Source organism: Zalophus californianus, chromosome 3, assembly GCF_009762305.2.
Source record: "Zalophus californianus isolate mZalCal1 chromosome 3, mZalCal1.pri.v2, whole genome shotgun sequence".
Lineage (NCBI taxonomy): Eukaryota > Metazoa > Chordata > Mammalia > Carnivora > Otariidae > Zalophus > Zalophus californianus.
Window position 1 is genome coordinate 167,375,881 of NC_045597.1, and position 144,179 is coordinate 167,520,059.

Genomic DNA, 144,179 nt, shown 5'->3' on the forward strand with positions numbered 1-144,179 from the left:
TAGATGACCTTTATCCTCTGGTTGGCCTGTGGGATAAATGTACATTCTAAATATAAATGATGGTTTTATTAGGTTACCCTCTCCCCCTCAACCCCAGAGGGAGTAGCTTTTTTTCTTCTCTATGGGTACAAACCTTTAGAGCTAAACGTGTTTGTGGGTGCTTATCAAGGAATGTTCTTTTATGGAAAATGTCTGTTGCTTGAACAACACTTGAGTTATTTGGTAATAAACAGCATTAAGAAAAGCCTTACATCTCTTTTGTTTCCAATTTGAGCACAGAGTATGCTAAATCAAATTATCTTTAAGGCCCCCCTTTCAGTGTGTACATTTATTTTTAAAAGAACTACAATTCCCACCCAACCCTTATTTCCTGACCCTGCAGTTCCTGCCAACGTCCCAATGGGTCAGGCCAGCAGACAACCTTGGAAAGGAGAATCTGCAGAAGGGGAGGCAGAATGGATTACGAGGGGCCTGGGGTCCTGAGACCACCCCCAGGGAACCTGAATTCTCTCCAAGGGCTAATGCCTGTCAGAAACCAAGGAGGGACCATTTCACCCCAGGTGCTGACCTCAGCTCCTGGCAGGGCAGGGAGAAGGCCTTGGCAGCATTTGGAAAAGCACTTAGAACTTCAGACTTTGGAAAATGCCAAATCATTAACCCTTAGGCTCCAGTTCTTGCCCCTGACCTGTATGGGTTTTTAGAGGTTGCCTTGGCATCTGGATTCACTGAGGCTAACTCATTCTCGCCAACCTTGTCAGTAACACTTAATCCCTAGACAGAAATGAGAGAGAAAATTGATGTGGGGGACTGAGGGGAGGTGAGGGGGAGTTGTGGCAGGAGATACTGGGGAAAGCAGAGGTCTAGACACACACACACACACACACACTCACACAGATGATGGAACAGTTTCTGCATCAGTGTGAACTCTGTTTATCTGAGTTATCACAAAACAACATTCAAATATAACCTGGGTTTACCACGCCTCCCCGCTGTAGCTCTCACGGTGGTGATAGCATCTTTCCTGAGGTATCTTTGATTACTGACCATTATCATTCAGATTTTCACATCCAAAGTGGCTTTAAATGCAAATGTGCCTTGTATCCAGGAGATTCTGGGGAAAATATCATAGAGTTGCCTGAAGACGAGGACAAATATCCCAACAGCCAGGGAATCCAGAACTCCTGACTTACAAATGACCCACAGCTGGCCCTGCCACTCTTCTTACCCCATCACTGGGAGTTCTTAGAGGATCGGCAGTGACACCAAACCCAGCTGAGCTGTTTGAGAGAGTCTCTGGGTCCAGAAGTGGAAGAAAGGAAGGAAGTTGAAAACAGGCTGGAAAGCGGACCTCAGAGAAAGTCTCCCCCATACATATACTATCAATGCAGCAGAGGGAATAAAGTCAGTAAGACACCTTAAATTGTATCTATTAGGAATTACTTGCAATTAATCATCATCGTCGTCCTCTTTTTAAAATGGATGCTATTAGCCAACAAAAATCTTGTGTAAATTTACTCTATCTCGTGGTTTTTTCCTAAACCCTTTTCATAGTTCTCAAATTTTCCCATTTAGAACAATCAGCAGAGAAGCTTGTGAACCTAGACACTCCTGGAGCCCTGCCTTCAGTGTCTGATTCAGTAGGTGGAGCCCAGGAATCTGCATTTGAATATCCTACTGGGGGTTTCCAGTTGAATTCTCCAACTTAGTGTTCTGCCCATCCTGGTGAGTCTCATATGGGTGGCCTTTGGTTCATATTTTAAGAAACATTTTTATCTAGCTAGAGGCACTGAGCAAATGGTAGTTTGCCTTCTATTCTGCTGCTTGCAAGCTGACCCTGGACAAGTTAACTTTTCTTCTCTGGGCTTCAGTGTCCTCTTGAGTAAAATGCAGTGACAGATGGTGGTGGGAACGAATTGAAGATGCACGCAAGAGATGACACACACAAATGTGAGTTCCCTCAAACTTTGCCCCAGCTACAAACTGAAGACTTACTCCATTGCTTCTGCAATAAATTGTGCTCTAGTGCCAAACAACTGATTTATGCAAACTTTTGAAACATGGTCTAATTGCAAGCTTGCAACTTGAAGCTGGGACTTCACGTGGAACACCACGTGACCAGAAACAACTTACTTCCTCATGCTACAGACTGTCAGCATAAATGCTCAGAACATTTACTTTGCACAGAACTCTGTCTATATACTGTTTTCCATAACTCTAGTTTCCACATGGTATTTCCATTTATGCATCCCAACCACTCACATATGCCTGTGGTTTATCACTCTCTCCCCATCTCAGAACTCTGCAGGGACTCACGCTTCTCTTTTCTTTGTATTTCTTTCCCGGTCCACCCTACCCCACCCTCAAAAGAGTAACTGATTTATTTTCCATAAGGTTAACACATATGCTTAAGACATAATCATGCCAATTGAGACTAAAAGTTCAAAAGTGCCTGCTCACTTTGTATTTGAATAAACAACAAAGCTGGATCCTCCATGAGCAATTGACATAATTATTGAAATAAATTATTTATATCTGTGTTAAAAAAGTTGCCTGTATATTTTATACATATGGGCCCCTAGTGCTGATCTAAAATTATATATAATCTCACCAGCTCCCCTCTCTTTGTGTAGTATGAAAATGGTGAAATATTAAAGCTTCCAGGAGCCAGGTCCAAGTCTCACTCACCACAGTGTGTCCAGTGCCTAGGCCAGTGCCTGGCACACAGTGGACCCTCAAATCATGTTTGTTGAATGAATGTGTAGGTTTAGAGTTTCCATAGGAGATGAAGTTTTCGTAGGGCTTTATTCAGTTGTTCAGGTGATGCCCTTTACTTTGTTCCCATGCCGATAATGATTCTACGGCCTTTGTTCAACGTGATTCCTAATCAGAGATGGCAGAAAATGTCAGTTCAGGAGATGAGAATGTTGTAAGCTTCATACAAATGAGTAAAACATGAATTTAAAAATCCTAGTATGCCTTTTAGAGTATGATTATCAAGAGTTGCCAGTGATTCTTAGTGATTGTCCTTTAGTTTACGTTCACCTTGGTCTCTAACATCTACCTATGTGCCTACCCCTTTCCAGAGGAATTAGCTTTTGCCCTGTCTTTGACACTGACCTCCTCTGTCTTCCAGATTGTTCCTTCTTTGTCCTTCACTGATTCTTCTTCTGGCTTCCTAAATGTGGCCCATCAGCGACCATCTATGGTTCTCATTTCGCTCTTTTCTCCTGCAGCGAATCTACCAGACTTCAACTATTGTCTACATCTCTGGCCCTGACTTCAATTCTTCATCCTCTGATGCTGCTTGAAATTCCCTAGTTGGGTGTTCTGCCTATCTCAAATTAATTGTCTACAACTGAACCATCTTTGGCTTGGAACCAGTAATCTTCTTGACACTTCTCTTTTTTGATGGTGGGCCCTTAAGTGATTCACTCGTCTAGACTCAGAGAAACTCATTTTTTTTTTTAAGATTTTATTTTCTTACTTATTTAAGAGAGAGTGCAAGAAACTGTATGGTAGATATAAATGTGTGTAATAAATTAGAGTTATTAGCTGTTAAAAACAACTAAAAAGACTTTTTAGGGGTTGGTAGAAATCCAAACTTTCTATACACTAGATTTTTTTTAAAAAGATTTTATTTATTTATTTGAGAGAGAGAGACAGAGGGAGCACAAGCAGGGGGAGAGGCAGAGGGAGAGGGAGAAGCAGACTCCCCACTGAGCTGGGAGCCCGACATGGGCCGCGATCCCAGGACCTGGAGATCATGACCTGAGCCGAAGGCAGACGCTCAACCATCTGAGCCACCCAGGCACCCCATACACTAGGTTATTTTTTTTTTTAATTTTATCATGTTATGTTAATCACCATACATTACATCATTAGTTTTTGACGTAGTGTTCCATGATTCATTGTTTGCATATAACACCCAGTGCTCCATTCAATATGTGCCCTCTTTAATACCCATCAGCGGGCTAACCCATCCCCCCATCCCCCTCCCCTCTAGAACCCTCAGTTTGTTTCTCAGAGTCCACAGTCTCTCATGGTTCTTCTCCCCCTCCGATTCCCCCCCTTCATTTTTCCCTTCCTACTATCTTCTTTTTTAACATTTAATGTATTATTTGTTTCAGAGGTACAGGTCTGCGACTCAACAGCGCTAGATTATTTTTTAAATGTTGGTATACCAGTAAGATGCAGGGTGTTTCCTTGGGATATATCCATTGACAGGTTTTTAGGCTGAACAGATTCTGGTCATAAAAAAGGGAGTTCAACGGTAATCTAACTACCCTCAGCGTTCATTCCAAGTGAAGGCCATTCCTACATATAGATTCAACTATTCTCAAGTGTGTCTGGGCTGGGTTTTTTTTTTTTCCCTCAGCACTCTGAATGTATCATTCCACTGCTTTCTGGACTCCATGGTTTCTGATGACAAATTAGCTATTAATTTTATTGAGGATCCTTATACATGATAATTAGCCTCTCTCTTGCTACTTTCAAGATTTTCTCCTTGTCATTGACTTTTTTTTAAATTATGTTCAGTTAGCCACTGTATAGTACAACATTAGTTTTTGACGTAGTGTTCAATGATTCATTAGTTGCATATAACACCCAGTTCTCATCACAACATGGGCCCTCCTTAATGCCCATCACCCAGCTACCCCATACCCCACCCCCACTCCCTTCTGACACCCTCAGTTCATTTCCCGGGGTCCATAGTCTCTCATGGTTTGTCTCCCTCTCTGATTTCTCCCCCTTCAGATTTCCCTCCCTTCCCCTGTAGTCCTCTGTGCAATTGCCTATGTTCCACATATGAGTGAAGCCATATAATTGTCTTTCTCTGCTTGACTTCACTTAGCATAATCCCCTCCAGTTCCATCCATGTCGATGCAAATGGTGGGTATTCATCCTTTCTGATGGCTGAGTAATATTCCATTGTATATATGGACCACATCTTTTTTATCTATTCATCTGAAGGGCATCTCGGCTTGTTCCACAGTTTGGCTATTGTGGACATTGCTGCTATGAACATTGGGGTGCATGTGCCCCTTCTTTTCACTACATCTGTATCTTTGAGGTAAATACCTAGTAGTGCAATTGCTTGGTCATAGGGTAGCTTTATTTTTAACACCTTGAGGAAACTCCATACTGTTTTCCAGAGTGGCTGTACCAGCTTACATTCCCACCAGCAGTGTAAGAGGGTTCCCCTTTCTCCACATCCTCACCAACATTTGTTGTTTCCTGTTTTGTTAATTTTTGCCATTCTAACTGGTGTAAGTGCTATCTCATTGTCGTTTTGATTTGTATTTCTTGATGGCTAGTGATGTTGAGCATTTTCTTTTAATAGATTCTTCTTAATGGGCTGTGGTGACATCTACTGCAAGGCCGGATTACCTCACAGTTATTGTAGTGGCTTTATATTTTTTAATTTTTTAAAAAAAGATTTATTGGAGAGAGCGTGCATGTGTACAAGCAGGGGGAGGGGCAAAAGGAGAGGCACACTCCCCAGTGAGTGTAGCCCACCATTGGGGCTCAATCTCAGGACCCTGAGATCACGACCTGAGCTGAAATCAGGAGTTGGAAACTCAACCAACTGAGCCGCCACCCAGGTGCCCTGACTATATATTTTTTAAGCTGTGGCTTTGAACCATATGAAGTTTATATCAGAAAAAAACATGGTATTAGCTACGTAAAAGATAACCCAATGACTTGATCCCCACTATGCTATTTTTAGGCAAAATAGTTAGTGGCCTGCTATACCTTAAAGGTGACTGACACATTATATAATTAAAATAACCATCTGCAAACTATTTCAAGTGGAAAGGCTCATGAATTCTTGTCTCTGAGAAGGTATCCCATGCACATCTTTGTTTCTGATGGAAGTACTAAAAGCATTCCAAATGTATTGAGAATACAAATGGGTTAATGTCTCATGTACAGTGCAAGTAATAAGATTCAAATACCATGTCTGTATACAAAATCACTAGTGAGCCCATAGCTGGAGACTTTGAGAAAGATAAGAGCTCAAACCACTCCCCCAAGTTGGAGAATTGGACTAGGAGTAAATGTGTGAGTAGGAAAATTCCATCCTTTATGTGTCTCAAATAGCTGGGAGGTTTTTAAAAATATTTTATTTATTTATTTGACAGAGAAAGAGGAAGAGAGCACAAGCAGGGGGAGCAGCAGAGGGAGAAGCAGACTTCCTGCTGAGCAGGGAGCCCGATGCGGGGCGGGGGGGTGGGGGGGCTCGATCCCGGGACCCTGGGATCATGACCTGAGCAGAAGGCAGATGCTTAACCATCTGAGCCACCCCTCGGCTGGGAGCTTATGAAGTGGTTACATCAGGCCTGATACTTTTCCAGCAATTGACTGAGCAAATAGAACAGATGGCACCAAACCAGGGGTTAGCCACAACTGTGCTAGAGGGCAAGGATTCCAGCCCTCAGAGTCCCGATAAAGGTGTTGTTTACCCTGCCGTAGCTTCAGGAAATTTGGAGACTATATTCATGGAAAGGAAGACCCAAGTTAACTCCAAATAAAGTCTAAAAAGTCTTCCCGTCATAATAGTAAAGAATCTCACTAAAACACTGTTAACAAAGTCAGTGATTCAAAACCCAAGCTGGTTGGCTCTTAGAATTAGTACAATGTGAATCCCTGGTATAGCCTGACCTGAAGAGAAGTACCCCCATCTAGAGGCTGTGGGTCTTATGAGACACTGGTGTCCCAAGAGAGTGTCAGGGATTAGAGGATGTACTCAAATCTATTTCTTGGGTGAACTGTATTCAAAGATAAAGAAACAAACAAGCAAAAGGATCCCTCATATAAAGAATTTGATCCAGATGCCAAAACCAGATTAAAAACTTTGGCTGAGATCCAAGTTGTAGGTCTTTATGGAATAGTACGAGGGTGTGGTAATTAATTTGCAGCAATGAGTAGGCTGGCTCAAACAATAAAAATAGGAACATGATTTAAAAAATAAAGCCATTGAGTAATTTTAGCAAATGGAGTAACTGCAACCAGAAAACATGGAAAATTTAAGTGAAACAGATGAAAGTAGCTTTAGGGTATTAGAATCAAAATTCAGAGTCAGAGTTAAATTTTTAGTTTCTATCATATAATTTAAACATTTCGAAGTTTACTTGGGAAATTCACAGTAAAACCCTGTAAGAAATGCCTGAATATCTCTTGAAGTAGGAAGAAAAGGAAGAAATTTGAACTAGTGATTTGAAAAGAGGAAAATGTGATTCAGTTAGAAAATGCCTTGGACCTTCATCTCTGAACATATAAAGAGTGCACCAGGCAAAACAAGGCAAAGCCAACGAGGAAGAGAGTAATTCTTAGGCAGAAGCCAAATGAGAGCTTTACACCCAAGTACTCCTAACAAGAAAGTGTCATGGATTCATCAAGGTGAGAGAAGGGAAGTCCAAAAAGCCACCTAAGGACGCTCAAGCATCTCTATTCATAATTCTTGGTGTGCAGGCTGGTTGAAATTACAGGCGTAGAGCATCTTCTTAGAGAAACACTTCACAGCTTATATTTGAAAAGGTTAGAGACAATGTGACTGGAATGTGTCACTCTGTCAAAGGCAAAACAGAAGGCCTGAACAGCAGGGTCAGCTGACATTGGAGAGAAAGTTCTTGATTTGTCTCTGGAGAGTGTGGCCCTGTGTCATTAGTCCATGGGATTCAGAGCAGGTTTCCTAATATATTTGTTAACCTTTTTATTGTGAAATAGAGTTGACAGAGTAGACCACAAAAAACAATTTAATAAATTATTACAAGGCATTCTTATAATTATCACCCATGTCAAGAAACAGAACACGGGTTGGGGTGCCTGGGTGGCTCAGTCGGTTGAGCGTCTGACTCTTGATTTCAGCTCAGATCATGATCTCAGGTCATCAGATCGAGCCCCACGACAGGCTCCATGCTGGGTGTGGAGTCTGCTTAAGATTCTCTCTCTCTCTCTCTCCCTCTGCCCCTCTATCACTTCAGTGGTATTTCTGCCCAAAATGCATAACTTGAATCTAATTACAAGGAAACATCAGATAAACCCAAACTGAGGGACATTCTACAAGATACTAGCTTGTACTCTTCAAAAATGTCAAGGTCTAGAGAGACAAAGAAAGGCTTAGAAACTGTTTCAGGCAAAAGGCGGCTTAAGAGCTATGATCAATTGAATGCGATGTATGATCCTGGATTGGACCTCGGAGGGAAACCTCGTAAAGATTAGGGGAGCAGTTGCTGAAATTTGAATAGGGACCGTATCGCATTATATCAATGTTAAATTTCCTGACTGACAATCGTAGTATGGTTATATAAGAGGATGTCCTTGTTCTTAGGAAATACACACTGGATTAAGGGTGAAGGGGCACAATGTCTTCAAATTTCTCTGAAATGGTTCAGGAAAAAAAAGTGTGTGTGTGTTGTGTGTGTGTGTGTAGGGAGGGAGAAAGACGAGAGAGACAGAACGAAGGGTGCAAAAGTAAAAAATTGGCAAAACGTTATGGGACTTCCTCATACAATTTTCATAATTTTTCTATAAGTCTGAAATAATATCAAAATTAAAAATTACAAACAATGCTATGCTGTCTGCAAAGGTCACCTCTTTTGAGTCTGAGATACCATCCAGAGTTTTCAACTTTCTTGTTCCAGAGGAATTAGCAGTTTGGATGCTGCACTCTCCCTAATGTTAAGAATAGGGCCTATGAAGTAAAATTTCTAATAGTACAGAGATAACAGAATATACAATTTTTCAGTATTTATATAAACACTAGTCTTTCTTAATATTTTTTATATTCGTTTCATATCTTAGCTCCTTCTCAACAGGAACAGACAAGACCCTTAATGTGGAAGAAATTTTTATGATAGAAATATTCAAATGGAGGATGGAAAATCACTTGTTGGGAGTGCCTTAGGAGGACAGTCTGTATCCGGGAAAAATACAAGGGAGCTGTGATTCTAATTGTGAAGATTAGTTATGAAGTATTTTCAGTTAAAAATTCTACTTAAGAAATAGTACTTGCAATTGAGAGAATTTCGAAGTGTGGGACTCCTGTCTTCTCTGTTCCTTGATCCTGCTGCCTTCAGTGTTTTGCGAAGCTGGAGTCATTTTCCAGGTCAACAATTCTGATCCTGATGCTGTTACAAAGTAAACCATTAGCCTAGGCATGTATTGGTCAGCATCTGTTCATTCACTAAATATTTTAGAACATTAACCGGTTCTTGGCCAAATACTGATCTGATAGACGTTGAGGCGGGACTTTGCAGCCACAAACATTCATCTGATCACCTCCCAGGATGTTTGTGAGTGCTGGAGGGACCAGTGGTCATCCAATCCAATGGCATCACTTGTTCCACGCGATGCTTTCTTCATCCATCCAAACCTGCAAATGTGCAGGTCCCATGGAAAGAGCCCCAGCTCAGCGATGAGGATTCCTGGCTTCCAGGCCAAGATGGCCACTGAGGTACTGTGTGCGCCTGATCAAAGTGCCTCTCGAGTTCTCAGTTTCTTTCCCCATAGTATATGGCTACTGCTGGGCTGCTGACCTGGTTTTCTTCAGGTGTGAACTGGAAATGTGGGAAACCTCTTTGACGTGTTGCTTTTCCCACATCCCCTGGGTACCCACCGATCCCCATCCATTCTCTTCTCTTCTCGGGGACCCACCCTGCTTCTTCCATCCCCAGGGCAACTGCCCCAGTTCAGATCTTCATCATTTCCCGCCTGAAGTATCACAATACCCTGATAACTGGCCTTCCTTCCTGGACTGTGCCCACCACCCCCTCCTCCACTACTATCCATTCTTCATACAAGCTGTGCTATTTTTTTTAAAGGAAAATATGATCATGTCCCTCCCTTAAGTCTTCACTGGCTTCCAATTAACTTACATGATCATACGTATACTCCTTAGCATGTGCCTACACTTGATTCCCTAATATTCCGGTTACCTCCTTTGTTCTGTCTTCGGTCTTCTTTCCCTCTCACTGTAGAATCCAATTCTTACCGTTCACTTACCCATTTCCACCACAGTAAACTCCTTCAGGGCAGAGACTGTTCAAAATCAAATTCCTGTGGCCAGGACCTAGCATGTGCCTGCCAGGCACCCAAAGTATATTCAATAAATAAAAACCCAAGAAGACTAGTCATTAGCACTGAATTTTAATTACAATTAGTAGTTCGGATGAAGAACAGACTAGAATAGTGTTTAAAATCAACTTCTGAAAAAAATCACATTTATATAAGGGAAATAAAATGGGCCAGCAAAAGTCCAAAAAAGGTGCAGCTTGGATTATTGCACTTGGATGAAATATGCTGTTCAGGGTAGCATAATACTCAGGCCACACAAGGGCGGGAGGAGGTGACACACACAGAGGACAGACCCCCAGGTAGTATTTATTCGGGATTCCAAACTCTCCAGTCGCCTCACAAATATTTAGCATTTTCAAAACATTTAAGAAGAGCTCTTTACAAAAGTGACCGCGGTGTCTCCAACAGGTTTTAGTTACACCTCTGCTTTTCATTCCAAATTATGGGCAAGTTTCCTGGACAGCTCTACGTCACGTGATGGGACATCTGTTACACCAAAACCACCCAGCGCCCCAGGCCACAGAGTGGTGAAGAGGGTGAATTTGTACTTCACTCATATTTTCAGGAACAATACTGTGGCTACAGTTTACCCTTTCGAGCACTCTTCATTTTGGTCATTTGTATTAGAACATGAGAAAAAGTGACTACGAGTACAAATGAGCACTGAAGTAACTCCTGGGTTCCAGTAGAAAATAAAATAAAATTTAAAAAAGTCCCCTGCCACGTTCACGAGGGTGGCATAACTGTACGTGTAAGAAAAAGGCTGTAAACTTATAGAAAAGATAAACTCCGGCTTCTAAACAAATTACAAAATTGATTTTACCTTTACCCTTGAGTGTTATACAGGAAAATGTAAACCAGTGGACCTAGTTACCAAAAACACGTATCCTCCTCAGCTGAGGGATGGCCTTAAAGTTTGGCCTGAGCCAGTTTTATATTCAAGTTTTCTCCGAGTTTGTCCATGAACTCAAATGTGTTCAAGTAGTCAGAACGTTGCACGCTAATAAAGGAGAAAAAAGAAGAGAAAGAAATTAGTTTGTCTCTGGTCTGGTAGCAGGTAGAGGGAAAGTCCTAGAAATGCTACATAGGTAGCATTTTATTTATGTCTAGAAGAACACTAATATTAACAAGCTATGAATATATGGCTTTATGACCGTGCTGAAGGTTCAAGGGGCTGACCCCTGCACCTTCACAGGATGTCCCTTGCCCTGAGTCTTGGAGGGTGAAGCTATCACAGAGCTTCCATTCAGACTAATGCCTGACTGAAATCATCCCACTTCTTATTCCTCATTCTTAAAAATAACAAAACCTATTCAGGGGAACAGCCATGCTTTCATCTACATTCCTACAAATTGTCATATGTCCTTAAAAAAGTCTGAACGCTTATTTTTATCATTGTCTTACTTAAAAAAAAAAAGGTAACGGACTGGCTAAAGTAATCCTGCTGATAGGTGCCTATTCAAATAGGCTACAAAGGTAACATACTGATAAGCACATTTCAAACACTGTTCTTGCCAGAAATTTAAGATAAGAACGACATAGTGGTTGAGTATATCCTCATCACTGAGGTATACTGACCCTAACGGAAATCTTGGAGGATGCACGGTTGGGACTTGGGACTGGTGTTAAACTTTAGTAGGGTTTCTTGAGGTGAGTCAATAGTGACCACCTGTGAGGGAGAAGTCTCTGATTAGCAGCCAATCCAGCTGGGATATGGGCTACCATGTTCTGAGAAAAATCCTGGGCAATAAATGGGCCTCGAATATCTGCTGGTTGGTTATAGATAATTGGGACTATGACCAAGTGGGCATCTAAAACTTGTGTTGTTGGGGCGCCTGGGTGGCTCAGTCCATTAAGCGTCTGTCTTCGGCTCAGGTCATGATCCCGGGGTCCTGGGATTGAGCCCTGCATCGGGCTCTCTGCTCAGTGGGGAGTCTGCTTCTCCCTCTCCCTCTGCCTGCCACTCTGCCTATTTGTGCTCTCTCTGTCAAATAAATAAATAAAATCTTTTAAAGTTAAAAAATAAAACTTGAGCTGTTTTTCTTACCCATAAATTGAAGAAATTAAAGGGATAGAGTACAATAGCCTTGGAGGTCCCTTTGTTTCAACGGTCTATAATTTTGTTAAAAAGAACCTTGTCACCCAAAGATCATCAACTGAATCAGAGGTCAGCAAACTACAGCCTGGCCCCTGGACTCCATCCAGGCTAGTCTGGTTTTGCAATCAGTTTGATTGGAACACTACCACATCCACTAGCTTCTACATCATCTATGACTGTTCTCCTTCCACAGTGGCAAAATTCAATAGCTGTATAGTTTTGAAAAGGCTGTATGTTCCCACAAAGTCTGAAATGCTTACTGTCGGCATTCTATAGATAAGTGTCTATTGATCCCTGAGGTATGTGATAAATAACAATTCATGTACTTCCAAAAAGCCCTGATGTTTGGAGCCCAGAAAAGAATGTTTTGAGCCCAGAAAAAATATGCGGTGATTTGACTGCAGAGCTCAGGGCATCTTATACTTACTTGGGCAAACCTTTAATACAAGCAGCCAAGTCCTTGGTCATGAAGCCAGCTTCAATGGTCTCAATACAGACTTCTTCCAAAGCCTTGGCAAAGAAACTGAGCTCCTTATTGTTATCAAGCTTAGCCCTGTGGGCTAACCCTCTGGTCCAGGCAAAAATGGAAGCTGAAAGAGCAAAACAAAACAAAACCAAAAAACCAACACTTGGATCATACCAAGAGGGATTCCCAAATGTTTCAGTTCCCAAAATTAGAACAATTTTTTTTTGTTGTTGTTTTGGTGACTGATTCCATTAGACGCTATCCACACGGGTTATATAAGAACTGGAAGTACTTTTACTGAATAGAAATTAAAAAAAAAATCTATTTGTGTAATTTCAAGAAGCACCCTCAAATGGCTCTTATCAGTAGAAAAGATGCACTGTTTGGTGATGATTTTATACACAAGGCATTGGGCAGCCAAAGCAGCACATCTGATTCCCTTTGGAGATCACCACTTTTTGGGTGGAAATCAGGGTAGCAGTAAACACGATCTTACCAATGGGATTGGTGGACGTCTCCTGTCCATTCTGATACATGCGGTAGTGACGTGTCACAGTCCCGTGGGCAGCCTCTGCTTCTACGGTCTTGCCATCTGGACAAATCAGCACGCTGGTCATCATGCCAAGAGAGCCATAACCTGAAGTGGCAAAGCATGAAGTATTGGGTCCAACTGCAGGAAGAGCACTCCATCTCTCGGAGATGAGCAGTCTCAGGAAAATAAGCATAAGCATGTGTAGTCATCAGTAATTCCACCTTTCAGGAAGCAAGGTCCCTGCTACAGAGATCAGGATCAAAGAGTCTGGAGAGGCTACGCTTCTTCTTCACTTGTCTATCTCAGAGGCACCTGCTCTGGGATGGAGAACTCAGGATCTGCCTGCTTGCCTTCTACCCTAGTACTGCGACTTCCTTGCTACTGTGACTCAGTTTTCTTACCTGTAGAATGGAAATAATCAAAGCACCTCCTTCACCGGATTGTTGCGAGAATTAGATGAATACACATATATTTGTGAATATATGTGAAAAGAATATATATTCATCTTCCTTAGAACAGTACCTGCCACAGAGTAAGAGCTCAGTATATTGCTTTTTTTTTTTTTTAAGATTTTATTATTTATTTGAGAGAGAGAGAGAGCAAGCACAGAGGGAGAGTGAGAGGGAGAAGCAGACTCCCTGCCAAGCAGGGAGCCTGATCCCAGGACCTGGAGATCATGACCTGAGCCGAAGGCAGACGCTTAACCATCTGAGCCACCCAGGCGCCCCATATTACCACTATTCTTATGTGCAGATGCTGTGCTGTTCCAGGAAAATAAAGATCAGAGTTGTGTCCTGCCATCAAGCTGCTCAGATTCACTGGGACTGGAAAGGCAGGTTGAAAACAGGATGGGATGATCCAAGAATACCCCTCTTGCCCTTGCTCCCAGTAAAAGTCCCAACAAGACAGTCCCATTCTGTGGCTTCCTTTTCAGAGAACGACATTAGCACTTTTAAGTCCAGACAATTGATTTTCCTTCTCTTATTCACTCTTTTATACTTGAATTTGAAGAATGTCTTTTTCTGTTTTAGCTACCGTCCAATAGCACCTGTGGGGTTAATAATGCAAATTTATCACAGGCTGCTACGTTTGTTTTTTTTGTGTGTTTTTCTTTTTTTTGGTTTGAGAGTAGATACATAAACAATGTTTTTTGTTTTTTTTTTTAACTCATTTCTGAGTATCGTTAGAAACTTCTGCATGGGACTAGTAGCTCCTTTCATATCATTGTGTTGGTCTGAGGCTTTGGTAGACTCCCAAATATTTATTGGTTGGAGAAGTTCAGGACCATATCCATAGTGAGTTTGCTTATGTTTAATATCAGGACACTAGTTGGTACCACGGTCAAAACTGAGGACATAAGTGGTGTGAGTCCACAGTAGCTCATATCCTAGGAAAGACTGGACAGGGGCGCCTGGGTGGCTCAGTTGTTGAGCGTCTGCCTTCGGCTCAGGTCGTGATCCCGGGGTCCTGCGATCGAGTCCCACGTCGGGCTCCCTGCTCTGCGGGAAGCCTGCTTCTCCCTCTCCCACTCCCCCTGCTTGTGTTCCTGCTCTCGCTATGTCTCTCTCTGTCAAATAAATAAATAAAATCTTAAAAAAAAAAAAAAAAAAGGAAAGACTGGACATGCAGACAGCACTGTTGCTTTTGCCTGTTGAGCGGCACTGAGGTCACATTTATCTACAGGCTCTGCCCAGACACAGAGCCTTGCTCCCTTATCAGTGCACTGCCAGACCCTGCACTTCCGAAGTCCTATTTCAAAGTCCTTTAGCCCTCCATATCTTGACATTTGAATTTGAAAGATCCATCCAGATACTCTTTGCTGCTATGAGGACATTTAGAAAGGGTGGAATGATTTGGGTCCCTTCCCAAGAAATCTGCTCATAAGGAATACTTTCCCTTACCCGCCCTGGAAGCATCATAAAGCACTACTCCTTCCTCTACTGAACACAGCCCAAAGGATTATGAGGATGTGGAGAAACAGAGGGAGGGAGGGTAAAGAGAGTTGTCTAACTCATTTATCTGACATAAACCTGGGTTGATCTACCAATTTTCAAACTGGTAGGAGTTGCTTAAGTTTTCATAAGAGAAAAGAAAAAGTAGTACTTCCTGGGGAAAAGCAAACAGGATTAAAGTTAACACAAACGTTTATCAGGGGAAGATTCACGTTTACATAGCTGCCATGGATAATTGAAACTGAAGGGCAGCTTGGTGCTGAAGAAATCGGGGCAGGGAGAGTTTCTGTTGATTTGGCCCTTACCTCTGGCATAAAGCCCCTGGTTCTTGGAATTTCTGTGAACAGCCCTGGGCTTCTCTGCTTGTGTCAGATGGAACAGGATGGCTCGCAGTGCTTATCATTTCAGCATTTAACAAACGAAGGGCTGCAAAACCCCCCTTCCCAAACTAGAGAACTACTGTGGCATGACCTATGTGCCACCACCTGAGCTCCACCTCTGCTCGGTCCCACAGCTCCTTACCTTGGGCCACGGAGTCTGACTGCACATCGCCATCATAGTTTTTACAGGCCCAGATGAAGCCTCCCTCCGATTTCATAGCTTGGGCCACCATGTCATCAATGAGCCTATGCTCATACCAGATTTTTTGGGCTTCAAATTGGGATTTGTACTGCCTAAGAAGCAAGAGAGAAAAGGAAATTAAAAAGAAAATTAGGGCACCTGGGTGGCTCAGATGGTTAAGCGTCTGCCTTCGGCTCAGGTCATGGTCCCAGGGTCCTGGGATCGAGTCCCACATCGGGTTCCCTGCTCCTTGGGAGCCTGCTTCTCCCTCTGCTTCTCTCTCTCTCTGTCTCTCATGAATAAATAAATAAAATCTTAAAAAAAAAAAAAAAAGAAAATTAGTGTTACTAGGGACAGCACTTGCTTCCCCAAAGAGGGTGGAGCTGGAAGCAGCATTTTTTAGTAGAAGCAGCACAGACTTGAGAATCTGATAGACCTAAGCTCAAATCCTGCCCATTTTTTAGCTGTGAAACCCCATGTCCCCACCTGTTAGAGTGATTTCACTTCCTTCGCAGAGATGGAGAATAAGGGAGAGAGTAGAGTGTCCCCAGCACTATTTTTAGTTTTCAGTACACTACTGATCAGATTCTTGAGATACAGCTTACTTTAAGAATGTAATAATGGGGGCACATGGGTGGCTTAAGCATCTGACTTCGGCTCAGGTCATGATCTCAGGGTCCCAGGATCGAGCCCGCCTCCAGCCCCACCTTGGGCTCCTGGTTCAGCATGGAGTTTGCTGGTCCCTCTCCCTCCCCCTGCTTGTGCCCTCTCCATTTCTCTCTCAAATAAATAAATAAAATCTTTTTTTTTAAAGATTTTATTTATTTATTCATAGGAGACAGAGAGAGAGAGAGGCAGAGTGAGAAGCAGGCTCCGATGCGGGACTCGATCCCAGGACCCTGGGATCATGACGTGAGCCGAAGGCAGACGCTTAACGACTGAGCCACCCAGGCGCCCATAAATAAAATCTTAAAAAAAATGTAATAATGGAGGAAAAATATGATTCTACCACTCTGTATCTTTCAGGAAACTAGGACAGCTCCTAGGATTGGTATGAATGGGTAGCAGGAAGAGGAATTAAGATGTCTTAGGAAAGATACCTAAAACCGAAGCCCTGGCCTCAACACATGCAACTAAAAGGAAGTTATGCCATCTTAAAAGTTAACACATGCTCCCATGTTGTTGAACTTGAAGCTGTTATAAATATTGAACTAAGTTCAAATGACTCCACTAAGGCAGAGTTCTAAATCACAACAATGGGCTTCAGAAAGAGTGGAAATGTGCCCAACTCAGAAACTCATATGCATAAGCTTGAAAAATTATAATTTTTTTTTTTTTTGAGAGAGAGAGAGCAAGCACGAGCTGGGGGTGGGTGGGCAGAGAGAATCTTAAGTCGGCTCTCTGCCCATCACGGAGCCCGAAGGAGGGGGAGGGGCTCGAACTCATGACCTTGAGATCATGACCTGAGCCGAAATGAAGGGTTGGATGCTTAACCGACTGAGGTATCCAGGTGGCCCTCTTTTGTTTTTGTTTTTTTTTAGTATTTTATTTGTGAATAATCTCTACACCCAACATGGGGCTCGAACTCAAAACCCTGAGATCGAGTCGTATGCTCCACTGACTGAGCCAGCCAGTGACCCCCCAAAATTAGAACTTTCTGTCAATCACCGGGCACCTACATTCAAACATTAAACAATTCTTGCTCTGAAAAAACTAAATGTGGGACCTTTATTTGAAAGCATTTACCTTCTAAAAGCAACTCAAGAATGGCTTGTTTCACATCTGTTAAATCTTAGTTGTGCCCTTTACTTTATGGGATAGTGATGGTTTTCACTCAATTTGCCCCAGAATCAAAGGGATAAGGATGGAAATTCTATATTAGAAATCCTAGCTTATTTTAGGAAAAAGACAAAGTAAAAAAAAAAAAAGAACTGTAGTTACTTGTCATATATTTCCTGAAAGATGTCCTTAAAACGTCCATCATATTTCTTCAGAATCGTGTTTTTGGTGCTCAGATACAAAGGCCAACTCTTAGACAGAGCCATCTGGAAAGAACTGTGTGCAAAATCTTCGATCGACTTATCTTGGTTGTACATCCCCATAGCCACACCACCACCGTCTGTGGAGGGGACCCCGAAGAGAGGAAAAAGGAGAAGGGTAAATGGGCTAGAGTTGTAACACGTCCAAATCCACCCACCACCACCCAAGCACCCAATTCCCAGCTCCCAGGGCTTCAAAAAGTCCCGGCCAGGCTTCAAACGTGAATATTCCATGAGTTGCCGAGGCACATGATCGGAAGAAAGTCAATTCTAGAAAAGGACATCCTAACTTGTTTTGAAAGGGCAATAGAAGTGAGAAACACACGGTCTTCAGGATCCTGAAGATACCAAAAATACTAAAAAGTGCTAATATGGACCAGATATACACTCAAGAAAGGGTGAATCCATTTTAAGCTGTCTTTCACACTTTTTAAAAAATTTCACAGATGTGTTTTCAACTCTGAGTGTGTGCTCCTTCTTCAGCCATTGAGAAAAAATTGGCATTTCAAATATCGAATGAGAATTCTCATCTTTTCCTGGAGGAGACTGAAGGTTCATACCTCACTGGCAGAAATAATTATGCTACATGTCATCACTAGTGTTTCACGACTCTTCCTTGGTGAGCTCTGTAGTTACTGAAAGAAAGCACTTCAATCTGTGCCATTGCCCAGGGCCAACCTAGGCTCAAAATGTGCAAGGCCCAAACCCGCAGGACGAGATTCCATTAAAATGATATTATTACTCAGAGGAGGCAAAGAGAACAAGGGCTAGGTCAGCTTTGAGCTTTTGTTTGTATGAGAGCTTTTAACTACTTCAGGAGTGGAGAGAGAGAGGCGTTCTCTGTTCTTTCAACAACCTTTGGGTGGCATTTGACACAGTAGACCTTTCAAGCAGCAGGATGGTGGGGAAGACAAGGCAAAAAAAGAAATGTTCACTTTCACAGAATAAACACTCAGGGCAAGAAGAAAATTTCAGCAAATATATAACGCAACCATTTTCAAATACAAACCCTTACCAGAGCAAAGCGCAGATTACGTGACAGGTGATACGGGATTATTAATATTTAATTTCCATAATTTAGGCACAACAGATTCCTGCCGACCTTCCCTCTGTGTTTCAGGAGAAGTGCAAAACTATCTACCTGTCTTTGCCCACATGCATTTCCAATTAAGTGGCTGGCTCCTTTTGTGTCTTTAGTCCACCCCATGGAAGGCATGGAAGCCAATTACTTCTTTATGTTAGATTTTGGGTCCTGTAGAAATGCTGTAGAGTCCAGGTTGTATTTTTGGCAGCCACAAAACTAACTTTTAAAAAACAGTACCAATAGTGTCTAAATGATCTGTAAAAAATGAAAAGATATAGTTCATGATGGACTTACCTTCAAAGTTATGTACCAGGTATGTCATTTTTTTGGATCCATCACTTGACGTGTAGGTTATCTCAACTTTACCAGGCCCAGGAACAACAAAATCAGTTGCTCTGTACTGTGTAGGGGGGAGAAAGGTATAAAAACCAAACCAAACCGAACTATCCTTTCAAGAATTATAAGGGAAGAAAAATCGTAGAATATAGAGCTGGAAGATACCTAGACAAACAGGGCAGTGAGGCTCAACCGTCATTTATTTTAGAGATGGGAAAAAAGAGGTCCAGAGAGTTCCCAAAGCAAGTTGATCCTACAGTAGAGTGGAAATCAGAATTTACTGGGCGCCTCCCATGGAAAGAGCAGTTTCCTGAGCACCGAGAAGGAGAGGAGAATGACAAAGCATTTTCTCTTAGGAAGCTTATATCCTAACAAAGACATACAAAAGTGAGACGCAACCTAAGAGTTTTCAAATGTCAAAGCGGGGCTTAGATATGAAATGCAGTAGGATGACAGGGAGAGGAAATGACCATGACCTGGAGGTCAAGGAAGTCTTTCCACAGGGGGATGATAACACACTAGCTACAGCACGGATGGTGACGAGAGCTAATGCCTTGTCCTCACTATATGACAGGTACTTTAAGTGACTAACTTGAATCGTCTCCTTATCTCATTTGATTCTTCCATCAATCTTACAACGGAGGAACTGTGATATAGTGGCAATAACACATCTAGGGTTGAAAGACTTGGGATCTGGTCCTTAGACCTTCAGGGCTCAGTCTCTTCATGGTTATGATCGCTACTAACACCAGCCCAGGATTTGTCCAAAAGCAGCAGTGACTGTGGAAGCAGCTGGGACAGGCTAGTTGGTGCCCCTCAGGGAAGCACTGTACAAGGGCAGCCATCTTGTTCATGGGAGTGAGCTACACTGGTGGAAAAATGTGCCTGGCCCACACGAGGCATCTGTGAATTTCTGCTGCACTTAAATTAGAACATTTTTACAATCAGGTACCAACAGTTGCCAGCCATACCTATTTATTTACGTTTGCATAGGGCAATCCTGATGACAGCTGGGAAAAGAACCATCGGGTAACTGTGAAGATTAAATATCTTTTCTCCGCAGCACATTTCTGCCATATAAAGTCCTTCACTATGGTGGAAACTTATTCCCATTTCTCAAAAGGAAGACCCTGAGGCACCAAAGCCTCACAGATGCTTTGTAGAGGTTTATGCACATTGAGTTGAATCAACCCTAGGTTGGGAATTTTCAATCTGGACTTTAATGAAAAGAATGACCATTCTTCCAAGTGACTGATGCCAAAACAATTAAAAGAAAGCTGGGGGGCTGGGGATGGGGGTGGTGGAGGATGAAAAAGACACCATGAACTCATAAGAACTTAAGAGTGGTCTTCTTGGGATATGCGAGTTTGTAGTGCTCCTGTCGACGTTCTCTCTCCTGGGCCTCTGGAAGGTTTGGCCAGGATGAAGGGATAGTTTGAACCACAGGGTAGAACAAAGTGAGCTGATCCTCAAGGACTGACCCAGTGACCCCATCCCCAGGAACAGAGAGTGGTCTGGCCACACTGTTTCTGAGGACTGCTACATCAAAGCCTCTGGATTTCAGCATGAGACATTCTTATTCTTAAGGCTCTTTCAGGACATAAGCTGCTTTTTATGAAAGTCCGAAACCTCCGTTTCAATACGGATTTTGTTTAGTTGGCAGTTTTTCTGTTTAATTTGGCAATGAGCTTACTGGTACAAAAGTACAGAAACTAATACTTCTTTCTTTTCCAAGGAGGAGAGGAATGTTTTAAAGAGAATACTTTCAACTACTGAATCAGTTTTTCCTTTTTTGCACGAAGAGATTATGTTCAATATAATCTTTGGTGGTTCACAACCCTGTCTGTACACTGGCATCACCTGGGAGCTTTAAAATGTCTGAACCTCATGAAATTCAGGTTCAGCTGGTGGAGGGCAGAACTCCTATACAGGAATTAAAACAAAAACCCAAATTTGTTTAAGAAGTAAGACAAAACAAAAAACAAAACAAAAAAACCCATAATGGATCTTATTGTATACCCAGGGTGAAGAACCACTAATTTGGCTGAACCACTGGAAATGGTACAAAAATCGCCATATCATATGTTTAACTTAAAAAAAAAAAAAAAAAGAAAAAGATATATGGGGGCGCCCGGGTGGCTCTAACTCTTGATCTCAGCTCAGGTCTGGATCTCAGGGTCGTGAGTTCAAACCTCACATTGGGCTCCACACTGGGGGTGGAGCCCACATTAAAAAAAAGAAAAGACACAGGAAGAAAAAAATACATCTGAAAAAAAATCATTTGTGTTGAAACAGGTACCTATCTATAAGTTTATCTATATTTATTTCTACCTAAATATACAGATATACACATACACACTTCTCAATTTTGTACCTCGCTTAAAGGGAGTAGACACCAAAAGAATAAAACATATAGATCAGAACTTCTGGGCAGCCAAAGGTCACGAAAAAAAGAGTATGGAGAATTCAACTACGCCAACACAACTTACCTGATCCCCATAAGCATGACGACCTATGATGATGGGTTTTACCCATCCACTCACAAGCCGGGGGATATTTTTGCAGATAATAGCTTCCCTGAAGACGGTGCCACCCAGAATATTTCGGATGGTGCCATTTGGTGATTTCCACATTTGTTTCAACTTGAACTCCTCAACCCTCTTCTCATCGGGCGTGATGGTAGCACACTTGATACCAACGTGGTACTTCTTTATAGCTTCTGCAGCATCCCTGGTGACCTGGTCATTGGTGGCATCACGATTCTCTATGCCTAAATCATAGCTGGGAGGGAAAAGTCATTAAGCGTAACTCTCCGGACAAACTGATGAATGACTGAGGGTGTCACCATTCTATGCATGGTGATGGCACGCAGAGCCTGTCCTGAAGAAAGGAAAGGCTCAAAATACACCTCAATCTGCCAACTTTTAGGATTAGGGTACCTCAGACCCAGAAGACGGCTGCCAACCAAACAAAGCACTAAGAGAGGTGCACTATGAGCCACACCCGCCTGTGGTGTGGGAAGCTGTCTAGAAGGAGACTGAATGGAAGCCATTGTGCTCTGCCCCTTTGCGTGCTCTTCAGCACCAAGAGGCAATCATGGCATATGAGCAACCGTTTTTGCAGACTTCCTTCCATAAAATTAGCATAAAAACGGAAGCCTAAGCACTTAATTTTCCCTTAGTAAACACTGTGCTCTAAAAATAAAGGGGTCAGAGGGTTTAAAGGATTGTTTGTATTATGGCATTCAAGCGGTAGGAGCTATAAATGCCACAGCCCGTGCCAAAAATGCTACCGACTTCTTCATTAATGCCAGTTAGTCAGAAGATGAACCTTTCCCTAATTCTTAGGTAAGTTTCTTTGTTCTGGAAATAAGCCTGCTGTTTGTTGGGTAAATAATGGAATCCAATGACGGATTTACATCCCCCAGGGAGTTATAGTAATATACACCAATACCCAGGCTGCAGGTTTTTCAGACCTGGGAAGAATGTTGGTTGTCCACGGAGCATAGAAAATGATTAAAGCTTTATCTCAAGTATGTCACAGTCTGTCAGAAGCAGGAGAAACAAAACAGTAATGTAACAATTCATTTTGTCTTCCAAGACTTCAAAGAAGTTTTTCAGCTTTTTTCAGCTTTCAAAACTTGCTAACCCATTAAGCCTCTAGATTTCTCCTTTCAGTTCCTTTTAGTCTTTGCATTTTCCTTTCCTTCGCTATCTCAACTCATGATGCAAACACACAAAGACAGCAATCTTAATGTATTTCCAAATAAAAATTATTCCAAACGGCTTTGGTCTTAAGATAATTCACTTACGTGTAAGGAATCCACTGACTCTCTTATCTTCTGGCATAGGAAATGCTGAATATTACAAATGTCTAATCCTAACTCAAATGAGGACTGGGGTCAGCACTTTTCATGTTCGTAGGAACCATTTCTCATCAGAAGAATCTACCAGCAAATTAGTGGGGTTTTTGCTTCTCTTCTTAACGTCTCTAACAGAAGAGAATGAGTAAGTGGCCTGGACCACTGTCTAGCCTGCAGAAAATAAACACATTTTACAGCCATTACACTGGCAAGAACTTGGCAAATTCACCTACTGCCATGTCAAGTTCCGAACCAGGAGAGTGCTCATGAAATGCTTTCGTAACCCATTTGATGTTTTTTGTTTTTTATGCTTTGTTTCCTATATGCTTGGTTGACCTCTGCAAGTATTTGCTTCATCTCGGGGTTGCAATATAGACATTATCAATAGCTTGGGCTTAGAATAACTAAAAAGAGTGTCTAATGACACCACGTGAATGAAGTGTCTACACCCAGGCAAAACAACAGGCCCTCGGAACACGTGGGTCTGATGAATAATTGTGGGTCAAGACAAATATACTTAAGACTTGCTGTAGTTTGGCTAAACTGTGTGGGTCAACATTTTGCCATGCCAGGCTTCAGCCACATCCCTTTTGGAAAAATTCTGCCTCTTCCTTGTTTGGATGTATGAAGAGCATGAGCAAGTTTATAAAAAATCACAGGGAACAGAAGGAAGAATCCCACAGAGACTTTCATATCTGTCTCCAAACAAACACTTTATAAAAGAGCAATGGCTCAAATCCTTAGAACACAAAAGGTTTAAGGGACTGTCTACAAAAAGGTGGGGCTTGTATAAATAACTTCAAGGGCTCTTTCTGTGTTGTAATTGTGTGAAAAGGGCAAAAGCCAAGGAAAGAATAGGGGGGAAAGGTCCACTGACTAGTTAAGTAGAGTGATAGTAAACAGAGGTAGGTAGAAAGGATAAAACTGTGTTAACTACAATTACTTTACTGTTCAACACAGACTGTACCTCTATTATTTTCCCTTCCACAAATAAAAACCTTGTGCTGCTCTGAGCCACCTTCAGGGGAAATAGAGGCTTGGAAAGAGTGGAGAATCACTTTGTTCTCATCACAATTCTTTTCTTCAGAACAATGGTAAGTCCAGCCTTTCCAGCCAATAATGTCAAAATTAAAATAGAAAGTTTGGGGCGCCTGAGTGGTCCAGTTGGTTAAGCGTCTGACTTTTGGTTTCGGCTCAAGTCCTGATCTCAGGGTTGGGAGATCAAGCCCCTTGTCATGGGGCTTGGGCTCTGTGGGGAGTCTGCTTGAGAATCACTCTGCCCCTCCCCTCTGTGTTCTCTCTAAAAATAAGTAAATCTTAAAAATAAATAAAATTAATAAAATTAAAATAGAAGTTTCGTATACCTATATTTTGGCATCCCTCCCTGAAAAGCTTTATTCATAAGATACAGCCATAGTTATTTAAACAACCAGTCATACCCTGAAATCACTTAGATTATGCTTTCTGAGTTTGCTGCTTACCTGTGCAGGTCCAGTTCCACATAGGGAAAAATGAGTTTTTCTTTAATCAACTCCCAAATGATTCGTGTCATTTCATCTCCTTGCATCTCTACCACAGAACCGCCATGGATTTTCTGTGACATTTTGACTTCAAGAAACCTTTAAAGAGAACAAAAGGTAAGACACAGGTCTTCTCATTTATTTCATTACAGTGTAAAAACAAAATACCAAGAATTCGGTGACTACTAAACACTACATTCACAACAGCCCTATTGCATAAAAAGCTAATAGCAATATATTTACCATTAGAATCGAGCACATTCTCTGTGTAAAGCATTGTGTTACATGCTTCATGTGTGGTTTTTGAGGCAGCCCGCACAACCCTGGAAGATGGAAATTATCGTCCCATTTCACTTTGACAGAGGGAAAATAGCTTTCCCAAGGCCATCCCACTAGAGTGTGGGGGGACCCGACCCTGTAACATGTTCTTAAAAATGGTATCATTATTCCTGACTGTTGGTTTATCTTCTAAAACGAGATGATTTCTGCAATATCATGTTTATTTGAATCCTTCTATCCAACCCTCAACACCGTCAAGATCAGCAAAATGATGGGTGCTAGTATTTCCCCTCTTTTAAGAGGCTGTTTTGGTTTAAACAAAAAAACCAAACCAAAACAAAACAAAAAAACCTAAAACACCAAAACTGCACTTGGGGTCATTCGACAAGTTCTTACAAACCGTGTCTAAGGAAACTTTTAAGGCTAAAAGCGAAAGATGCAGAGTTTCTGGTGGAATTATGTTTCTCTAGGGACACTAATGGATACTGAGGATGTCACACTAAATACAAAAGTGATTTCTCAATTTAGAAAAACCTGTATAGAGAAGGGTTACTACTACTGCCCAGGAGCCAAGCACGTCCCTGTCCCGTTCCTCGGTCACCAAACTCCTGGACTGTTCTTGGGCAAAGTTAAGCTGCCAGTGGGTGGGACAGAGAAATGGAATTGTCCCCGGAAGACATGTCTTCCTGGGATGTGAGGACAGCAAATACAAATTAATCTCATTCCCAGACAGGGCAGGGGTGCACCCTCTGGAGGAAGCGAAACTATGAGGCTTCAAGGAAGACCCTATCCTGTGTGTGTTTCCCGAGAAGTGGAGGAGGCCCTGAGCCCGAGGAAGGTGTCTGTTCCCTTCCATGATGCTCTAATGGAAACTTCTACCCTGGGGGAACATAACTGCAAATTGCTTTTATCCCTTTAAGTTATGGCTGAAGCCTGGAAAAGTCAAGAGAACGGACTTAATTATTAGGTAAGAGGCCTATAAACAGTTATCAATTGACGAGTTGAGCTAAAGTAGTTTCATCTTTAAATAACAAAAATGTACTGGGGGGCACCTGGCTGGCTCAGTCTGTGGACTGCGTGACTCTTGATCTCAGGGTCGTGAGTTCGAGCCCCATGTTGGTATAGGGATTACTTAAAAAAATAAAATCTTAAAACAAAACCAAACCAAACCGAAAATGTACTTATTAGCCAACTGTGAACTTCAGTTCCTTGTGACAAGCCAGGACATATTCCTAATCCTCAGGCCATTTTCACTTCCCAAATTTGTAATTCTAGAAGCCTGCTTATTAGTGTTTAGGAGGTTCTCTATACCATTACTGAGGAACCATCTGGAACTCAGCTAGAATAAAAGAAGTGAACAAACTGGTGTGGAGGAGTTAATTACTTCTGATGTGTAATTTCAAGTATGATTTACAGTAGAGCTTTAAGTTGATTCAGTCCTGAGCCCAATGTCACATCTGTCCTTGCATTTAAAACAAAACAAAACAAAACAAAACAAAACACAAAAAGAGGCAGCAAATTTATCTTGGTCTTGATACAACATTTCCATGGCTGCATTCCTACATAATATTATACAAGAGTTATGACTTGGCTTTTTTTCCTTGATGGCAAATACAACTGATGGGTCATATAGCATCCTTGAATATGTCTTACCTTGTCACAAGGAACTGAGGTTCACAGTCCACTAATGAGTACATTTTTGTTTTTTTTTTTTAAAGATTATTTTTTTACGTAATCTCTATACCCAACATGGGGTTCAAACTCATGACCCCGAGATCAGGAGTCCTACATTCTACTGACTGAGCCAGCCAGGTGCCCCCCGGTACATTTTTGTTCTTTAAAGATCAAATTACTTCAGTTCAACTTATCAAGTGATACTGTTTATACTGAGTAATAGCATTTTTAAAACTATTTCCTTCTCAGTGGAAGCAAACATTTTCTGCAGTAATTTTTCTATATCTCAGAACTGAAACATTTCAGGATTTCCTCACAGTATCCATTAAAATTTTAGCATCTTTTAACTAAAAAAGTAAAGTTTTTTTGTAGACTCCTGCTTACGACAACATAGGACATTATTTATTTATTTTAGATTTAAATTCCCTGGGGTAGGCTTTAGGCCCCACTGGATTCACTTCTCTAAGCCTTGCTGCTCAGATTCTCCCTCTCCACCCAAACCCTGACTTCAGAAGGAAGGACTTTTCCAACAAGCCAGGTCATTTAGTCCAAAAGCAGGTGAGTTCCAATATCCTGACACACTTGTGTCATTACAGAAAATAAACCTGGACGAATACAGAAAGAGTTGCTCTTTTCTTTTCATCATTTCATTTTCATCAACCCCAAATTTTTAGCCACATTTTTTATTAAGCTGAGTTCATGAATTACAGTAATTTCTGGACCAAAAAACAGTCTCTTGCAGAGAAGAGCTGCACTGAAAGAAACAAGGAAGCAGTTGCAATTTATTGTTGGAAATACCCCTGACTCATTCCTTGCAGTGCCTTCCCCTACCTTAAGACCCCCAAGACCAATTAAACGCAGAATTGCCGCATCAAAGTACAGAAGGGGAAAAATTGCTAATTCTCACCTTTACAACTTCTAATCACCCCAACTCCTTTCAATCTTGCAGACTCAGTTGAGTGCAGTTTATTTCCTAAGACAAAACTAAAAGGGGAATAGAAAGACTTAACGTTCAAAACACGCCTGTCAGGAGGATTTAGCTGTTTTTAATAAGGGCCAGACAGCCGGGTTTATCCGGTTTAAAGTACAGCGCTGAGTATACCGAGAGGGCCAAAGGGCAGTTTTGGGGGCGCAGGCAGGCACCTGCCAAATAAAGGTGAAGGGAGCACAAATATCTCTGCCCCGCACACACTGGAGGGTGCGTCAGTGGGCGTGTCTTCGGTTCGTCGTCCGTAAGCTCGTCTTGGGGTTTGCACGACCTTAGGTGACGCTGTGACCAGTGGGCTCTTGGCCAGCATACGTCCTTGTGGCCGTTGTGCAAGAGGGCTGCAACCCAAGCTGGCTCCGCTCCTCTCTCCAGGTCTCCACGCCCACCCCTTCGCTCTGCGGCCCAAGAACCTTTACCCCGGGGGCCTGGAGGCTGCTGCGGGAACGCTTCCTTAGAACTGGAAAACTGGAGACCCGAGCGGGGGCGGAGGTGTCCCCTCCACCCCATCCCGACCCTTCCACGCCCCCAAGAGGACACTTCCACCCCGCCGCACCGCCAGTTTCAGCCACCTGAGTTCGCTGCACACGCCCAAGTCCATGACTTCCACCTTTCTTTGCATCCAGCTCGCCACTGCCGCACGTTTTCTTACCCCTAAACCCAAGACTTAGTCTTCCACGCCTCCTTGCATCCTCCCACCGCTCGGTTTCCCTTTCTGCATGCAGACCGGGGTTTCTATGTGTCACTGCAAGCAACTTTCTGCCGCCCGATTCCACCCTTCCGTGCCCAAGAGTGGGCCTTTTCCACATCCAGACATCTAGCACCCTCTTTCTCCCCGTCTCTTCCCCACGCCCAACCTGGATTTTCCCCCTTCCTTTCGATTAGGGCTCGCCGCTAAATTCCTCTCTCCATACCCAAGATCTGAGCTTTCTCCCTTTTTCCCGTTCCAGCTATCGGCTGGCTCAGAGCTTCCTGGCAAAAGCCAGGGGCTGGGGGCCGCCCCTCGAAGCCTGCGGTTACCTGCAGGGGAAGGGACGCGGACGATGAGCTAGTGGCACCACAGCCACTGACACGTTGAAACTCACAAGCGTCTACACTGGCAATCCCTGCTGGGCCCCAGCTGTTGCTGCTTCAGACACCGCCTCCGCACCGACACAGCGGAGGGCCGGCAGGGCCGGGTTTCGGCACCGCCTCGCTTTTGTCCCCTCCCAGGCCCGCCCCCTCAGCCCACCTCCCGGAGCTCCGCCCCCTGCACGCCGCCAGTCGCCGCGCGCCGACCGCACGGGGGTGGGCGGAGCCAAGGGGCGGGGACCAGTCCCGGAACTTCTGGGCTGAATTCGCTTCCCCCTTCGCCGCACTCGCGGTGGGGAAGGGGCCGCAGCGCCCCCTGGACTCGGCTCCGGCTCCTTGCGGCGGAAGGACCTGAAAGCCACCTGCAGGCTCGCGACCCGGGCGCGCCAGGGCTGGTATTTTAAGACCCACACCGCCTAGGGCCTCGCAGAGTGAATTTCCAGGTCTTCAGTAAAGGCGAACAAGGGCAGAGCGCCCCCCACTTCCGGCTCTACCTGGGTGTGCGGAGGACTGGAACGAGCGTTTGGCTGAAGGAAGAGTGCGGGCGGGGGCTAGGGAGCTTGAGGTGGCATTGGGGGCTTCTTGGTGCAGCGAGAATGCAAAGGATTAAACAGTTAAACAAGCAGGTATACCACGGTAAATAATTTCCGTCACCACCAACGACTACGTCTTCAGAACTTCAGTACCTGTAATTCTAATTACTACTAAGTACATGCTATAAATAAACCCAATTGTCATTTGCATTAGAAGATAAGGGTAGGAGAAGATTGTGTGGATCCCAGTGAAGCCGGAACAAAGATGTGAAGCCTTAAGAAAACAGTGGAATAAAAAAAAAAATTCTGCCCCCTGCAGGGAATTATTTTTTGTGTATTACTTAACTCTTGAAAACATGGGGGAGGAGTATTTTATTTCATTTGGGGGGGGAGAGGTATTTTAGACAGTGATTTGTAGTGAGTGTAATGATTGTATATAGCTGTCCTGATTCAGTGTTCCAAAATTTATTTTAAAAATTTGTAGCATCGGATTATTACAATTACTCTTGGAAGATAAACCGGTAATAACAGGCACCACACAAGACGCATTTTGGACACTAGAGGGCACTGGTCTTTTTTCCCCAAGAAAAAAGTAAGAAGAAAGAATACATAGCATCGCACTTTTCGATTTTTTTTTTTTGAGATTGTATTTTTAAGTAATCTCTTCACCCAAGATGAGGCTTTAGCTCAACCCGAGATCAAGACTCCTATGGTCTACCACTGAGCCGCCAGGTAGCCTGCACTTGTTGATTTTTTAGGTAGATTAATGAAAAGTAAGAGTCACCTCCATTTAGTCTTCTAGAAATGATTATGGGGGAGTATAAGCTTGTATTTTCATTTAGAATTTGAGACCCAAACTCACCTGAGATTGTAAATTTACTCCACTTTATATCAGGTTCACATTATTTATCACCCCTTGCCTACTACCAAAAGTATATTCATTCTTTAGAAAGGATTTAGGGCAGCTTTCAAGACATACAATATAGCATGATAAAATACATTGAACGTTTGTGAGGAGAAGAGAGAATAAATATAGGAAATTATACAGAATGAAGGTGAATTTAATCACAAAATGTATTCCATCAAATCCTAAATACTGCTAGAGATGGGCTGCAAATTAGGCTCCGAGCTGACGTGGAAGGCAAGTTAACACGTGGGAGTCTCAGCATCTTAAAACAGTGTTTCTTAAGCCATTAATGTAGGAACTCCTTTTTCACTGAAAACATTTTTTTGGTAGATCCCTAGAATTGACTTATAATATTATAATATGCATAGATGTACATGCATAAAACTAGATATATGCTCCTTATGCGGTTAGCTCTTACACAACTAAAAAATAACAAATTTATAGACAAAATGATGATATGATATGATATAGTATGATAAAAATAATACATTACCCATTGACAACATTAATTAAATGTAATGATGTTTGGCTGAAGTTAAGTTACTGCTTGAAATGTGAATATGAAGCTTACTGCTTAGATTCTTGTTCTTTTTGAACTTAGCTTGCCTATTCTGAGTGTCATGTGAAGATTCATTTAGCACACCATTTTTCTCTTTTTGGTTAATATTGCATGCCTTGACATCATTTGGTTTTCATTTGGACAATAAAAAATCTGAGTATTTTAATATTAGCTGGTTCTATTTACTGTTGTAAACAAATAGAAATATGGGCTATGAAATTTCTGTCTGTATTTGGTTATGACACCCTCATCTAGATAATAGGGGATTCTCATAAATACTTTAAGGTATTTGTGTTTTCATTTTGATGATCTAAGAAAAATGAAGTAGAATGAACAGTTATTCTACCTTGTGGAAATTCACTTCATTGAAATTTATTGGCCATGAAGGTTATGGGAGAAAGAACAGTGCAGGTGATTTCTGGGGTTAGGGTTTGGGTGACACGGTGCCCTTCAACAAAGAAGGGATATAGATAGAGTCACAGGTTTGATGGCCAAGAAAATGAGTTAAGTGTAAGGTTTGTTAAATTTGAGATGCCTATGGGACAGCAAAATATAGATGTTGAGGCAGTTAGCTACATGAGTTCGGGAGGGGTGTCTGGGCTAAAGAGAGAAATCTGAGAATCTTTAGCGTTGTTATGGGCCAAATTGTGTGTCCTCCTTTTCCCAAAATTCATCTGTTGCAGCTCTAACCCCGCTATACCTCTCAGAATGTGACTGTGTTTGGAGATAGGACCTTTAAAGAGGTAATGAAGATTAAATGAAGTCATATTGGTGGACTGTAATCCAATCTGACTAGTGTCTTTTTTTTTTTTTTTTAAGATTTTATCTGACAGAGAGAGAGCACAAGCAGGGGGAGCAGCAGAGGGAGAGGGAAAAGCAGGCTCCCCACTGAGCAGGGAGCCCAGTGCAATGCAGGGCTTGATCCCAGGACCCTGGGATCATGACCCGAGCCGAAGGCAGATGCTTAACCAACTGAGCCACCAGGCGCCCCTGACTAGTATCTTTGTAAGAAGAGGAAATTTGGACACACAGGATGTGCATGCACAGAGGGATGAACATGCATGCCATTTATTTGCAAGCCAAGAGGGTGGCCATTTATTTGCAAGCCAAGGACAGAGACCTCAGGAGAGAGTGACCCTGCATGCACCTTGATCTTGGACTTTCAGCCTCCAGAACTGTGACAAGTAAATTTCTGTGGTTTAGGCCACCCAGTCTGTGGCATTTTGTTACGGCAGCCCTAGCAAACTAATATAAGCACGTACTGATCGTAGCTGAAGCCAAGGAATTTATGAGGTCATAAGCTAGAAGTATACAGTAAGAAGAAAAGTCTACCTCAGTGAGAACTCTGTGGAATACTTCACATTTTTAAACAGCCGGGTGGAAGAAAAGTAGTTCCCAAAAGAGAATGGCAAGGCTTGTCTGGGAGGTAGTAGAAAAATCAGCACAGACTGATGGGAACCAAAGAGAAAGTTTCCAAAAAGGAGGGGGTACTACAGAGAAGGCAAGGAAGACAAAGCCTGAAAATAATTTTGGCAAGTCGGTGGACCTCGCAAATGCCCCTAAAGAAGAATAATTCTATCAGAATGATTCTTAATGAAGCCATACTCTAAGGAATTGACGTTTGAATGGGAAGTGGGGAAAGGGAACATAACTCTTTTAAGAAGATTGACCATGAAATGAAGAATCATGCTCTATAAAGTCTTAGCATAATTTTTAATGACTGCATAATTGTCCATCATTTGATTGTATTGCTTTCATGTTGTGTTCATTAGAAATTTGTTTCTTTTTATTTATTTATTACTGTTTTAAATAACTGAAAAATATATTTCACTACATTCTACTTTGCACTAGAATCAGTTCCTTAGGCATGATTGCTAGAATTGCAATTGTTGAATCAAGGAGTATAAACATTTTTTTAAAAAGATTTTATTTATTTGAGAGAGAGAATGAGAGAGAGAGTGAGCACATGAGAGGGGGGAGGGTCAGAGGGAGAAGCAGACTCCCCGCTGAGCAGGGAGCCTGATACGGGACTCCATCCCCGGACTCCAGGATCATGACCTGAGCCGAAAGTAGTCGCCCAACCAACTGAGCTACCCAGGCGCCCGAGTATAAACAATTTTAAGGTGGTGTTAGATCCATCAAATAATTTTCTAGGAGGGATATACCTATTTATGTTTTCACATGCGTGTATGAGAGTGCCAATTTCATTACTTCCTAGACAGAACTGAATTTCATGATTTTTAAAAACATTTGTGTTCTCTACTAAAGGGATCCTTACAGAACTAATTCTAGACCTGAAGCAAGGATAGTTCAAGATGAGTCTGGTATATTTTATTGGGTAAGAAGGTAAGGAAGTGCTCAAAAAGGGGGAAAGGCATGTCAAATGTACATGGGAGCTGCTTGAAGGGGCTCTCACTGGGCAAATCAGGGAAACCTCGACTATCAAAAAGAGTGGTGCAGTAATGAGTTATAATATACTGTAAAAAAATCATGAGTCTGTACTGATACTGTTAAAAAATAAACTGAGGCATATTACAATTTTTAAGAGTTTATTTGAGCAGGGGCGCCTGGGTTGCTCAGTTGGTTAAGCGACTGCCTTCCGCTCAGGTCTTGATCCTGGAGTCCCGGGATGGAGTCCCGCATCGGGCTCCCTGCTCAGTGGGGAGTCTGCTTCTCCCTCTGACTCTCCCCCCTCTCATGTGCTCTCTCTTTCAAATAAATAAATGAAATCTTAAAAAAAAAGAGTTTATTTGAGCAGAAATTGGGCATTGCCAAATGTGAAATGATTGGAAACACTACAATGACAGGAGCTAGGGGAAAGACTTTTACGGAGAAAAGGCAGAAGCAAAGCAAGGAAATTATTTGATTGACTACAGCTTAGGCAGTTGCCGTGTTTGGAAAAGCCTTAGGTGGTTGTTTGTGATTGGTTATCCTTAGGTTTCAAATTCATAACCTTGAGGCATTACAGGCTTAGGTTTTGGTTCGCTTATACAGGCTACTAAGATATTAGAACCATCTCAGTCTAATGGCTTCCTTGTTTAATTAGTTGAATACTAGGAATCAATATAAAAAAAGAAAAGGAAAAGCTATTTTTTTAAAGATTTATTTATTTATTTATTTGACAGAGAGAGAGAGAGAGAGCAAGAGCAGGAACACAAGCAGGGGGAGTGGGAGAGAGAGAAGCAGGCTTCCCGCCTAGCAGGGAGCCCGATGTGGGGCTCGGTCCCAGGATGCTAGGATCACGACCTGAGCGGAAGGCAGACAGACACTTAACGACTGAGCCACCGAGGCGCCCAGGAAAAGCTGTTTTGAGTACAAATGCAAGTCATACCTGATAGAAGAATATAAGCATAGTACCATCATAGCAATAAAAGACTCAGTAAGAATCATAAATATGTGTTTCAACGAAGGATTTGTTAGCGGTCACACCCAATAACCCCAGCTTTCTCACTCAGGTAGATTCTCTGCTGAGAATGATAGTCAAAGTAATGGGGCAGGAGGAATGGTGTGGTGTGGAACAGCAGTTGAGAAATGGAAGAGGAAACTGACTACTCTTAGGATGATTGCTGAGGGCCCCGCTGAGGGTGATAAGGATTTCCTTATACTGGTACCAGTCTTCGGGCTTCGATGCCGCTCTCCATCGGCCGAGAAGGCTAACTCGAGGAAAACTGGGTAGGGATTTGCCAAAACTCTTGAGGAAAGGGCCTGAAGAATTTAATTAAAATAGCACCGCACTCTGGGTTTCCTTTCTGACCGCCCCTGCCAAGCCCCACAATTGGTCAGCAGGTTTTGGCACAAGTCTTCTTCAGCTAAGGGCACAATGCTCACAGCAGGACAAAAAGATGGACTGATGCTATAGCCAGGCTGAGCAACTTGGTAATTTTCTTTGCACTCAGTCTTGGTGCAACACAAAACTTGAATGAAAAGACTAGCTAAAGAGCTCACATCACTTACTCTGGGGTAAGGCACTGTGCCAGATGCTTTATGTGCAATGTTTTACTTTATCTTCAAAAAACTGTCTGTGAAGTGGTTGTTATCAGCCTCATTTTGCAGTTAAGAGGGCAGGGGCCTGAGGAATTTAGTAATTTGTTGAAGGTCACATGGCCAGTCGTTGACCGAGTCACTTAAGTGTGACAACAGTTTGCGCTCTTGTGAATATCAGTCCCTGGGAACGCTGAGCGCGGTAACATCTTCTGAAAGCCCACATCATCGAACACATACGGTAACTGCAGTGGCCCAGCCAGCACCCGTCGGGTGACCCGGCACGCGTGATGCTCACGCGCGCAGTCGCCCTGGCTTCCTCTGCGAAGGCTGAGGCGGCCTTAATCAGTCAAATTGTCCAGGACGACTCTATTCGAGCTCGACTCCTTTCGCCTGGGCGTCTGATCCGAACGTGGCGCGGACGCAAAGGAGGGGGTGGAGCCGGCGCCCGGGAGCATTGCGGATTGGAGAGAAGGAGGAACAGGGGGCGGAGCCTTCGGGGGAAGCGAGAAGCCGCATCAACTATGTAAGTGGCTTTGCTTCCTGCAGCAACCGCCGTTGGCCCGAGTATCCCCGTCGCACTGGCTTCCTGCGCCTGAACGGGGTGAAGCGGCGACTGGGGTGGAGGGTGGCCGGCGGGGCCGGGGCGGGAGGCGCAGGTAAGGGAGGGGGCCTGGCGCGCGGCCGGCTGGCGCTGAGAGTGGGGAAGAAGGCCGGTTTGGGGAGCTCCGGGGCCAGAGCGGAGGGGAAGGCTGAAGTGAAGGCGAGAGCTGGCGCTTCCCAACCGCGTCTGGAGGCCGGACTGCGACCGAGGCTGGGCAACGGAGGGCCGAGAAGCTGTGCCCGCAGTGAGCCGGCTCCCTGATTCCCCGGTTCCCCTTGTCTGGCGAGCGGGAAAGGGAGCCGGGTGCGGCTGTTCCTGAAGAGGTTTCCCTGGACACATTTGAAGTTCCTTTGCCCCTGTCTTGTCCCGTGTCCCTGAGCTTGTTTTGGAGGTGCACAGTCCAATTCCTCCTCCCTCCGATGGATCAGCTCCTCGTCTTGTGTGTCAGAGGTGCATCCGTAGACTGAAAAAGAAAGTTCCTGAGCTACAGAAAACGACACCAATAGTGGGTTTTCAAACATGTGTGTACCTCCTTAAATGATTGCTTCTGCTATTTGAGTGCATTCCGTTTCTACCTATGTTTGAGGAGGAGACTTGATTTCCCAATTAGTATTTTCCCTTTGCTTAGAATGTTCCCCAAAAAAGGGTGAGGATGAAATGTGACGGATATTTTTAGGGAATTAAGAGTCTCCTGTCCAATATAGAGGTTATTATTTTTAACATAGTCAAGACATGAGAAGTGCTAGAATTCTGTATAAAGCAAGTTATTTAGGCTTATAGGAAGTGTGTAGGTATCTGTTAAGTGATCATGTATTGATTCAGTGCATTCTGTTTTAAAACGAGTACCATGCCGACAGTAGAGGGTAGTGGTTTGGGGTATTGCACGCTCTTATTTCTAACTTATTTGAATCTGGTTTTCTGCCACTCCAAAACTTCCATCTATCAGGATTCAAAAATAACCTTAGTTTTCTTGTTTTTGTTTTTGTTTTTGTTTGGTTGGATTTGGGTTTTTGATAGACTGGGCAGCTTAAGCCTTCTGTGGAGCAAGACTACATTCCCTTTTTCTTTCCCTGTATGCTCCCTTTTTCTTTCTGGGAGGAGTAATATGGGTCATGTTGTGGTCTTGCTTTAGTGTTTCTTTTGGCATGTTGATGAAAAATTGAACAAAAAAATCTTTGTTGATGGAAACTGACATTTCTGGTATTCAGCTGACCTGCATTATTTTTGGTACATTTTAAGTATTTTTAAAAACTGTATTTAGAAATGATTCAGCTGATACTTGGGTTTTTTTTCATCTGCTATATTTTGAAATTGGCTGGTAGATTGGGCTTATTTTCTACGTTTAATACCTGATTGGCTTTCATACTGGCTTAATCACCTGGATAGCTAGTAGCCTTCAAATGAGAAGAGGCAAAGTACTGGCATTTGGAAAGTGGGTTAATATTTCTAATTGCCTATCAGTTAGCAAAGAGTCCTGGTTTATATCGCAGAGTTTTTAAGCTACCAGAGAATAAGAATTGTGAGACAGTTTTTTTCAAGATCCTGGTGTCATTATGGAATTTTTAAGATGAACTATTTGACTATGTTTATGTTTCAGAGATTACAGTTGCTGGGTGTTGTCATGGTAATTTTTATCCTCATATCTCCAAAGCTTATTAATTAGTTTTGTATCTGGGTGACCCTCAGAAGTAATGCTGAGATTCTTTATGCAGATTGCTAACTCTGCTTCTGATGTTACTTGTGTCAAAGTAGAATGTAGACTGTTTTCCCAGGCCTGAGGGTTGTTGCTGTAATCACACAATCCTTTCTCCTTAGTGCTCTGTTTCTTCCTTCCCTTTTGTCCTCTCCCCCCCCCCCCTTTTGAGCTGACATTTCTTCAGTCAGCAGCTTGCTTCAAAATCCTTTATGCTGGAATATGGATTATTGACTATTCTCCTCAATAGTGGGTGATATTAGAGAGATCCTCTCTCTCTCTCTCTCCTTCCCTTCTCCTCCCACCCCCTCCCTCTCTCCGCTCTCACCCTTTCCTTCCTTCCTTCCTTCCTTCCTTCCTTCCTTCCTTCCTTCCTTCCTCCACCTTCCTCTCTCTTTCCTCCACCTCTCTCCCTGCTCTTCCTCAATACTCCTTCCTCTTTTTCTTCCTCCTTTCCTCCCCCTCCTCCATACCAATAAACATTTATTGCCAAATCATGTTCAAGTCCATGGTTTCATTTCTGCTTTAATTAATTAATTATTAATTATTAATCAGGCAATGTCTTGAGTAGTTAGAATTCAGATAGGCTAAAATTGGAAGTCTGTGAAGAGCTACAAAAATAATTTTGATCGAAAGAGGAATTCTAGGATGAAATTTTGGGGTCTGAATACAGTTCTACCGCTGACCAGCTGTGTGACCCTCAGGAAAGGTGTTAGGTTCAGTGTACATTGGTTGCCTCAAAGGTGAAATGTAGTAGCAAGTCCAGCTCTGTGCTCCCTCCAGGATTTTTGCAAAAATAAAACGAGATGGTAGATATGATTTTGAAAGTGAAAAGCATTTGAAAGAGTGTGACGTCCTCTTAGTAAAACATAAATTAGTTGACAAACTATAGTACTTTAATGACTAGGGTTATGCATAGTTTATGGTTCTCACTTATTTGAAGTATTATGACAGGAAATAGACACAAGTGTTTTTCCGTATCCTCCATCTGGTGATGTTACCTTTACTACTTCGGTTGAATTATGGTTTTTAGTTATTAGGAAAAGGTCCTTTAAGATCTTCACTCTAATGTCTATATGAGTTTACTCTTAAAAGGAGAAAAACCAGGTTCATGTGCCTAGAAGAAGAGATGATAGGAACAGCTTGTTGATTTGTGTATTTCTCGAGGTGATTAGGTACAGCTTGAGGTAATTTTTGAGGTTATATAGAAGTGTCATTAAGGGATCACTGTTCCATCTTCTTTTCTGGGAAATGTTTATGTTTTACATTTTTTATTTTTTAAAAAGATTATTTATTTTAGAGAGTGAGAGAGAGTGTGCCTGCATATGAGCTGGTGGAGGGGCAGAGGGAGAGAGAATCTCAAGCAGACTCACCCTGAGCTCAGAGCCCATATGGTGGGCTCCGGCTCCATCCCATGACCCTGAGATCATGACCTGAGCCAAAATCAAGAGTCAGACGCTTAGCTTAACTGACTGAGCCACCCAGGCACTCCTGCTTTGCATTTTTTTAAAAGAAAAAATTGAATTAAGTTCAAAAAATTTTGAGGAATTAATATGCTTGTGTAAAATCAGTTTTCCCCAGTAACATTAAAAAGCTATTGTCTGTCAAAAAAAAAAATCTTAAAAGGAAAAAGATAAATTATGTCAAAATGCTTTTTTCCTGCTCACATTTACACCTTACCTCCAAATTGCTAATGATTTTGATATTTTTTATAGATTGAATAGCAATGTTGAAAATTAAATTGGCTATGTACTCATAGTTTGAAGTGATTGAGACCCTTATGATTTAGACTGCAGTGTTTCTAAGCCTTAATTTGCAGTATATGCTAAACTAGATTTATTTACTCTGGTTTTCGGGGGTCTGAGTTTTCAGAGTCAGATTTCCAGATATTTAGGGATGCTGTTTGGAATCAACTTTTGGGCTTCCTTAGGAACTCATATCTTTTGTTTTTTTAGACTCATGAAATGGCCACAGATGATAAGACTTCCCCAACATTGGACTCTGCTAATGATTTGCCTCGATCTCCTACTAGTCCTTCTCATCTCACACACTTTAAACCTTTGACTCCTGATCAGGACGAACCTCCTTTTAAATCAGCGTATAGTTCTTTCGTCAATCTCTTTCGATTTAACAAAGGTAAGCCTTATTCTTAAGGATCAGAGACCCTGCAGTTTTGATTCTCCGAAATTTTCTTGTTCAGCTTTCATGCTGTGTCTTTGCAAGGATGTGAAATATCAGCAAGGAGATAGCTTTAATCATAGGTCACTGGGGTTTATTATGAAGAGAAAGCTAGAATTCTCCCTGTAATCTTATTAATTATTGGTAACTAAAGATCTGAATTGAAAACTAAATGTTAAAAAGAGGTCCCCCCCCAAAAAAAGTCCCTTTTTGAGTTAGCATTTTTTTTTTCCCTTTCTTAATATGTTTCAACTTTCTTAAGTTCACAGAATGGACTTTGTTCTTTTAGGGGTTAATAGCCAAAAGGTTGTAATTAGACCTATAAAACTAGAAGAATCAGCATGTGGGAGGAAAGGTTCTTATTTTTCCAAAATTGAAACTGTCAGCATGCCTTTTGACTTAAACCCATTAGATTAAGGTGTAAATGTAATGATATCAAGGGAAAGGATGCTTTTTACTTATTTATTTCAGGAAATTTAGTATCAGTACAGTACTTTTATTTAATGAGCAGTCTGTATTCCAAACAAATGAATTGTTCCCAAAAGAAAACTTCCCTTTCAGGATCCAGTCCAGGGTCAGATTTTGCATTTAATTTTCATCTATCTTTAGTCTCCCATTCTTCGTCTTTTGTGAGATTGACATTTTTGTAGAGAACATGCCCGTTATTTTACAGAATCTCCTTTATTTGGGATCCTCCTTATTTTTTATTTTTTTCATTGAAGTATAGCTGACACAGTGTTACTTTAGTTTCTGGTGTACAGCATAGTGATTGGACAAGTCTATACATTATGCTCTGCTCCCCACAAGTGTAGCTCCCATCTGTCACCATGGAATGCTATTACATGCCATTGACTGTGTTCCCTGTGTTGTGCCTTTCCTCCCCATGACTTGTTCATTCCATAACTGGAAGTGAAAAGGTACTTTTTAAATGAGCTCTTTTCAAGCAATATATTTTTTAGCTGGAAAAAATTTTTTAAAAATATGGCCTGTATCTTTGCTTTTTATTTGGCTGTATTATTTGACATGTGTTAGAAAGTAATCACTCTTGTTGTAAGGAATTTGAGGGCTAATTGTTAAATGAATTCAGGAGAAATTTTAATAGTATTAACTGACTTTTAGTAGTAGTCATATTTAAAGCTGTATAAAATCTCCTTTCAGTCCATTTTTAAGATAATGACTTTTTAAAAAATCTCTTTACTTTTGGATTTATAGAAATTTATAGAAAAATTGGGAAGATAGTACAGAGTTCTCATATACTCCCACACCTAGCTTTCTCTGTTGTCTTACGTGAGTGTAGTATACTTAACTATCCTATATTCATGAACCATCACTGATGCATTGTCATAAACTAAAGTATGTGTTTTGTTCATACTTGTTCAGTTTCTACCTAAAGTCCTTTTTCTGTTCTAGGATCTCATCCAGGATACTACATTATATTTAGTTATCATAAGACAATAATCTTTTTATTCAGCAAATGTTTATTGAGCACCTACTATTCACTATTGCACTGTTTTTTTTAAAGATTTTATTTATTTATTTGATAGAGACAGCAAGAGAGGGAACGCAAGCAGGGGGAGTGGGAGAGGGAGAAGCAGGCTCCCGCTAAGCAGGGAGCCCGATGCGGGGCTCGATCCCAGGACCCTGGGATCATGACCTGAGCCGAAGGCAGACACTTAACGACTGAGTCACCGAGGTGCCCCCACTATTGCACTGTTTTAATAGTGCATGGGATCTACCCCATAAACAAAACCAATCAAAAAAAATCTCTGCAGGCATGTAAAGCTTGCATTCTGTTTCCTTTAATATGCTCAAGATATTTCTAATGAAATGTAAAACTGAGGATCACATATGCCAAGGATATATGGGCCTATAATTTTGCCACTTTCTTTGAATTTCTTTTTTTTTTACCTAATTTTTAATTATGCAAGTAATACATAAATACATTATTTTCTGAACAATTTCTTCTGTTCCTTCTCTTTGCTGAACTCCTGAGTCTTATTTTTTCAAATAATGCCAAGCTTTCCTTTGCTACAGAGCGCGCAGAAGGGGGCCAGGGGGAGCAGCAGTCTCTAGGTGGAAGTTGGGCCAGCCCTCAGCTCCCTTCAAGAACACAGTCTGTGAGGTCACCTACACCATATAAAAAACAGCTTAACGAGGAACTCCAGCGACGATCTTCAGCAGTATTAGGTGAGACAGTGCTTCTCATTTCATTTTTCTCTTGTGTGTTAGATTTTTCCAGTCATTATGTTTCCCAGGTTGTTTATTGACTTAACTTTTCTGCTGTTTGGAATAGTCAGGTGCTCCTCAGAATTAATGACACTGTTACCTCGGTAGTGAAAGAATTTGTTGATACCTAAAAAAAAAATTCTTAAGCATTTTATTAAATTTTAACTTAGGCCAAGCACAGATCTCTTGACTGTTTTTTGATTAATTACTTGCTTGGGTTTCAGAAGAGAACAGTTTGCAACATCCCCAGGAGAACACAGGTTAGTTTCAGCTTTGTGAATGAATTCCGCATCTGTTCTTGGGATGGCTAGTGTAATGTGGTGTGCATGCCTCTGGCTGCAGAACTCTCTCCACTCGGTTAGCAGGCTGCCACTTGCTCTTGGCCTTCTGTCCTTGTTGGGGTGCAGACTGTCATTGTGGCTGGATAAGCTGAGCTCTTGCCTGTTTGTTCTCTGTCCTGGTCGACTATAGTCATCTCCTTCATTGTCATGCTCTTCTGATGAGAATAGGTAGGCTGGGGATCAGTGCCTGAATGGAGAGACAAGACAAAGTGAGTTGTTTTATGTTTCATTTCTGTTAGAGTATTAAACTGAGCACAGTGGTTTGCCCAGCTCAAGGTGATAGAAGAAGGGCAGTGAGAGGTGGCATAATAGAGAAGGAGGGGGCAGCAATGGAAGTCAAGTGTCCCTGAACACCACATCCTGTCTTGTCTGGCCAGTCTTCCCTCATGAGATCCTCGAGTGAAAAGTAGGCAGGCACAGGTAATGATGGTTGGTGGGAAGGTATCTTACAGCTAGCCGAGACTTGGTGCGGAACCGCCTGAGGACTGGAGCAAGGCTGCATCACCTCTGCAGGTTTCCTAGGGCAACGAGCCTCAGCCTGGGTTACATCAGCCATTTGGAAGGAAGAATCAGAAGGTGGGAAGGGGGAGAGGGAGAGAGGAGATCTTCTTCAACCCCAGATGGTTGGCAGGAAGAGACCATTCCCACCTTAACCTTTAAGCTCAGTGAACTCCTTCCCTTTTGAACCTGACCTGTGGAAACACTATTGTTTTTGTTGAGGGATCTGACTACATCCTATGCTGAATTAAGCATAGAATTTCTTTGTCAAATTGAGGAGTTGGACTAGAGTCTCTTAGGGATTACAAACAGCCTATCACACCTTGCCTTGGTGTTTTGATAATCTTGAATTTAAATATCACTAGGTGGGGGCACCTGGGTGGCTGAGTCGTTTAAGCGGCTGCCTTCGGCTCAGGTCATCATCCCCAGGGTCCTGGGATCAAGCCCGCCTGGTGTTGCTGGTGTAGGGCTCCCTGCTTAGCTGGGAGTCTGCTTCTCCCTCTCACTCTGCCCCTCCCCCTGCTCTTGAGCGCATGCGCTTTCTCTCTCAAATAAATAAATAAAATCTTTTAAAAAAATCACTAGGTGGAGCTTGTAATGTTTAGTTTGCTGCAATCCCCACCACTCCTTACTGTCTTTATCAAGCCTGTTTGATTCTTTGATTCTTTCTGCCTTAGCTGCTAGAGGCATTTAAGCTTCAGAAGCCTGAGACTGACTAATCAAGTTCCTTTTTCTACTGAAAGGCTGTAATTCCTCAATTTACTAGCCCTGTGACTTTAGGAAAATCACTTGATTATGTAATATGCATTTTACAAGAGAAGCATCTTAGATTATTTAGGGCAGAGTGCTAGACCATATCTCTCAGGTCTTTCACCTTCATCTGTGATTCTTTTGGTTCCAGGAACAGCCTTGCTCATCCTTTTCTAGTGAATGATGCTATTAGTACTCTCTTATATTTCTGAGCAGCTAAATGCAGGGGGCTTCACTATTATTTGTTGTCCCTGCACAGGAGCACAGCCATTGCGATCTAACAGTTTCATCTGCCTCTTTTTTTTTCAACTTGTAAATTATGGACACTTGCTTTATATTGTGATATTCAAGAAAAATTTGGTCATTTTGATACTTGCACATTGTATTCTAGTAACAACAGCTCTGAGGTGTCTGCTGAAATTAGCATATGAATATTTATACAAAGATAAAATTTTTAAAGTTTTCTAGCATGGGTGCACTTTGGATAATCATTTGTGTTATTCCGCTCTCTTGGGAAGTTTTTTGTTCAATTTAGATTTAGAGAGCAACCTCTCATTTCTCGGTAATCCTTTCTGCGCTACCCAACCAAAACAAAGAATGCCTAAAACAAATCTAGCAGATAAGTGAGCTTGAGAAAGACTTAAGGTGGGGGTATTTTCCATCTTGATTGGCCATAGGTTATTAGGTTAATGAGTTCAAGCTAATAGAGATGTTCATCCTTTTTGTCAAGCCACTTCCACTTCATCCTTAGGTTTTTTTAACTGCCAGAGCCAGGAATAGGTGGAAACTTCATTTGGGATCTTGCTCTAAAATAAGGAAATAATATGACAGCTTTGGTGGGCGTACCCATTTTGGCCACAAAGCTGAATTTGCGTCTGTTTTACTATTGATAGGACTGACTTTAGTATTCCTATTTAAAGTGTAAGTGATCCCTTTCAGTTTGGAGCTGCAGGGTCAAGGAGGTGGCAGGAAAGGGTAGGATTGGAGTTCTAGCCACTCTTTGGCATTTTTAATCTGTTTAGATCTTGGTGAAGGGAATTTTGTGGGTAAATTACCACCCTGGATGTTCTAAACTCTGTCAGTCTTTGGGAACGTGTTTTATTAAACTCCTTTCTGATCATCTGCTTCATGAGGCGCTAAGGACTTGGTCTGTAATGAACTGAACTGTTGCTTACTGTTTGACTGTAGAAACGAAGCTAGGTTAACTCACAGGGATTGCTTTTTCTTCTGCTAAATTTCTAGCGGATATTTATTACGGCTTGGAACCAAAGAGCCCAATAAATCATTAGTGAATTTTGGGGACATTTAAGCAGTGTGTCCATCTGAGGCCTCAAATCGTCAGTGGTCTTAAGACAGTGCTTTTCTTAGGTAGTCCTTACTTGCTTGTGAAGCAATGGTTTACATGGTAGTAAGAAATACTTCCAACAGCCTCTTCTTACCTTTATAAAAACTAGTTTAACTCTCAATCCATATCACTGGCTGGGAGAACATAAGGGCACTGTGCATCACATTTATACCTTATTTTGCATAGATATTTGAGACTAATAACAAGGTTTTTTTTTTTTTTTTTTTTTTTTTGATAAATCTGACTCAGACACAAGAAGGAAAGCAGAACCTACCTTTGGAGGTCATGACCCGCGTACAGCTGTTCAGCTTCGAAGCCTCAGCACAGTATTAAAACGCCTCAAGGAAATCATGGAGGGGAAAAGCCAGGTACTCTCTCGAGGCTTTAGAAGATTTTTACTAAATACTTATATGGGGCTCATGGCATACTCACTAAAAATGGCATCATGTTACTCGACTCGAAAGAATGTTCAGCTAGTACTTCCTCCAGCTATGAACACATTTTATGTACAAATTCTTAATTTTAATTTTTCAGTTTTCTTCCCCTTTATGGTTAGTGCTTTTTGTTTTAAGTTAGCGCTTTTCTGTTTAGGAAGTATTTATTTAGCTCAGGGTCAGTAAATAGTCTTTCATGGTTTCTTCAAGAAACTTTATAATTCATGTAAAGTTTTGGGGTCAAGCTTTATTTTTTTCTCATGGAGGTCTAATTGGACTAAGTACCATTTTTTTTTTAGAAAGACCATGCTTCACTGATTGCATTCCATATACTTTTGTGAGGGTGTGCAGCCTCTCTTTTCTGTTCTATAGCTCCATTTTTTTCTATCCTTGAGTGAATTTTCTGTCTAAAATTACTGTAGTTTTAGAATAAGTCTTGGTAGCCAGTAATGTATGTCCTTCAACTGAAGCCTTGTTTAAGGCTGTTTAAGGCTTAAGTCATTTTGGTCTTTTCCATTCCCATATGAATTCTTGAAATAGTTTGTCAATTTCTGCAAAAGAAACCTTGTAGGATATTGATTAGCATTGCATTTGTCATTGCATCTTTTCATATTTTCAGTTTCACATACTGTTATTGTTTAGGATAGTGACCTGAAGCAATACTGGATGCCCGATAGCCAATGTAAAGAATGCTACGACTGTAGTGAGAAATTTACGACCTTCAGGCGCAGACACCATTGCCGACTGTGTGGGCAGATTTTTTGCAGTCGTTGCTGTAATCAAGAAATCCCTGGAAAATTTATGGGCTATACAGGTAAATGCACTTTATCGACAGTTTTTAAAGGTCATAACTATAAAATAGTTATAATACAGGACCGATGTTAAGCCAGTTTTTATTTTGGGTTTCATGTGTGAGACATGGGGGACACAAAAGTGAGGGAGATACAGCTTTGCTTTAAAGGACTTTACAGTCGAATAATAAAGTAGATGGAGAGGTTCAGAAATAACTAGAGTAAAAGATAGTGTGTCATAGATGCTAGCAAAAAACCACAGGAGCATTAATATTTATTAGACAAGGTGGTTAGGATGGATTACTGATACATATTACTAGGAGAGTTTTTATTTTACAAAATGCAGATCGTCCTTGAGTTATATGACACCGTGCTTTAGCAAATTGCATCTCATATTCTTTCATAATCTGGAAATTTTAATTTATTTGTTGAAGCAGAAAATACTAAACAATGGTGTGTGGATTTGTACAGTGATTTGCGAGTAGAAGGTGGGCAGAGGCAACCAAAAGGAGAATACTCTTTGCATCTCTTAAATTATTTTTGTTACTATGCAAATCTTCCTCTTAGCCTCACTCATCCTCCCCACCCCCCACTAAACTGCTACAGAGTTCAGAGCTCAGTTATCTTTCATCAGGATTATGGCTACAGCCTTTAAAAGAATTTTTAACCTTTAGTTTTTCTCTTCCTCTAGTTCCTTTTCCACACTCTGGTCATTATTCTTTGTTAAATGCTGATTTGATCATGCTGGGTTATTACCTGCCTAAAACCGTTTCAGAGCTCCCATTACCCTTAGGATAAAATCCTCTCTTGTTAATATGGTTATGTTGGTTTCCCAGGGCTGCCATAACAAAATACTACAAACTGAGCAGCTTAGAACAACAGAAATTTACTTTCTCACAGTTCTGGAGGCCAGAACAACCATAATAGCTCTCATTCCACGGGTCAGGGAACTAATGTAGGGATTCTGCCATTTGCTGAGTATGTTTATTCCAATTATATATTTTAGAACTGAGGAATAACCACAGAGCAGCCACTGAACCCACTATAAGATGGATTTGGGTTAAAACGCTGTTGATCACCTGACCTCCATAAGCCCCTACTCTGACTGGTAGACTACAATAAAATTTTGGGTCTCCTGGAATTAGAGCCAAGTCCAGTAATCCCCCAAAGGTTTGACTGTTACATGTTCCTCAATGCACAGTCACCCTGGTAAAAGGCTATAGGTCCCTTTGGGGAAGGGTGGTAGAAAGATTAACAGTGTACGTTTTTGGCAGTGTAGTGAGGGTTCTCCTCAAGGGGACCCAGCCTCCCTGCTTCATTCAGGAATTCTGGGTCTGTAAATGGCTCAATTCTGAGAGTTAATTGGGGGACCATGACTGTTTTTGATCTAAGTTAAACTATTGTCCACTTGTTCTGGAGTTTGTCTTATACAAATTGAGTAAGAATTTAGTAGACTGCCCATTGACTTCACTTCTTTTTTTTTTTAAGATTTTTTTTTTTTAAACTTTTTATTTATTTATTCATGAGAGACAGAGGGAGAGAGAGAGGCAGAGGGAGAAGCAGGCTCCCAAGGAGCAGGGAGCCCGATGCGGGACTCGATCCCAGGACCCTAGGATCATGACCTGAGCCGAAGGCAGACGCCCAACCATCTGAGCCACCCAGGCGCCCTCGACTTCACTTCTTTGAGCATCATGATCAATGCCATGGTCGCTACTATTCTGATTGCTTCTTTGACTGTACTTTGACTCTACTGTCTATTATAGTATCCGTGCCCACCTTGTCATTGGCGATTAAGTGCCACCATTCTGCCCCTGCCACCATAGGATCTAATGGTCTCCATTGCATTTAGGTTTCCCAATTCAGTGGCAGCAGTTCCCACTGTAATTTCTGACCTACAGAGAAGAGCAACCACAAAGCTCTACAAGGATCCTGGGGTTTCCCTCACAAATTTATTTCTCATGGTCAGGAAAGGTATATGCTCCAGATCCTCCTGGGGTGAGTGAGCAGGTCTTACTTGATAAATCCTTTCTTAACATCTACTCTCCTAATTCTTTGGATCCCTTCCTTCATAGTATACCAGGGCAGTTCTGGCCTTTCAACCTCTTTAAGTGTAGGCCACTATTGGTCCATGTTTCAGCCAACCAGTCAACCGATGAGACCGTTAGAGCCCTTTTTACCTCTCAAGCTACAATATTCAATCCAGAATCTGTGCTAGTGGTCTCATATCAGTAAATTCAGCTGGGTCCTACTTTATGTTCTTTCCACTATATCTTTGATATATCTCCACTATATCTCGTATATCTTTGATATCCATTTGCATACGTATTCCCTGGGTTTCTGTCTATATACGTTGGAAAAATCATGTTAGTGCACCATCACATTACCTTTCAGGGCTTGCTGGGACTTGAGTCTTGTTATAGCTCTAGAAGCAAAGAGGGTAGTGGGAGTGGGTCCTGAGGAGAATAAGCAGTGTCTTGCAAGGTACCAAACTCAGGCCATTTTGGATTTCTCAGGCAAATCAGGGTTAATCTCCTCTGACAGGGTGCAAAGGCTAAGAAAGGTAATGAAGATTTAGCAGAATTTTGGGGCTTAGTGTCCCCAGCTTCATCAGGATCTTCCCATATATCTCCATTCTACTTTTCAGGATTCCATTCCTTCCTAATTAGTGCCCTCATTTTCACAGCAGTCATACTGCAAGATTAGTGATTCAGTGTGTGTTGTAATTCAGCCACTTGCAGGATGAAACTCTTAGTTTGATTTTCAGCTCTGTGGCTACAGGAGATAATGATTTCTCTCAGGGAAGACAGAAACTTCCAGGTAATTTGTACAGCTGGGAATTTGAATTCCTGAGGTCATTCTTCCTCCCTCCCCTGACTTTGTCTAGTACAACTAGGAGCAACCAGTCTCGTCATACCTGCTAATTTGACAAAAATATTCTAAGATATGAGGCCCACCCACTTTATGGAGGGTAATCCAATTAAAGTCAACAGATTGTACATATTAATCATACGGTAATCAAAAACCCTTCACACCAACAAGGACACTACTACTTGACCAACCAACCAGTCTCTCCAAGTTTACACGTAAAATTAACCATTGCAAATGGGATAATAAGTGCTGGACACAGTTGTATATCGTAGCCTTGAATAAATGTAAAGTACCTAGAATAATGTATGGCGCATGGAAAGGGATGAATGAATATTAAGCAGTTATTGTGGTAGTAGCAGTAATATCTCTGCATCTGTCATGCAACTTTTTAATTATATGTGTGTCTTTCACCTCAGTGGACCAAATTCTTTGGTGGCAGAGCTGTGTCTCCTCAGTCTTTGTATACCATCACATAATATAGGCATGTGTTCATCAGGCACTTGCTGATGAAGGTTCTTCATGAAATGAAACCTTTTCAGTTCAGGCTTGGCTGTGTTCTGATCATTTTCATTCTAATAGCTGACTGGTGAAGGGAGATTTCCTTATAGTAAGAAACAAACCAAGCCTTTGTTATGGCAACCAAAAGACCTTTCTGCAGGATGTGATTTCACTCCTTACTGTTGTTCTACTTTGGTCACCTGGTGGTGGTTTGTCCTGACACTCTCATTTATCCCAGACTGGATTCACTTTTTTTGGTCCTGATTGAAGTGGATATGTTTTTCTTTAGTTTTAGTATGTTTCATCTGTTGAATCGTGGCATCAGAAAGGAGTAATGAAACAAGTGATATTTAATTTTGCTTAAAATCTTTGCACAATTTAACAAAACTGAGGACCACATAGTTGTAGTCTTAAAATGAAAAAAACCCCTAAAACCATTTAGTATAATTATACTTGGTTGTAATTATGGTAAAAACATTACAGTTGCCTTTAAGAACTCTTTGTTCCATGTCACGTCAGTTTTCTAATGTTAATTGTAAAAAAAAATTAAGGTGGAATTGTTAAATAACATGTATTTGTAAAATAATGTAAATGTAAAATACACGTTTAATTATCTGACCCCCCCCTTTTTTTTAGTACACTAAACTTACAGAATCACATGAATAATTGTTACAGAAAAACAGGATAGAAATGAAAACTTCTATTTGGGCAGGGCTGTGTCCTAAAAAAAAATGGCAGTGTATGAAAGCATTAAATAACCTTGTGTGTCCTCCGAAGAATATTTCATTGCCAACTCAACTTTAACTATAGGATTTTCTGTAATAGTTCCCCCACATATTTCTTACGGTTTGTAAACCCATTTTCTATTTGTTTGTTTTTGAGATCGTGCCCCCTTGTGGAGGCCACTCCTAGGGCTTCACAATGGAGACCACTCGCAAGGCTTCATAATGGAGGCTTACATAACATTTTCCTCCTCCTTGCCCAGGGGAAATATGTTGTTTCCCTTTTATATTGCTTTATTTACTGTATTCGAAACAATTTTTTTCTTGAACCTACTGACCTTTATTTCATTTTTAGAACCTTGAAAAATGTATTTTTTTGGAAAAATACTCTTAAAGAGTTTTTTCTATTACCATTGGGTGCTGTTTTCTTAACTCATTAATAAACACTTGAGGTTATTTGAATGCCTGGATGAACTTATCATAGTGATGGTTTTTAAAATATATAAATGAGCTAATAATAAAATTAGTTTGCATTGTGAAAACATCTTTTTTGGTAGTCTTTACTTGAAGACATTTTCCTGTTACCTGAAAAACTACTAACCCAGGGATTTAGTGTGTTTTGTTAAGTAACCGATTATCGTTATTTTTTTAAGTTAATTTTCTTGTTTTGTTTTCCCTCCTAGGGGACCTCCGAGCTTGTACATACTGTAGAAAAATAGCCTTAAGTTATGCTCATTCCACAGACAGTCATTCCATTGGGGAAGACTTGAATGCTCTTTCAGATTCTGCTTCCTCTGTGTCTGTACTTGATCCAAGTGAACCTCGAACACCTGTCGGAAGTAGAAAAGCCAGCCGCAACATATTTCTAGAGGATGATTTTGCCTGGCAAAGGTATTATCACTAGAGTACAATTTTATTTATATTTGAGGAATACAGATAGTCTTGTGACCCATGAGTGCCTTCAGTTAATTTTTATCTTCTTTGAATTATTTCCAACATATTCCCCTCCTTTTTCTTTGGCTTGCTACCAGAAGGATCATGGAATATTTATGGATAGTGTTTATATTGACTAATTAGAATGTAAGCTCTACAAGAGGAGAGACTTTATGTTGTTTTTGTTCACTGTTCTACCCACTGGCACCAAGAACAGTGTATGGCATATATATGATCTTGATAATATTTGTTGAAAAGGAAACAGAAGTTATTGAGATGAATAATTTCTTTTTTTTTTAAAGATTTATTTATTTATTTGAGAGAGAGAATGAGATAGAGAGAGAGAGCATGAGAGGGGGGAGGGTCAGAGGGAGAAGCCGACTCCCTGCTGAGCAGGGAGCCTGATGCAGGACTCGATCCCAGGACTCCAGGATCATGACCTGAGCCGAAGGCAGTCGCTTAACCAACTGACCCACCCAGGCGCCTGAGATGAATAATTTCTGATGTAGCCTTCTTAGAGAAGGAAAATGTCCATAAACTTTGTATTCATAATATTTGTAAATGAAATTAGATTTATTTCCTCCCTAAGGAACATTTCATGTTTTCCATAGATCTAAATATGCTACTTCCAGCTGCCTGCTGGTGAAGGATATTACTGACTCTTGGAAGTTACATGGAATTGTTTGAATTAGAATCCTAGATTCATCAGTTTCTGATTTTTTTTTTTTTTAGCTAAGTTATATTCTTATGTACAATACTACATCTGGCCTCTGGCCATATCAAAGAGCTTAGAGTTTTAACCTTTTTCTGATAAGTTATTTTATCAGTCACCCCTTAAAGGTGTGAGGAATTAATAGGTAACCAATGAATTTAAATAGAAGTTAAGAATGAATTATAGCTACATTCTACATGCATGACTCTCAGGGACAGAATGTGGAGCAGAAAAGAAAGTCACATATGTATACAATGATTATTTATGAAGTTCAAAAATACACAAAACAAACGCACTGTCTAGGTATACAGATGTGGTAAACTTAAAGAAAAGGAAGAAAATGATAAGTATAAAATTGACAATAGTAGTTTCATGGAGGGCTCAGAGGGGAATGGGATTGGGTAGGGGAATACAGGCATTTCAGAGTCAGTGCTAATGGTGTATTGGTATTTGTGGCATCAGGATTCTTTATTCATTACATGTATTTTATAAATTTTAAAAATTGATTCTCCATTTAATAGAACAATAAAAAAGTATAGGGATTCTCAGTTCTTTCTTAACTTTAGCTAGCAATGCCTTTTAGTTGTACCTGGCCCTATTGTGTGAGTCCAGAATTGGCAAGTGTTGAAAGCTTCCTAAGACATGTAGGTTAGATGTCAAGGATAGAATAATTTTATTTCTGTGCTAATTGTTTCATGTTCATTATCTTTTAGTTATTGTATCTCTGGGACAGGCACCACTTTCTCCTTTTGACAGATGTAGAAGCTGAGGTTTAGAGAGATTAACTGATGGACCCGAGGTCATACAGCTAGTAAGAGGGAGAGCCTGCACTTGGACCTAGGTCTGACTCTGCGGTGCTATTCCAGTGGGCTGTGGGGACTGAGAATAAAATACTTGAACTCAGGATTTCCCTCCAAATCACTTCAATTTTGAGTATATGATGGATGAAGGAGTTCTGTAAGTACCCATCCAACCAGTGTTATTATTTTAAGGGCATACCGTATACTTAATAAACTACCAGTCTTTTGGCAGTTGATGTAGTTAATATAAAAACCATAGTTTCTACCTTAATTAAAAGAAGAAAACAAAACTGACATATAATCTCATTATTGCAGGGGAAAACAATCAGCTTTTAAATGTTAAAGCATTTCATTGAAATTGGATTTGCTTGTTACCGACCCAAATCACCTCAGTATTTTTCTGCTTTCTTTGTAGTTTGATTCATCCAGACTCCTCAAATACTCCCCTTTCAACAAGACTTGTATCTGTTCAAGAGGATGCTGGAAAATCTCCTGCTCGAAATAGGTAAACTGCCAAATGAAAACTCCATATTCTGTATTTGATTTTTCTTTCTTTCATGGTAATGAGAAGTGCAAACAGATAAAAATGGGATGGGATTGATTATTATACTTCCTTAGCTCTAAAGCTGAATTAAACTATTGTTTTCCCTTTTGCTAGTCAGCTCTGGCTTGCATTCTCTTCAGTGTCTCTTTTCCAGTATTCGCCACTGGCTTCAGATCTCCATTGGCTTTCTTCTAGCTTAGCAGGTGGCCTTATTTTCTATTATAGAATGAAGAGAGCAGCTAAGAAATAGGCACTTCAGCTCTTACCACCACTTACCAACTTGATTTACACTTAGCTCATCTTTTTATTTTTTTCTACCTCTTATCCAAGCTAATTCTCCATTTGTATTCTGGATCCCATCCCTTCTCATTTTTTTGTTAATCATCCTATTGATGTTTGTACCTTCTGCCTCTCATTGCTGACTCCTTACCATTAGCATTTCAACAAACTCGGATAACCTATTAAAAACAAACAAAAATTTTTTCTTTATGGTTCATCTCTCTTTACCTATATTCTCAATTATTTCTTTCCTTAGCCAAATTCCTTGAAATAGTTGCCTGTAATCATTCTACCCCTCACACTTCCTCCTTTTTCAGCTTACTAGATCTTACTGATGTCCACACCTCTTCACTGAAAATGCTTTCCTTTTTACAAGTTTAAGTGGTGAATAAGTAGTTCTTAACCTGAAGAACTAGACATCTGAATGACCTTGGTTTAACATACTTTCAATTTATTCTTTCTACAAGTACCTAGAAACCAGGAATGTGTAATACAGCAATGAACCAAACAGACAAAAATTTAATACACAAAAAAGCAATAAGACATAGGGGTAGAGATAGGCATTTTAAATAGTGTAGTCAGGAAAGACCTCACTGGGAAGGTGACATTTGAGCAAAGACCTGAGGATGTGAGGGAATGAGCCATGTGGACATTTTGTAGAAGAGTGTACCAAGAAAACAGGAAATAGCAAATTCCTAGAAGGAACATAGCTGTTAGAGGTCCTGTGTACCTGGAGTAGAAGGTTCTTACAGTTAATTGTAGGACTTTGTCATTTATTCTGGGTGAAATAGGAGGTACTAGAGAGTTCGAGTTTTTAAAAAACTTTTAAAATTTTGAAAAAATTTCAAATTTGCAAAAAGTTGCAAGAATAATAAATTTTAACATATTCTTTATTAAGGTTCACTAATTTACATTTTCCCATTTGCTTTGTTACTATTTATATAATAGATTTTTTTTCTGAATCATTTGAGAATAAGTTGTAGACATCAGGATCTTTTGCTTTTTTTTAATTAAAAAACTTCATTTTTTTAAAAAGATTTTATTTATTTATTTGAGAGAGAGAGAGTGAGAGAGAGCATAGAGGAGAGAGGGTTAGAGGGAGAAGCAGACTCCCCGCCGAGCAGGGAGCCCGACACAGGACTCGATCCTGGGACTGCAGGATCATGACCTGAGCCGAAGGCAGTTGCTTAACCACTGAGCCACCCAGGTGCCCCAGCAAACTTCATTTTTAGAGCAGTTTTAGGCTCACAGCAAAATTGAGTGGAAAGTACAGAAAATTCCTATATACCTCCTATGCCCTACCTTCATAACCTCCCCCACAGTCAGTATCCTGCACCAGAGTGGTATATTTGTTACAGTTGATGAACAACAGTAATATATTATCACCCTGCATTGATAATATTTTAACCTAAAGTTCATAATTTATATTAGGATTCATTCTTGGTGATGCACATTCTGTGGTTGGGACAGATGTATAATATGATATCCAGTGTTGCAATATACTATAGTTTCACTGCCTTAAAAATTCTCTGTGCTCTGGGGTGCCTGCCTGGCTCAGTCGGTTAAGCATCTGACTCTTGATTTTGGCTCAGGTCGTGATCTCAGGGTGTGGGGTCTCTGTGCTCAGTGTGGAGTCAGCTTGCCCCGCTCCCTGTCCGTTTTCCCTGCTTGTGCTCTCTCTCTCTCTCTCTCAAATAAATAAAATCTTTAAAAAGAAAATTCTCTGTGCTCTCCTTATTCATTTCTTCCTCCCCCCAACCCATGGCAACCATTGATCTTTTTACTGTCTCTATAGTTTTCCCTTTCTTATAGTTGGACTCATTCAGAATGTAGCCTTTTCAGATTCTTTCACTTAGTAATATTCATTCAGGGTTCCTCCATGTCTTTTCATGGCTTGATAACTCATTTCTTTTCAGCATTAAATTATGTTCCATTATCTGGAACTTACCTACTGAAGGATATCTTGGTTATTTCCAAGTTTTGACAGTACGAATAAGGCTGTTATAGACATTTGTGTGCAGGTTTTCATGTGGTCATATATTCAGTTCATTTGGATAAATACCAAGGAGTATGATTGTTGGTTCATAGGTAAAGAATATGATTAGTTTGATAAGAAATTGCCAAACTGTCTTCCAAAGTGGCTGTACCATTTTGGATTCCCTAAATGGAAGAAGAAGAATTGGAGATAGGAGTTGTGCTATAGTGAGGAGGGGGATGCCGCAAGGGGATGTGGAGTTAAAAGACAGTTTTTTAAAAGGTGGGATGAATTACAGTATTTCTGTTGGCAGTGTACAAATGGAGAAGTAGCTGTGCTAATTTACATTGTAGTTCCATGTGTTTTGAATTAATGCTATTGTTGATGTAAGTCTTTGGGAAAGGTATAATTTAGTCAGTATAATTTAAAACTTCAACCAGCATTCTTAATGCTAGGCTACTTATTAGAGTATTTGACGACAAATTTGACTCATTTTCTTTTGTTCTTGTTACGGCCATATCGATATGTGCAGTGCAGTGATAGTTAGAATGTTAGAGAAGCAAAACACAGGGATAAAAATACATTCGTTGGAAAGAGATTTTAATTAGTGGAATAAGACATATAGTGGTGACTTTTCACTAAAAGACTATGCCAAGAAATAAATGATTGAAAAATCTTATTTATTTGATACCAGTGGTTTCTCATAAGCTATTAAGAATGACTTTTTGCTAAACCTGTTACAAACCTGTGAATAATTTCTTAAATTACTTTTTTAAAGATTATTTATTTTTGGGGGGAGGGAGAGAGAGCACACATGTGCACGCATATGCACGAGTTGGGGAAAGGGCAGAGGGAGAGAATCCTCAGGTAGACTCCCCACTGAGCGTGGAGCCTGTCTCAGGCCTGATCTCATGACCCATGAGATCATGACCTGAGCCAAAACCAAGAGTTGGACGCTCAACTGACTGAGCCACCCAGACGCCCCAAAATTAAAAGTATCTTTATCTTTATACTGGAGAGAGCATAGTTTTTCAATTGATACCTGGTTTTGAAAGGCAGCCTTGTTGTTAGTTGAGTTACCTTAGACAAATTACTTAATCTCTGATTGGTGATTTCTGTATCTGTAGAATGGATTTAGTAGTACTACTCCGTAGTATGCTGTGAGAATGAGTTTAGTGTCTAACTCATTGTAGATGCTTCTGCCTTTTTATCCTTTATACAGAAGCTAAAATTTGGTTTCATTTTTTTCTAAGTAGAAGCTAACTAAAATTTCTAGCTACAGTTTTTTAATAAATAAAAGCTTTCTTGATGCTATTGACATTCCACTTACAAGTCATTTATCTAGTAACTTTGCCAAGAGGCAAAATTAAGGATATTATATAAGTAATAATATAACAAGAGAGGAAACAAATTTTCACTCATTTTTTTATTGATCAAATTCAAAGTATAATTGAGGACAACAATGCAGTTCTAATAAGAAGAAAGGAATTATTTTGGGGGAATAACATTTGCTTAGTTGGGATTCAGAGTTAATGTTTTCTTTTACCAGAACATTACAGATGTTCATCTAAAGACATTCTTAATTCATTGGTTATGCAAAAACCATTTGGTCTGTGGGCCATAGTTTCCTGTTCCTGAACTGCCAGATCCTTTCTTTCTTTCTTTTTTTTTAAAAGATTTTATTTGTTTATTTGAGAGAGAGAGCTCACAAGCAGGGGGAGTGGCAGAGGGAGAGGAAGAAGCAGGCTCCCTGCTGAGCAGAGAGCCCGACTCGGGGCTCTATTCCAGGACCCTGGTATCATGACCTGAGCAGAAGGCAGAGGCTTAACCAACTTAGCCACCCAGGGGCCCCTGCAAGATTATTTCTGTATTTAGTCTGTGATTCTTCATATTTGTCAGTTAAAATAAAAAAAAAATTAGTTTTCAGCATTGTAATAAGAAGAGTTTATATCCTTTTCCTTTGAAATATTAATGGTAAATATACTATATTTACCATTGCTTTCCTATAATCTTTCCATAGTGACTTTGCTTTACACTTATTCTGAAACAGTTTTAGACTAACACAGAAGTTGGACAATTTATTATAGAGAATTTCTGGATACTCTTCTCTCAGCTTCTCCCAATGATATTATACATAACCATCATAACTACATTTAAAAGTACCCTTAATGTTGGCAAGTAAGCATTTATTTATTTATTTTAAAGATTTTATTTATCTGAGAGAGAGCAAAAGAGAGAGAGCATCGGGGGGGGGAGGGTCAGAGGGAGAAGCACACTCCCTGCTGAGCAGGGAGCCTGATGCAGGACTCAATCCTGGGACTCCAGGATCATGACCTGAGCTGAAGGCAGTCGCTTAACCAACTAGCCACCCAGGTGCCCCAGTAAGCATTTATTTAAAAATGAATTTTCACTGTAATTTTATTTACTGATGAAGAATTTACAACTGTGTTTTCACTTTTTGTTTTTATTTCCAGATCAGCTAGCATTACTAACCTGTCACTGGATCGATCTGGTTCTCCCATGGTATCTTCATATGAGACATCTGTCAGTCCCCAGGCTAACCGAACCTATGTTAGGGCAGAGACTACTGAGGATGAACGCAAAATTCTTCTGGTACTGGTCCAGTATCTTTGCTATTTTTGAGCATAAATATTATGTATCTCACTGATTTTTCTTTTTAAGAAACCTACAAATAGCCAGTTAGCATATAAATTAATATAGGAGATAATTAGCTTAAGTTTTTATTAGGATCACCTAAGAAAGTGGTGAAGCATTCGGCGCTCTTATATTGAATTAATATTTTCTTGATCCCTTTCATCTGGTAAGATAAGAATTCAGGCGCTTTACATAGTAAGAGAGCTGAACTTTTAGTTAGGTTCCAGACTGTTTTTAAACTTTGAAACATGTTTCTCATACACATGGAATGCTTTGCATACCTTTATACTATATGTTTATATGAGATACTGATCAGTTGTTTATTGAATTTATCTATGTGTAAAATACTGTGTTTATTTATTTTGAGAGTGACTCAAATGGAAATTGGCTTCTATCCTCAAGCTTAAAATTCAAAAGGTAGAAATGAGGCTGATGGGCAGGTCCTTAATAGTAAAAAAGTAATACTTTTGAATAAGAAATAGGTCATTAGTGGTGAGGGCTTTAAACTGAAAGACTTGGCCTGGACCTTGAAGAATGGAATGGATTTGGGTAGGCATTGAGGAAAACAAATCTTATTTAAAGATGTGACAAGGTATAGAGATGAAAATAAACATGACATTTTCCATGCACCAAAGTAGGACTTATTAGTTAGGAGAGGTTGGGAGGGAGAGTAAGCTCAGTCTGTGCGCAAAGAGATTAAGCTGGAGTGTGTGGGCAATGAACATGGAAGTTACTTGGGGTTACCTGGTGGAACATGGTGAGTTCAGCCTTTACAAGTTTAGATTTGAACCCATAGGTGCTGAGCAATGTTGGAAGTTTTTTTGAGCAGGGAGTCATTCACGGAAGGCCTTCCTTTAGGAAGATTCACCTGGCATTTGGGTACAGGTGAGAAAGGTGGTGGGAAGCTGCTGAAGTGAAGGCTACGAGAAATAGATTGGTGTGATTATTCTCCCCTCTCCCTTGCCCTGGCTCCAAAGAGGAGATTTTGCAATTTTGTACTTAGATAACTAGGAGACTGATCATGTGTGCCATTGACTGAAAAAAATTATTTGGGATAGTTGGGTTTTTTTTTCCTTAAAGATTTTATTTATTAGGGAGAGAGAGAGCACAAGCTGGGCGGTGCGGAGGAATGGCAGAGGGAGAGGGAGAAGCAGGCTCCCCACTGAGCAGGGAGTCCAACATGGGGCTTGATCTCGGGACCCTGAGATCATGACCTGAGCTGAAAGCAGCTGCATAATCAACTGAGCCACCAAGGCACCCTGGGATAGTTGGTTTTTAAGAGAAAAAGTTACATTTGCAATTAGATGAGCTGAGTTCAAGTGTTCCCCATGCACGTGTCAAATGATGTGAGTTGGCGCTGATAAATCTGAATTGAATTTCCTTTTATGCATCTAAAAAAACAACAGGAAAGAATCTGCAAAGGTATATAATAGTATCCTTCTCAGAAGTAATTATTTGCTCATAATGTGATTTCAGGACAGTGTTCAGTTAAAGGACCTGTGGAAGAAAATCTGCCATCACAGTAGTGGAATGGAGTTTCAGGATCACCGTTACTGGCTAAGAACACATCCTAACTGCATTGTGGGAAAAGAATTAGTTAACTGGTTAATCCGAAATGGACACATTGCTACAAGGTAATGTGATCTTAAGAAAGACTTTTTGATATTATTTATTACTTTATTTTTAATAAGGCCATAACGTTGTAGATAAAAGGGCAGCAAATTTTGTGAATAGGGTGCTGTTTGGTTCCTGCATTTGGTGCTTAGGGTGCTAATGACTCACCCCTCCTCCCTTCTGTGTTTTTTTTTTTTTTTTTTAAAGATTTTACTTACTTATTTGACAGAGACACAGCGAGAGAGGGAACACAAGCAGGGGGAGTGAGAGAGGGAGAAGTAGGCTTCCCGCTGAGCAGGCAGTCCGATGCGGGGCTCGATCCCAGGACCCTGGGATCATGACCTGAGCCGAAGACAGACACTTAACGACTGAGCCACCCAGGCGCCCCTCCCTTCTGTGTTTTAACCAGTAATGAATAGACGCAAGGAGCAAATGGGGTCGCAGTTTACCTTATTTATTAAAAGCAGGAGTGTGCAGTAATTCCCCAACACAAAGCTCTCTGATTAAGCAGGATTTGGGAATGTTGCTAGGTATTAAGATCACAGTGGATTCTCCTGCTACTGTTCCCTAATCTGGACATTGCAACCTGTCCTATGGAATTGAGTTCATAAGTCACACCTGAAGTGTCTTGCTCGCCTCAGAAATCATTTGTGAGAAACAGACAGACAGGTCCTATTGCCTTTCAAGGCAGCATGTCTCTAAGCTATTTTAGTTGATTAGATTAGCTACTCCTTTCCTAGGAAGAAACATGTAGCAAGAGAGTAAAAGCTTTAGCAGTGAAACCCTGGGGTCCAGTTTTGGCTATATTTCTTTTTAGTTTTGTGCTTTTACTCAAGTTACTTAATCTTGAACCTTGGACCTCTCAGTTCCAATGTGAGGAGAATATATGGTGCTGTGAAGAAGCCGTAACAATGAAATGAAATAATATGGGCTAAAGTGCTTTATAAATTGTGAAATACCATGAAAGTGCAGTGTGTTAAGTATCTATTTCATGTGTATATGTATATATAAAGTGTACATATATTATTATTTTTTAAAGTTTTGTTTATGTGAGAAATCGTGAGCACGAGCAGGGGGAGAGGCAGAGGGAGAGAGAAAGGGAGAGGTAGACTCTCTGCTGAGCAGGGAGCCCAATGAGGGGCTTGATCCCAGGACCCTGGGATCATGACCTGAGCTGAAGGCAGACGCTTAACCAATTGAGCCACCAGGGCACACCTTAATTGTCTGTATATTATTGTATGTATATTAAGTATCTATTTCATATGTACATGTATATATATCTGTAATATTTGGTATTGTCTTTTTATCAAGACTGTAAGCTCCTTGAGGGCAGGAACCATGTTAGTCTCACCATTTTGTTTTACTCTAGTGAGGACAGGGGTATGCATGCACTGAGCACTTGATACATGTTTGTTGTAAGTAAAATTAGGTTTTAGTAGGACTGCCTTACCTGCAGGTTCTCCTTTACTCTGGTATTTGGGAAAATCTTTTAATTTAGCTTCAAGTCTCGCTTGTTTTACCCCCCACCTATCGCCGGACCATTTGTAATTCCAGCTGATTAGAACAGAAGAAAATTCAGTTTGCATTTCATCTTGTACCTGTGAAATTACTCTGACTTTTAAAAGTTTTTATTTTTCTTGGTCTTAATTCAGGGCACAAGCTATAGCCATCGGACAAGCAATGGTCGATGGACGTTGGCTGGATTGTGTCAGTCATCACGACCAGCTTTTCAGGGACGAATATGCACTGTACAGACCACTGCAGGTAGTTTTGCATGTCACCGCTGACGAGAGTATGGCTGGCATGTTGTGAAGTCTTTCTTCATCAGTGGGAATAAAAAGTTGTTGAATTAGCCAGAGATACCTTTTCCTGACATGTTTTCCCTGTTGTCTGAAAGTTAAAAATATTTTTACTTGGTAGGGAGGGGTGATGAAAAACCTATTGGAATTGGACACTTTCCAGTTGGCTTGGCTTTTTTTTCTTTCTTTCTTTTTTTTTTTTTTAAGATTTCATTTATTTATTTGACAGAGAGAGGCACAGTGAGAGAGGGAACGCAAGCAGGGGGAGTGGGAGAGGGAGAAGCAGGGTTTCCGCAGAGCGGGGAGCCCGATGCAGGGCTCGATCCCAGGACCCTGGGACCATGACCTGAGCCGAAGGCAGACGTTTAACGACTGAGCCACCCAGGTGCCCCATGGTTTGGCTTTTCTTGAGCTGGGCCTCATGGTATTATATATAGTTGCTTGTCATTTACTTTTAATGGTTTTCAGTTTCACTATGTCTGTGTTTTCAGGACTAAGAGAGTATATAAATATATAATAAAAATTGAAAAAATTTAGTATCCCCAATGCAGTAGATTTTGACACATTAGCAGTATTAAATTGTATAGCAGTGGTAAAACGATTATTTATATATATCTTTATTTTAATTAGGGAATAGAAATTATTTAAAATAGAACTTTTTTTAAAGATTTTGATTATTTATTTGACAGAGACACAGCGAGAGAGGGAACACAAGCAGGGGGAGTGGGAGAGGGAGAAGCAGGCTTCGTGCTGAGCAGGGAGCCCAATGTGGGGCTCGATCCCAGGACCCTGGGACCATGACCTGAACTGAAGGCAGACGCTTAACGACTGAGCCACCCAGGCGCCCCTAAGATAGAACTTTTTAAAAAGATAAGCTTTCACTTTTGGTCTATGTTAATTTTATTTTTATATCTATATATATATATAAAATTAGGAATACCTTTGTGAACTAAAATTGGAAACTCAAAGGTTAGAAAAGACAAATGACCAAAAAGACTGGTGTGGTGTTATTTGTTAAAATTTAACAGTTGTTTTCCAGAATGTGTCCTAGCGTTGGCACAGGGTTAGAATAAATTCTAAGCCAGGTTTACTCTCAGGACTAAAAGGGATGAAATGAAACACTGTAAAATATGTATATTATGTTTTCTCATATTAAGCTGTCTGAACCTACTGATTAATGACAATTAGAATTATCAGAGTGGAATTATCAGCATTAATGCTGGTTTACAACTTAGTGTCTATTAATTTGTTTATTTTTATGTAAATTTATTCAGTGTTAGCTTTGTAGAAGTATTGGGCTAGAGTTTATTTGTAGTGTTGCCATTGAACATTGCCACTGAAAGTGAATTACTTGGATCTTGTCTTGATCTTTCCAGAGTACAGAATTTTCCGAGACCCCTTCTCCAGACAGTGACTCAGTGAACTCTGTGGAAGGACACTCTGAGCCGTCCTGGTTTAAAGACATAAAGTTCGATGACAGTGACACGGAACAGATAGCTGAAGAAGGTGACGATAATTTGACTAGTGAGTTTAAACTTTCTAACATTTTAATTTTTATGACTCATTACTGTGTGTGTATGATAAAATGAGTGTCTTGTTTGTTTAGTTGAAACAATCCTACTTTAAGTTTTATGGCACCAACTAAACATCTGATAGCAATCCTTGTTCTAGATACAGTATTTTCTTAAGAAACCAACTTGTTAGGCTACTGGCGTTTTCAGATTTTGCCATAGTCTCTAGTTTGCAGCAGCTTAAAAATAACTCTGAGCTAATAATATCGCAGCAGACAACTTTCTCACCTCTTCACTATGATACCAGACTTTCTCTCTGCAGAACCTCCGATATATTTCTCCATCTTAAAAATTCATCTTATATTTAATGTGTTCCAATTTTATTAAGTCTCCACAGAAGTACATGAAAATACTGTATCCATTTTGGTATTGCACATTGGGCTTGTCTATTAAAAGAACATTTTTCTCCTTTCCTCCAATACCCTGATGAAACCCATTTTTACTCCCCTCCTCTCCCTATATTTCTTTCCCCTCCCCGACACTAAAAGATTCTGCCAGTCCTAGCAAGCGCACATCAGTCAGCAGCTTCCAGTCCACAGTGGACAGTGACTCAGCCGCTTCCATCAGCCTGAACGTGGAGCTGGACAACGTGAACTTCCATATCAAGAAGCCCTCCAAGTACCCACATGTGCCCCCTCACCCTGCTGACCAAAAAGGTAGGAGGGAGTCACCATCTGGAATCCGGGCACAGGCTGGAGAGCTGGGCTACACGATCTCACGCCGGCCTGTCCTCCTGGCTTCCTCTGTCCTCGTGGCGGAGGGGATTCGGTGTGGGTCTTGTTCCCCCCTTTCTCATTTCCCCACACTGCCTCCCCACACTTTTTTTGATTGGTTCCTTTTATTTCTCGTTTTCTCCCTCAGTACCACCACTCCCAATTTAAAGCTGATAGTCTTTAAAAGGACCTACTACTGCTCTTCCCTTAGCATAATGTGCAACTTCCAAGGTGGCATTTCTTTGCATTTATAACATGGATGTTCTGCTCTATTTATTTCTCTTTCTTTATTTAACATTTTAAAGCCTACTTGCTTATGCTATTAACCAGTAACGTAGTATTTCACTAAACCTTTTCAGGTGCTTGAACTATAGTAGGGGGAAAACACACAATCCAAAACATCTTTCTACTATGATTTTAAATGTTTGCTATGGAAAGAACAGACCGAAGATACACATTTCTTTCCTGATACTGTTGTATTTTTTCCATGGTTTCTAACCGTGATGAAACTTCTCACAGATATTTGCCTGCAGGGAAGGGTCGTGTTGATCAGAGTCTCATGTGTATTCCCAGGCCACGCAGTAGTTATATTTTCTGTTGTTAATAAATAAAATATCATTCTTGTGTCCAGCTCAAAAAAAAAAAATGCTTGTAATGTATGTGCCATATTTATAAAAAAGGTTTCTTCTCTGAGTAATACACAGTGATTTTGATAATTTTAGTTGTCTTATTTGAGGGTTTATTCTACTGACTCAGAAATAATAATGGCCATATTGAGAAGACATTGGTATAAAAGGAAAAATAAGATAAATTATTGCTAAAGTCCAATATAGCATTATATAAAAAATGAAATGGATGTCGAGGTTTACTCTGTTGGCTATAACTAAAAGCCAAATTGAATTTTAGCCCTAAAGAGGCATTATGTAAAATGAAAAAGATAAAAAATACATAAGTAAATAAGTAATTGTGAGATTTCATTATGTTGTAGTAACTAAAAAATCATTATAAAGATGAACAACCATTTATTCTATGATTTCACCTGGAGTTTGGATTTTTAACATTTAGCTCTCTAAAGTTGAATTGTTTCCTTAGATTGGAAATCCTTGTCTAATTCCTTGCTACTTCCTATTTTGAATCTAAAAATATCATCAGAAAAGAGAAGCTTTGAACCTAAACATCTGTTCTAAAATAATTGGAAACAAACTCCCATTTCTATAACAAATTTCTAATGGTTGTCAATATTAACCATTACCCTCAAGATGTGGTAAAAAGGCTTTTAAGAGTTACAGTAATGGGGGGAAAAAGAGAGGCAAACTGTAAAACAGACTTAATGATAGAGAACAATCTGAGGGGTGCCGGAGGGGAGGTGGGCAGAGGATGTGCTAAGTGGGGGATGGGTATTAGGGCATTTGTGATGAGCACTGGGTGTTATATGTAAATGATGGATAATCACTAAATTCTCCTGAAATTAATATACTATATGTTAATTAATTGGAATTTAAATAAAAAATTGAAACAACAACAACAAAGAGTTGTAGTAATAAAAAGGTACATCTTATTAAAAAATAGAAATTTAGAGAGAATGCCGTGAAAGAGGAGACTTGACTAGCATTGAACATGAGTAAGATACATATCTTTATGGGAATCCTCAAAACAAATTTTAAGCATGGTGGAGAACATTTGGGTGAGTATGAAAGGACATTGGAGTAGACATGACACTTGGGCGAGATGAACTATAGTCTGGTCTCCTGGAGCATAGTGGGTGATGCTTTTGTAACAGAAATCATAGATGTGGGTCAGAGGTGGCATCTGTTGTGATGCAGGATATCTGTCCTTTGGACATATGTGTTGGCAGTGCAGTTTCATTTTGCTGAAAGTAGAGCATGAAATACATTTTTGACATGAGGATTTCATGTCTTGGAAGGTTAGAAAATTAACGAAAACCATGAAGAAGGTGACCTGTTGTCATAGTATTCAGAATAGCAAAAGATGAACTGTGGAGCACAGTTGGGCAATTTGCTTTAGGATGCCTGACTTCCTAATGTTGAGAGAGGAATGGAACAGGAAGCTTCAATACTGACATTTGTACAGTACAACCTCAAATTGTATCCCTAAGGAAATTTAAAGGGGAAGCATCCGCAGTTGAAAAAATCACCATGACTTGTCTGCAACCTCTCTGTCCTCAACCCTTTAAAAAGATTGTCTACAGAAGTTGTGAGAGATACTCTCATATGAGGATAAATCTGAAAGGGGGGCCAGCACTTAAAAAAAAAAAAGACAGGATAGCAGAAGTCCAGCTTGCACTGATGGATGGAGTGAATGCCAAGGACATCTCAGAAAAGATTTTTTAAAGTGTGGAACAATGAAAGAAAATTAGGGCAGTATTCTGGGGAAGGTGATATAATATTAATTGAAGCTTCTCCCCTTCAAGGTAATTTTATCAGGAAAGAATATATATGGTTAAAAGGTAATTTTATCAGGAAAGAATATATATGGTTAAAAGGAAAGTAAAGTACAAGATAACGAAGAGAGGTGAGAGAATGCCTGATTACTTTAAATAAGTCTTTTGCCAGGTTCAGGCGAGATATAGACCAGATTATTGAAAGAATTTAGAGCTGTGATCATGGGGCCAGAGTTTGTTATCTTTGGAGTATTATGGTTCAGATGATTGTAGTGACAGAGGCATTAAAATTTTGTAAAAAATAGGTTCTTGATTTGGCATTGGAAGTTGGCAAAATTGTAGAAAAAAATTAAGAGGATGTACTGTGGTATTTAGGAAAGGGCTTGGTGGTGACTGGGCACCGGTGTTGGTTAACTAAAATCAATCTTTTCATAACAATCCCATTCCTTCTTTTATGGTGGTATGAGATTGTTAGCTCAGGAGACTGTGGTAGATACTGTTGTCTTTTATGTTAATGAGACATTTAATGGTCTCAGTAACCTTGCAGACAAAGAGGACAGTTTCACACTTGAAATATGTTAAAGAGGGAGTTATGAGCAGTATTTATATTTACCTTTTAAAAGCACAGGTTCTCGGGTCTCTGTGAGTCTCTCTGTAAAAAAAAACACACACACATAAAAAAATTATTGGTGTGTTTGGCAAATGTGAGAACTTAGTGATGTCACTATGTCCACTATGTCACTAAATCCAACATGTGGATTTGTACTTTGTGTAATGGTTGTGCCAAATACTGAAAGAGGAACCTGATAGCAACAGGAAAGGGATGCTCACAGGTTATGCTGTAGGGCATAGGTCATATGCAACCTAGAGAGTCTAAAATTTAAGGCCTTTTTAATTCCCTTGATAAATGTTTCTGGCTTTCACAGTTCTCTCCTGTTAGTTTTTAGCATTCTAACAAGAATTGTTCATTTTCTGTTTTTCTTGTGAAGTTGAAGTACAATAATGTATTTTTTCTGCATTGTAGTTAAGACTAACACTGATTACCAGAAAGTAAAGATTGTCAGAGTGAACTGGTAGTGAGGCGGAAGAGTAATACACTCCTCTGCCTCCTGTTTTCCTTCCTTTTAGAATGTAAGTGGGAATTGGTGGTTTTTATCTTTCCATTGAAGTTAAAGGTATTATTTATAAAATATTTTCTTAGGAATCATCTTTTCTCTTCCAAGGCTGAGGAAATTTGGATTTCTAAAAATGATTTACATATCTGTACTTAAAAAAAATCTGGTATTTTTTACCTTATGTAAGCAAACCCCTCATTTTCATAAACTTGTAAAACTGGAACATTGCAGTCTTCTTGCTTGATTAGTTTTTCACTATTGGTAAAACTTGGAGAGTTGTACAATTAAAATGCATTTTGTTATGTTTTGCAAGCAGGATCTGAACCATTCTTGACAAATTAGTGAGTAGAACCTAGAGAGGGGAAAATCATAGCTTCCATAAGCTTCTAGATCTAACTTCCCATTTACAGGAAAACCTGTAGGAGCAAGTTAAACAGCACCATACGGAAACAATCTAATCGAATCCAGAAAGTAGGACATTCCACAGGACATTTGGCCTGGGTTCTTTCAAAATTCAATATCATGACAAAGTAAAAAGGTAGGGGGTTTGCTTTGGACTACAGTAGAATGAAGGAACTGTAGCGTATGAACCTTATTGGATCCAGGTTTGAGGCAAAAAATTTATTAAAGCATTTTGGGGACAGATAAATTTGAAGAATATGCACTAATTTCATCATATTAAGACATTGTCAATTTCCTTTTTTTTTTTTTGAAGACATTGTCAATTTTCTTAAGTATGCAAATGGTATTGTGGCTATAGAGAAGAGTGCCCTTATTTTTATGAAATGTATGCTGAAGGCTTAGTGGTCAAGTGTCATGATGTGTGTAACTTCAAATGGTTGGGGAAAAATGCATACATATATGTAGAGAGAAATCAGATACGGAACGTTAACGATTGTTAAATCTAGGTGAAGGGGATACAGGATTTTCTGTATGTTTTGAAAATCATCATCATCATATATATATATGTATATACACATATATACTTAATCTTTAGTGTGAAAAGTAAAGCTCGTAAAGCCAATATGTTAGTTGAACAAACAGATTGGCATTATTCATTTCTGTGTGGGAGGTGTAGAAATAAAGTATAACACCTGTTTTTATTTGTCCACATACTTGATTTATTGTATTTGGCATGGTACACTTTGAATTTCCAATGTAAAACTTTTTCTCTACTTTCTTGTTGAAAGGATGCACATTTTAGTTATAAACATAGCATCTTCTGAAGCTCATTTGTTATAAGTGAAATCTACCTGGAAAGAATTTTGTGGAGAACCTTTATTTTAAAAGGCTTAAAATACATTATATCGTTTGCATAGTAGAAAGAACCTCACTTGAGCTATGCTTGGTCAGGGATGCAAAGAAAAGTTCATGGGGAAGTAAAGAATAAGTTTCACTTGTGAGAAAAGTAACATTCTAAAAGTTTTAAAAGAACACAGTGTGTATTCAGTTATGGCAACTATTTGGCAGTGTTTAGTTAGAATTTTGAAAAACTGAAACCCTAATTTGAAAGCTCATAAAAATCCTGATGAGTTAAATCTTTATTCCCTGCCAATGTCACTTCTGTATTAATTTGCTTTATAGCATATAGTCTGAAATTTGAAAAAAAAAAAAAAGAAACACCTTATATATTTTTTCAGGGAGCTTCTCTGTCTATAAACTATTCTGTATATAGACAGAGTGATTATTTGTGAAATCCTACAGTTATACATGAGAAGAATAGCGTAACTTTTTAGGCTTGTCGTACCTAAATTACTAAAGATCTCAATTTTTATAAACTCGTTCAGCTTTGATAAGGGAAAAACAATCTGTTAAAGATCATCTGATGTTACTGCTTCAAGGTTCTGTTGAGTTTTATTATTCAAGTCTTAATTATTAAGTTTGGTTTGAAGTGTGTGGAATAAGTATGAAGATGCATTTTAGCCTAAAGCTTTCTTCAATTGGCTGGGCAGTGTTGGGTTTAGTATGAGTAATACTTTGTGTGTAGGTGTGGTCTCTGTATAATTACGCTGGCATGTTTCAGTCATAAGTCTCTCCTTTTCTTCCTCCTCTGCTCTCTTCCTGGTATGCAGAGTATTTGATTTCTGACAATGGAGGACAACAACTCTCAATAAGTGATGCCTTCATCAAAGGTAATTTTATCAAAAGCTGTACATGGGATGGTCTTATTTGTAAGAGTGTACTTAGGGCCTAGCACATTGATTGGCACAGAGTAGGTACTAAAAATAAATTTGATTAGTTTAGTACTATAGGATCACAGTTTTTATATGTATAGTAACTCTGAGAATGTCGGTAATGAAGAATATAAACTTGGACTTGGTTTGAGAGAAGATACCTGGTCTGAAAAGCAGTTGTTTAAAAGCTTTTAAATTGAATTTGAATTTTATTCTTTGAAAGTCATAGTTTATGCTTCCCAAATCATGAATATAATATTAAGTATCGATACACATATCATCAAGGATTCTCAAACTTGTCAAAAAGCTCCCAGAGAGATCTCATCCATTTGAGGATGCTGCCTGCCCTGTGGAATTGGAAAGAGAAATGGGGAAATAGAGATAAAGAACTAACTTTGCTGATTAATTTCTTGGGGACAGAAGGCAGTATAGAAGAAGACAGCCTTCTCTTACAACTTCCCTACTTAGCTTACTGTGGAGTAAAGATACTTAATTAGTTCATAACACTCCACAGCTCAGACCTCAGATAAGTTCTCATAACTTAGCAGTGTTTCTCAATTCATCTCTGAACATCTGGTTCAACTAGGAGTTTATATAGGCTAGCTGTTTACATAATTAAAGTGTACAGTTTTTTGTACCTCATATCATGAACACATGCTTTACTTTGTAGTGCTAGACTGTTCGGTTGAAAGTTTTGTTTGTTTGGTTTGCTTTAAGAGGGGGAAGGATTAGAGAATTTTTGTAAGCATTTGCCACCTCTTTCCATTTATTCAGTCACATTTTTCAGTAATTATATAGTGAGCATCCTTTTTGCAAAGCTTTTTTTTTAAGATTTTATTTATTTATTTGAGAGAGAGTGAGAACTAGAGAGAGAGAGAGAGAGCACACACAGAGGGAGGACAGAGAAGCAGACTCCCTGCTGAATAGGGAGCCCTATGTGGGACTCATCCCAGGACCCTGGGATCATGACCTGAGCCGAAGGCAGACACTTAACCGACTGAGCCACACAGGCGCCCCTCCTTTCTGCAAAGCTTTTAATACAGTGTGTTTTTTGTCTAGATGCATTTTCATTCTTTTTAAAAACTTAAAGATTTTACAAAAATTTACATAAGTTATCATGTTTTAATATTTTTTTATAGTTCATTTTTGGGTCTGATTTATAAAAGTTTTGCTTAAAAAAAGGCCTTTGTTCTAATTTTGAGAAAGAAACACTACAAAGAATTGTCTGAATAGACTGTCTGCACTGTCCTGTACTGGTTGAGATGTATCAGGGCTGAACTTTCCTCTTTAAAGTTCAGTACCCACACTGTCACATGTCATTCTACCAGCATTCAGAGTTCTGTTGAATGCAGTTTTTAGTTCGTGGTTTTACAGGGAAAGGCAGCCCCCTTCTTTTCGAATGTAATAAAAGGACTGTTTTTCAGAAGCTGTATTTTATAATTATTGGCTTGAGAGTCCTAGTCATTTTGGTTGTTGTGAATATTGATCGAACTCACACTTAATTTTTTTGTGTATTTACACATGTCCTTGCCTTTTTTACACCAGCAATTTGAATTGTCTGAGTTTAAAAACTTAAAAAGATAAATTTGCACTTTATAAATCTATTAAGTACATGGCATAAAACATAACAGTGAAGTACAATTTCTTATTTTACACTTAGAATCCTTATTTAATCGTCGAGTTGAGGAGAAATCCAAAGAGCTGCCTTTCACACCTTTGGGCTGGCATCATAACAACCTGGAGCTGCTGAGGGAGGAGAATGGAGAGAAACAAGCCATGGAGAGGTTGCTGTAAGGCAGTGAGCTTTTTGATGTTAATTTTCCATTTTTATAATTTTCAATGATTTGATGATCATATGCATAGTTCTTCTTCCTAATAAAATTAAAAATACTAAGATTACTTAGGAAATAAAGCCTGTTCTGATGAAATTTCTTATAAAATGAGAGTCCTAAATTGTGATTGTCTGTCCCAGTTGTAATTTCTATGTAAAATTTAGTTGAATTAAAGGGGTTATCTTAATTGAAGATACAGATTTCATTCATGTGCAAAATCATTAAGGTACAGATGAAATACGATTGGCTCAAGAAGATCTTGTCTTTGAGCCATAATTCATATGCTATTTCTTTGTAGACTGCTTATCGCATCTTCAAAATTATTATCTCTGGCAGTATTAACTATGCAAACTTCTTTCTTGTGACATTTTTGTAGTTCAGCTAATCATAACCACATGATGGCACTACTCCAACAGTTGCTCCATAATGAGTCATTGTCACCATCTTGGAGGGACATCATCGTATCACTGGTCTGCCAGGTTGTTCAGACAGTCCGACCGGATGTCAAGAATCGGGACGATGACATGGATATCCGTCAGTTTGTCCATATTAAAAAAGTGAGCTCTGCTAATGCTTTTCTAATGCTCGGAACTGATAGGGTGGGCCTGGTAGTAATTTGTCTCTTAACGGTAATCTAAAAGGGGTTCTAAGTAAGGAGTGGGAGGTTTTTCTGTCTGTTGTTTGTTAGCAGTACACTTACACATCAAAGAAGCCACCCATAGGAAATGAGAGGTGATTGGAAGGGGGTGACTTGGGCATCGAGTGGGAAACCAAACAAATGTGGTTTCTTCCTTTTGCTTCCTTTTTCTTGATACATCATCTATGAGGATACCTCTTCCCACATATTACTGTCACTGTTCTAAGTAAAAGCAGTGGGTAATTGCCTTTTTTAGATAGTGGACGCCTATATGTATTTTTTGCCTATGACGTTTGATTTAGTAATGGTTTTAATTGCCAATTTGGTCAGTCATATGGGTATTTTAGAGTACCAGGTAAGAACGTAGAGAGTGGGAGGTGGGAAAATAGTCATGCTAGATCTCATTAATTATTGGTTGAAAGAAAGAATTATATCCTGGGACTTTCTGTTCTGATTTGATTACATAATAGTTAAAATTAAAAATGGAAATAAATAATAGCATCTATCTGACTGGATTCTAATAATATATCATTGAGTTTTGTTTTCTTGTTTCATTAGATTCCAGGTGGAAAGAAGTTCGATTCTGTGGTTGTCAATGGATTTGTTTGTACCAAAAATATTGCACATAAAAAGGTAATATGATCTCTTCAACAGTGAAGTTCAAATTGTGACTGTGTACCAAGCCAACAAGTTGGGGTACCCTAATCGTAGGAGAGAAGGAGAATGGATATCAAGGAGCAGTTAGCGGTGTCTGCTATAGAGGTGAAATTTTGGAGGTTCGGGTAAGGTCTTCAGAGCTGATGATGATTAGGTTTTGGATGATAGGAATTCATGAGGCAAGAGAAGAAGGGAGAGGGTGGGTCAGGTTCCAGACCAACAGAATGATAAGGTACTGGTATCATTTCTTCTTGACCTGCCACATCTTTGGGAGACAAGGTTTCTCTAATAGACTGGAGTCCTTCCAGAGGCCTAGCATTTTAAAACTTTTAAAACTTTGTTCTCTCTTCTAGGGCTGAGCTGCAGAACTATCACTGGTGTTCTGTTATCCTTCTCACCTTCTATTTTTGCCTTCAGGCCTCTTTCCAGCACTAGTACAAAGGAATGGGGTGAAATAACCTGGTGTATTAAGGAATCTCTGAGATCCTAAGGTGCAAGATGAGAAAGGAGATGAGGCTGGAGGAAGCAGGCAAGGGGCTTTGTATCCCACTAAGGGTCTTGAACTCTATCCTGAAGGCCACTGATTCTCAAAGTGCTTGGTACATCAGGGTCCCCTGTGGACCTTGTTAAATACGTAGATTCCTAAGCCCAACCCCTAGAAATTCTCATTCATTATAAGGGAGTGGGAGTGTGGGGCTGCTTTTAAAATAGGCACTGCACGTGTTTCCAGTGTCATTGGTTGGTCCTCATGTTTTGAAAAACCATCAGTCTAGCAGTGCTCTCAAACTTGCTGTGCTTCCAGATCACTCTGGGAACTCAACTACAAATAGAGATACCCTGACCCCTGCCTCTGGAGATACCAGTTTGGTTACAGTGGGAGCTCAGGTAGATTTCTAGTCTGAGCAACCTGATGGGTGAACGACAGTCCTATTTTCACTCTTTTCTAAGCAGAGATTAATTCATTTTTCTCTAAGGCATGAAGCCTCCCAAAAATTGTGGGTGACCATAGATAAAACTATGTTTGGATTTGATCCAATGTCATTATATCTACATAGTATCTTATTAAAACTGGCACATTACCCATCAAGGTAGTAATTTAAGCCAAATTAAATGATCTCTATAGAATTAAGAGGAAAGTATGTTGAGCTTATCTCCAGAGTTGAAAATTGTATGTGGGAGTGGTAGAAACATATGCATGAATGACTGTCTTGCTCCACTGACCATATTTATCTTTTAATTTGTAGTTGCTGAAAAAAAAATATCCCTAAATGTAGTTCCCCAACTGACGTGTTCATTATTTTAAGGCCCTTTGCAACTTGGGAGTGTATAAGCACAGTCATTCTGAAACCCCCACTGCAGGGGGCCTGGGCTGCTGGGCCTGTGGCTTTAGTTGCATCGTTAGGGTATATTGTTTGAGTCCGCACTTCTGGATACACTTTAAGGTTTTCCCTTTTGCCTTCTTGTTACCCAGTTTGGCTTGCCAATGTATCACTGCTTGGAATCTATTCAGGAGGTGTTTTAATTCTTTTCTCCCTCCTTTCTCTTTGGATTTTAGAAAGTTTAAATTATGCTTTTGAAGTTACTGATCTCTACGAGTTCGTGAGGTATCCTGTCTTTAAGCCCCTCTCTTTAAAGACAGGATAAAAACTTTTATGAGTGTAGAGGATTAGGTTAAAATAGAATTAGTGAAACAAAGCCAGTTTTTGAGGAAGTCTGCATTGCTCTGAGCAGTTTGTTTTGAAGAAATATGTAAGAGAATACCACAAAAGAACTAAATGAGAGTATTTCGATACAAATATAAGGAGATAGTCTATTTAGGAGGAATTATAAACAGTATGACTTTGAAGATACGATTAGAGAAGATCTGTAAGGTGCAAACTTTAAAAGCTTTTAACACATTTCATGTTTTGTAGATGAATTCTTGTATTAAAAATCCCAAAATTCTTCTGTTGAAGTGTTCCATTGAGTATCTCTACAGAGAAGAAACTAAATTTACTTGCATTGATCCTATTGTGCTTCAGGTAAGGACTTCTTGCTGAAACAATGATCTGGAGGATCTTTGTGTACTGTAGTGCTTGCAAACTCAGAGAGATTGCAGGTTTGGTTCCAGACCACTGCAATAAAGCCAGTGTTGCAATAAAGCATATCAAATGACTTGTTTGGTTTCCTGGTGCATATAAAAGTTATGTTTACACTCTACTGTAGTCTAATAAGTATGCAGATGGCATTGTATGTAAAATAAATATATACTTTAATTTAGAAACACTTTATTGCTAAAAAATGCTAGCCGTCATCTAAGCTTTCAGGGGGTTGTTCATAATCACTGATTACAGATTACCCTAACAAATATAATAATAATGGAAAAGTGTAAAAAACCATGAGAATTACCAAAATGTGACACAGATACGAAGTGAGAGAATGCCGTTGGAAAAATGGTGCCAGTAGACCTGTTTGACACAGGGGTGCCACAAACCTTCAATTTGTAAGAGATGCAGTATCTGCGAAGCACAGGAGAGCAAAGCACGATAAACAAAGTTTGCCTGGATCAGAAGGAGGAGGAAAAGCAAAGGGCAAGGAGATAAGGAGCCTTTGGCTTCAGAGTCTTCACAAAGCTGACACTGCTCTGCTCCGTGCTCATGGCCTACTCCCCGATCTTCTTTCCTTGCTGGGCCCGGCCCAGACCTCCTTTGGAACAGGTGCTTCATGTACAATTATGGCAGTTGATTATAGTTGGGACTGAGAGGAAGTGTATTTGCCATTCTTGTGCCAAAGCCCAGAAATTTAAAAAAAATCAACTTCTTCTAGGTATACTTTTGAAGCTGCACAAATAATATCATTTAAAATGCTGTTTAAAGGGCGCCTGGGTGTTTCAGATGGTTGGGCGTCTGCCTTCGGCTCAGGTCATGATCCCAGGGTCCTGGGATCGAGTCCTGCATTGGGCTTCCCACTCATCGGGGAGCCTGCTTCTCCCTCTGCCTCTCTCTCTCTCTCTCTCTCTCTCTCTGTCTCTTACGAATAAATAAATAAAATCTTAAAAAAAATAAATGCTGTTAAATTACTAGGTAGTAAGTAGAGTAGGAAGTTAACACATTTCAAGGGAAAAAAAATCCGTTTTGTTAATAATGGGAGATTTTGAAAATGTCCAATTTCTGTCAGTAAAACAGAGAAAGGTAGAAATATACTCCATCATGGCAGGGTCATTGCATAAATAGGCTCATCCATCTTGTGGCCCTCACCATAAATACAGCTTGCTCAGAACACACTTTGGGCTTATGGACCAGAAGTGACAGACATGCTCATACATTCAGGTGTCTCCTGCGTGGAGCCCAGGAATTTTATGAGACAGTGATTTGTATTGTTTTAGTTCTGGTTGTTACTTAACAATACTCATTTGCTTTGAAAATAAGCCTTCGTCAAGCAATTGTATTAAGTGTTAAGTTTTAGATCTTTAACTCTAGCTGTTCTGGGTAGAATATGATCTGCTGGGAGATTGAAATGAGGAAGAATTGAAATAGCATCTTTAGAGAGTTATTTACTCAAATACCCAAAGAAGAGCTACTCTGTTAATTTCAGAACGTAATGGGGGAATCTATAATTAAAAAATTAGAAATTGCTTTCATTGGGGAGTTCTGAGGTTAGATTTTTTTTATTCTTTTTTTTTTTTTTTAACTTCTGAGAGCTAATTGGATTCTTGGCTTTCATAGTCGAAGTTATTAAGAACTGAAAATCCTTCGAAGTAAGATTAGTGAGTCAGAAAATAGAGTTTCTCCAAAACTCTTTTTAGCGTAACCAGCAGTTCAGGATTATGAATAATACTCTTGGTTGTGTTTGAAGTAACTTGCTTATGGACTTATTTATGGATGAAAAGAATTTAGGCTTAGATTTATATTAATATTCAAACTGTCCTGATATTTTAATATCTCTAGATCTTGAATTGTACCAGGTATAATAGTTTTGACGTTTTTTCCCCTCAGGAAAGGGAATTCTTGAAGAATTATGTTCAGCGAATAGTTGACGTTCGACCCACGTTGGTTCTAGTTGAAAAAACAGTATCTCGGATTGCCCAAGACATGTTACTAGAACATGGCATTACTTTGGTCATTAATGTAAAATCAGTGAGTGTTCTTATTTTTCTATTTTTATATCATTTTTTAAAATTTCAGTTTTTAAATTTATATGTATTCATGACTGATATTCAGGGATCTTTGATTATCTATTTGCTGTTCCATATATTGAAAGTAGGACAGTAGGCACGACAGCCATTTCATTATTTAGACTGGAGAACCTCAGGCTGGAAGAAAGTGTAATTAATTATATAGTGCTCATTATAGTTGTTTATAAGACCAAAGGTGTAACAGACATTAGTTAATAAGTAGTCCTTGTTGAGCTTTCTTTTTGTTCAGGGAATTGTACAAGTAGAAAATGTTCTCTCTTGAAAAGTTACCGTCTTCAGAATAGTGGCCAATTCTAGGAAATTTTCCTCTACTCCCCCCCCCACCCCAGTATCCTGTGCCAATGCATGATGCTTAAATACCTTTTGGTAATGTTATTAATATGAGTCTGGTGTTTTCGTGGGCACATATTGTAGTCTAGTCTAAAATAAAAAAAACTGTTATACAATTAAAATTAAGGAAATTGTGAGGTTTATTTCTAAATTTTTATTTTCCAGAAAAAATTTACTGAGAATTTTGTTCTCCTCTTAATTTTGTAATATAATGTTTTTCTGTGTTCTAGCAAGTTTTAGAACGCATCAGTCGGATGACCCAAGGTGATTTAGTAATGTCGATGGACCAGCTGCTTACAAAACCCCACCTGGGCACCTGTCACAAATTTTATATGCAGATGTTTCAGTTACCTAGTGGTGAGTGATCTTTAGCATAGATTCACCTGAGATTGAGGACAAGAGGAAATGAGAAAACTCATTAGTACTACAATGTTTACTTTGTCCTACTAATATTTAATATCTGTTAATAATATCTGGTTGTAATACTAGTATCTGTGAGCAGTGGTTAGATGAGGATTGGCAACTGTGGTCTTAACGGTTTTTCTCCTGTAGAGGTTAAGATAATTAATTAATTCTGTTTGGTCTTACGGATTGCCACCTAAGTCTTCTTAAACTTTCTTTATGTTTATTTGTAGAGCAAACCAAAACATTGATGTTTTTTGAAGGCTGTCCACAGCACCTGGGTTGCACAATCAAGCTTAGAGGAGGCTCTGCTTATGAGCTGGCTCGAGTTAAGGAAATCCTAATCTTTATGATCTGTGTAGCTTATCATTCTCAACTAGAAATCTCCTTCCTCATGGATGAATTTGCTATGCCTCCTACGTTAACCCAGAATCCTTCCTTCCATTCTCTGATTGAGGGACGGGAGGATGAAGGGACTGCCCAGGAGCCATTCAGCGGAAGTGCCCTCCCCCGGGAGCCTGACTTCCCTCCAGAGCTTCTGCCCTCCGATGATGGCAGTTTGCTAGAATCAAGGACTGTGTTTGAGAAGGGTGACCAGGAAAATAAAAGTGCTACACAGGATGTTGCTTCTTTGAAGCATCAAGAGTATGCCGCGACAGCTTGCGCGGCGGCTGTCCCCTGTGCTCTCTTCCCATCGGTCCCAGAGTCATTGTTGCCGCTGCACGTGGACGACCCACAGGCTGCCATGGGCATTGAGCAGCCAGAGCCCATGCAGCACATGGATGAGCTACAGGATCCCAAAAGCCAGATGAGAGCCTTTAGAGACCCTTTACAAGACGACACTGGATTGTATGTTACTGAGGAGGTTACCTCTTCAGAAGATAAACGGAAGACTTATTCTTTGGCCTTTAAGCAGGAATTGAAAGACGTGATCCTCTGTATCTCCCCAGTAATCACATTCCGGGAGCCCTTCCTTCTGACTGAAAAGGGGATGAGATGCCCTACCCGAGATTATTTCGCAGAGCAGGTTTATTGGTCTCCTCTCCTCAATAAAGAGTTCAAAGAAATGGAGAGCAGACGGAAGAAGCAGCTGCTTAGGGATCTCTCCGGCCTTCAGGGCATGAATGGAAGCATTCAGGCCAAGTCTATTCAAGTCTTGCCCTCGCACGAGCTAGTGAGCACTAGAATTGCTGAGCATCTTGGGGATAGCCAGAGCTTGGGTAGAATGCTGGCTGATTATCGGGCCAGAGGAGGAAGAATTCAGCAGAAAAATGCAGACCCTTTTGCTTATTCAAAGGAAGCACCTGGTATGGCAAGCGGCAGATCAGGAAGCAAAATTGAGGGTGATGAAGAGAAAGGGTTGATTCTGAATGACACGCTGTGGTCAACAAAGGTGAGGCCACTTTGGGTACACGTTTAGAACGTGTTGAAAAACTGGGCTGTGCATGTTTAAAAAAAAAAACCACACAACTATGACAGATTGCAGATTTAGTAAATATTTCTTCCTGTACTTTTTTTTTTTTTTTTTTTGCCTTGAGTCTGTTGGCTTATGTATTGCTTTAAGTATGAAGTAGGAGTATCAGGTAATGAAACTGGGTTTTGAACTTTTCACGCTGAGCTCAGTCAAGTATAGGAAGAGCTTTGCGGTAGGGGGAAGGGTGGAGCTAAGTAAAATTGTGGCAGGCTGACTTGGGTGTGGTGTGATGCGTCCTTGGTCCTTTGTGAGAGGGAGTGAGAGGGAAGGTTCCTGAAGAAAATGGATGTGTTTTTAGAAAATATCAGACATATTTATTTAGCATAAAACACTTCATGTTATTTAACGGTGATCATGCCCTTACTCTTTTTAAGCAGAAATTGAGGGGAAATTAAGGAAGATTTGCTCATGGACACATTAGTAATAGTGTTAGTAATAAAACTAATGAAAAAATCCATCTAAATGAGGATATGAAATTGTTTAATAGAACAAATAAAAAGTTGCCTAATATCACCAGGAGTTGGGGAAGTGCTAAATAGTAGCTCTTTATTTGTGTGACACCATTTTCTGTGTGGTACACTAGTGTTTGTGAGATTGGCAAAAAAGGAAAGTGATAAGAGCCATGGTTAATGTGGTGTGGAAAAATACCTATAATAAATATTATGTAAATTTGTGTTTATATACACTTATGTAAATTTATAGAAAGTGATAGGGAGATCCTGAAAGTTTCCATGTACATGTATATTACCTATGGTCCAGGATTCCAATCTTTTATAACCTATTCTGGCAAAATAAGCATTTTGTATAGGAATGCTTACATTTTGTAGGAATATATGCACAAGGATATTTGCTGAAGCCTTGTTTCTAGTTGTTTGCAGTAAAAAGGATGAGTTTGATCTCATTGAATAATCCAGATAGAGCCCATGATATATTACCAGGTGTTAAAAAGCAAGTAGTGTTGTATGAGGCATCCTCTCATCTTTATAAAAATAAAATCACCTGTGTATTCTTATGTGGGTGTTTTTGTGTATAAATGCGTGTGAACTTGCAAAAAGAATGCATGGTTTTTAACCACAGGGTCAAAGTTCTCGCTTTGGGAGGTGGGATAACATCAAAGGAGGAGAGGCTTTATGTATTTCTTGAACTTCTTCATGTACCTCTGTACTGTTTTTCAAGAGAGCAAATGTTGCCTTCGTAATGATCAAGAACAGGTATAAAGTACAAGTAAATAAATACCTGAGAATTTAGATTTCTCAGATCAGTGTTATATCCAGCCGTCAGTTCAGACTGTTTCATATGGCTCGAGGTCGTTAACTATTTACTTCCAAAATAATTTAATGCAGTTTTATAAGTAATAAAGAGTATCTAGGAAGACAAGCTATTTAGACATCTGTTTGTATTTTTAAGTTAACTTAACCTTTTGGATTGTTTTGTCTCAAAAATGAATGGCTCCTGTTCCTTATGTTAGTTTCTGGCAGTTTTCAGTCTTCTCTGGAACCTTACGGTGATGATGGGAGGCCTCACAAATCAAGGGGGATGTGCTGGCTATTGCAAGCATGCATTGGGGTTAGAGTGTGGTTCGGCTTTTGGGTGCTCATCCTCTTCTCCTTTAGGTGGACTGTCTGAACCCTGTGAACCACCAGAGACTGTGCGTGCTCTTCAGCAGCTCTTCGGCCCAGTCCAGCAATGCCCCCAGTGCCTGCGTCAGCCCTTGGTAGGATGCTTCCTCTTGCACTGCTGCACTGTACTTCACAACAGAATCCCAGCAACTTAAAAAAAAAAATATAGCCATTAGGGTCTGTGTTTAGGTAAATGGCATGCTGCTGGTCTACACGAATTGGTAGAACTTCTAAACTTGTGAACTAAATATGGAATTCGTATTTGTTCATGGGTAAGAAGTAAATGATGTGAAGGTAAGAGTAAGAGTGAAAAGGATGTGAGGGATGGAAGAGAAATTTGTACTTATAAAAGTGAGAAAGTTGATACATAAAAGCTGGTTTGCTTTTTTTTGAAGGTTTTTTTTATTTTTAAGTAATCTTAGCACCCAACATGGGGCTCGAACTTACGACCCCGGAGATCAGGAGTTGCATGCTCCACCGACTGCGCCAGACAGGTGCCCCCATAAAAGCTAGTTTTAAGCATTTAGATGATAATGTACAATTTAGGCAGCTTTTCCATAAGGCATCATTTTCATAAAAGCAGTGAATCTTTGGCCTTATTAACGGGTTTTATCCTAAAACTTAATTCTAAGTAGAATGATAGAAAAACATTTTATAATGTTATAAATTATTTGTTTAGAATGATATAATAGACACAAAAGACTGCTTATTATATAGTTTATTTTTTGTTTTAAGAGTACTATGTACTTTTAAAAGCTTGTTTTTGGAGCACTGTTTCCATAACAAAATGTGTTCTGTATTTTAACTTTGGACTCCAGAAACACTTTATTTCTACCAGTGAGATCAGGGATCTTCTGGAGTCCATGTAGCTCTAGCAGACTGACTTGGGGCTGGGGAACCCATAGAAGTTTTCTGTGGGAGTTTATGGACTCCTTAGGTCAAGGCTTGAATAATTTAACAGTGCTATAGTCGAATTCTCTTATTTGTGGGCATTCATAAGTCAGGCATAACATCAGGAATTGGCTCGCCTGGAAGGATATGAGCTGCTGTTCTCCATGCTCAGTAAAGGTGTGGACCAGGGAACAGGAGACAGGAGTTGTATTTTATGGTAATAGGACATAAAGGCTTTGTAAAGGAAACTTTTACCTCTTCCTAGCTCACATCCATTTTACTCATTTATTATTATTTATGCATCCTGATGTAGTTTGATAAGATACTAATGGACTGGGAGTGGGTAAGGAGCTATAGTGTGGCTAGTCCAAACCTGTTTAATCCGATGAGGTTAACTGTTCTATAAGAACAACAGAACATTACATACTTTAGTACTACATTATAGGCATGTCTAGCAGGTAGTCAGTTTGTAGTCTCATGAAGTGTCTTGGCTGTGTGGTAATTCTTATGGCATATTCCTAAGAAATGTTGTCTTCTTTTAGGATTGTAACAATGGAATTTTATGGAAAGAATGATCTTACCTTAGGAATATTTTTAGAGAGATACTGTTTCAGGTAAGAACAAATTTTCTCCTTATGTCCCATGTATGCTTTTCTGATGCCCAGAATTTCAACCTAAAACATAAGCATGAGTTGAAGTTATTATGTGGCCTTCTCTATAATACCACATGTCAGAGTATACCATACAAAGAAGTAATTGATTTCATATTCAACCCCGGGTTGTCTTATCTAGTTTATTCCTCAGATCTTTGAGTATCTAAATACGCTGCGATCCCTAAGACTTTTTTTTTAGGATGTCTGTCTTTACAGTGATTGAAATGAGAGGCTGGAGAAGCATAGAGATCAGCTAGACCTTAGTTTAAGTCTTAGTGCTATTACTTGCCATTTACATGACAAAGTGCAAGTAATTTTTACCAGCCCCCTATACAGGAATAACAAGCTCCAGAAGTATCATGGACTTCCATAGGTAAAATGAATTGATGTTTTCAAAATGCTAAGCAAATAGAAGGTGCTTAAGAAGTGGAAACTAACACTGAGCTGTAGTGGAAGACAGGATGCTCAGCCATAGGCTCCGAGTAGTGCGAGTGATACCCTGCACCGATCGTCCACCGGTCATCATTGCTCTAGAGAGGATACTGCACTTTCTGGACAGTGGTTCTGATTAGCGAGTATTCATTCTACACTGCTTCCAGTTTCATGGTTAATGTGAGGACTTTCTTTTTGTCAAAGGCCTTCTTACCAGTGCCCTAGCATGTTCTGTGATACCCCCATGGTGCATCATATTCGGCGCTTTGTCCATGGCCAAGGCTGTGTGCAGATAATCCTGAAGGAGTTGGATTCTCCAGTGCCTGGATATCAACATACAATTCTTACCTATTCCTGGTGCAGAATCTGCAAACAGGTAAATATGCCCTGTTACTATAATATTTCATACATCATTTATTTCTTTATTTGTATAGTTCTTTTTGAAGGGGGTGGTCTATGTTATTTTGGATTTATTCATCATTGGGCTCTTATTTATTTTACCTTCCAGGGCTGGGTATTGCATTTGGTGTTTGTTTCTTGAAGGTTCCATTTTAGAGTTCATCAGTCATTAGGTAAAATATAGATACCTTGTTCAGTAAAATTATGGAGATTATATCTTGAAAATTATGTTTTATTTATTCAGCAAACACTTATTCAGCACCATCTGTATGCCAGGGACTGTGTGAAGGCCTGGGCATGGCTCCTGTCCTTTAGTGGGGGAGACAGACTTGTAGTGTTGCACAATAATGATAGTATGCTATGATGTTTCTGTCTCTTTGAGCCTATATCAACATTCCTATCTTAAGAGATCCAGCTGAGACCATGTTTAAATTGATTTCTTGAGAAAAAGACCTTGTGTTTTATTTCTTGTGTGTGCTTTTCTTTTTTCACTCTGGAGAAAGTACTTGGTTGACAATATTATGCTTTTAATATTTACTTCTTATCCAGATTGTTTGCAATGAACATATGCCAAGTTTAATAACTTATTTTGGAGTGTGCTTTTAGAAGGCAAGTATGAGAATGACAGATAAAATAATAGTGTGACCTGTATCAATGTCAGTGGTCGAGGAAGGCAAAATCAAAGTCTGTTCGTTCTGCAGTAGCAGAACATTACATTTCTTGTAATTATCTGTCTTTTTATACTTGTTCTTATAGGCCTTTTGTTCCTTCTAGACAGCGGGTAATATTTTGTTGTGGAATATGTGAACTTCTGTAGATTGAGCAGTGAATTAAATAAATAAATTAGATTTGTATATCTTACATGCCTTGGTGTATGTATTTTAAAACAAAAACTTTTGCCTTTGGGGTTATCTTAGGAAGGAAAATGCAAACGGTTTTTGTTACACAAAAATGAAAGACTTCCTTGTGTCAAAAAAGTTATAACATGACCAAGTACTAATATACTTAGTATTAAATTTCTATAAGGCATGATAATAGAAAAAGGGCAAAAGGCATGACAAAAAGCAATTTAATAGAAATGACCAGTAGACATGTGCAAATAAATTTTGCTCAGTAGTCAGAGAAGTGTAAATAAAACCAGTGAAGTGCAGTTTTATTTTGTTTTGTTTTTAAGAAATTACATTTCAAAGATTTATAATTCCTGAGATTGGTAAGAAAGTAGGGAAATTGGTATTCTCAGATATTGTTGGAGATTGTGTAAACCAGTACACCAGTTTTTTTGTTTTTTAGAGATTTTATTTATTTACTTGAGAGAGAGAATGCAAGCGGCGGGGTGAGGGGGTTGGGGCAGAGGAAAAGGGAGAAGCACATTCCCTGCTAAGTAGGGAGCCTGACATGGGGGGCTCGATCCCAGGATCGAGCTGAGCCTAAGGCAGACACTTAACCGAGCCACCCAGGCACTTCCCAGTACCCCAGTTTTGGAAGAGAATGTGGCAAAAAGTATCAAAGACTGCATAAATGTTCATGCCATTTGGCCCACCAATTCCTACTTTCCTTAATTTATTCCAAGGAAATAATTATGGATATGTGTGTGTGTGTGTGTGTGTGTGTGTGTGTGTGTGTGTGTGTGTGTGTGTGTGTGTGTGTGTGTGTACACACAAGAAAGTTCATCGGAGTATCATCAGAATAGAGAATAAAGAAACACTTATATCTTAAATGCACATCAGTAGGGATTGGCTAGATATGTCCATATAATGGGATACTCAATGGCTATTAAAAATCAAGTTGTATAAGAGTATTTTATGTGGGAAAATACTTATGATACATTGCTAAGTAAAAATAACACAAGACTATGAAACTAATTATAGGAAAGACTTTATGTACAAATATGCTGGCTGGATACCTTCTCTGTGTTCATTTACATGTATATGTACATATATATATAAAAATATGCATACACATACATAGAAAGAAGATATACTAGTATATACTGAAAAAATGATACTGCTCCCCCAGCCATCCCTAACTCTACCCACTTTTAAACATTTCTTTCTTTTTCTACTTTTCTTCATTCAGAATATATTAGATTTGTACTAGAAAATAAATTATTTTTTAGAAAGGATTCTCAGTATGTGATTACATAACAAATGATTTATATGAATTTCAGGTAACACCAGTTGTTGCTCTTTCCAATGAGTCCTGGTCCATGTCATTTGCAAAGTACCTTGAACTTAGGTTTTATGGGCACCAGTATACTCGCAGAGCCAATGCTGAACCGTGTGGTCACTCCATCCACCATGATTATCACCAGTATTTCTCCTATAATCAGATGGTGGCGTCTTTCAGGTAAGAAGTCAGAGTGATCTTACACACGGTCACATACTCCCTGGAAGGCTTTGTGACATTTCTTCTGTAACTAGATGGAATTAATTTGTGGTGTGTTGTTCCCCAGCCCTACCATTGCAGATGCAGAGGGTCATACTCTGTGCTAAGAGCTTTCAGTGTTGTCATTTTATTTAATCCTTAATTTAAGAAGTAGGTATTATTATTACCCTCACTTTCGAGCTTATAGGTCACTGAGAGCTAGCAAGTGATAAAGTCATGATATGAACTAGTAGATCTGCTGCTCCAGGTGTTACCTGTAACCACTGTTTTCTGCATGTAGGCATTTATTAGAATTTTTGTTAAGATATTAACTAGCATAAGGTTAATTGGATATTCCAGGTAGAGCTAAAATCACGAGTTCACAGAATGGGTACACTGTGGTATTACATGATTTGAGAAAGCTTTCAGGCTCTGCCATCAAAATAGACCCAGAATCTGAGCACCTCTGACCGTCTCCGCCACTCCCGCTCTGGACTGAGCCTCTGTTGCCTTTCCCTAGAGGATCACAGTGGCCTTAACCTCACCCTTGGGCTTGCCCCCTCAGTCTGATCTCAGCACGGCAGTCACAGTGGTTCCGTTAAACGAAAATCAGCTCAGGCCACGCCTCGGCTGCAGACTCTTCCATGGGTATCTGTTTCCGTGAGCCGTTTATGGGCCTGTGAGCTCCTACATGCTCAGTACCTCTCTGTTCTCACCTCCTGCTCCTGTCCCCTCTCTTACTCCTGTCCCCTTACTGCAGCCTCGGTTATATCAGGCAGGATTCTGCCTGGGAGCCTTGCACTTGCTCTTCTCTCCCTGAACTGCCCGCCCCTCCCCCGCTATCTGCCTGCTTTTCCTGACTCCCTACAGGTCTTTGTTTACATTTCCCTGCGCTGCCGCCTCACCCCTAGCACTCCCTACTGCCCTTGCTTACTTTAGTTTTCTCTGGAGCTCTTACCATCTGATACAGTGTATATTTTAGCTATTTGTTTTGTTTATTGCCTGAGTCTCCTTATTCCTGAATCACCAGGGCAGTAGTTTTAGCCTTGTTTAGTGCTGTTTCCTCAGCACCTAAAACGACATCTGACACAACATAGGCCCTCAGGAAATATTGATAATTAGAGCTTATTTCCTTTTGGAGGCAAGAGCTTTAAACAGGAATCTGCCGCCCCGCATGGGTGATTAGCATTTATTAGACAACATAAACTCCTGGGTACAAAGGCTCATAAGGGACTCATGAGGAGTAAAGTCTCGTGAGGAATCCTCAGGAGCTGGGAAGGTACTTCTAAGTGAACTGTAGGAGGGTTCCTCGCCTTCGTAAAGGTTTATATCCCAGTCGTTGTGCTTTATATGCAGCCTCGGGATACATGATGATGTCACAGTACAGTGAAGAAACAAACAGGACAAAACCCTTCCAGAACTGGGGAGGATATTTATAATGGTTGAAAGTCGTCTTCAGTGTTTTTATAATTGTTTTACAATGCTGTTTTGTAGAAACTTTGTCTTGTACCTCATAGGATTTATGTTTACCGCTACTCAAGATATTAAAATATTTTTTACTTTTCTACTATTACTTGTATTTTTTTCCTCTCAGTTATGCTCCCATTCGGCTTCTTGAAGTATGTGTTCCATTCCCCAAAATATTCATTAAACGTCAGGCCCCATTAAAAGTGTCCCTTCTTCAGGATCTAAAGGACTTCTTTCAAAAGTAAGTCTTAGTTTCTTTGATCATCTGTTTTTGTGTATATAGACATGTGTCTGTAATGTACACATATTTTAAAATATGAGGTTTGTTCATTTAGCTTTCTTTGAAAACATAACTATTTTTCTAAATATATGTAACATATGCCCGATGTAAAAAAAAATGTAGACTGTATAAAAGTATAAAAAAGAAATTAAATCCTCTTAGACATAACAGTTGTTAAAATTTTGATGTACATCCTTTTAGGTCTTTTTTGTGTTGCAAACTTGTGTATGATTCTTAATTCAATAAAATAGAGTTTTGTGTGTGTCATTTTTCTCTGTGAGGTTAGAAAATTTAATTCCAACTTTTCTAAGGTGTTTAATGTTTGTTTTTATTAGAGTTTCACAGGTATATCTTGCTGTTGATGAAAGACTTGCGTCTTTGAAAACGGATACATTTAGCAAAACAAGAGAGGAAAAAATGGAAGATATCTTTGCACAAAAAGAGGTCATTCATTTCTTTAACAGAAGCTCAAAAGTTAACTATTAACTTATCAGAAGTTTCTTTTGGGGTGTGTCTCAGACGGCTGGAATTGTTTTTTTTCCCTGTAGATGGAAGAAGGCGAGTTCAAGAACTGGATCGAGAAGATGCAAGCAAGGCTCATGTCTTCCTCAGTAGACACCCCTCAGCAACTGCAGTCCATCTTTGAGTCCCTCATTGCCAAGAAGCAAAGTCTGTGCGAAGTGCTACAAGCTTGGAATAACAGGTGTGCCTTGCAGCCTGGTGTTTCTTGAATGTTTTTGCAAAATTTGCTCTGCCATCATTTTAATTTAGAGGACTTTATTAATTATGATATTACCTTTAATTCTCAAATTGTAGAAGTTATTATTTTCCTGCCACCACCTTTCCTTGATCATTTAAAACATATATGCTCATCTTTGGGTAGTTTGTAAAGATAAAAAAACCAGATGAGGGCAGCTTTCAATGCTGTTTCAAACTTAAGAGTGTGTGTGCTTATGGAATATAATATACCTGAATTAGTATTCCATGGAGTGAATTATTGGTTTTTAGGCCAGGACTTTCAAATATATTATTATGTGTGTCTTAGACCTTTATGTAAATTTTTATTGGGGGAAATATTTCCCTTTGATGCTTATTTAAAAGTTCAGTTAGATTATTATAGCATTTACTTATGGAGCATCAGCATTATGCTAGGCAGTGAGTAAGGCACTAGATAGATGTTCAGTCTTTTATTTGGTCTTATGACTCCTACAGTGTATATACTGTTTCCATTTCACAGAAGCTCTAAGAGTAAGGCATTTCCCTGAGCTGTATAGTTATTAATTGTCAGAGCTGGGTTTTGAGCTCAGGTCTGTTGGTCTCTAAAGCTCCTATTTTTTTTTTGTTTGTTTGTTTGTTTTTGTTACATTATGCTGTCTCTTACAGTAACTTATTTTATAACTACAGTCATATCACACACAGCTCTTGATTAGTTAGTTAGAAATAAGACAGAAACTTATGTATAATTTTAATATCTATTGCAATCGAAATAGGAAAATCTAATTATTGTGGCTTCACAATTGTAAAGAGAAAATTTTTAAGTATTATTCAGGATATTAGAAATAAGCTATATTTCTCTCCCCTCCCCAACCCTTTTATTATAGATTGCAGGACCTTTTCCAGCAGGAAAAGGGTAGAAAGCGACCTTCAGTTCCTCCAAGTCCTGGAAGACTGAGACAGGGGGAAGAAAGCAAGGTAAAGAAATGTGGTCTCATCTTTGGTCTTTCACTGATATAAGTATTACAGTTAATTTCATTTAAGACACTTACAAATAGTAACTTAATACGTGGATTTAATAATATTAGATAGAGTCTTTCATTTTGCCGTTGTGAGGTTTCAGAGAGACATCACCTGGATTAATTTTTATCTTGCTTAAAATAAAATTGTTTGTTCATTTCAAACATTTATCAAAAGCCACCGTCTGTAGGCATCACTGGAGATAGCGTCATGGAAAGGAGAAGTTGGGGATGCTCTGAGTATATAATAGAGTCCTAATTTATTTTACTATGTAGTTTTGTGTGTTCTTTATTTCTGTGCTTAAGTGGGACGTTTTTCTTAAGGGACCTATCTATACTGGGTTAGTTCTGCACATTGATTTAATTGACATTTCCTAATGATATTTTTGTCTTATTGCATAACAAATTACCACAAACTTTGTGACCTAACACACCTGTTCATCCTTTTACATGGTCCAGGAGTCTGACACAATAAGGCTGGAATCTCTGCTCAGTCTCACATAGCTTAAGTCAAGATTTCGGCCAGGGCCATTATCTTACTGAGGCTCAGGGTCATTTTCCAAGCTCATCCAGGTTGTTGGCAGAATTTAATTCCTACTGGTTGTAGGACTGAGGTCCCATTTTTGTTGCCGGCAGTTGACCAGAGCTCATTCTCAACTCCTAGAGGCTGCCTGCATTTCTTGTTATGAGCCCCCTTTCATCTTCAAAGCTTACAACAATGCGTGCTTCAGATTTCCTAATTCCTCCCCTCTGACCGCTAGACACAGGTTTGAAGGACTTGTGTGGTTAGGTCACTACCTGGATAATCTCTCCCCATCTTAAAGTTAACCAATTTGGGACCTTAAATACATCTGCAGAATTCCTTCACAGCAGTATTTAGATTAGTGTTTAATTGAATAACTGGGGAAGGGATGTGTGTATACCAGGGGGCAGGATCCTTGGGGGCCATCTTAGAAATCTTCCTATTATAAATGAACCATATTTTCAGGTAATTATTAATGCCAGTATAAGGGCTTAATATTTTTTTTTAAGATTTATTTTATTTATTTTAGGGAGAGAGAGCGAGAGAGGGTGTGCAGGGGGCAGAGGGAGAGGGAGAGACAGTCCCAAGCAGACTCCTCACTGAGCGCGGACCCCATTGCAGGGCTCAATCTCATGACCCAGAGATCACAACCTGAGCCGAAACCAAGAGTTGGATGCTCAACCAACTGTGCAACCCAGGCACCCCATAAAGGCTTAATATACTGATATGATGGGGGACTTGGAAAGAATATTTTTTTTTTTGTACAAGTGTATAGTATTGTAAAATGTGTTTTCATAGAATGATAAATTCAAGTGCCTTAGATCTTGACGCTTCTTTTTTTCTCAGAAACAACTGTGTAGGAATCACTTTTCCCTAAAGTTTAGGTGAAAGTAAGAGTAAGGGTTACCAAAGATGATTTGTACATTAGTATTTGCCACGTAATCTAGGTCCATTAATGGCTAACATAGACTGTTAGTGGCTTTTGTGTTTGCCCACTAAGAAACTGCAAAGCTAGTGGTGTAAGACCTTTAATTGTAATATATAGACACAATTGAAAATACAAAATCATTTGGTAGAAGATCATCTTTTTGAAGGGTTGAAAGTTGATTTGAAAATCTGTAGCACTGCTTGTCTTTTCATTCGGTAACTACTTTTTGCGTACTTTTAGTTCTGAGTACTAGAACTCTTCTAGGTTCAGGGCATATAGTTCTGAACAAAGGCCCTAGTGGAACATTTGTCTAATGCGGTGGAGACTGACAATAAACCAGTAACAATAAACTTTTAAAAAACAAATGGGAAAAAGGCTGTGAAGAAAAAAATAAGGGAAATGGAGAGTATTGCCAAGGGAGTGGATGGTGGTGGGTTATTTTATATAGGGTGGCCAGGGAGGTCTCTCTGGTATGGTGAGCAAATCTAAGAATGTTCTAAGTAGCCATCTAGAAATGACTTTGTAATCAAATTGTATACAGGGTTTATAGTGATTCGAAATATATCTTACCTGTGGATAATGGGACTTGAATAAGTCCAGTGGATAATAAGAGATTAATGGGTAATCATAAGTAGTTTTTAGATGCTTTAATGCTAGTGAGTGAGCTACTGTTTAGAGGATGATTCTCCAAGTGTAGTTCAAGGACCCCCTGGGGGTTTAAGTCTCTTTCAAGGGCTCTGCATGATTTCCCTTTTTCAGTTATATATGTATGTGAGGCTAGATTTTCTTTATACTCTTCAATCATAATAATATAGCTCAACAGATTAAATGCAGAAGCCAGGGATGAATCTAGCTGTCTGCTAGACATTAAACTATTTGCAAAAGTGTAAAACAATGCCACTCTTACCATTTTTTTTTTTTTTGGTAAATTGGTAATTTTTAATTTGAACATGTTATTTATGTTAACGTATAAGGGTTTATTATTTTTAAAATGAATTAATGCATATTCTAAAACTTTCTCAGTTTTAATTTCTAATAAGGTAAAAATCAAAAGTTATAACCCACATAAAAGCTGAGTGTCTTAATAATTCTTAAGAAAATTTTAAAAGTGTGATTTTAATGTTTCCTTAAGAATAAAGTATTTACTTCTCTGCAGATAAGTTCGATGGATGCAGCACCAAGAAATATTTCTCCAGGGCTCCAAAATGGAGAAAAAGGTTGGTCCTTGAGTCTGGTGATCACCTGCTATTGGATTTAAAGAAATTTCTTAGTCTATAAGTTATTTCAGTGGCTAATTTTGAGAATTTTTTCTGATACAGTTCTAGACTTTTTTTCCTTCTTGTAGAGTGTTGTAGCACTGTCAATTTAAGATTTCATAAAGTATATTGCAAGAAAATAAATTAGGATATAGAAATACACGATATATAGAGATGGTTGCTGTTAGGGGAAAAGCAAAAAAAAAAAGGAAATTGAATTTTTGTTTTGCCTGTTCCAAAGTCAGCAGGTTTGACTGCAAAAACATTAGAAAGTTTATGTTTTTATGTTACTGAAATCTTTCCTAGACCTAAGCTGTCTTTCACAGTATTTCACTGAATGACTTGGTGCCACCCTAGAAAATTTGTAGGGAAATTTCCTTAGACTGTCTTTGTGGAATACGAGCTCAGCTCGTAATTCTTGGCATTTTCTGTTATAATTACGTGAACTTTCCCCCTGGGAATGAGCATGTGATTTTTCCCCCAGTGGTGTCCTGATTTTATTCCCTATTAAACTGAATGGACTAGTGCTTTTAGGTAGCTATTATGGCCCAATGGATAAGGATATTAGATAGGAATCAGACTTGGGTTACCGGTCACAGTGCTGTCGCTAGGACCTGACTGTGGTTAAGTCATAGAACCTGTTTGGATATTTGTATCTGTTTCTAAAATACGTGCTAAAATGGCCTAACTAATTTTCAGGAAATTAAAATTCTTTGGTTTAGGAAGTAGAAATATAAGTTGGCATTTTAAAAACATTCCTATTAGGTAGACATGGGCTCAGCGTTTTTAAATGATTCACTCAAGTTTGTTTTTCTTTAGAGGATCGCTTCCTAACAACCCTGTCCAGTCAGAGCTCCACCAGTTCCACCCATCTCCAGTTGCCTACTCCACCAGAGGTCATGCCTGAACAGCTGGGGGGAGGGCCCCCTGAACTCGACGCGACCAGCAGCTCTGAAGGTGCACTTGAAGTCACTTTTTACTGTGCTTGATCCAGAAAAGGAGAGCACTGTGAATGCTTTGATACAATGCTTTCTTATCTCTCAGAGTTTGTAAATTTCATACTTGCTAGAAGTGCTATCGGGGAGGGGGTGTGTGTGGATGGCTCAGTCCCTTAAGCGGCCGACTCTTGGTTTTGGCTCAGGTCATGAGGATCTCGGTCCTGGGATTGAGCCCCGAGTCGGGCTCTGCGCTCAGCTGGGAAGTCTGCTTGTGGATTCTCTCTCTCCTCTCCCTCTGCTGCTCCTTCCTCTTGGGCTCATGCACTCTCTCTTTTTCTCTATCTTTATATCTAAAATTAAAAAAAAAAAAGTGCTATTTTAGATATAGCTTTTTACCATATCACTTCTTCAGTTGCACTGCTTGACATATAAATATCTCAGTAACAGAATGTTAGTCTGCTTCATCTGTGTTCTGGGGATATTACTTTCTTGGGTCCTGTAAAGTACATGGTTGTTGCCTTGTCAGAAAATAAGAGAAATTGCAGCCATTTCTCCAACAACAACTATTTATTTCACTAATAGCAAATTTATGCCTTCTCTCTTTCCTTGCTTTCTCTCTTTCCTTGCTTTCTGTTTAAGCAGTAACTACTTAAGTAGTGTAAACTTTAAAAACTTTTAAATTGCAATTAAACTCTGATGTAATGACCACAGCGCACATAACTGAGTTGAAGTGTTGATAGGAAGAGCAGCGGCTAAGTTCGCGCATGCTCAGGCAGTAACTACATCATGGCTGCTGCCCGGCCCCTGCAATGGGAAGCCATCGATTATAGCATGATGCCAGTTTCAGAAAGGGTCAGATGTAGCACAAACAGTGTGCTCCTTGGAGTCACTGCTGTGTATGCTTCGCTCTTGCTGCTTCTTTCATCCCTGAAGAGTCCTTATTCCTAGATCAGAAATTTTGTACCATAATTGGTAATTATGGTGTGCATATGTCTGTATTCCACACAAGAAATAACGTTGATACTTTCTACTTTTTTTTTTTTTTTTACTCTTCCTGGATATTAACATATAAGTAGCATATTTTTAATCCTAGATGTGTTTGATGGGCATTTGCTGGGATCCACAGACAGCCAAGTGAAAGAAAAATCAACCATGAAAGCCATCTTTGCAAATTTGCTTCCGGGAAATAGCTATAACCCTATTCCATTTCCTTTGTAAGTATTAATAAAAGTCAGCGGCTGTTGTTGGGTGGTTTTATTTTCACTTAATTTTAAAAACCTCTTTGTATAGATTTATTCTCTATGTACTTAAATATATTTATTTATATATGTACTTCTCAGTCCTAAATTATACTTCATCATAGTAAAAGAGGTGTCTTTTGATATAATATAATTTGTAGAATTATTATGTAGTAATCATCATCACATAGATGAGTGGATGAAAAAAGCATTAACTAATATTGCTTAATGCTTAAGATTAATGGTTCTGAAAATAATTGTTTATATACATATTTTTTAAAGATATACTGCTACATCTATTGATCCCATAATCATAGAAACATACTACTGTTGTGTATGAAGATGACATTACTGATCTAATAACTTACTGGGACGTGGTACTTTTCTATCAGTGGTGATGTATTACAGTGACCCATACAAGTTTTCATGTGATCCTGTATGGGGCTCTCTGAGTAGGAAAGAAAAGAGGCTGGCTTTGAGAGTGTGTTTTTTCCCCACTGGTTGATCTGTGTAGCCATCAAATGCTGCTCTTGTATGGTGGTACAAGTGTATCCAGAAGGTAGACCTTTGGGGGCGCCTGGGTGGCTCAGTCGTTAGGCGTCTGCCTTCGGCTCGGGTCATGATTCCAGGTCCTGGGATCGAGGCCTGCATCGGGCTCCCTGCTCAGCGGGAGGCCTGCTTCTCCCTCTCCCACTCCCCCTGCTTGTGTTCCCTCTCTCGCTGTGTCTCTCTCTCTCTGTCAAATAAATAAATAAAATCTTAAAAAAAAAGTAAGAAAAGTACTCTTTGTTACAAAAACAAAAGGTAGACATTTGTTAATAAGGACCTTTGTTCTTAACTGACTTTTGTATTTATTTATTCAGTCAATATTTAAATTTATTGAGTGCCAGCTCTAATGCCCAAGGATGTGGAACAAGATTAATAAGGAAAAATCACTGCTCTTGGGAGCTCAGTCTCAGGGAGGAGACGAGTAGAGATTCATAGATTCATAGTACCGTCTGTGAGGGTCCCTGTTTCCTCTACTTCAGACTCCAATATCACAGTATCTTGAGTGGGTTATTGTCCCTCCTGGTGTATGGCCTTTGCCCACGCCCTCACTTTCTTCTTTAGTCATTAACTCCTGTGAATTCTTTCTCAGATAAACTTCAGACCCTCCCGCTAGCTCCCTGCCCTAGCCAGATTAGGTCTCTTTGTTACAGGCTGTCATGTTTCCCTCCTGGTACTTATCACAGAAGGTGATTGTATTTATTTGTAGCATTATGGGTTTCTTTATCCCACTGTACTGTAAACTCTACCATGCCTAATTTTTTCCACCTCTGTATTGTTAACATCTTGTGCAAGTTGTTAGGTGCTTAGTATTAGTTTTTCTTAATATTGTGTCTCTGGCATGGTGGGCGCTCAGTACGTAGCTATTACACAAATGAATGAATGCTTCTCTAGGGGCCTAAGGGTAGAAGTCGGGATCAAGATTGGGGTTAAAATGGTCACACCATTGAGTTTCCATATGATAATAGGAGAGCAGCTGTGTTATATTATTTCTTGTTGGACTAATGGTATGTTTTCCACAATTTCTAGAAGACACATCTTTCAGGCTTGTAGTAGAACAAAATCTTTCATACTTCTGCTGTTCATTGTAAATACTTTCTGAGATGAACATGGCTCAAAGTTGGCAGCATGGAAAGCGTTGTTTGGAATAATTCCAGAACCCTCTGATTTGAAAACTACTTCTGACGATTTTCGATTGCCTTTAAAAACTTTCTGTCGATACATTTTCCTTTGGCTGTTTGGTTCATGTTCTGCATACATTTTGGTTTACTTAATTATCTTCTTATGATTGTGCCATATTTAGTTAACTTAAAATTGCCTTGAAATTTACTTATAATGTGTTAGTGGTTTATATATATCATTTTCTGCTAATTTTGTTCTTACTGATTTATTTAAAAATTTTGAACAGTGATCCAGATAAACACTACTTAATGTATGAACATGAACGGGTGCCCATTGCGGTTTGTGAGAAGGAACCCAGCTCTATCATTGCTTTTGCTCTCAGGTATTATTCATGGAACTTTTTCACCTATGATTAGATCTTTATATCTTATGTGTATTTATTAATCACCTTATTGTTTAGATCTTTTATAGAGAGTAGAGTAGAATGATTATATGTAAGCAAAAATATATATTCTTTGGGCGAGGTAGCTTGTTCTCTTTGTGTCTGAAAGTGTATTCTTTGCCCAAATAATAACAGGATGATTCTTAAGCAAGCTTCTACTAACTAAATTGACTTAGGCAAGTGATTTACTTATCTTTATATATATCCTCTAAACATTCTATTATACTGTGTATCCATTGTATCCCTTCCTTATTACCTTTACTTGTTGATACAATAAAGCATCTTATACCATCTGAGTATCTTTTTATACTCTTTCTTTCCTTCCTGCTTCTCACACATAGCAGGTAAGGTTTTCTTACTAGAGTAATGCTGTTCCTACGCCTTAACCCACATACATGCCCGCAGTTACCATGTGTCTTAAAAAGCATCCTTCTTTAAAAATATTTGTATCTTATATCTAAAAAGACAGTGCTTTTTAATCACAACGATACCTTGGTAGTGGTAGAACTTAAAATATAATCTAAGATGTTTAATTAAAAAACTTTTTTTTTCTGTTGGAAGGCATTGAAATGTAAATTTTTCTTTTTATATATTGGTTGCAAGGAGCCTGCTTAGTCAACAAATATTTGAATATCTACAATATGTGGTATAGTAGGTATTGGATTTATAGGAATAAACAAGATAGATTTATATGCCTTAGCATTTATGAAGTTTAGAGTTTACTCTTTGGATTATGAGGAATTTCTTTCCTTTAGGAGATTCCGTGGGATATATTTTTTTTGTTTTTGCCTTTTGGCCTTTAGGAAGTTAATATTTGTTTTTTTTATTGCTTAGTCATACTACATTAATAGATAAGAAAGGTAGGAAAGCCAACCAAATAAAAAATTTCTTATGTACTGTTAGGAATTGAGCATTCCAGTAGAAATCACTTTCTTCTAATGTCTTGGAAAAATAATACATGCTTCTCTTATTCCCTGACATCTCATTTATCTAAGTCAGGGCTCTCAGACTGCTGGTCCAAGAGTTGGATTTTTTCCTTAAAGTTCAGCACCTTTAAATAGAAAAGCATTCTTAAGTTCCTTTTCTCGCTGTTATATTATACTAAAGTCTGAAGTTTTATACTTTAAATTACCTGTTCTATCCCTGAAGATATTTAGTCTAAATGTTAATACCTAGACTTTCACAGTCATTGTTTAGGATAGTGATACTGGTTGGTGTGTTGGGTTGTATTTTGCATCATTATCTGTGAAGATGACCTTCTTCATGAAGCTTCTACTTGATAACTTTTGTTAGTTGACTCAAATATGTTTAATTATGGACACATAAAATGTATTTCCGTAATGCAGAGCTTATTCTAAAGTATATGATTTATTTTGAAGAGAAGCTTAATGTTTAACATTTTTCAACCTATTTCTACCCTAAGTTGTAAAGAATACCGAAATGCCTTAGAGGAATTGTCCAAAGTGACTCAGCGGAGCAGTGCCGAAGAAGGGCTTCCGACAAATAGGTGATCCATGATTGAGTAGAATTTACTTCATTTGGCTATGTCATAATTTTTTAAATGCTCATTCTTCAATTTTATTATTGCAAATTATCAGTGTGACAGTTGCTAGGATACTGACAGTGGCACTCAAAACTTTAGCCAACAATTGACAGAACAAAATTCAAGTATAGCAAAAGGCCTTAAACGGTGCCTTTGGATATAGTTTTCTGATAATTGCCATAGAAGTTCAGTGTATATTGCAGACTTAAACTTTCAACATTTTAAATTGTCCTTGTTTCATTTAAAAAATAGTAACTTTGGAAATCAGTAACCCACTGCTTTACTTTGTAATTTAAAGTATTTGTGAATTTTCCATAATAATTAAAGATCCCAAATAGTTTAAAAACTAAACAAAACTCCTAACCAGTTAGTTCTTTTAGTATGTTCAGTATTTTAGACATTTAGACAGAAATTGTCATAGGCTCATTATTTTGATTCTTAGTGAAGTAGGTTTTCCACCTTCACTACTGTGACAGCATTTGATCTGGATTTATTTATTATCATGGTAACCAGCCTGAGAAATATGAAATTGGTATTTTCTGTTATCGTTTGAATTACAAGTACTAAGATAACTCTAATGAATTTGGGGAAATACTACAAAAGCCTCTGCTTTCACGTATTTTCCAGACACTTTTATATTTATAACATTTTGCTTTCTTTTTCTTAAGTCCAGTAGGCATTTCAAGACTTTTTCTTCTGTGTTATAACCTGTGTTTACATAAATTATGAATCAGATTTCAGATACGGTGGGTGGGATTAGGTGGGGAATAGATTAATGCAGGAATAATTTTCTGTCCGAATTGTATGAAATTAACTTTTCCTTTTGTTTTTTGTTTAGTACTTTAGACAGCAGACCAAAGAGTAGCAGCCCTATTAGATTACCTGAGGTCAGTGGAGGACAGACAAACCGTACAGCAGAAGCAGACCTGCAGCAGCCAAGTAAGATTATACATGGAGGCGTACTTATTAGTTTTATTTGTAATTATGGTTTGAAGAAGAAAACATTAAATAAGAAATGCCAGCTGGCAAGAATTTATTACTTCTGGTCTTTACAAAAAAATTTTTGTATGTCCCCTTTTTAAATATTTTGCTTTTCCTTGATCTTTACCTTATTATTGGATTTGAAAACTTCTAGAAACTTGTAGGTCTATGCAAAAAGAAACAGAATCTGCCTTTTTAGAATTTTCAGTTTAAAGTATATAAGCTAAGGAGACTTTTTTTTTTTTTAAGATTTTATTTATTAGAGAGAGCACGAGCAGAGGGAGGGGGAGAGGAAGAGGGAGAAGCAGAAGCAGGCTTCCCGCTGAGCAGGGAGCCCACCCAGGACTCTGGGATCATGACCTGAGCCGAAGGCAGATGCTTAATCGACTGAGCCACCCAGACGCTTTAAGAGAGACTTCTTAAAAAAGTTTTTACAGTATTGTTGGCATTGTGAAAAGAATTTTTCATGTGTCATGTCCTTTAATCCCCACAATAACCACAAAGGAGTTATTTGACATATCTCCATTTTTTAAAAAGAAAGTTAAGACTTAAGTAGCTTGCTCAAGATTACAGAGGTAGTGGAAGCTAGGATTTGAACATAGGTCTCTTTGACTTTGTCAGGAATGTATTCACTACAAATAACAGAAAACTCAAGTGACTATTGGGGCTTAAACAAATGACAGGGTATTTTTCTAAAATAGCAATGTCCAGAGGCAGGTGGTTGCTGGCATTGGTCCAGCTAGTCAGCATTGTCATGACAAGAGAGGGGTAGTTTCTCACGATTCTGTTAAGTTTTCCTCATGATCAAAATGTTCCATTTCAGGTCTCCATTTGAAGCAGAAAGAAGGGAGGTAGCTGCAAGCTGTAGCTATTTCCTTTAATTAGGCATGCAGAGGCTTCTCCTTTAGTCTCCTTGGCTGGAACTGGGTCTCAGGGTCACCCCTCCCTGCAAGGGAGACTGAGATTGTAGTGACCAGCTCTGCCCTAGTTGCTTATACAAGTCGTGATTTATATTTTAGGGCTCTCCACATTGCTGCCCCAAACAAAACTGCAGTTCTTTCAGCAAGGAACAAGGTGGGCTTGGGTATTTAAGGACGTCATAATGGTGTCTACCACCCTAACTAAGCACTTTATGAGTGACATTTTATGTGGATTTTGTAGATGGTAAATGTATGAAATTAGAATCATGTATGCTAATGAGTTCATAGATCACACATAGATGATATATATATATACTAATCTCAAAACTAAGCATGAAAGTATAGAGTAAGCTTTAGTAATATTTTTGGCCATCTTATACAAATTTCTGAAAAATGCTGAAAACAGCTTAGATTTTGCTGTGTTAAAATGTAGGAACATAAATGATATAGAGATGTTACTTTTAACTCTGAATTCTTGTAGATTATAGTATTGCTTTGTGTTAGTTTAATTATCTATTGTAATATTATAAGAATTTAGCCCTAAATTTTGTTGCTTAAGATATCATGACTGCTGGGATGCCTGGGTGGCTCCATTGGTTAAGCGTCTCTTGGTTTCAGCTCAGGTCATGATCTCATAGGTTGTGGGATCGAGCCCCGCTTTGGGCTCCGTGCTCAGTGGGGAATCTGCTTGAGATTCTCTACCTCTGTCCCTCTCTGCTTTGGCACATGCGTGCGCTTTTCTCTCTCTGTCAAATAAATAAATAAATCTTTTTTAAAAAAAGATTATGACTGCCATGTAAAGTAATTTTTGAAAGATTTTCTATAGAATTTCTCACATTTTGATATACAGCTACCTGAACATTGCTTTTCTTTTATATTTCTGATAATGAAAGTGCTTGACTAATAACCCCTCCCCAGGCCCCATAAAACATGTGGAATGATAGTCTGTGCAAATGAAAGTATCAGTGTGACTCATATTTATTACCCTCATATAATGGTTACTGCTAACAAAAGAATTGAGTTGAAAATCTTTATTTTTTCACCTGCAGTGACCTGTACTTATGTTACCTTTTATTTTTAGCCAAAAAGGCTTCTGGAATGCTGTCCTTCTTCCGAGGGACAGCAGGGAAAAGCCCTGATCTCTCTTCCCAGAAGAGAGAGACCTTACGTGGAGCAGATAGTGCTTACTACCAGGTTGGGCAGACGGGCAAGGAGGGAACGGAGAGTCAAGGCATTGAGCCTCAAGGTGTGTTAAAGGAGACCAAATGTGCTTATTTTACTTGCTTGTGTCCTTTATAGTCTTGAGTAGATAATTCTTACTGCCCAAACCAGGGCGTTGGCTCTCTTCTCATGCCTCAGTATGGCAGCGTGGAAAAAGCGTGGTGCTTGTAGAGTCCGACTGGCTTTAGCTGTCATTGCTATCACTTACTGTGTGGTAGAATCAGAAAGCCTTAGTTTCCATACCTGTAAAGTGCCAAAAGCAATGTCTTCCATGGTTTCCTGGGGACTAAGTGACATTAAACATGTAAAACATCAATCTCACCTTGTAACTCACAGTTACATACTCAGATGTTTTCATTCCACTACCCCCTCAGACATTTCCTTTCTTTCCCAGTCTCTGTAGGGTTGAGGGCATTGATGTCTACCTTCATTTTGATATTTAAAAGTATGTCTACCTGATTATGTTTGACTATGGGGTTAGACCAGGCATCAGCAAACTGTGCTGACCTATTTTGTAAATAAAGTTGTATTGGACCATAAGCACGCCCATTCATTTACTAATTGGCTGCTTTCGTGTCATATTGATAAGTTGGATAGTTATGACTGAATAAAATACTTACCATCTGGCCCTTTACAGAAATAGTTTGGCAACCCCTGGGTTAGATCATGAATTAGTAGTCTAAAAGGAAGTGTAATAAATTTTCATTAGTAATTAAAATATCATCTTAAGTATTCTATAGACTTCTGTTGGGCTGTAATCCTTGGAAGACATTGGTGCTTTGAAAAAAATAATTTAGAAATGTGAAACATGGAAGATCACTTCTTCTAGCTATTGAAATATATTCCAAATTTGTAATAATTAGAGTGCATCTAGCCATAGGTTTGCCACACAAATCAAATATAAAGAATAGCTCTGAAGTAGATACTAGTATATTTTATGTATTTTATAAGACAAAGCATCTCAAGCTGTTGGAGAACCATTATTCCACACACAGGGAAAATGGTCATAAACTGATAAAGAAGTAATGGAAACTTGATGTAAGAGCTGAGTTAGCATATTGTTTTGTTTTTTCATCTGTATTCTTTTCTTTTTATTTAAAATCAATTAATTAACATATAGCATATTATTAGTTTCAGAGGTAGAGTTTAATGAGAGTTAGTATATTGTTATCAGAGGAATCAAATATAAGAAAAGTTATTCTTCAACCTGAATTCTGTTTTTCATCTGAAAACTGCTCTTTCAAAAGGTACTTATATTTTTGTAATAGTTTATAAAGTTTAATTATGCACATAATGCTTCTCGAGAGTGACTTGACCAGGATAACAAGAATTGACTTGTTAGTTTTTATTGTTATGTCAGGGGAGGAAAGAACAGACAAAATGAACTGATAACCCATTGAAAACTTTGACTTTATTAATGATGTTAAACTTTTTAGATGAGGTGGACGGAGGAGATACACAAAAGAAACAACTCATAAATCCACATGTGGAGCTTCGTAAGTATGCGATAAAATAATGTTGGTTCAGGGAGAGCAACTGTAATTGAGAAAACTGTTAATTAAGGCTTCTAGCTTATTCTAGATAAATGTCCTGTTTCTTGGAATGAATATTAAGTCTGTGTGCTGACATAAGTTTTATTTAATCTAGATTTAGCTTATAAAATAAACATTTAATGTATAAAGAAATTTAATTTAAATTATATTTTAATTTATAAGGTATAATTTGACTTAATATCTAATGTTTAAATAATTATTGTGTAATCTAGAGCCACAGAGCCTTGACCAGATGTCTAGAATTGTGTGTGTGTGGGCGGGAGGGGGGGTGCTAAAAATTTGTCATCCAGAATAATAAGTACAGTAAAATTTAAGATGTAAAATTATAATGATGAAAGTACAGTAACCAGTATAAAATTAGAAATGGGTCTTATTTTCTGTTTGATTTTTCTGTAAGGTTATAAGATGCTTTTCGGTCTTCCCTGAGAATCATTTTAACAGAACTTTGACAAACAAGGGTGTAAACTTAACCTGAGAAATGCTATCCTGGAGAAAATGAAATGGTCAAATTTGTTGGGCATGGGAAGTGGGCAGTAAGGAAGAGAGATTTCTGATTCATAGAAGGCCCCCCCCTTTTTTAAAAACACTTCTGTTTATAGAATTTTCTGACGCAAATGCCAAGTTTTACTGTCGCCTGTACTATGCGGGAGAGTTTCATAAGATGCGCGAAGTGATTCTGGGCAGCAGTGAAGAAGATTTCATTCGCTCTCTTTCCCACTCCTCGCCCTGGCAGGCCCGTGGGGGCAAATCAGGAGCTGCCTTCTATGCAACTGAGGGTAAGCCTTTTTAGTCACTCACTGACTGAGTAGTACCCATCTTTTCCCCTCAGATGGTCTGTGAATCCCTTGAACTGAGGCGGTATGATATGGTCAATTGGCAAACGAAGTTTTCTGTTTTTCTGTTTGAGAGTATGTAATAACAATATTTAAAAGAATATACATGTATATGGTGTGCAGTTAGAGACAGACATTGATCTGATCCTTACTAAACTCTCTCTGGTCCTGACTTCTACAAATGTAAATAGTAACAGAGAACTTCTGGAAGACTCACAAGGCTTCCTCAGAGCTGATGAGACAGATAAAAATATAAATACTTAAACTGAAAATAGGAAGGCTAGGTTCTTCACCTACAAAGGTTTATTACAGAAGATGATGACCATTTGTACGTCATATTCCGTTCTCCATACCCTGAAAACAAAATTATCTGAGAAAATGCAGCAGGAAGGATGTTGCTTGATAAGAGCTTTCATAACTGTGACTTACTGCATTGTTAACAAAGGAGTCTATAAAATTTTACTTAGTAATTATCTAGCTATGAATTTCGGTCTGGTACTGTCAAAGGTAGAGGCTTCTTGACTATATAATCCTCAGGAACCCTTTGAGCCCTCAATTACTTGAGAACTGTGTTCTGATGAAAATTTTCTCTGTGACATCAGAAAATCTCCCTTAAAGCCATGAAGCAAACACATCACTTGGGATCTTTGGAATGATGTATTATAGATTACCTCAGGAAATCCTGTGACTGAATAAACACATACGACACTTCTGCCTTTTAGATGATAGATTCATTTTGAAGCAGATGCCTCGTCTGGAAGTCCAGTCTTTCCTCGACTTTGCACCGCACTACTTCAATTATATTACAAATGCTGTTCAACAAAAGGTAGAAATCCCAAACCTTGGTCCGTAATTAGAATTTTCTGGGCTTTTTCACCTCCTCAGAGTCCCAGTGGCAGTTTTTTCCATGCTAAGATAGGTACGGGATGTGACTGGATCTCTGTTATGTTATTGAGGTGTGGTAGAATGCACTCATTTCATACTCTCCTTCCTGTCTTTGCCAGTGAGGAGCCAAGAGATCGCCAGCAGATTGCATTTAATTAGTGTGTGCGTGTGTGTATGTGTGTGTGTAGAAACATTACGATGGGATGAAAAGAGCTGCACGTTATAATTTCTAAGTTTCTTGAGACAAAACTGGGAAATATTTGTTGAGACCTGAGTGTCTGGGTCCTTAAGTAGAAAGGAAGCCAGTGGCTCAGTCAGGTTTGCCCACTTGACATTTAGCAATGCTCCTCACAGTAAGTGTATAAAGGAGTCATAAAGATTTCTTTTTTCCCATTTAAGGTTTATTGCATATTTGGGGGGAAATTACATGTCATAATAAAATTTGTGATTTTGAGAAATTATAAAGCCTTATCCTTTGGGAGAATCTGAAGGATCTAAGGTTTTTATTAGCATTGCTGTTTTGCTTTTTACTTACTCCTGAGATTCAAGGGTTTAAGTTTCTTTCAAAGTTCTTTGGTCATATTAATAGAAAATTGTGTTTGGATAGTACATGGATAATCCAGTTATGGGTATTAAATTACAAATGAATTTACTTTCATCTTTTCTTGATTAGAGGCCCACTGCATTGGCCAAAATTCTTGGAGTTTATAGAATTGGTTATAAGAATTCTCAGAACAACACTGAGAAGAAGTTAGATCTCCTTGTCATGGAAAATCTTTTCTATGGGAGAAAGATGGCACAGGTAAGGATATTGAACCATTTAGCTACTGGAACCTTTTGCACTTCTGGTTCCTGAATATAAAGAATCAGAGAATAACATCTTATTTGATAGTATTAAACCTCGGTTGCTAGGCCAAAGTCAACTTTGGAATTGTTGAACCCTATAGGAAAGACTAAAGAAGAATATTGTAGACTGGTCTTAAAATTTAACCTGTCCAATATCCTAGAAACACAGAATTTTAGGATTAGAAGACAGATCTGTTCCCACCATCTCAGTTTTAAAGATGAAGAAACTAAGACATAGAAAAATTAAGTTTATGACAGTCACACAGGTATTCCAAGAGCTCAGGTTGTTTTAGATTCTAGAACAGTACCTTTCAGAGTGTTGGTCCTTGAACTATTTCCAGTCTATGGGGAGATAAGGAGCTTACACTAGAATGTATTTCTTCATTGAGAGTGTCTTGCTATGCTGAATGAAAGAGCGTGCTTAGTGATGTGATTGTTTTATGTTCTGGCACTAGCTCCTTATGTCATTGTGAGCCAGGAACAGTTGCCTAGCATTCATCTGTAGAATACACTTCCCTTTGCACTGGTCGAGGACCTAAGTCCCCTGACCTTTGAGTGTGTGGCTTTTAGCACCCCCAGCATTTCTAGAGAGATGCAGTTGCTTCTACATTGCCATAGTATTGAATGGAGTTTTGGTACCAAAACTCTTAAGTTTCCTAAGACTGTTTGTATCTAGTTTTTAAACTGCTTTATGATCCAGTGATATATTTTTGGAGTTATTTGTTAATGTTTCTTAAAGTTGATTAAGTGGGTTAATGTATTCCTGAAGTGTTTGAGTAACTGAGTACCTAGGTGTTAATTTTCAATGATGAATCCTATCACCATCTACTTTATGTATTGCACAATTATAATGCATGCATTACATATAATTTTATATATAAGTGATATGTTTAATATATTTATGTAAGTTGTGATTAAGTTTTAAAATTAAATTTAAAAGTATACGTAATGATATGGGCTACAAGGAATTTTTTTGCATTTCCAATTTAATTACATTAATTAATTATGCAACTCATGCATAAATGACAGAAACTTTTCTTTCTGCTAGGTTTTTGATTTGAAGGGTTCACTTCGGAATAGAAATGTAAAAACCGATACTGGGAAGGAGAGTTGTGATGTGGTCCTGCTGGATGAAAATCTCTTAAAGATGGTTCGAGACAACCCTTTGTATATCCGTTCTCATTCCAAAGCCGTGCTGAGAGCCTCGATCCGTAGTGACTCCCACTTTCTTTCTAGCCACCTCATTATAGATTATTCTTTGCTGGTTGGGCGAGATGATACTAGCAATGAGCTGGTAGTTGGAATTATAGGTAAGTCAGTAAGCATATGCTACTTATAGTTCATGATTGAAGCCAGAGTAAATTTGAAGATTATACTGAACCTGGTTTAGTCATAGCTTATTAAATATTTTCACCAACTTTGATTTGAAAATTCAACAACAGCTTTTAAATTCTAGTTACCTTCTATTTCAGTGTCATTTCATTTCATTATCTTTACCAAAAATACCTGTATTCAAGAAGTTACTCATAAAGGAAGCCCTGTGAAGTTGTTAGGAGGATTAAAAGAATTAATATGGAAAAAACCCTTGGGATAGTGTCTGGCAATGTTGTTAACATTCAGTAAACACTGGAGAAGTAATAGTAATTACTGTTAATCTTATATTTACTAACATAGCTGTACTGCTAATCTTCCCTCCTGGAACAGATTATATTCGAACATTTACATGGGACAAAAAGCTTGAGATGGTTGTGAAATCAACAGGAATTTTAGGAGGACAAGGTGAGCAGAATTTGTGTTTATTCTTTAAACTGTTCTCATGTCTTCCTTATCAATTAACATTTAAAAAATGGGTACTTTTTTAAATTCTAAAAAAATAAGTGGTCATCTCTGATTTTATCATTTCCAAAATGATCAGATAATAAAGGGAATTGCAGAGGTGGGGAAATAATTGGTTTTAAAGTTGTGTTAAAATACCAGAATGAAAAGTTACCCAAAAAAGGCCAGATATTCTGAATAAGAGGTTGTTTTTAATTAACACTTGAAATCTTCTAAGTTCTCCAAGCACTTCTAGCTCCATTTGTGCTTTCATACATCTCTCATCTCTAGGCAAGAGCTAGGCTCGCATTTTTAGAGTAGGGGGCGGGGAAGGGGACAGGGGCAGAGGGAAATGGGGAGATAATCTTAAGCAGGCTCCACACTCAGTGCAGAACCTGACTCGGGGCTCGATGTCAGGACCCTAATAACATGACCTGAGCCGAAATCAAGAGTCAGACACTTCACCGACTGCGCCACCCAGGTGACCCAAGAGCTAGTCTTTTAAAATGGAAACCCCTCTCAGGAAGGCCCTGTCCCATGTCTTGTGGCACAGTGGACACCTCTACCTCTTTTCTGAGATGTGTGTGTGTGTGTGTGTGTGTGTGTCTTTATGGCAGTTGTCATGAAAGAACATAGCTATTCAAGTCAGCTGCTGATCAACTCTGTAACAGCTTTTTCCCTTTGCTCTTTCATAATCTTAGGTAAAATGCCAACTGTGGTCTCTCCAGAGTTGTACAGGACTAGATTTTGTGAAGCAATGGACAAGTATTTCCTGATGGTACCAGACCACTGGACAGGTTTAGGTCTGAACTGCTGAAAGGGAGCACATGATTTTGAAATGGACCATGAATGAAAGGGGTCTGGACCAAAGGACCAAAAATAAGCTACATGTTTTATTTCTTCATCATGTTCACCACTGTATGCCAAGGCCTTCCCCCCATCCTCCAGTCGTGTGGACTATCTGTAATTGAAGGGTTAAAACGCCGTGAATTTGCACTTTGGTTTTTGATACCTACAAGTTAGCTGTCTTATGCTGGGAAGTTGCGTGAACGTTCTTCCACTTAAGCTAAACTATAGATACATTTCAAAGGGCTAAAGACGAATGTATGGTCAGAGATGAGGAGATAGGGTGAAAAAATGGGGTGTCAGATTTGTTAACAGTCCTGTTAAGAAAATAATGCTTCCTAGATTGTGGCTTTCCCAGCATCCCATTTGACACATTCTTTACTTAGCATTTGTAGAGCTGGTGAATTTGTTTTGTGTTTCTTATGTAACAGTGTAATGTCGCCTATTATCAGAATTTCTGAAACCTTTAAAAATTCTGAATTATTCTCTTAATGGCCAGTGAAACAGATGGACCCAGTCTGTTATTGTTTTATTGAGGAATTTGACTTAAATAGGGAATCCTGTTGTGTGCTTACCTTGCCTTGTTTTTGAGGGTGCTTGATGTTTTTTAAGTTCTGTCTTCTCTGTGGGTGACAGGAGACTCTAGCCATTAATGTAAGCCTTTTGGAACTGTTTTTTAAGCTTATTTATAACTTTTGTGCAATTAATAGGTTAAACTGCACTTATCCACACATGCTCATACTCTAGGTTTTCTTCCGCTTTCAGGGAAACAGTAAATGAGTCTATCATGACTAACTTCCCAAAGGGAGAATTACTAAGGATTTTTTTTTTAACGGAAAAAATAGATTAGACCTTATCCAAGAAATTGGGTGAGAGGTAAACACTTGCTTGTTTTCTGTAAAGGTAAAGTGTCTTTTTCAATATAAATAGCAATTTAAGTGACATCTGTAAAACTAAGAGGTTTCTAGTGTGCGGACATCCGTTTCTTAACTTTCTGCACCAGTTTCTAAGCCAGTTCTGATTATTGAGAAATGTTAAGGGATAAATATTTGTAGTAAGGAACTTCTTGTTTAATAGAGTTTTTGTTTAAAAGTGATCAGATACAGTACTAAACTGACTTTGAGGACGTAACAGAACACCAAATACTGCCTTGTGCTGCTTTTGCCAACAAGGGTAATTGGATTTATAAAGTTTTATAAAGTTCTCCTCTTTTCAGTCTTCCTATAATAGCACATTTCTATTGTAACTTTCACAAAATAAGAAAAAGAAATCTGGGTACATTCCAGTTACAAAAACTTAAGTATGTGAAATAGGAACATTTCGGAAAGTTTGCTTTAGAGAATGAAAGCATTAGTTTGGTGTTTGGTGCTTATTGGATACGTGGTTTGTTTTGAACTAGAAACAAGTTGGCCAAGGACTTAGGACTGATGATAAGCACTTTTTAAAAACATGTGGTGTGCCTTCTGAAAATGCACAGAACATTAGTGGTTTTAATTTTGATATTACAGACTGGAAAAGGACGGGTTCCTGCAGGAAAGAAATGTGTGGGTGGAACCTAACTTCTCGTGAGTCCAGAACAATGGATTTTGCATCTCCTTTTAAATTGTAAACACTGTTTTGTCTCTGTTCTTTCTTTCAGGCAGGATACTTAGGGTTATTTACCTGTCCATTTCCTGCACCCTCAGTCGTGCACACCGCAGGAGAAGTTATCTTTCCTTCACTGTGATCAGGTTGTTTCTTTCTTTGTTTTCGTCTCAGCACCTTGCTATGTATAGCTTGGATCCACCACTGGAATAACTCCTGACAGTAGTATGTGTCATGTTGATTTTGTTTTCCTGGCCCATGACTTGAAGAACTATTTTTTAAAGCACTGCTGCCTCCTAGGTGATTTTATGGCTAAAAAAATTCCAGTATAATATCATCTGAAGCAATACTTGCAAGGGTGATCTGTCCTTTTAAAACTGTCTTAATGAAAGGGAAATGAACTTGTGAGTGGTTGAACTATATCCTCAGCCCCGGCTGCTTTTGTTGAGGTCACTACCATATGTATATATAAGGCGTTTCCAATATTGTGCTCCTTGGTGTTAAGCATTGAATGACTGACCACTCTCCTCTCTTGAATTCCCTTCCTTGGCTTGGAGAATATTGATGTTGAAAAGTTAAGACTGAGGAAGAAATCTTAATACTTTGTTCCTTAGAATAAAATATGAATCCTGAGAATAACTGATAGTAGCACAAGAAAACTCTGTGAATGTGTTACATTGTATAAAAATCTTATTTATAAATGTGAAGGTTTTTGATGCCATCAAAACTTCGTGGAAAAATAAAAAAGATTTACTTTTTTCTTATTCAAGTCTGAGAAAAATAAGGGGAATTGGCTATTAAAGGCCCTTTTGTAGTCTGTTGAATAAATTTATAGACATTGAAAATTTCCTACAAAAAGTGCTGCTTACAATTTTTTCCTCGATCCAGCAGTGAGTGGTTTTCTAGCTTTGGCTTTTATTGGGTATTGTAAATAGGTTTGTATTGGTTTTGGTGGCGTCAGTGTCTCGTTGGCATTTTACCCATTAGCAGTGGGCTTGTATAAAACTGCCAAGGAAAAGTCATCTACTAGAAAGTTTGCTTAGCTAACAGAATGAAAACTCTTGTGAATGAGCCTCATGGTAAAACAGGTCAGGCCATTCATTATTCCTCAAGTATTAACATACTGACTTACGCAGTATTCAAACTAGTGCAATGCCTTTTTGTTTGTTTTTGTAACACAGGTGCAGTGTATTATAGAAAAACAAAAATTACAATCATGAGCAGTTTTATTAATGCTGCTGTGCTGGTTTTGTAAAAAGAATGTACATTATGTCTTTTGACAGGTTTAATTTTAACTAGAGAAATGACATTGTAAATCATAATATCCTCTTTTAATTTAATATGAAGAATTCAATTAACAATATTGAAAATACTTAATGTATTATATTGTATATATTTCTCTACTTTGGTTCTAGCTGTTTTATATGATTGACATGTTATTTAAGAGATAAAACTGCCTTGACCTTTTGGAGACTTATACTGTAAATAAAGAAGACTTACAATAAACTGAGAATCAGCTTCACTTCGTTTTGGATCAGCTTGAGGAAATTAACAAGGGGAGATGGAGTTTGGTGCCCAAGCCTCGCCCCCTGTCCCTCGCCCCGGAAGCATTGCCTTCTGTTCGTTCTCTTGCCCTTCAGTTTCCCCACCAGAGAATTTAAGTCTTTCACTAGTAAATGGCCTTAGGTCCGCGAAAAAGAGGTCTTAAATCTGTGTGTTTGCTTCTGCCAGCAATGGGTTCACCTTTTCTGCCGTCCTTCTCTGCATGTGTTTCTGCTTTCCTGATGGGACACTCAACAAAGTACTGCCCTTTCTCAGCGGGAATGGCTGATTCGCCTCGTTGGCAGGCGCTCTAAGGTGTTAATTGGTCCCCGGCCTGTTCAGAGGAGTCTCCCTGAAGTGGATCCAGCTGTGCTGCGGCCTTGCAGCTGTGAGCGCAGCTGCTCTCCCAGGGCCACGAGCCTGGGCTCCCCCGGGGCCACGAGAGCCGCTGGGCAGCACCCCCTGCTGTGGTGGGAAGGTCCTTGCACAGGAGCCAGGCACCCAGTTCTCTGTTCCCACCCACCTGGAAGTGTCCTGTGGTGGAAATTCATTTCTTGCGCAGTTCCTGGGTCAGTGCTTAACAAAACTAGGATTTTTAACCATAAGATTAAAAAATTGTGGTTCAAAACCATCCCAAATGTATCATCTTAACCATTTTGGAGTATATAGTTTAGTAGTGTTAACTATATTCACATTGCACATCATACCCCCAGAACATTTTTCATCTTGCAAACCTGAAACTATACCCATTGAACAACTCTTCCTGCTCAGCCTGGTCTCTGGTAACCATTCTGCTTTGTTTTCATTAATTTGACTACTTTAGGTTCTTTAATACAGGATTTGTCTGTGGCTGGCTTATGCTACTTAGTGTAATATCCTCAAGATTCATCCATGTTGTAGCATTTCCTCCCTTTTATAAGTTAAATGAGGGACACCTGGGTGGCTCAGATGGTTAAGCATCTCCCTTCAGCTCAGGTCATGATCCCAGGGTCTTGGGATCCAGTCCTGCATTGGGCTCCTTGCTCAGCGGGGAGCCTGCTTCTTCCTCTGCCCCTCATCCCTCTATCATGTGCATTCGTGCTCTCTCTCAAATAAATAAAATTAAAAAAAAATGATATTCCGGGTTGAATGATACTCTGTTGTTTGTATGTACCACATTTTCTTTATTCATCATCAGTGGACATTTGAATTGCTTCCACCTCTTGGCTACTGTGAATAATATGAACATGTGAATACTGTGAATAATGAACATGCAAGTGCAAATGTACTTTCAAGATCCTTTTAAAAAATTCTTTCACATAAATGCAGAGAAGTGGGATTGCTGGATTCCACGGTAGTTCTATTTTTTTTTTTTTTTAATGTTTTGAGGAACCTCCATACTGTTTTCCCTGGCAGCTGTACCATTTTACAATCCCACCAACAACATACAGGGTACCAATTTCTCCATGTCTCTTCTGACACTTACTCATTTCGATGGCAGCCATCCTAATGAGTGCGAGGTAATACCTCATTGTGGTTATGATTTGCATTTCTCTCATGATTAGTGATGTTGAGTATAATTTCGTATGTGCGTTGGTCATTTGTATATTATCTTTGGAGAAATGTCTGTTCACATCCTTCGGCCATTTTAAAATTTGGCTTCTTGATTTTTTTTGTTGTTGTTGCATTGTAGGAGTTCTTACATATTCTGGATGTTAACCCCTTCTCAGATATATGATTTGTTAGTGTTTTTTCTCATTCCATAGGCTGCCTTTTCATTCTGTTGATTGTGTCCTTTGATGCACAAAAGTTTTTTAAGTTTGAAATAGTCCCATTTATCTCCTTTTGCTTGTACTTTTGATGTCATAAGCAATAAATCATTGCCAAACCCAATGTCTTGAAGCTTTCCCCCTCTTCTAGTTTTACAGTTTTAGGTCTTTATCCCATTTTGAGCTAACTTTTTTATATGTTGTAAAATAAGGGTCTAACTTCACTCTTTTGCATGTGGATATCCAGTTTCCTAACACCATTTGTAGAACAGACCGTCTTTTCCCCATAAGTGGTCTTGGCACCCTTATCAAAGATCATTTGACCATACAAGCAAGGGTTTGTTTCTGAATCCCATTTAATTGTCTGTCTTTACGCAAGTACCACACTCTTTGATTCCTGTAGCTTTGAGGTATGTTTTGAAATAAGGAAGTGTGAGGTCTACAACTTTTTCTTTTTCAAAATTGTTTTGGTTGTTTGAGGTCCCTTGAGATTCCAAATGCATTATAGGATGAATTTTTCTGTTTCTGCAAAAAAAAAAAAAAAAATGCCATTGGCATTTTGGTAGGGATTGTGTAGATTGCTTTGAGTAATATGGACATCTTAACAATATTAAATCTTCCAATTCATGATCACAGGATGTCTTTCCACTTTTGTGCTGCCTTAAATTTCTTTCACCAATGTTTTATAGTTTTCAGAGTACAAGTCTTTCACCTTTTGGTTAGGTTTGTTCCTAGTATTTTATTCTTTTTGATGTGTTATGAATGGACTTGTTTTCTCAATTGCCTTTTCAGATTATTCATTGTTAGTTTATAGAAACACAACTGATTTTTGAGTTGATGTTTTATCCTGCAATTTTACCAAATTTATTTTAACATTTTTTTTGGTGTATATACTCTTTAAGGTTTTTTTACATATAAGATGATGTCATTTGCAAACAGATCTTTTTAGTCTTACTTTTTATTTTCTATGCCTTTTATTTTGCTTTCTTGCATATTTTGGATGTAAATGTTGAGTGTGGGCATCCTTGCCTTGTTCCTGACCTTAGAGGAAAAGCTTTCAGTCTTTCATCATAGAGAGTGATGCTAGCTGTGGACTTTTCATATATGACCTGTATCATGTTGATGTAGTTGTCTAATTTTCGTTTGTTGAGTGTTTGTATCATGAAAGTGTGTTTAGTACTGTCAGATGCTTTTTCTGCATCAATTGAAATGGTTAAGTGGTTTTATCCTTCATTCTGTTAATGTGGTATATTACATTAATTGATTTTCATATGTTGAAGCATTCTTGCCTCTTGGGGATAAATCCCATTTGGTCCTGGTGTGTCATCCTTTTAATGCACTGTTGAATTCAGTTTGCTAGTATTTTCTTGAGGATCTTTGCATCTCTATTTACCAGGGATAGTGCCCTATAGTTTTCTTTTCTTGTAATGTCTTTCTCTGGCTTTGACATCAGGGTAATGCTGGCCTTATAAAATCATTTTGGGAGTTTTTCCATTTCTTCAATTTTTAGGGAGAGTTTGCAGAGGATTGGCATTAATTCTTCTTTAAATGTTTGATAGAATTCACTACTGAAGCCATCTGGTCCTGGATTTTCTTTGTTGGGAGGTTTTTGATTATTGATTCAATCTCTTTACTAGTTATAGTTCTGTTCAGACTTTGTATTTCTTTATGATTCAGGCTTGGTAGATTGTATCTCCTAGGAAATTATCCATCTCTTGTAGGTTATCCAGTTTGTTGGCCTACAGTTGTTCATAGTAGTCTCTTACGATCCTTTTTATTTCTGTGGCATTGGATGTAATGTTCCTTCTTTCATTGGTGATTTTGCTTCTTTGAGTTTTCTGTCTTATTTTCTTAATCTAGCTAAGGGACTGTCAATTTTATGGATCTTTCCAAAAACCCAACTCTTTTTTTTTTTTTTTTTCCTAGTCTCTACTTTTTCTCTGCGGTAATCTTCATTATATCCTCCCATCTGCCACCTTGGGGTTTAGTTGTTCTTTTTTTCTAGTTCTTGAGGTATAAAGCTACGTTGTTGTTTTTCAGTATACATGTTCACATGTTTGAGCTTCCTTCAGTCTGCTTTCACTCTATCCCATGTTTTGGTACGTTGTGTCTAACTTTTCATTTGTCTCAAGATATTTTCTAATGTCCCTTTTGATTTCTTCCTTGAACTTGGGGTTGTTCAAGTGTGTGTTGTGTAATTCTCACGTATTTATGAATTTTCCAGTTCTCCTACTGCTATTGATGTGTAGTTTTATTCCATTGTGGTTGGTAAAGATTGCAATCTTTTTAACAGTTCATGCCCAAAAGAAATCTTCTGTTCTAGAACATGTATTCTGATGTCTTAGGTTGAAACAAAAGAGAAGGGAGAGACCCAAGTAAGTGTTTTGAAATCGAATGTCATGAATGAGATGTGACTACCAGTTGCTGCCCTAGGGATTTTTCCCAATGTCTTCACCTATTGAAAGAAGGTTCCCCGCCCCGCCAAAATCTCTATTCCTGATTTTTAAAACTGAAAGTAAAAGCTATGAAATGATCATTTTACTGTAGTAAATATCCTTTAAAGCATCCTTGGAGTTAGCAGTCTTGAATATGGCTCTGATCGGTTGTTATTTCTGCTTTTACATTTAAAATTTTCAAATTGTTCAGAATTTGTATAACAGGGTGGAGGAAACTTTTAACCTTATAAATTCTCACCTTTAAGACATTGATTGCACTTATATGGGTATCATAAAAGCTGCCCCTGCTCTTACCGTTGAGGGAGGAAGGTATTTCCAGGGAGTTTGTTAGGGTTAAGAATGGACCAAAATGAGGTTGCAGTGGTGAGAAGTGGCCAGTAGAGGGCTCTGGAGTACTAGATTCTAAGATTTCCTAACTAGCTCTTCAGAGCTATAGGAAGCTCTTAGAGGGACCCCTGGGGTGAGGGGACCCCCCCCAGCCCCAAAAATTTTTACCAGAGTCCTAAGTGCCTTGTAAGCTACTTTTTGACACGAGTCTGTTCTATCTTAGAATGTGTAGTTTTCAGATGGAGGTGTAAGTTAAAAATAGTTTAGTATTTTTTTTCTAAAGATTTTATTTATTTATTGAGAGAGAGAGAGGGAGAGAGAGAGAGAGAGAGAGAGCTCTTGAGCATGAGCAGGGGGGAGGGACAGAGGCAGAGGGAGAAGCCGACTCTCCACTGAGCAGGGAGCCTGATGCGGGGCTCAATCCCAGGACACCTAGATCACCACCTGAACCAAAGGCAGATGCTTAACGGACTGAGCCACCCAGGCACCCCTAGTTTAGTATTTTCTACTCAGAATTTTAATTCTTTTTTCAAATGAAGGTAGCACTAAAAGCTTTTCATTTGAAAGAGCACATATTTGATAAATTTGCTGTCCATACACCACTGAAATAGAATCATAAGTACAAATGAGTGACTATCAGAAAAAGACATTAGGAAAAACTAGGAAAATCTGAAAGTATGGACTTTAAGAAGAAAGCATCAATATTAGTTCATTAATTGTAACAGTTGCACCTTATTAAATGTAAGATATCAATAGTAGAAGCTGGGTGTATGGAAACTATACTATCTTGTAATTTTTTTTTCTGAAACAAAAAACAAAACAAGTGATTATATTGTAGATAGGAAGGCCTCACTCTAGAGATGTTGAATTTAATGAGATTAGAGTGTCGTTTTTTCCTTTGTTGTTCTTATCCTATTAAAATACTTTCTTCCTTCCCCAATTCAAAGAACCGACTGCTCTTTAGAAGAAGATAGGCAAGTGAAAAGAGGTATGTATACTTGCATTTCTGATGGCTCCTTCCCTGCCATCTTGCTGTGGGCAGCTTCCTCATGCATGTAAGAGCAGTCCTGCTGGGTACCCATCAGCCACAGATCTCTGGGGCTCTGTCTCTGTGAGGCCCTCTCCTCTCCGGTACTCTGTCCCACGAACTCAGCTGCCTTGGGTCTTCCCCAAGGAGTAGAACAGGATCCTCCTCAGTTGCGCCTCCCTCTGCTTTGGCCTCAAAACTTTCCGAGCATAATCTGGGACAAAGTGAGCTCACCTTTGTTTCCCACCCCTGAAGGATCCGCTGTCCTTTATTGGCTGATACCCAGTTTCGAAAATTGTTTTTCTCTGGATTTTGCCTGGTTTCATGATTGTTTCAGTAAATCTGGACCCTACTGCTTCACTTTGGCCAGAAGCAGAAGCCCAAATCAGAAGGAATTTATAAAGATTATATTTAAATGCTATGTTGAATTATAGATAAAATGTTTTCTCTATCAAAGTAAAAAGTAATACTCTCTTCATGACTGTTGTAAAAATGATTTAAAAAATCCAATCTTCTAATTGAAGTCCTGTTTTCTGCAACAAATTAAAATAGACAACTAGGAAAAAAAATTGTATTTATTTTTTTGTGGGGGAGGGGAGAAGAGGGAGAGACAGAATTCTCAAGCAGGCTTCACACCCAGCACAGAGCCTGATGTGGGGCTTGATCTCACAACCCTGAGATCATGACCTGAGCTGAAATCAAGAGTTTGATGCTTAACTGACTGAGCCAGCCAGGTGCCCCTAGGAAAGAAAATTTTAATTCAATATGCAAAAATATGCTTGAAGTACCAGCAGATAATTGTGATCCTATACACAGATACACATTATCACCTGGCAGAGCATGTTCTGGGGAGCAAAGAACCCTGAACCAGGCTCCTGGTGTTGCCACCATATTTATTATGCCTTTTAGCTTCTCATCTTGAAAATGCTGTTGAACTTCAGGATTGTTCAAGAATGTCTTGAACATTAGGTATAACTAATTGCCCTATAGCTTATTGGTAGCAGAGCTTGGTAGGTACTTCTAGATTTTTCCACATAGAATTTAATGGGCATTTCTATTCCTAACATGCCGATTGATCTGGGAGAAACCCATGTGGCAGCTCCAGCCAGCCACTCAGATTCTGATTATCATCATTCCTTCCAGTGATACCACATAAAGTACCAAACCACAACATGGTATCATTAAGGAAATACTCCTTAGGGAGAGTCCAGCTCAAGCTGCTGCCAGAAGAGCACACCCTGATGTTCTAGAAGTGATTCCTGTAGTAACATCTGTTTGGACTGGTCATACCACCATTGTATAAGGGCCCTGTTGTAGCTTTTCCTTGCTCATTTCTAAATACCCATAGAGGGAAATTGCAGAGATTGCTCTTAATGTCAGAGGTATTGCTTTTTCCTTCTGTCCATTAGAAGGGAATGCATTGTAAGGGACACTACAGAAAATGGGCGTGATGGCTCTGAGAAATCCAAGCCCTTCGATGATGATGGAAGGTGGATATGCACTGCCTTAGTCTGAGCCTGGAAGCTGCTATCTGGTACATTCTGTCACCAGAGTGAGATTTTTATCTGCTCCTTCCCATGGACATGGTGTGTGTGCTATTTCACAATACTGCATCAGCAACATATTTCTGTGTCTACGGTGGTAATAAATACCTTCACTCAATCAATCAAGAAACATATATGGAACATGTACTCTTGACTAGGTCCTGCTGTTGCAGAGATGAATGACCTCATTCGCAGTCTCCAGTAGCTTGCAGTTCAGTGGTGGAAATGGATATAAAGCAAATAACCATAAGATGTGAGGTAAAGACCAATAAATGTTTATTTTGTGAATGGAGGTAAGCTTTATTCTCTGAGAATATTTATTCAATTAGCTACATGACAAATTTCCTGATTTGAAGAATCCTATGTTTCAGTCACTTTAGAAGAGATTTATCTTTTATTTGTTCTTTATGATGTGAACTTGATACAGTCTGCTTTGCAAAGCGTTGCCTCTCCCTGACAACTGAATGTCAGGGAGAAGACCGCTTAATGTGAACAGCTAATTTTAGGCATTTGTCATGGAACAACCTGAATTGCTCAGTGAGGGAGGTTCTCTTAAGTTAAGGCAGAGGGTAACTCCAAACCCTTGTGAAGACACCTAAGTGAAATCCCCCCTAAAAAATACTGTTAATAGTTTGAAGCTGCTCTGTGAAGGCAGGGACCTTTCTTTACTCATTTCTGTGTCCCCCATAACAGTTCTTCACAGAGTTGAACTGGAGACAAGGCCATGGCCCCCTAGGGACAGAGCGCTACTTAGGCAACCACAGTTTTCTTCTGTATAAGCTCCCATGATTCTTGTCAGGTGATGTGGTTGTTATCATGACCCTCACTGGTTGACCCAACCCTTCTTTATGCCCAAACAATTGTCCAAATAGGCTAGACATACAGAGCCCACCAGCCTGTGAGATGATCTGGTTTGAGGAGTGTGTCCAATAGAAAGACTCCATGTTGGATGGCGCCTAATGGATTCAGTCAAATTCTCTTTTTCGGTCATTTGGATTTTCAGAGAAGGCAGTAGAAGCAGGCACTGTGTGCGTAAGTTGAGGCAGCAGAGGGAGAAACTGAGAATGCAGCTGAGTCATGAGTTCAGTGGGGACAGTAGAGGAGGGAGTGAGACAAAGCTGGCTTCTGAGGGGTTGACTGGTTGCCCGTGTCTCCAGCACTTTTTCGAGCTGCCTGAGCTGCCACCCTCTCATGAATAACAAGGACTTTTCTAGCTCTCCATGAAGCCCATAGAGGTCCTAGGGTTTCCTTTTTTTCTCGCTCGTGCATAATAAATGCCCATCAGGTGAGGTGGGCATTGCCCACTCTTCACAGCCTCTAAGAGTCTAACACAATATTTAGGCAGTAATAATTCTAAAAGGAATTATTAATGCTTCTATTGCCATATCACACATTGTAACAGCATGCCAACTTCACCGTACTATTCACATTTAGCCTTACGTTGCTTCTGTGTTTGCCAATCAGTAACGCTTGCATTTTTGCCAAGATAATATAGTGTTAAATTGCATTGCTTGAAATACTGTGATTTTAATGTAAACTAGCACTTTAAAAAGTATTACAAACAAGACTAACCAGGTAAGTCTGAGAAGGAATTTTATTATCCATATTATTTTAGAATAGTTCTTATTTAAATCAAAATGCCTGCTGGTCTATTTTAATGTGTTTCGTACATATAAATAAACTCAGGACTGGCAAATACATGATTTTCATCAGATACACTTTGTTTGAAGATTAAATGCTTTTGTAAAACTTGCCCTTGTTTGCAGTTGAAATTTCATGTTACCGCAAGAATTGATCAGCAGAAGCTCATTTACAATTGGTAAATTGATTTATAAGAGTACCTACAGGGTTTTAGCTATTATTTTTGGACTTGCTCCCCAACCCACACAGGCAATTAAGTAAGAGTCAGAAAAAAGGAAACACTCATCTGAATCATCTTTTAAAATCTAGGTTCCACTCTTAAGACACAGGATTTTATTTCCTGGTCTCATCTTTAGCATATGCGTTGGTCGTATTCACATGGATGGGCTCTATTTTCTGCAATAGTCCAGGTCCCCTTACAGCTTTCCTTAGTATGTGCTCCCCTCCCCTTACAAAAGGGGGGAAAAAATGCCTCTTTCAAGTATCTAAGGTACATTTGATTGACAACTGCCTTCAGCACCTAATGCTTCCCCCCTCTCCTTCAGGGACTTGAGACCATATGCTTTTTTTTTTTTTTTAAAGTGTGCTATCCATGAACATAAAGCCAGGAATTCAGATTGAAATGAGGAAAAATTCAATTATTCAGGTATATTTGGTCTCCTAGACAGAGCTGGTATCCTTAGTGCTGAAGACTGATCTTGAGCTCTAACAGAATTCAGATCTGCTTTGATTTAATTTAAGTATAGAGCCAACTCAGTGGCCATGACATTCAAGGGTTTCCAGGTAGAACCGACTTTTCAGGGCATCTGACAAAGGGTGTGCTTTCCCTAGTTTCTATTGCTCTGTGGATTTGGCAAATATTTAAAATTATCAAATATTTAAAATATTTAAAATGATCAAGCCAGGCCTTTCACATGCAAATGTTATAAGGATTTCAGAAAAGAAGTATACATATTAGAAATATAATGACCTTTTTGTGAAAGTTCAAGAATTTCATAAGGATGTGGAAAAATACAGGAAGGCAAGACAGTAGCCAACTTAGTAAGGGCTGTTGCTAGATTTGTATGGGGCTCCTACTAAATTAATTTCAATCCTGAAACCACAGGCAAGCATTTATTGCTAGGTCAAGATTATGGAAGTTAGAAACAGAGCCTGATCTGTCCTTGTGTAGATTTTGGCATTTTTCTTTTCTTTTTTGTTTGTTATTGTGTTTTTGACTCATGTAGTTGAAGATCTTCTTTACTTACTGAAAATACTGACTCCCATATAAGGAAGACCCTCTTCTGCAATGAAAAGTTATTTCTGTTTCAGTAAAATTCAGTAATAGCCACTTCCTCTCAAACGGGAGTAATGCCAACAATACATTCAGAGATACCTGTTCCCAGTTATTCTCTTTGGATTCTAACCAGCTGTTACTACAAAGGATGTAAAACATTCTTCTGGTGCAATCAAGATTTTTGTTCGGACAGACCATCACCTTTACACATCATGTGAGGTTTCCATCTTAAATTAGAGGTAAAATCCTGGCCTATTTATATTAATCAGAGTACATAATTTTTTGTTGTTTTCCTGGAAGACAATTTTACATTCATTGCAATTTGTTTGCTAGCCTAATATTATGGATCTGTAGAGTGTACCTGCAGTAATTTCTCTATTCTGTAGACATAAACATAAGCCTGTCTAGAGAATAGAGAAATTATTGAAGGTGGGTTCTACAGATCCATAATAGTATGCTAGCAAGCTAGTTGCAAATGAATGTAAAATTGTTATCCAGGGGAAAAAAAGTCTTGTTTAACTTATGACATCTACCCAAGTGACCGTGTTTTTTATTTGCTCCCAAGCCAGTCTTGAAAGGAGAATTTGGTTTCCATAAAGCTCAAGTATAATATTTTCAGTTAATAATTGTACAACCCCCATTTTCATGAAGTCAGCACCACACAAAATTGATTAGGCATATTAAATATTCAAATACTTTAATAGAACAAGAAATGCATGAATGGTGTTAAAATCAGTACAATAAAAATATTCTGAAAAATACAGTTTACTTAATAATGAGGCATTAAAGATGTTTCCTTTCATTTTTCTATTTCCTTTTTAAGATAAACTTGGGTGGAAATCTTTGGTTCTTTTTCTTTTTTCTTTTTTTTTCTTTAAGGAAGCACCATGCTATAATGGAATGCTATGTTTCATAGGAAAGAGGGGAAAATGCCCCTGAATTCCTATTTCAGCTCCCATCACACATGAACCCTGCAGCCTTGGCAAGTCACTTACCTTCATAGAGCCTTGGTTTACTTGTTGATAAAATGGGGGTAATCATAGCTACCTTATTAAGTAGATACATAAGAGTAGCCTTGCTGGGTCCTATGGCAAGTATGTGTTTCTAGTGATGAGAAATTACCAAACTGTTTTCTACAATGGTTTTACCATACTTGAGTTTTAAAAGAAGACATAGATGAGCTACTTCAATGCCATGTATCCACAACCTTAGAGAATCAAATAGCTCCCCGGTCAATGCAGGAATTGTGCAGGTAATGCATGCATGGAGAGGGTGGAGAGATGGAGCAGGGATGCAGGAAACTTGGGCTGGAAAGTTCTGCTTTAACTTGCTCATTCCACCCCATTCCAGAAGTCTGATCTCTACTCACAAGGAGATGGATTCTTCAGCCTTCAGGCTTTTTTCTGCTCTAGTTACTGAACCATGACACAGAGGCAGGAAGAACGTAAGCTCTTTCAGGGAAATTTTGGTATTACTCTGTACTTAGGGATCGCTAGGTGGCCCTATAGGTCACCCCAGCTGCCAGCTCAGTTGGAGGTTTATTAGCCCAGAGTTGAGTAGTTCACTCTGTTACTGTGTGAGGTTCACTTCATGCTGTTAGCGTGTGCCCTGGGTCATAAAGCTGGGTCTTCAACATTGAGTCCACGCCAAACTCCTTGACCCACCTTCCCACTGCTGTCCCTTGGGAGACCTGGGCCTCCGGCTTATCATTATTATTAGTCTCTTCAGCCTAAGAACTGCACCTACACACTAATCAGGCCACTCTTTCTGTTTCATCCTCATGGGCAGATTGAGGGCTGGACCAAGCCTTTTTATAGTAAAACTGTTATGTTGTCTAGAAATTCATCAGTGAGAAAAATACTTACAGGGAAGTAGGTAGAAGCTGTAAGGTATTAAATATTTTTCTTTCTTTTAAGTGTATTTTGGATCTCAAGCAAGGATGATTTTCCTTTTATTATGTGCACAATGTATACCAATTGATTTTTAAACTTTGGGCAGAAATGTGTTAAGGAGCATGGATGTGAAATAAAGGCCTGTCTTTGTTGGCTTGCAGCCCTGGATGAGTCTGAAACTGTTCCCAGTACGTGGGATACAGGGAGAGACGGGAGAAAAGAGGCAGACCGCTTCTCGTTGGCAGGTGGCAGTTTGAATAAGCAAGGGAATTTACACAGGAGGCTTCTCCTGGGCAGCTGCAAGATGAGTCGAGCTCTACAACCCAACCCCTACACCCGACTCCCACCACCCCCACGAGAATCCTGAGTTTATACAGAGGTTTTCACTGGGTTCGGTCACATAATGCCATCCAGATGATCTCAACAACACATTACCCTCTCAAGGCTGAATCCTTTAAATGACTCCAGCTCTGGGAATGGGGGGCAGAAAGTACATCCCAAGGATAAGAGAGAGGGTGAGGAGCCTCCGATTTCCTGGGTCCCAGCTTGCATGGTAACTGGCGGTCATGTCCTCTTGATGACCTCCTCCAACAGTCTGGTGTCTCTGCCAAACTGCTCACAGGTAGCAACCAGCAGAGATTTAGGGGAGTGGTATACACAGCCGAGGAGAAATAATACTGTCAGAGATGCCAAGGCACTTTATAAGATGTAAGGAATTCCTTCAATTTTCTGGTAGAATTATTGCAAAAGGTAGAAATGTTTAAATATTTAAGATTCTTGTGAAACTCTTACAACATGCAGTGAGGACTCTAAAGCTTGATTCATTCCGGCCACCTTGTGTGGCCTGGACAAACATGGTAATTTTTAGCCGCTTGACCTAAATTTTTTTGACCTATAAATGATCCCAGGAAAACAATCTAGCAATACATTTCACGGAAGTAACGAATAGGGAACATAGAGATTGCCAACAGCCAAACTCAAACATGATGTATGAGTGTGAGCGTTGGTGTGGATGATTCCCCGTGAGAAGAGTCTTTTGTCCCTCCCCTGCTGAGACCAGGGGCACATCCCAGCCCCACACTGAGCATCAGTGAGATCCACATGCTCTGGGTAAGACAGATCTCCTCCGTGGTGAATGGCTATTCGCCATGATGAAGATAATAATCTGGAGCAAATGGAAGGTGGGATGTGGGGAAAGATCAGGCTTTTCCCTCTAAATAGGAACCTATCTGCGTAAGCTCGGAATAGGGAACGAATGTTTCCACCTACCATTACTTTGGAAGAGAAGATATCTGTGTGAAAAATAGTTGTCCAAACAAGAGAGCACGTGACCAACAGTAGCCTGTGTGGTGCAGAGAAGAAAGCACCTGCGCGGTTTAGCAGAGTAAGAGCTCTGTGGGGGCCACGTGGGTGTGAGCAGGGTCCTTGGTGAAAGTGGGGCTTGACCAGGCCCCCAAGGGTTTGGATTAGTGGGAAGAGAGGGTGGGTGTCTCATGCCAAAACCCAGCCGTGCCAGTGGATTTGAGGACACATGAGTATTTGTGTCAGAAAACCCAGGAGAAGTAGGGCATGATGATAAGGAGGAATCCTTGAAAGTCCAGAGGCTCGTGAAGTCCAGTTTGAGGCATGCTGACGAGGGGCTCTGGAGTGTTGAAGAGAGACCTATGAAAGCTTTTTTAAAATCTGAACTTGGTCAGCAGAATGAGTAAACCCCAAACATCTGACCATTCTGTTACCTCTTTTTTTTTTTTTTTTAAAGATTTTGTTTATGAGAGAGAGAGGCAGAGGCAGAGGGAGAAGCAGATTCCCCACAGAGCAGGGAGCCCGATGCGGAGCTCGATCCTAGGACCCTGGGATCATGACCTGAGCCAAAGGCAGATGCTCAACCGACTGAGCTACCCAGGCGCCCCCATTCTGTTACCTCTTTTGCAAGGAATAGTACCCATGATAACAACATAGTGTAAAAAAGATTGTTAATTTGGTGCTCCTGCTGTTTCTTTATACGCACATATGCAACACACACACACACACACACACACACAAACACATTTTTCTTTTGAGAATTTTTCTATTAGATAGGTGAAATGTTTTTTAAACTAAAAAGTTACTAGTCCTATAAAACAACAAACCGTTAAGTTGCTAACCCCCAAAGGAGAGATTATTGTTAAGTATGTTTAGCAAACTGATTCCAGTTCAGTGTTTTGGATGGAAATAAAAGAACGTAAGCAAAAACAGCAGGAACATTTGAAAAACACTCATCTCCCTTCCAGCACTCCCTTCTTAGAATGGACATAAAAGCCTTGTGCTTTAAAATATTGGCTAGAGAAATGTTATTTGCGCTTGCCATTCTCCCATGTTACCACTCCTGATAGTGTTAATACTTTTATTTAGTACCTTTCTTTAAAAAATACAGGGAAACGACCTGTTCCAAGAAACTGCGTCCTTTGACTTAATTGTGTGCGTGCGCTATGATTATTTTTAAAATGACCTATTGAGTAAAGGACACGAACAGGTCATTTAAAAAACCAGCAGTAAGCGTGGTTAGGAAACACGTTAAAAAATGTTCCCTCACTAATAGTCAAAGAAATGCAAATTAAAATAATGAGATACCAGTTTGCCTCTCAAATTAATACTTTGAAAATTGTTGCGTAAATTTTATGGATAGGATTGCAAATCAACACACCTCTTTTGGCAATTGATGCACATAATAAAAACCCTTATATGCTTTGACCCAGCATTTCCACTTCTAGACTTTGGTGCATAGAGCTCTGTGGTCATCTGGGAGAGAGCCTGACGAGGTCCAGAGGCATCAGAGCAATCCGATCCTCTCCTGGGCTGCAGTCTTTCTTAGAGTGGTTCATGCTCCGATTTTCAATATTACTGTAAGTCAAGCTCCTAAGTCAAACTTATTTGTAAGACTCTGGATTTGAAGTGGAATCGGGCTTTTGGACATGCTATGGCTTCTCCCAGCATCATAGTAAAAGGTCTCTGAAGAGCTAGATACAGAAAAAAATCCTTGACAAATAATTTATTGCCGTAATTACTATTAGGTCAATAGAATTAAACTGAGGAAAACTGTAAAGAAGCTTTTTCTTATTAAACAAAACAGCTCTACCCACCTGAAACACACATGAAGAAACTTCCCAGCCCTCCCCTGACTCAGAGACCCCTAAATCTGGGCATTCATTTTCACCATATTCTGTGAGTTATTACTTTTAGCAGCCAAATCACTGTCCCCACTGTCGATTTTCCTGTGTCTTTTCAGATACAGAAAGTCCCAGAAAACATTTGAATCATCAAATCTTTGATTTGTTTCATATATCTGGCACAAGAAGGTGTCCTCATTATCTCAATGCCAGAGAAAGTGAGACTTATGTTCTTCGTCATATTCATCTCCTGGACATCATAGATTAAGACCTGCTGAGTTGTACTCACATAACTCACATTGATATGTGTATACATATATCACATTGTGTTTGTGTTGTGATGTATTTGTATGTATGTATTTGAAAGAGGGAAAGAGAGAGAGCATGAGTGGGGGGAAGGAGGAAGCAGACTTCAGGCTAAGCGTGGAACCGGGGCTCGAACTCACGAACCTGAGATCATGACCTGAGCCAAAATCAAGAGTTGAATGCTTAACCGACTGAGCCACCCAGTTGCACCTGTGTTGTGATGTATTTAGATGTAAGTACACACAGATGATGATACAGGGGGATGTAGGCATAGTATTGACATGGTTACAGCCCAGCTGTATAATTCCATTTGTATTTCATTTACATCTAGATTGTATCTACACCAATACCTCATTGACTTGTGGGGCATAAATAAGTTGATACATGTGAAGCTCTTAGCACAGCATTTGGCACATTGCAATCAACAATAATTACAGAGAGGGCAAGAGACAGAGAGATAGATAGAGACAGGCATAGAGAGACAGACACAGAGAGAACCTGCTAATAAATGTAGTTTATTTGGTAATATCTTAGTTTGGGCTGCTACAGTAAAATATCACAGAATGGATGGCTTACACAACAGACATTTCTCAGTTCTGAAGGCTGGGAGGTCCAAGATTAGGGTGGTGGAAGATTCACTTCCTGTGAAGGCCTTCTTCCTGGTTTGTGGATGGCCACCTTCTTGCTATATCTTCACACGGCAAACAGATAAAGATGGAGACAGAAATAAGAGAGAGAGAGAGGGAGGGAGATCAGCTTTCTTCTAAGGGCTAATCCCATCATGGGTCTCCACCCTCATGACCTCATTACCTCCCAAAGGCTTCACCTCCAAATACCATCACATTGGGGGTTACGTATACATTCTGGGGAGACCAAATGTTCAAGCCCATAACAGATAAGTCTCAATATCTCAAGAATTTGTATTCTTTATGCAGGGATCTGTCATTAATGACAGAATTTTTTTTGAAGATTTTATTTATTTGAGACAGAGAGAGAGGGAGAGAGAGAATGAGCAGAGGGAGGGGCAGAAGGAGAGGGAGAAGCAGACTCCTTGCTGAGCAGGGAGCCCGAAGCAGGGCTCGATCCTAGGCCCCTGGGATCATGACCTGAGCTGAAGGCAGATGACGCTTAACCAATTGAGCCACCCAGGTGCCCCAATGACAGAATTTTAAGTTTAAATGGCAATTTGTAGTCTATGTTCTCTCTTTAAAAAAAAATTCTTTTACTTTTCAGTTCTTGAACTTCCATATGCAAAGGAAGAACAATTTGACTAAATGTTTCTGCTTTTTGAGATCTGGATTGTTATTTGCACTATTATAATCATGATCATCCTATAATCTTATATTTGCAGAGATAGCACTTTATGTTATTAAAAAGTTTTATGTGCTGTATCAAAATGTTCATGAAACATTGTATGAGGTAAAAAGGACATACATATTTATTTTACAGATAAGCTCCAGGTGGAGTCTGGGGTACCTTATACAGCTAGAACTGTAGTGGGGCTAAATCCTAAATAAACAGGCCTGTTTTTCCAAATGTACATTCAGGTATCCACGTCCCATCCCATCCCATCTCATCCCACTAATCCAATAGGTCATACACTGAACCCTCAAAGGGACACCCTCCTAAAAGTCTCTGCCCTCTTATACTCTTGCCCCACCTTCCTGATTGCTGAAGCTCCCGACTCTGCTGCTTTGGTTCCTTTAGAAAAAATTCCTGGGGTTTGAGAAATGAGGGGCCACTTAATTACATTAGAACTCTATCCCCCTCTTAAAAGTGTGGCTCTGTTTTTTGCAATTAGATGATCATTTTCCGTAATGCAAATCACTGAGGCAAAATAACGTTTAAGTAATATTGCTTCTTTATTCTTCCATCGTACTATTATTACGTAGAGGATGTCACACTATTGTAATCTTTTTACTTGACTATTCTCTGAAGGGGAGTTAACCACATCTGTTTCAATCACTAATTACATCATTGCAACAGCTCTGATCCACGTGTCCCTCCCTGCCCCCTTTAATTAAATTAATTAAGGGGGGAGGGGTAGAGGGAGAGACAGAATCTTAAGCAGGCTCCACACCCAGTGCAGAGCCCAATGTGGGGCTTGATTTCACACCCCTGAGATCATGACTTGAGCAGAAATCAAGAGTCAGACGCCCAACCGACTGAGTCATCCAGGCGCCTCCCCCCTTTATTTTACAAAGAGTAGGAAGCTGGTGTTCAAGTGTTAAATAACTTATCCCAGGATCACAGATGATCCTGGCAGTGGCAGAACCTGGATTTGGGTGCAGGGCTCTCCCACTCAAAGTCAGTCGGTTAACACTGTGCCATGCTTCCTCAGAACATAGGTTACACAGCTGTGGATGGAGCCATGTGTGACCTGCAAGAGCTGAAGGATTTCAGCCTTCAATCAGCATCAGTCCCAACAGCATTGAAGCTCTAATTCCACATGTGATTTCTGTAAGGTCTCACCTTGGGTGATGTTCCATGCCACTGCTCAACACTGTTGTTAGATGTTTCTCTTCCATTGTGTCCACTCCTGAGTCCCATTCCATCAAGGCTTGAAATAACCTTTTAGGTCATATTTATCTCCTTATCTACTTACTCTGTGTTGGTACATAGATATTGTAAATCCTGAAATCCTCTATCTTTGCATAAAGTGCATTGTTATGAATTGTGCACTTTGAATTTCCAAGTAATAGTAATTGCTCTGGTACAGACATGTTGAGATAAGAATCATATTATTGGGCAAAATAGAAGTGGTATAATAAACATGACTTTAGAAAGAAAACTGTCAAAGACCATGGCCAAACTATTAGAAGGAGACACAGCAGTTCACTGCCCAGTATCTTTGAACTTCTGCTTCTCTTGTTGTTTGGTTGTAATTCTACCCCCAGCAGCTTCAAATGCAATTTTTAGCTGGCACCAACAGAAAAGGAGAGAATACTAACCCAGGGTTTGGTACCCAGTAAGCACTCATCGATGTAACCAGCAAATATCCTGTAGCCCAGACTCCTTGGGCTCCACACATAAGAAAGCAATGGAAGATTATTTGAACATTTCATGAATATGTTGAATTGAATAAAGTAGCCTTAGTATCAACATCTTTAGCCCCTTCTTAAAATCAAGAGATTCTGATTAATAATTATAGCGTGTTCATAATGAAGATGCTCTCATCATATCTGAATTTAAGCATTAGAAAGTATTATACACTCAAGGTATTGGAAAAGACTAAATTTCTAATCATTTATTTTCCATTACTCTGAATGTTAGACATATGCCATACTTTTTAAATACATTAAAAAAAAGCATACACATAATTTATCAAGAAAAATCTCTAAATACATTGTCTACACTCCTTAGTTCAGGTCTACAGCATTATGCACCATTTCATTAAAATTCTTCTCATTATTTTTAGCTCTTTCCAATTGTTCTGCTTAATTAACTCAATCAATTGTGGATTACTGCCAGTTATGTTTGCAGAAACCATGGTGGTTTATTAACTCTCATAAATGCCAAAAGATAACAGAAGCACTGGAGGACTGATAATTAAATGCATCTTTTAATTTCTAGCCTACAAATAAAATTTAGCTCATGTTAGTTGGCAGATTGTCAATGTGTAGGCTCCAGAATAGCACTTTCCTCAAAGTCTAGGCTATATGTGACCCATGAGGAGAAATTAGTGAATCATGGTTAAAGTGACTCTTGCATTACCACTAACAGTGTTCCCAACATTGATGTTTTATTGCAAACCAGCAACCAGCAAAATTTTAAGATTCTTGAATGAAGATTTTTAAAAAAAATTACAGTAATGCCATAATCTAGAAAAGCCACTGGCACATAGTAGGTATTAAAAAATTATTTGTTGGAAAGATGAAAAGTTGCTTTTAGTCCTGTCTTAGAGAGTGTACTAACATTTTTATTGGTCTCCAAAGACCACATATCAGAAAATATTGAAAGTAAATATTCATTATCCAATTAATAATTATAATACATATGATTTAATACTAGAAAGCAACATATTCATCCAGTCTAACAATAATATTCAACAATAGAAAATTAATTTTTGGGGTCTTTGATTTCTTAAATCATAGAAATCTTGGAAAAAACTGAATTTACTACTCTAGGCATTTCATTAGAAAATACTAGTTTCTTTTTCTTTCAGAATGATGTAAGTTTCAGTGCATATATATCTTCGTTATGCTTACTGAAATGGTAATGTTTACCTAATTTTTAATATATAGCATCCGTATCTCACACTTAGCGCTCTTTGGTATTGTCTTCAAGGATCTGATGCCAGAATGGACATGAAAACCAAACACATGTCTCATGCAGGAAATGGATTAACAAGTTTACTGCGGGCTTATAGTAATGATTGGTTGGATGGGTTTATTTGTTTCTAGCAGCTGAGATCAATGCTCCACCCATTTCCAATCACCATGGTGATTTAGTGGATGAGTTAAATTAAATGTGAGTCCTTTAGACACAGAACTTGGAAAAGGGAAGAAAATCACACTCTTGCATTCAAAATGAAAAGCTTTTTAAGGGACATTATATCACTATTAAGAGTCATTTTAGAGCCTGTATATAGGGTGTGTGGATATGGTTTAGGAATGTAATTACACTACTCTATTAAAAATATTTAATGGGACTTCTCTCTTTCCCAAAGTTGTTATATTACTAATTAATTTGCTATCTTGATTTTGTGCCATTTGATACATGCCTAGAACAATTTGGGTCTTAACATAGAGAAGAATTGTCTCATTGACCCATGTCCTTTGTGATAACACAGCAAAGGCTTGAATTATCAAATTAGACTGTCTTGAATACTAGCTCTTAACCAGCACCAAACTTGACTAATGATTCAAAAGATCAGGCAAACACCAGGCACAAATAAAACTGTCTTTTCTTGGAGAAGTCTGAGATCATTGGGCATAGTTTCTTAAAATGGCCCTATTCTTATGCAGGAGGGTGAGCTTTGGCTTAGACATGATAGACAAGATTCTTCCCATGCAGTGTATGCAGAAGCATTGTTCAAACAAAGGGAGTAATTTTGGTTAGGGAACATCTCTTCTACATATCCCATTGATTAACTGTTTGAATGATCAGCTCTTATTTTGCAACAAACCATACCACCAATAAATCTACAAATTCTAAGCTGGGAGAGTTAAGTGCAACTCCACTGGGAGAAGACACCTGGAAGCTTGTGTTTGGTTCCTCCTGAACTTTGCTCCGTGTGCATTTTCCCTTCATTGAGTTTAATCTGTATGCTTTCACTGCCATGAACTGAGACCATAACAGCTTCTGAGTCCTATGAGTCCTTCTAACGCATCATCCAGAGTGAAGATGGTGGGCTTGGAGACCCCCGGTACAGCTTGTTCACAAAGAGATTTGAGGTTTGACTTTCCTTTCTGATAGAAAGTTTGCAGGCCTTCTACTTGGCTTTTTCTTCTCTGCATAGAGTGGAGCTCCAAACCTCTATGTAATATCCCTCCAGCCCTTTATATTGACATTCACTCATCTGTCTCTGGAGACTTAAACCTTCATTAATAATCCCATAGAAAAGAACTTTATTTCAATAGATCTCTGGTTAAATCACCTGGAAAATTAAACTCTTCCTAAATCTCAAGCTACCTCTTTTAGTTATTTGGCCCATTTTGTTTCTGCAGAGAATGCTGCTCTTTATAGCCTACTAAAATAAATATTATAGTGCTTATATGTCCAGAGGCTGGTAACATACTTGCTTATTGCCAACAAAACAAAATATGAATTTTAAATAGTAATGTCCAAATTTCCCAAAATGTACGGGGATAGAACTGACTTCAGTAGACATTTCTCTTTTGTAATATTATAGCATCCTGAGAAGAACTTGCCAAAAAAAATCTGCTCAGTTATTAAATTAGTCATCAGTACCTATCTTTGGGACCACCTAACATGAAAGGATATGTCTATTTACACTGCAGTGGGATATTCTTATATTTTCAAAAATAGCAAGAGCTATTTGATTTTCTCATTAGAACCTTTTTTTAAAAAAATATTACTTTAGCCTGGTAATGTAGTAAGAACAGCAACATTACCCAGATTGCTAAGGGATGGTTCAGAATAAATTACATTTGTGGCTATTTTGGTATTAGGTTTAGTATATTATCTATAATTTCTTATGCAGATCCCATTGATTTCTTTTAATTTAGGGAAAATTATTTTAGACATGGAAAAATCAGATAGTAACTTAATTTTATCTAAATGTTTTTCAAGTTAAGTCAATGAGAGTTCAACATATAATTGCTAAAAATAGTTTCTTTAATTTCTAAAGCCTATCTATGTTTTATTAGAAATATGATGTATGGAGGCACCTGGGTGGCTCAGTTGGTTAAGTGTCTGCGTTCAGCTCAGGTCATGATCCCAGAGTCCTGGGATCGAGCCCCGCATCAGGCTCCCTGCTCTGCGGGGAATCTGCTTCTCCCTCTCTACTGCTTGTGCTCTCTAGAGTTCTCTCTCTCTGTCTCAAATAATAAATAAATAAATAAAATCTTTAAAAAAAAGAAATATGATGTATGTGTGTTGTGTGCAACTAAGCAAGATATTCTTTTATCAAAAGATATTTGATGTTTAAATGGATATTTAAGCAGATGTATTTGTATCTCTTGAACGTTTCCCTACAAGCAAAAAAGTTTTGTGGAGAAGATAAACACACATTTCATAGTAGATCTTTTTTTTTTTTTAAGATTTTATTTATTTATTTACTTGAGAGAGAGGGAGCATGGGCAGGGAGGAGGGGCCGAGGAGGCGGGGAGAAGCAGACTCCCCGCTGAGCAGGGAGCCTGACATGGGACTTGATCCCAGGACCCCGAGATCATGACCTGAGCTGAAGGCAGATGCCCAACCGACTGAGCCACCCAGGCAGCCTCATAGTAGATTTTAATATTTGACAAGTGTTGGCTTCATATTTCTGGAGTAGAAACCAACTGGAGAGGATAAGAGAGGCAATCAGCCTAGTTTAGCAGCATTGTGCTCCCTCCTTCGTTAATTATACTCCAGGTATTGTGCGTATACAAATTCTACAAGGAAATCATGCATATTCTTGTGTATATTGAATTTCTTCAAGTAATTCATCCACTCATGGTCTCAGCTTCCACTTGAATGTGGATTGTTCCTAAGTCTGGCTTCAGGGCTCACCTTGGCCCCACTCCGATTCCACTTCTCTTCGGTCACTGGTTCTCCCCCTCCTGCCACCTGTGTGTTCCATTGTTACTGGAACTGCAACATGAAGTGTTAAAGATGAGCATCTCTCCCCTCGCAAAGCAGTCTCCTTTCCTGCCTTTGACACCCTTCCCATTCTTTTGGTCCCCAAGACTTTCAAAAGGGGATTTTAAAAAAGGATTCATTTATTTATTTATTTAGAGGGAGAGTCTTAAGCAGACTCTGGCGCTGAGCATGGACCCCGTGGAGTAGGGGATCGATCTTACGACCTGGAGATTATGACGCTGAGCCAAAACCAAGGGTTAGATGCTCAACCAACTGCACCATGGAGGTGCGCCAAAATGGGGTTGTTTTTAACCCCATCATCTCTTTTACCTTTTAATGTCGGTCAGTGACCAAGGCCCGTTAATGTTTTCTTTCACATTTTCTCTCAACACTGCCCCTTCCTGTGTATTTTCCTACTTCTCATTTTCATCCCCCAGTTTTATGGCTGCACTGCCCCCTCCTCCTCCTCCTCGCACCTGCTATTCTAGAGCCCATCTTGCTCTCCGTGTCTCCCTCCCTTCACACATGCTTTTCTCTCTGCCTGGAATGCCGCCTTCCATGTCCTCCGTTGACTCAGGCATAGCTGCCCTGCACAGTCAGTCCACATGTTTCCTCTGAAATCCTCTCACACCTACACAAGGGTAAGTGACCCTCTTGGGAGCACATTGGAGGCAGAACAGGATTTTTCCCTTTGAAGCTCTGGCATCTAGCGCGCAGTGCCCCGGGTATTGCTGTTCTTACTACAGCTGGTCCTCTGACACGGCTCCCTGGTTCCTCCTCACTGCATCTTGTTCTGCGCAGAGCAAACAGAACACTTTTTCTCATGCAAACATTTTAATGTCTCAACTTTGCATGATTGGCTGCCATGCCATTCCCAGGCCCGTGTCTTAGCCGGATAATGAGGGACTCCCAGCCCCTGCTACTTCTCACCTTCTTCTCCTTACTGGCAAGGCCATTTTCTTCCTGCTTCCTTGTACCCATTATATAATGTGGTTCTATTCTATAATAGTTGTATGATATACCCAGGTTTGTGGCGAGTTCAGGCCATTGCAAAACACATAAATGCCCTCTTCCTTTGTCATATCACCTCAGAAGCTTTGCAAATCTTCCCACCTCCTAGAAGTCCCCCAACCTGATCACTCCCTCACTCTATAGACCATAGCTACTTTTATAATACATTATTTTGGCTGTGTTGATATTTTGCTTTGTCATATACATTCTTTAGGGCACAAATAATATGTTCTGTTTCTTTGTTTTTATCAATATTTACTTCTTACAGTGAGCTTTGGGGTCTAGAAAGCACGAGTATAAATTGCTAGCAAACTATCATGGCTCCCCAAGACTTAAAGGTCTTTTTTTTTTATTTTTAAGGATTATTTATTTATTATTTATTTATTTATTTATTTATTTGACAGAGAGAGACACAGTGAGAGAGGGAACACAAGCAGGGGGAGTGGGAGAGGGAGAAGCAGGCTTCCCGCGGAGCAGGGAGCCCGAGGCGGGGCTCGATCCCAGGACCCCGGGATCATGACCTGAGCCGAAGGCAGACGCTCAACCAACTGAGCCACCCAGGCACCCCAAAGACTTAGAGGTCTTAATCAGATTACCTTCTTCAAGAATCCTTGAACCTTTTTTTTTAGAGCTAGAGAAACAACTACCTTAAAAATTTCAACGTCCTGGGCGCCTGGGTGGCTCAGCTCTGTGCGTCTGCCTTCAGCTCAGGTCATGATCTCGGGGTCCTGGGAGCGAGCTCCATCAGCAAGGAGTCTGCTTCTCCCTCTCCTCCTGTCCCTCCCCCCACTGGTGCTCCCTCTCTCAAATAAAATCTTGAAAAACATGGTCATTGTTCTTTCCTAATCCATCTCCAAATTAAAGTGTCACTCTTTTCCTTATCTAGGTTCAATTTCACTTTTCAGTGTTATTTAGTACATTCTTGGGAGCATATGGCTTCCTGTGCTGAAAAACTCAAAAAATAAATCACTGGTAGCTATGTCATACTGCCCGAAATGTGACTAACCCTTTAGTTTAAGAAGGATCTCTTGGAAAGAAAAATGTGATTCTACTGGAAATCGTCTTTGTGGGAAAAATGGGGAAATGATTGAGAAGGCACTTAGTAGGTCTGTGGAGTTTTACACAGATGCTGAAGTGCATTCCAGAAGGGTAGGGTAGGCTAGTAGGAAAAGTGATGGATGTGGAAATGGAAGACCCAGGCCGTGGTCCCTATCTGCTGCTGCATGACCTTCTGCAAGACCTTTTCTCTGTGTTGCCCTTTCCTCATCTCAATGATCCCATCACTGAAATGGATGCCTTAGTTTCCTCATCTCTTAGGGTTGTTGGGGGAACCAGGGGTATTTTGCTGACACAGATATTTTGCAAAATATGAATTTATGAAAGGAATTTGTAAACATTTTATAGAGCACTATAAAATCCAAGTGATTGTTATTGGCAGCCAACTGTAGCCATTTCATCTGGGCTATTGGTTTGTCCAGTCAGATGTTTTCCACATAAATCTCACTACCTCAGGAATCTTTTTATTGAGGAAATATGGCTATAGACTTGTAGAGGTGATTTACGTATTAGGAAGAAGTTGAAAGATTTTTCAAATACTCGTATTTTATGGCATCTCTAGAGAAGAATCACAGTTCTCAGAAATTCTTGACAGAAGAATGAGTCAAATCTCTCTTTTTTTTCTGCCATCTTGGAGTCTGTGGAGGCCTGCTGGGAAAAGGACTCCTATAACGCCAAATAATGTCTGGAAGGCTGTGGTCCAAGACCATTTTTCCTGGCTCGAAGCGGGGTCTCCGGAACCAGAAGCAGCACACAGCTCTTCTTAAAATCGAAGGTGTTTATGCTTGAGATGAAACGGAATTCTATCTAGGCAAGAGATGTGCTCATGTGTACAAAGCAAAGAACAACACAGTGACTTCTGGTGGCAAACCAAACAAAACCAGAGTAATCTGGGGGAAAAGTAAGTCGTGCTTATGGAAACAGTGGCATGATTCGTGCCAAATTCTGAAGCAACTTCCTGCTAAAGCCATTGGCCACAGAATCTGTGTGATGCTGCACCCCTCAAGGATTTAAATTTAATGAAAAGTAAATAAAGGTGTAGATTTGTAAAAAAAAAAAAAAAAAAAAAGAATGAGTCAACTCTGAGAAAGCCATATGATTTTGGAGAGACAAAATGGAGTCTTAGGGCAGAAGGGGTTACCTGTCCTGTCAACATTTGGCCAAGATTGAGTCATAGTCCCAAATGACTTAACAATGAAACCAAGTTGTTCTCATATCCTATGCCAGGAGCTAGATGAGGTTTTTAAAAAGACTTTATTATTTTTTTAGAGCAGTTTTAGGTTAACATCAAACTTGAGAGGAAGGCACAGAGATCTCCCATATGCCCACTGCTCCCACACACGCAGAGCTTCAGTTTTGTCAGTGTTCTAGGTTTGGGTCATTCTATTAGGTTTATAGGGTTATCTCCTTACTGTTTTAATTTGAGTTTTCTTAAGGGCATGTGATGTGGAGCATCTTTTCATATGCTTATTTATCATCTGTCTATCTTCTTTGGTAAAGTGACTGTTAAGCTCTTTGGCCCATTTTTTAATTGGGCTGTTTGTTCCTTATTGTTGAGTTTTAAGAGTTCTTTGCATATTTTGGATGACAGTCCTTTATCAAATGTATCTTTTGAAATATTTTTTCCCAGTCCGTGGCTTCTCTCCTAATTCTCTTGGTATTGTTTTTGCAGAGAATTTTTTAATTTTAATGAAGTCCAGCATATCACTTATTTCTTTCATGGACCATGTCTTTGGAGTTGCATCTAAAAGTCACCACCACACTCAAGGTCATCTAGGTTTTGTCCTATGTTATCTTCTAGGAGTTTTATAGTTTTGCATTTTGCATTTAGGTCTACAATCAATTTTGAGTTAATTTTTGAAAAGGTTTAAGGTCTGTGTGTAGATTAACTTTTTTGCATGTGGATGTTTAGATGTTCCAGCACCATTTGTTGAAGAGACTATCTTTGCTCCATTGTATTACCTTTCTCCTTTGCCAAAGATCAGTGACCCCATTTATGTAGGTCTGTTTCTGGGCTGTCTATTTGGTTCCATTGAGGCATTATCTATCTTTTTGCTAATACCACACTGTCTTGATTACTGTAGCTTTACAATAAGTCTTGAAGTTGGGTAGTGTTAGTTTTCCAACTTTTTTTCTCCTTCAGTATTGTGTAGGCTATTCTGGGTCTTTTGTCTCTCTATGTAAACATTAGTACGTGAGATCTTGAGACCACAGGAAAAGTTGTTTGATGGTGGGATCGTGTTTAGTTATTGCTGTGTAACAAGCTAACCCAAATCCTAATGACTTAAAATAACTACCACCGTTTATTAGCTCAGAAATCTGTAATCTGAGCAAGACTCATCTCTGCTCCACATAGCAGTAGCTGAGGCAGCTCAACTTGGGTTAGAGGATCCATTTCTGACATGGCTCACTCACATGGCTGCTGAATTTGTGCTGGTTGTTGCCTGGAATAGCAATTGAAGTTAAGAGCTGAGGTTCTCAGTTGTCTCCATGTGAGTTCCTCTGTGGACTTTTTGGACTTCCTCAGAGCATGGTGGCTAAATTCCAAGAGTGAAAGGGAGTCCCTAGAAGTGGAAGCTACCAGTCTCTTAAAGCTAGGGTTCACTTCCTCTGTATTTTACAGGTTGAACCATCACAGAGCCCAGAGTCAAGGGGAAGAGACATAGAATCTCCCACACCTCTCACATGGGAAGAGTTTAAAAGAATTCTGGGGACATATTTTAAAACCTCTACAGATAGAGAATATAAAGAGAAAACAGAGGGCAGAAATCTTGGAGGACAAGGGTAAGTTGAGGTGTGAGTTAGCTGTTGGGAAAGAGGTTCACATCTAATTATCAAGAAACAAATGAGAAACACTGGGCATTTAATGAGCCAGGGCAAAGGGAGATTTGAGAGACAGGAAGTGGGATGAGGCCAAACATGTAATTGTCCAACTTCCTAGTTTTCTTTAGGCTTTATCTTGACTGAGGTGGGCTCTGAGTTTAGTGATTATTTCCTTTAATCCTCAGTAGGAAAAATATAAGATTTGCTGTTGCTTCCTTTTCATTGTTTTCACTTAAGCTACAAATGAATTACTGAGTATTTTATAGGACTTTGCATATTAACAGTTATAACTTGAATGTGAGGGATACCCTTGAATCCTGTAAATACCCACTCACTGTCCTTTGTGTAATTTTGTACAGCTAATAACTTTTTTTGAAGTCATTGCCCCACTTACTTCTCACACGAACGTTGAAAGCGAGTTATTAATAATGACAACCATCCCAGAGTAAACAGACAGGAAACCGTTGCACACGAGCCATTGCATATCAGTTTGGGGTCCGGACAGAAGCCCTCTCCTTGTGGAACGCTTTTCCCTTCTGAGTAACTGACCTACACCTGTGTATAAATGGCCAGACTTGGGGCACGTGGGTGGCTCAGCCAGCTAACTGTCAGATTTCAGCTCAGGTCATGCTCTCAGGGTCCTGGGATAGAGTCCCACGTCAGGCTTCCTGCTCAGCGGGGAGTCTGCTTCTCCCTCTGCTCCCACCTACCCTGCTCATGCTTGTTCTCTCTCTCAAACAAATAAATAAATAAATAAAATCTTAAAAAAAAATTAATGGCCAGGCCTTTCCCTGCTGCTATCTGCCTATTTCCTGAGTTCCAGCCAGAAAGCCCTCAGATCCAAACCTCAGCTGCTTCATTTCTTCCAGCTTTTGAAATCTTAACAGTTAACACACTCAGAGGGAACCCTGACAACAGCTTGACAGGGGCCTCTGACATCTGGGTTTGAGGAATGGATTCTACCCTGGGTAAAATGGGGAGAGGCTCTATGAAACCCTCTGCTTTATTCTAAGCCCCTTCCAGCAGAACAGCCTCATGTGGGGCTGAGGTGATGATTTTAGAGCCATCAGCAAACTTTCGTTTCCTCCCTTCAAAACGTCTTTCCCATTAAGAAGATGGGTTCTTTTACACATCATGCTGTGTTAATTGGTTAGGGAGTTGGGAAAACTGTTAAATCACCATGGAACAAATCTGATTCTTTAAAATGTTAAATGTAAAATTATGAAATAGTGGAAAAGAACTAGAAAAAAATCTGGTGAAAAGCTACTTTAATTTTTAGTGTGCATTTTCCTTCTTGGCATAGAAACTAAGGAAGAAACTGTCAAAGAAAACATTGATAGATTTAGATAAGTAAAAGTTTTTGAAAAATTTCTGCACTGATTAAGCATGACAATTGTTTAATTGTGCAAATTAGGCTGAAAATAGTGTTGGAGCAACATTTTGGTATTTATACCAGAGAAAGACTTAATATTCTAAATATAGACAGTGCTTTTCTACACAAGTAGAAAACATTCAAACTCACCATAGTCCTTTGCCCATTCAGAGACTATGGTCACAAGACTAAAATCATTGATAACAATAAAGGTAATAATCATACTAATTTGATACCACTCACAATAACTAACATTTATTGAGTATTTTCCCTGGACCGGACATTGCTCTTCACACTTTGTTAACTCATTTAACTTTTCCAACAAACTTTTTCCACAGCTACACAGCTAAGGTTTCAAACCTAGGCTATCCGGCTTTAGACTGCAGGAAAGAATGGAAGATTTTATTTATTTATTTATTTGTTTATTTATTTATTTATTTATTTATTTATTTATTTATAATTTAAACTCAATGAGCGTAAACCACCCAGTGCTCATCACATCACGTGTCCTCCTTAATACTCATCACCCAGTTACCCCATCCCCTTACCCACCTCCCTTCTAGCAACCCTCAGTTTGTTTCCTATGGTTAAGGGTCTCTCATGGTTTATCTCCGTCTCTGATGACTTCCCGTTCGGATTTCCTTCCCTTCCCCTCTGATCCTCTGTGCTGTTTCTTATATTCCACATATGAGTGAAACCATATGACAATTGTCTTCCTCTGATTGACTTACTTCACTCAGCATAATCCCCTCCAGTTCCATCCATGTCCATGTAAATGTTAAGTATTCATCCTTTCTGACGGCTGAGTAATATTCAAGAATGGAAGATTTTTAAAAAGAAGTCATACAATTATCCAATTAATCTATATAATAGTCAACCTTATTAGTAAACTAAAAATTTAAATTAAAGCAATAATTGATGTGTCATCTTTGTTAAATGGACAGGATTCTAAACATAATGCCAATGAAAGCAAGTGTGTAGAAAAATGCTTCACTGAGACTAGAAATAGGTTCACTTTGCAAATATCCACAATAAGCTTTAAATTTGAGCTTATCTTTAACAAAAATTCTGATTTAAAAAATTAAGATAATATTCAATGATTTACATAAAAATACATGTTCAAGGAAAGTTATCACAGTGATATTTTTGTTTCTAGAATATTTTTATGACTTTTTTGTTTCCAGAATATGTTATGAAACAATAAACATTTAGAAAGTATAGAAAACTAAATAATAAAAGCCATCTAGCCCAACATTCTTATTGAGTCTGTTTGTTTCTCCTCCTTTAAAAAATGTATGTACACTGCAATTTTACTTTAAAATAATTATGAGTAGGCACAAGATTAGATAAAGGAAGGTTGGTTGATCTTTGTTCTCTTTGTGATTTTTCTGTGTTCTCAAAATTTGCTTTTGGAGCATGTATTATTAAAAAAAAGTGTGACTAAGAATTTTTAAATATGTATTTTACCTTGGGTTTCCAGAATGTATTATTAAAAAAAAAGTGTGACTAAGAATTTTTAAATATGTATTTTACCTTGGGTTTCCAGAAAAAGATGGTGGGCTGAGAATATAGGTTTATTTCTACTTCCTGTTGAAAGCTTCATTGGAATGAGAGAAAATGTATATATGGTTGGCCTTTGAACATCATGGTTTGAACTGCAAGGGTCCACTTATATGTGGATGTTTTTTGATAAATACAACACTGGAAATACATTTTCTCTTCCTTATGATCTTCTTAATAGCATTTTCTTTTCTCTAGCTTACTTAATTGTAAGAATACAGTATTTAATACATATAACATACAAAATATGTGTTAATTGACTGTTTACGTTATTGGTAAGATTCTGGCCAACAGGAAGGTATTGGTAGTTAAGTTTTTGGGGGGTCAAAAGTTATACACAGATTTTTGACTGAATAAGGGTCGGTGCCCCTAACCCCTGCATTGTTTAGAGGTCAACTGTGTATTTTTAAAGAATCAAACTTCATCATATTGGAAAACATCAAAGAATGAGATTGGTACACTAAAATTTTTGAGAAATTCCCGGAATGTTAAAAGCAAAAACAACTGCAAACACACATAGTCACAGACTCACACACACACTCACACTCACAGATACACACAGGGAGACACAATTACAGACACATAAAACAACAGCAGCAAAAACCACACATGCTTGGGATCAAAAAGCTTGAAGGAACTTAGAGAAGCCATTAAGGCAATTAAATTACATTGATTAATTAATCTCAATTTAATTAATTATTTTAGCATTTTAGTTGCCCTTTCCCCAAATACAGAGCAGCTGATGGCAGGGATCTTTGCTCCCAGAATAAAGCTTCTCTAGTTAGTCCCTAGAGACAGTGATTGTGGGTCTGCTCAGGAGAAGCTCAGCAAGAAGCCCTGGAGCCTGAGAAAGGAAAGCAGGGCTTCAGAGCCTTTGGTCCTCCTCAGCGAATACAAAGACAGAAGCACAGCTTGAAAACATGGAAAGATACCTATACTTAGAAATGGAAAAACAACAACAGAAACAAAAGCAGCCTTCCATACATTAAGGCTGTTTTTGTGCAGTTGTGGGGAAGCTGGGCTAACAGCCTACTGTCCCCAAATCTCCATCTTACAAAGTAGACTGTTGACCCATGACCCCTGCCCCTCCGTTGCAGAGGATAGTGAACATTTTATGGAAGACAAGTACTGGGCTCTCAGACCTCACAACTGCCTGTAAGTCCACCAGCTGCGTGTACTGATCAGTCTAGACAGTGCTGCTGAAACTTGATCTTGTATGAGAATCACCCCGGAACTTGAGAAATGTAGCTTTCCAAACCCTAGTCCTGGAGGTTGGGGTTCAGCAGGTCTGAGGTGAAGCTCAAGAATGTGCATTTTTATTTTATTTTATTTTTTTATTATTATGTTGTTAATCACCATACATCACATCATTAGTTTTTGATGCAGTGTTCTGTGATTCATTGTTTGCGTATAACACCCAGTGCTCCACGCAGAACGTGCCCTCTAACACCCATCACCAGGTTGACCCATCCCCCCACCCCCTCCCCTCTGGAACCCTCAGTTTGTTTCTCAGACTCCATTGTCTCTCATGATTCGTCTCCCCCTCTGATTCCCCCCCTTCATTCTTCCCCTCCTGCTATCTTCTTCTTTTTTTTTTTTTAACATATAATGTATTATTTGTTTCAGAGGTACAGGTCTGTGATTCAACAGTCTTACACAATTCACAGCGCTCACCATAGCACATACCCTCCCCAATGTCTATCACCCAGCCACCCCATCCCTCCCACCCCCACCACTCCAGCAACCCTCATTTTTGTTTCCTGAGATTAAGAATTCCTCATAGCAGTGAGGTCATATGATACATGTCTTTCTCTGATTGACTTATTTCGCTCAGCATAATACCCTCCAGTTCCATGCACGTCGTTGCAAATGGCAAGATTTCATTCCTTTTGATGGCTGCCTAATATTCCATTGTATCTATATACCACATCTTCTTATCCATTTATCTGTGATGGACATCTGGGCTCTTTCCACAGTTTGGCTATTGTGGACATTGCTGCTATAAACATATTCTTAACAAGCATGCCAGCTAATCATGATACAGGTCAGTATGTGACATAGTGAAGCTACAGGAGACAGTAATGAACAAATAAACAATAGCAAAACACAAAATAAAACTGCTAGAAATCACATCATTTCCTTGGGGCTATGTTTTTCTTGGGATTGAGTCCCTTAATGATCAAGATCCTCTTTTTCATTTGTGAATGGGGATGATCAGAACTGTCATTGTCTTTCATTGATTTTAAGGATTGACGAGATGTCATTTGCAAAGAGATTTGTTGGGTAAGTTACTCCATCGACTTTGCATAAAGGTTTTTTTTTTTTAAGATTTATTTATTTGAGAAAGGGAGAGAGAATGAGCAGGGGGAGGAGTGGAGGGAGAGGGAGAGAATCTCAAGCAGACTCCCTGCTAAGTGCAGAGCCCTGTGCAGGGCTTGCTCTCATGACCCTGAGATCATGACTTGAGCCAAAATCAAGGTCAGATGCTTGATCAGCTGAGCCACCCAGGCACCCCTAAAGGTTTTTTTCTTTTTTAAGTTATCAGTTTACAACTAATCTTAACTAATTATTCCAAGTTTACCCATAATATCAGCAATTATATATTTTATGACAAGAGTCAACAAATATCCTAATGATATCACAGCAGTTTGTGTAATTATTTTTTATATTATGCAAATTTTTCAATTAGCATAATTTAATATCTTCAAAACTTTGAATATTCTAGTCTAGAGCCTGTTGATTTTTACCTTTTGTAGGAATGAATGATTTGAATAGCATAAGTTTCACACAAATTGATTGTAAGTTCCAACGTATAGGCCTATCTTATTTTATTGACTAGTTAATAAACAGCTAACAATTTTGGGTACCCTTTTGCTGTAATGCAGTTTCTCAACCTTGTCAGTGTTAACATTTTGGGACAGATATTTCTGTCACAAGAAACTGTCCTGTGAATTGTGGGATATTTAGCAGCATCATTGGCCTCTACCCACTACATGCTAGTAATGTATAGTGTGACACACCAAAAATGTGACACAACCAAAACTGTCTCCAGACATTGCCAGATGTCCCTTGGGGGACAAAATTGTCCCTGGCTCAGAACCAATGCCATAATGCACAGTAAATTATTCTCTGGTTAAAGGAGGATGAGAAAACAAAAAAATGAAAATAAAAACTGGCTGGAAAAGTGTTTCTGGTTTTGTGAGGCCCAAGGAGTATGGAAAAAATCTGTAATAAGACTTTTGCACAAATAGAACACATGATTAGTAGTGCCACAATGATAGACTACCTTGACCTTGGGCAAGTGACTTACTGTTTCCTCATCTATAAATATGGATAACAATAATGCCTATCTCACAGGGTTAATGGAAAATTAGTTAATTTTATGTAAAGTACTTAAAAGAGTAACTGCAATGTAATAAAGCACTTAATGCTTTATACTGATAGATATCTAATCTATCAGTCTTATAATATTACCATTATTTTCTTGCTTGAGTAAGATAATGTAACAGTTAGTAGTTCTAAGTAATTTAATCAAACTGAAGACTTTAGGTAATAGTCACCATAGATAGTGCTATAAATCTTTGATAGAATAGGTAGAAAGGGAATTTTACTTGGTAATTTTACTAGTGTGTGCCTGTGCATATGTTGTATAATTTAGATTTTGCTTCTTCCAAAAAGCACGAGATTGTTCACAATACATACACATAATATAAACAATCCTATTAAAATAGAGATAGGAGTGAACATTCCAGACATGTAGAAATAGAAATAAAAATTATCCCTTTCTAGTGTTTTAGGGTGGCCAACCATTAATAATCTAGAAGTTTTAAAAGCAAACCCAGTTTTCACACTTTGGCACTCATATGAAAGCTGATGGTGACAAACCTCAGATCCTCATTGTCAAGAGGAGAGGGAATTATTGTGTTTTTTCCCAATTGGATCAGATCCTGATCCAGGATCTGAGAGACTAAATATTCCCAGACTCAATGTCTCTAAAGAAGTTCTCTGGCATCTTGATGATTACGCCTATAAGAAAAATAAAGGAACAGGCTTTGTCCCAAATGAAGATATCTAAACACACACATACACACACA

General features: G+C 39.2%; 2 protein-coding genes across 14 annotated transcripts; one reads left to right on the forward strand and one right to left on the reverse strand.

The window, feature by feature from the left end:
- Positions 1-10,133: 10,133 nt before the first annotated feature.
- IDH1 (isocitrate dehydrogenase (NADP(+)) 1) lies at positions 10,134-28,664 on the reverse strand. 4 transcript variants are annotated; one of them, XM_027590441.2, is made up of 10 exons: positions 28,486-28,648; positions 27,388-27,464; positions 24,489-24,626; positions 21,635-21,926; positions 19,104-19,209; positions 17,628-17,805; positions 15,648-15,799; positions 13,138-13,278; positions 12,603-12,765; positions 10,134-11,077 (listed from the first exon to the last, which is right to left on the reverse strand). In XM_027590441.2, exons 3-10 carry the CDS (start codon positions 24,608-24,610, stop codon positions 10,987-10,989), a joined length of 1,245 nt encoding a protein of 414 aa, XP_027446242.1. In that variant the 5' UTR covers positions 24,611-24,626; positions 27,388-27,464; positions 28,486-28,648; the 3' UTR covers positions 10,134-10,986. The 4 variants fall into 4 exon arrangements, with proteins under 4 accessions (XP_027446242.1, XP_027446240.1, XP_027446241.1 ...); XM_027590439.1 differs by having other exon boundaries at positions 10,872-11,077; positions 28,551-28,664; XM_027590440.1 differs by lacking the exon at positions 28,486-28,648 and adding an exon at positions 28,038-28,115 and having other exon boundaries at positions 10,872-11,077.
- A 6,336-nt stretch (positions 28,665-35,000) lies between these two features.
- PIKFYVE (phosphoinositide kinase, FYVE-type zinc finger containing) lies at positions 35,001-109,621 on the forward strand. Of its 10 annotated transcripts, none has more exons than XM_027589667.2 (43): positions 35,001-35,042; positions 38,769-38,949; positions 41,026-41,178; positions 41,442-41,477; positions 44,401-44,519; positions 45,228-45,399; positions 50,148-50,355; positions 52,325-52,414; positions 57,182-57,320; positions 58,839-58,996; positions 60,629-60,740; positions 62,152-62,299; positions 62,835-63,002; positions 68,648-68,707; positions 70,410-70,539; positions 70,958-71,138; positions 71,777-71,851; positions 73,789-73,896; positions 75,850-75,990; positions 76,610-76,736; positions 77,015-78,174; positions 79,869-79,969; positions 81,308-81,379; positions 82,055-82,226; positions 84,417-84,595; positions 86,208-86,321; positions 86,696-86,804; positions 86,909-87,063; positions 87,962-88,052; positions 90,701-90,761; positions 91,620-91,757; positions 92,832-92,952; positions 94,931-95,026; positions 96,510-96,593; positions 97,468-97,568; positions 99,612-99,776; positions 101,188-101,247; positions 101,904-102,080; positions 102,860-102,963; positions 103,696-103,824; positions 104,917-105,178; positions 105,573-105,647; positions 106,385-109,621. In XM_027589667.2, the coding sequence occupies exons 2-43, from the start codon at positions 38,778-38,780 to the stop codon at positions 106,498-106,500; spliced, it is 6,339 nt and encodes a 2,112-aa protein (XP_027445468.1). In that variant the 5' UTR covers positions 35,001-35,042; positions 38,769-38,777; the 3' UTR covers positions 106,501-109,621. The 10 variants fall into 10 exon arrangements, with proteins under 10 accessions (XP_027445468.1, XP_027445470.1, XP_027445467.1 ...); XM_027589669.2 differs by lacking the exon at positions 35,001-35,042 and adding an exon at positions 35,100-35,120; XM_027589666.2 differs by lacking the exon at positions 35,001-35,042 and adding an exon at positions 35,136-35,641.
- Positions 109,622-144,179: the final 34,558 nt, after the last annotated feature.

Bases quoted from the DNA above. Each gene is read 5' to 3' on its own strand.
- IDH1 (XM_027590441.2), bottom strand. From the start codon at position 24,610: ATGTCACAGAAAATCCATGGCGGTTCTGTGGTAGAGATGCAAGGAGAT. The intron at 21,927-24,488 runs GTAAGCAGCAAA...TTTCCCTCCCAG, and splicing joins GTGGAACTGGACCTGCACAG to CTATGATTTAGGCATAGAGA. The intron at 19,210-21,634 runs GTAAGTTGTGTT...CCCCCTACACAG, and splicing joins GTCATGCTTATGGGGATCAG to TACAGAGCAACTGATTTTGT.
- PIKFYVE (XM_027589667.2), top strand. From the start codon at position 38,778: ATGGCCACAGATGATAAGACTTCCCCAACATTGGACTCTGCTAATGAT. The intron at 44,520-45,227 runs GTACTCTCTCGA...GTTATTGTTTAG, and splicing joins TCATGGAGGGGAAAAGCCAG to GATAGTGACCTGAAGCAATA. The intron at 78,175-79,868 runs GTGAGGCCACTT...CTTCTCCTTTAG, and splicing joins ACACGCTGTGGTCAACAAAG to GTGGACTGTCTGAACCCTGT.